Source organism: Nomascus leucogenys, chromosome 3 (assembly GCF_006542625.1).
Source record: "Nomascus leucogenys isolate Asia chromosome 3, Asia_NLE_v1, whole genome shotgun sequence".
Classification (NCBI taxonomy): domain Eukaryota; kingdom Metazoa; phylum Chordata; class Mammalia; order Primates; family Hylobatidae; genus Nomascus; species Nomascus leucogenys.
The window spans coordinates 73,322,953-73,467,131 of NC_044383.1; the positions used below are offsets into that span (position 1 = coordinate 73,322,953).

General features: G+C 38.9%; 1 protein-coding gene and 3 pseudogenes across 2 annotated transcripts; all 4 read left to right on the forward strand.

Moving 5' to 3' along the window:
- Nucleotides 1–3,725: 3,725 nt before the first annotated feature.
- On the forward strand, nt 3,726–8,490 carry LOC100583386 (annotated as a pseudogene).
- A 33,061-nt stretch (nt 8,491–41,551) lies between these two features.
- LOC105739553 lies at nt 41,552–75,902 on the forward strand (annotated as a pseudogene).
- HTR1E (5-hydroxytryptamine receptor 1E) lies at nt 41,907–114,031 on the forward strand. The gene is made up of 2 exons (XM_003258308.3): nt 41,907–42,420; nt 112,349–114,031. Exon 2 carries the CDS (start codon nt 112,534–112,536, stop codon nt 113,629–113,631), a length of 1,098 nt encoding a protein of 365 aa, XP_003258356.1. The 5' UTR covers nt 41,907–42,420; nt 112,349–112,533; the 3' UTR covers nt 113,632–114,031.
- Nucleotides 114,032–127,606: 13,575 nt separating this feature from the next.
- LOC100582441 lies at nt 127,607–131,201 on the forward strand (annotated as a pseudogene). Its single transcript, XR_004029323.1, has one exon. The product of XR_004029323.1 is annotated as a plakophilin-2 pseudogene (transcript).
- Nucleotides 131,202–144,179: the final 12,978 nt, after the last annotated feature.

Genomic DNA, 144,179 nt, shown 5'->3' on the forward strand with positions numbered 1-144,179 from the left:
ATATACCATTAGCTAGACTAACCAAAGAAAAAAAGAGAGAAGATCCAAATAAGCTCAATTAGAAATGAAACTGGGATGCAGCTCCAACTGGGATGAACAGAGCAGCATGTAGAGGCTCCCATCATGAATTTTTACCCCAGAATGACTGCAGAAATAAATCAGGAAACCTGGGAGGACCCACAGACTCCCTGAAGGAAGCAGATTGCTTCTGCAGGACCCAGGAGACACCCCAAATACTGTGCTGGTATTCACAGCTGAGAAACCCACAGATGGTTCACATCACAGGACTTGGTGCAGACAGAGTACCAGTACCAACCTGGAGACTGGTAGACTTGCTGCGTGGCTAGATCCAGAGGAGAGATAACAACCACCATAGCTAGACTCTCAGGAAGCCACACCCATAGGAAAAGGGGGAGAGTACTACATTAAGGAAACACCCTGTGGGACAAAAGAATCTGAACAACAGCCTTCAGCCCTAGACCTTCCTTCTGACAGAGCCTACCTAAATGAGAAGGAACCAGAAAACCAACTCTGGTAATATGACAAGACAAGGCTCTTTAACACCCCCACAAAATCACACTAGCTCACCAGCAATGGACCCAAACCAAGAAGAAATCCCTGATTTACCTAAAAAGAATTCAGAAGGTTAGTTATTAAGCTAATCAGGGAGGCACCAGAGAATGGCAAAGCCCAATGTAAGGAAATTCAAAAAAAAAAAGATGCAAGAAATGAAGGGAGAAAATATTCAAGAAAATAGATAGCATAAATAAAAACAATCAAAACTTCAGGAAACAATGGACACTCTTATAGCCATGCAAAATGCTCTGGAAAGTCTCAGCAATAGAATTGAACAAGCAGAAGAAAGAAATTCAGAGCTCTAAGACAAGGTCTTTGAATTAACCCAATCCAACAAAGACGAAGAAAAAAGAATAAGAAAATATGAACAAAACTTCCAAGAAGTCTGGGATTATGTTAAACAACCAAACCTAAGAATAATTGGTGTTCCTGAGGAAGAAGAGAAATCTAAAAGTCTGGGAAACATATTTGGGGAAATAATCAAGGAAAACTTCCCCAGCCTTGCTAGAGACCTAGACACTGAAATACAGGAAGCACAAACACCTGGGAAGTTCAACGCAAAAAGATCATCACCTAGGCACATTATTGTCAGGTTATCTAAAGTTAAGACAAAGGAAATCATCTTAAGAGCTTTGAGACAAAAGCACCAGGTAACCTAAAGAGGAAAACCTATCAGATTAACAGCAGATTTCTCAGCAGAAATCCTATGAGCTAGAAGGGATTGGGGCCCTATCTTCAGCCTCCTCAAACAAAAGAATTTTGTATCCAGCAAAACTAAGCTTCATATATGAGGGAAAGATACAGTCTTTTTCAAACAAACAACTGCTGAGAGAATTCACCACTACCAAGCCACCAGTACAAGAACTGCTAAAAGTAGCTCTAAATCTTGAATACTGAAACACATCAAAACAGAACCCCTTTAAAGTATAAATCGTACAGGACCTATAAAACAAAAATACAAATTAAAAAACAAAAACAAAAAATCAAGGTACACAGGCAACAAATAGCACAATGAATGGAATGTTACCTCACATCTCAATACTAACATTGAATGTGAATGGCCTAAATGATCCACTTAAAAGACACAGAATTGCAGAATGGATAAGAATTCACCCACCAACTACCTGCTGCCTACAAGTGACTCACCTAACACATAAGGACTCACAGAAACTTAAGGAAAAGGGATGGAAAAAGACATTTTATGCAAATGGATACCAAAAGTAAGCAGGAGTGGCTATCTTATATCAGACAAAACAAACTTTAAGGCAACAGCAGTTAAAAAGACAAAGAGGGACACTATATAATAATAAAAGGCTTTGTTTTTATCACAGGAAAATATCACAATCCTTAACATATATGCACCTAACACTAGAGGTCCCAAATTTATACAACAATTACTAACAGATCTAAGAAATCAGACAGCAACACAATAATAGTGCGGGATTTCAACACTCCACTGACAGCACTGAACAGGTCATCAGGACAGAAAGTCAACAAAAAAAACAATGAATTTAAACTATATCTGGGAACAAATGGACTTAACAGATACATACAGAACATTCCATCCAACAACTGCAGAACACACATTCTATTCAACAGCACGTGGAACTTTCTCCAAGACAGACCATATGATAGGCCACAAAACGAGCCTCAATAAATTTAAGAAAATTGAAATTTTGGCAAGCACTCTCTCAGACCACAGTGGAATAAAACTGGAAATCAACTCCAAAAGGAGTCTTCAAAACAATGCAAATATGTGGAAATTAAATAACCTGCTCCTGAATGATCACTGGGTCAAAAATCAAATCAAGATGGAAATTTAAAAACTTCTTCAAACTGAATGACAATAGTGACACAATCTATCAAAACCTCTGGGACACAGCAAAGGTGGTACTAAGAGGAGAGTTCATATCCCTAAATGCCTACATCAAAAAGTCTGAAAGAGTGCAAACAATCTAAGGTCACACCTCAAGGAACTAGAGAAACAAGAATAAACCAAACCCAAACCCAGCAGAAGAAAGGAAATAACCAAGACCAGAGCAGATCTAAATGAAATTGAAACAAAAAAATAAAATACCAAAAGATAAATGAAACAAAAAGCTGGTTCTTTGACAAGATAAATAAAATTGATAAAATTAGGAAGATTAACCAAGAAGAGACAAAATCCAAATAAGCTCAATAAGAAACAAAGTGGGAGATATTACAACTGACACCACAGAAATACAAAAGATCATTCATGGCTACTATAAACATCTTTATGCACAAAAACTAGAAAACCTAGAAGAGACGGATAAAGTCCTGAAAATAAATAAAACCCTCCTAGCTTAAATCAGGAAGAATTAGATACCCTGAACAGACCAATAACAAGCAGCGAGACTGAAATGGTAATTTTTAAATTACCAACATAAAAAGTCCAGGACCAGATAGATTCACAGCAGAATTCTACCAGATATTCAAAGAATTGGTACCAATCCTTTAGACACTATTCCACAAGATAGAGAAAGAGGGATCCCTCCCTAATTCATTCTATGAAGCCAGCATCACCCTAATACCAAAACCAGGAAATGGCATAACCAAAAAAGAAAACTACAGACCAAAATCCCTGATGAACATAGATGCTAAAATCCTTAACAAAACACTAGATAACCGAATCCAACAACATATCAAAAAGAATCCGCCGTAATCAAGTGGGTTTCATACCAGGGATGCAGGGATGGTTTAACATATGCAAGTCAATAAATGTGATACTCCGCATAAACAGAATTTTTTAAAATCACATGATCATCTCAATAAATGCAGAAAAAGCATTCAACAAAATCCAGCATCCCTTATGATTAAAACTCTCAGCAAAATCGACATACAAGAAACACCTCAACGTAATAAAAGCCATCTATGACAAACCCACAGCCAACATTATACTGAATGGGGAAAAGTTGAAAGCATTTCCTCTGATACCTGGAACAAGATAAGGATGCCTACTCTGACCACTCCTCTTCAACTTAGTACTAGAAGTCCTAGCCAGAGCAATCAGACAACAGAAAGTAACAAAGGGCATCCAGAGCCGCCCCCTTCTGCGCGGTCACGCCAAGCCAGCTCCTGGGCCTGGAACCGGGCGGCAGCCCCCCAGCTTCACCCACCACCTCCTTACCATGGACACCCGCAAAGTAAGCGAGCTTCAGCCCTTTGTGAAAATGTGTAAGCAGGATCCGAGCATTCTGCACACCGAGGAAATGCGCTTCCTGAGGGAGTGGGTGGAGACCATGGGAGGTGAAGTACCACCTGCTACTCAGAAAGCTAAATAAGAAGAAAATACCAAGGAAGAAAAACCTGATAGTAAGAAGGTGGAGGAAGACTTAAAGGCAGACGAACCATCAAGTGAGGAAAGTGATCTAGAAATTGATAAAGAAGGTGTGATTGAACCAGACACTGATGCTCCCCAAGAAATGGGAGATGAAAATGCAGAGACAACGGAGGAGATGATGGATCAGGCAAATGATAAAAAAGTGGCTGCTATCGAAGCCTTAAATGATGGTGAAATCCAGAAAGCCATTGACTTATTCACAGATGCCATCAAGCTGAATCCTCGCTTGGCCATTTTGTATGCCAAGAGGGCTAGTGTCTTCGTCAAATTACAGAAGCCAAATGCTGCCATCTGAGACTATGACAGAGCCATTGAAATAAATGCTGATTCACCTCAGCCTTACAAGTGGCGGGGGAAAGCACACAGACTTCTAGGCCACTGGGAAGAAGCAGCCCATGATATTGCCCTTGCCTGTAAATTGGATTATGATGAAGATGCTACACAATGCTGACAGAAGTTCAACCTAGGGCACAGAAAACTGCAGAACGTCGGAGAAAGTATGAGCAAAAATGTGAAGAGCGAGAGATCAAACAAAGAATAGAATGAGTTAAGAAGCCTCGAGAAGAGCACGAGAGAGCCCAGAGGGAGGAAGAAACCAGACGACAGTCAGGAGCTCAGTATGGCTCTTTTCCAGGTGGCTTTCCTGGGGGAATCCCTGGTAATTTTCCAGGAGGAATGCCTGGAATGGGAGGGGGCATGCCTGGAATGGCCGGAATGCCTGGACTCAATAAAATTCTTCTTTTTAATTTCATTATTATTATGCTTTAAGTTTTAGGGTACATGTGCATGATGTGCAGGTTTGTTACATATGTATACATGTGCCATGTTGGTGTGCTGCACCCATTAACTCGTCATTTAACATTAGGTATATCTCCTAATGCTATCCCTCCCCCCTCCCCCCATCCCGCAACAGTACCCGGAGTGTGATGTTCCCCTTCCTGTGTCCATGTGTTCTCATTGTTCAATTTTCACCTATGAGTGAGAACATGCAGTGTTTGGTTTTTCGTCCTTGCGATAGTTTGCTGAGAATGATGGTTTCCAGTTTCATCCATGTCCCTACAAAGGACATGAACTCATCATTTTTTATGGCTGCATAGTATTCCATAGTGTATATGTGCCATATTTCCTTAATCCAGTCTATCCTTGTTAGACATTTGGGTTGGTTCCAAGTCTTTGCTATTGTGAATAGTGCCACAATAAACATACGTCTGCATGTGTCTTTATAGCAGCATGATTTATAATCCTTTGGGTATATACCCAGTAATGGGATGGCTGGGTCAAACGGTATTTCGAGTTCTACACCCCTGAGGAATCGCCACACTGACTTCCACAATGGTTGAACTAGTTTACAGTCCCACCAACAGTGTAAAAGTGTTCCTATTTCCCCACATCCTCTCCAGCACCTGTTGTTTCCTGACCCTTTAATGATTGCCATTCGAACTGGTGTGAGATGGTATCTCATTGTGGTTTTGATTTGCATTTTTCTGATGGCAAGTGATGATGAGCATTTTTTCATGTGTTTTTTGGCTGCATAAATGTCTTCTTTTGAGAAGTGTCTGTTCGCATCCTTTGCCCACTTTTTGATGGGGTTGTTTCTTTTTTTCTTGTAAATTTGTTTGAGTTCATTGTAGATTCTGGATATTAGCCCTTTGTCAGATGAGTAGGTTGTGAAAATTTTCTCCCATTTTTAGGTTGCCTGTTCACTCTGATGGTAGTTTCTTTTGCTGTGCAGAAGCTCTTTAGTTTAATGAGATCCCATTTGTCAATTTTGGCTTTTGTTGCCATTGCTTTTGGTGTTTTAGACATGAAGTCCTTGCCCATGCCTATGTCCTCAATGGTATTGCCTAGGTTTTCTTCTAGGGTTTTTATGGTTTTAGGTCTAACATGTAAGTCTTTAATCCATCTTGAATTAATTTTTGTATAAGGTGTAAGGAAGGAATCCAGTTTCAGCTTTCTACATATGGCTAGCCAGTTTTCCCAGCACCATTTATTAAATAGGGAGTCCTTTCTCCATTGCTTGTTTTTGTCAGGTTTGTCGAAGATCAGATGGTTGTAGATAGGCCGCATTATTTCTGAGGGCTCTGTTCTGTTCCATTGATCTATATCTCTATTTTGATACCAGTACCATGCTGTTTTGGTTACTGTAGCCTTGTAGTATAGTTTGAAGTCAGGTAGCGTGATGCCTCTAGCTTTGTTCTGTTGGCTTAGGATTGACTTGGCGATGCGGGCTCTTTTTTGGTTCCATATGAACTTTAAAGTAGTTTTTCCAATTCTGTGAAGAAAGTCATTTGTAGCTTGATGGGGATGGCATTGAATCTATAAATTACCTTGGGCAGTATGGCCATTTTCATGATATTGATTCTCCCTACCCATGAGCATGGAATGTTCTTCCATTTGTTTTTATCCTCTTTTATTTCATTGAGCAGTGGTTTGTAGTTCTCCTTGAAGAGGTCCTTGACATCCCTTGTAAGTTGGATTCCTAGGTATTTTATTCTCTTTGAATCAATTGTGAATGGGAGCTCACTCATGATTTGGCTGTTTGTCTGTTATTGGTGTATAAGAATCCTTGTGATTTTTGTACATTGATTTTGTATCTTGAGACTTTGCTGAAGTTGCTTATCAGCTTAAGGAGATTTTGGGCTGAGACAATGGGGTTTTCTAGATACACTATCATGTCATCTGCAAACAGGGACAATTTGACTTCCTCTTTTCCTAATTGAATACCCTTTATTTCCTTCTCCTGCCTAATTGCCCTGGCCAGAACTTCCAACACTATGTTGAATAGGAGTGGTGAGAGAGGGCATCCCTGTCTGGTGCCAGTTTTCAAAGGGAATGCTTCCAGTTTTTGCCCATTCAGTATGATATTGGCTGTGGGTTTGTCATAGATAGCTCTTATTATTTTGAGATACGTCCCATCAATACCTAATTTATTGAGAGTTTTTAGCATGAAGGGTTGTTGAATTTTGTCAAAGGCCTTTTCTGCATCTATTGAGGTAATCACGTGGTTTTTGTCCTTGGTTCTGTTTATATGATAGATTACATTTATTGATTTGCATATGTTGAACCAGCCTTGCATCCCAGGGATGAAGCCCACTTGATCATGGTGGATAAGCTTTTTGATGTGCTGCTGGATTTGGTTTGCCAGTATTTTATTGAGGATTTTTGCATCAATGTTCATTAAGGATATTGGTCTAAAATTCTCTTTTTTTGTTGTGTCTCTGCCAGGCTTTGGTATCAGGATGATGCTGGCCTCATGAAATGAGTTAGGGAGGATTCCCTCTTTTTCTATTGATTGGAATAGTTTCAGAAGGAACGGTAGCCGCTCCTCCTTGTACCTCTGGTAGAATTCGGCTGTGAATCCATCTGGTCCTGCACTTTTTTTGGTTGGTAAGCTATTGATTATTGCCACAATTTCAGAGCCTGTTATTGGTCTATTCAGAGATTGAACTTCTTCCTGGTTTAGTCTTGGGAGGGTGTATTTGTCAAGGAATTTATCCATTTCTTCTAGATTTTCTAGTTTATTTGCGTAGAGGTGTTTGTAGTATTCTCTGATGGTAGTTTGTATTTCTGTGGGATCGGTGGTGATAACCCCTTTATCATTTTTTATTTCATCTATTTGATTCTTCTCTCTTTTCTTCTTTATTAGTCTTGCTAGCAGTCTATCAATTTTGTTGATCTTTTCAAAAAACCAGCTCCTAGATTCATTAATTTTTTGAAGGGCTTTTTGTGTCTCTATTTCCTTCAGTTCTGCTCTGATTTTAGTTATTTCTTGCCTTTTTCGCTAGCTTTTGAATGTGTTTTCTCTTGCTTTCTAGTTCTTTTAATTGTGATGTTAGGGTGTCAATTTTGGATCTTTCCTGCTTTCTCTTGTGGGCATTTAGTGCTATAAATTTCCCTCTACACACTGCTTTGAATGTGTCCCAGAGATTCTGGTATGTTGTGTCTTTGTTCTCATTGGTTTCAAAGAACATCTTTATTTCTGCCTTCATTTCATTATGTACCCAGTAGTCATTCAGGGGCAGGTTGTTCAGTTTCCATGTAGTTGAGCGGTTTTGAGTGAGTTTCTTAATCCTGAGTTCTAATTTGATTGCACTGTGGTCTGAGAGACAGTTTGTTATAATTTCTGTTCTTTTACATTTGCTGAGGAGTGCTTTACTTCCAACTATGTGGTCAATTTTGGAATAGGTGTGGTGTGGTGCTGAAAAAAATGTATATTCTGTTGATTTGGGGTGGAGAGTTCTGTAGATGTCTATTAGGTCCACTTGGTGCAGAGCTGAGGTCAATTTCTGGGTATCTTTGTTAACTTTCTGTTAGACTCCCACACAATAATAATGGAAGACTTTAACACCCCACTGTCAACATTAGACAGATCAACGGGACTCAATGAAATTCTTAGTGATCCAGAGGTTCTTGCAGCCATGCAGGATCCAGAAGTTATGGTGGCCTTCCAGGATGTGGCTCAGAACCCAGCAAATATGTCAAAATACCAGAGCAACCCAAAGGTTATGAATCTTATCAGTAAATTGTCAGCCAAATTTGGAGGCCAAGCATAATGCCCTTCTGATAAATAGAGCCCTTGCTGAAGGAAAAGCAACCTAGATCACCTTATGGATGTTGCAATAATACAAACCAATGTTCCTCTGACCTTCTCATCAAGAGAGCTGGGGTGCTTTGAAGATAATCCCTACCCCTCTCCCCCAAATGCAGCTGAAGCATTTTACAGTGGTTTGCTATTAGGGTATTCGTTTAGATAATGTTTTCCTACTAGGAATTAAAAACTTTAAACACTTTTTAAATCTTCAAAATATTTAAAACAAATTTAAAGGGTCTGTTAATTCTTATATTTTTCTTTACTAATCGTTTTGGATTTTTTTTCTTTGAATTATTGGGCAGGGAAGATACTTATGTATGGAAGATTATTGCTCTAATTTGAGTGAAATAAAAGTTATTAGTGCAAGGCAAACATAACTCATTTGAAGATTAAAAAAAAAGAAATAAAGGGCATCCAAATTGGTAAAGAGGAAGTCAAATGGTCCCTGTCTGCTGATGATATAATCATTTACCTAGAAATCCCTAAAGAATCCTCCAGAGATCTCCTAGAACTGATAAAAGAATTCAGCAAAGTTTTTAGACACAAAATTAATGTACACAATCAGTGTACTCTTCTATACAGTTGCTCTTCTGTATAGCGACCAAGCTGAAAATCAAATCAAGAACTCAACCCCTTTAACAATAGCTGTAAAAAAAATATGTATATATATGTATATATATGTGTATATATATATATATATATACACATATATATATGAATATACCTAACCAAGGAGGTTAAAGACCTCTACAAAGAAAACTACAGAACACTGCTGAAATAAACCATATGTAACACAAACAAACGGAATCACATCCCATGCTCATGGATGGGTAGAATCAATTTTTTTTTTCTTTGAGACATAGTATCACTCTGTCACCCTGGCTGGAGTGCAGTGGTGCCATCTCTGCTCACTGCAACCTCTGCCTCTGGGTTCAAATGATTCTCATGCCTCAGCCTCCCCAGTAGCTGGGATTACAGGCATGCACCACCATGCCCAGCTAATTTTTGGGTTTTTAGTAGGGATGGGGTTTTGTCATGTTGGCCAGGCTGGTCTCAAACTCCTGAGAAGTGATCCACCCACCTTGGCTCCCAAAGTGCTGGGATTACAGGTATGAGCCACCGCACCCGGCCGGTAGAATGAATATTGTGAAAATGAGCATACTGCCAAAAGCAATCTACAAATTCAATGCAATTCCCATCAAAATACCACCATCATTTTTCACAGAATTAGAAAAAACAATTATAAAATTCATATGGTATTGAAAAAGAGCCCACATCGCCAAAACAAGACTAAGCAAAAATAACAAATCTGGAGGCATCACATTACCTGATTTCAAACTATACTATAAGGCCATAGTCACCAAACCAGCATGGTACTGATATAAAAAGAGGCCTATAGGACAATGGAACAGAATAGAGAACCCAGAAATAAATCTAAATACAGCCAACTGATCTTTGACAAAGCAAACAAAAACATAAAGTGGGGAAAGGACACCCTTTTCAGCAAATGGTGCTGGGATGATTGGCTAACTACATGTAAAAGAATGAAACTGAATCCTCATCTCTCACCTTATAAAAAATCAACTCAAGATGGATTAAGGACTTTAATTCCTGAAACTATAGAAATTCTAGAAGATAACATTGGAAAACCCCTTCTAGACATTGGCTTAGGCTAGGATTTCATGACCAAGAACCCCAAAGCAAATGCAATAAAAACAAAGATAAATAGTTGGGACTTAATTAAACTAAAGAGCTTTCCCACAGCAAAGGAACAGTCAGTAGAGTAAATAGACAAACCACAGAGTAGGGAAAAACATCTTCACACTGTATACATCTGACAAGGGACTAATATCCAGCATCTGCAACAAACACAAACAAATCAACAAGAAAAAAATAAACAATCCCATCAAAAAGTGAGCTAAGGACATGAATAGGCAGTTCTCAAAAGAAGATATACAAATGGCCAATAAACATATGAAAAACGTTCAACATCACTAATGATCAGGGAAATGCAAATCAAAATCACAATATGATACCACCTTACTCCTGCAAGAATGGCCATAATAAAAAAAAATAGTAGATGTTGGTGTGGATGCGGTGAACAGGGAACACTTCTACACTGCTGGTGAGAATGTGAACTAGTACAACCACTATGGAAAACAGTGTCGAAATTCCTTAAAGAACTAAAACTAGAACTACCATTTGATCCAGCAATCCCACTACTGGGTATCTACCCAGAGGAAAATAAGTCATTATATGAAAAAGATACTTGCACATGCATGTTTAACATTTGTAGCAGCATAATTCACAATTGCAAAAACGTGGAACCAAACCAAATGCCCATAGATTAACGAGTGGATAGAAAAACTGTGATTGATATACATATATAAATATATACATATATGTGTGTGTGTGCATTGATATATACACACATATATATATATACTACTCAGTCATAAAAAGAATGAATTAATGGCATTTGCAGTGACCTGGATGAGAATGGAAACTATTATTCTAAGTGAAATAACTCAGGAATGGAAAATCAAACATCTTATGTTCTCACTCATAAGTGGGAGCTAACATATGAGGATGCAAAGGCATAAGAATCACACATGGACTCTGGGGACTCAAGTGGAAAGGGAAGGAAGGGGTTCAGGGATAAAAGACTACAAATAGGGTGCAGTGTCTACTGCTTGTGTGATGTGTGCATCAAAATCTCAGAAATTATTACTAAAGAACTTACTTATATAACCAAATGCCATCTGTTCCCCAATAACCTATGGAAGTAAAAAAGGGGATGTGAAAGCCAGAAAGGTCCTAGAAATTATCTAGGGGGTCCTCTCATTTTAAGGATGATGAAATGAGATCCAGAAGCCAGAGTGGCTGCACCCCACTTCCCAAGCCTCACTGGGAGTTACTGGTGGAACCAGATGTAGCACCAGGCTAACTACAATACCCGCACTGGAGTTTGTTGGAGATGCCAACCTCAGTCTCCTTAAACCCATTGCTGCAAAGGAATGTACTGCAACCCTGTAGAGATCTAATGGTTATGCTAAAACCTAAAGAAATTGGAGGGTATATTTTCCTAGTGTTTTGATTTCATAAAGATTTATTTAAGTAAAAGTTAAATTCAGACTGTCAAAAAAAGAAATGAAATTGGAAGCATTCCAAATGATACCACAGAAATACAAAGGATCATTTGAGACTACTATGAACACCTTTATGAGCACAAACTAGAAAACCTAGAGGAAATGGATAAATTTCTGGAAACATACAACCCTTGTAGGTTAAATAGGAAGAAATAGAAACCCTGAACAAACAAATAACAAGCAGCTAGATTGAGTCAGTAATTTTTAAATTACCACCCAAAAAAGCCCAGGACCAGATGGATTCATAGCTGAATTCTACCAGACATTCAAAGAAGAATTGGTACAAATCCTGGTGAAACTATTCCAAAAGACTGAAATAATGAGATTCCTCCACAAATCATTCTATGAAGCCAATATCATCCTGATATCAAAACCAGGAAATGACAAAGCAAATAAAGAAAACTGCAGACCAATATCGCCAATGAATGTAGATACAAAAATCTTCAATAACATACTAGTTGACTGAATCCAACAGCATATCAGAAAGATAATTCAGAAGAAAAAATGATAATACATCATGGTCAAGTGGGTTTCTTCTCAGGGATGTGGGATGATTTAACATACTCAAGTCAATAAATGTAATACATCACATAAATAGAATTAAAAATAAAAACCATATAGTCATCTCAGTGGATGCAGAAAAAGCATTTGACAAAATCCAGCATCCCTTTATGATTAAAACTCTCAAAAAACAGGCATAGAAGGCACTTATGTCAAAATAATAGAAGTCATATACGACAAACCCACAGCCAACATCATACTGAATGGGGAAAAGTTGAAAGCATTCCTCCTGCAAACAGGAAAAAGACAAGGATGCCCACTTTCACCACTTCTTATTCAACACAGTTCTGGAAGTCCTAACCATAGCAATTAAGCAAGAGAAAGAAATAAAAGACATTCAGATTGGAAAAGAGGAAGTCAACCTATCACTGTTTGCTGATGATATAATCATACACCTAGAAGATCCTAAAGACTCCTCCAAAAGACTCCTAGATTTGATCAATGAGTTGAGTAAAGTCTCAGGTTACAAAATCTGTGTACACAAATCAGTAGGATGCTATATACCAACAACAACCAAGCTAACAATCAAATCGAGAACTCAATCCCTTTTGCAACAACTGCAAAAAAGTAAAATAAAATACCTAGAAATATACCTAACCAAGGAAGTAAAGGATCTCTACAAGGAGAAGTACAAAACAGTGCTGAAAGAAATCATAGATGACACAAACAAATGGAAACATACTCCATGCTCATGGATTGAAAGAATCAATATTGTGAAAATGACCATACTTTCCAAAACAATCTACAGATTCCATGCAATTTCTATCAAAATACCAACATCATTTTTTACACAATTAGAAAAAACAATCTAAGAATTCCTGTGGAACCAGAACAGAGCCTAAATAGCCAAAGCAATCCTAAGCAAAAAGAACAAATCTGGAAACACTGCATTACCAGAATACAAACTATACTATAGTAACCAAAACAGCACAGTACTGATTTAAGAAGTAGGTACATAAGCCAATGGAACGGAATAGAGAACCTGGAAGTAAAGCCAAAATTGGACAGCCAACTACTAATCTTTGACAAAGCATACAAAAACATAAATTGGGGAATAGGCACCGTATTTAATAAATGGTACTGGGGAAACTGGCAAGCCAGATGTAGAAGAATGAAACTGAATCCCTATCTCTCACCTTATACAAAAATCAACTCAAGATGGATCAAAGACTTAAATACATAAACTGAAACCATAAAAATTCTAGAACATAATGTTAGAAAAACTCTTTTAGACATTGAGCTAGGCAAAGATTTCATGACTAAAACCCCAAGAGGAAATGCTACAAAAACAAGAATAAATAAATAGGACCTAATTAAACTAAAATGTTTCTGCACGGCAAAAGAAATAATCAGCAAGGTAAACAGACAACCTAAAAAGTGAGAGAAAATATTTGGGAACTATGCATCTGACAAAGGACTAGTTTGCAGAATCTACAAGAAACTCAAAAAAATCAGCAAGAAAAATAAATAATCCTATCAATAAGTGGGCTAAAAACATGAATAGACATTTCTCAAAAGAAGATATACAAATGGCCAACAAAAAATGCTCAAAATCATTAATCATCAGGGAAATGCAAATTAAAACCACAACTTACTCCTGCAAGAATGACCATTATTAAAAAATAAGAAAACAACAGATGTCGATATGGATGTGGGGAAAAGGGAACACTTTTACACTGCTGGTGATAATGTAAACCAGTACAACCTCTAAGGAAAACAGTATGAAGATTCCTTAAAGAGCGAAAAGTAAATATACCATTCAATCCAGCAATTCCACTACTGGGTATCTACCCAAAGGGAAAGAAGTCATTATATAAAAAAGACAATTGCACACGTATGGATTATAGCAGCAAAATTCACAATTGCCATGATGTGGAGTCAACCTAAATGCCCATTGACTAAAGAGTAGATAAAGAAAATATGCTATATATACACCATGGAATACTACCCAGCCATAAAAAGGAAGGAAATAATGCCTTTTGCATCAACTTGAATGGAGCTAGAGGCCCTTATTCTAACTGAAATAATGCAGAAGTGGAAAACCAAAAGCCGTATGTTATCACTTGTAAGTGGGAGCTAAGCTATGAGTATGCAAAGGCATACAGAGTGATATAATGGACTACAGACACTCAGAAAGGGGAGAGTGGGAGTGGGGCTAGGGATATAAAACTATATATTAGGTACAGTGTACACTACTTGGGTGACAGATTCACTAAAATCTCAGAATTTACCACTGTATAATTCATCCATGTAACGAAAAACCATTTGTACATCAAAAGCTATTGAAATAAAATTTTTTTATAAAAAGGTGTGCCCCATGCCCCACTTCTTCTGGACTTAAATAAAGATGTGATAAATGGAGTTGAAGCAGCCATCTTGTATAAATAAAACCAACTAATGAAACTTAGTCCTAAAGCTCTGAAATATACTTAGGTCAAAGTGAGGTTATTATGCCTCAACTCTCTGAATATAAGCCCTCAGCAAGTACAGATCCAGGTCAGAAGGATTGGAGACAGCCTAGGGGTTTGGCTAAAAACCGTACCCTCTGCTAATCAGTGTGGTGGTTTCACACAAGTGCTATCACTGGGACCACATGGGCATCATTCCTTTGACATTTCAGAAATCCTGTCTCCTTTCTTGGATAGGATAACAATCCCTGGGAGGAAAAGGGATTAACTTTTCCTCCCAAGGAAAAGGGAATGCTGCCACATTCCCTCCTGGGAAGTTCCAATCCTCTTCAATCTGGGATCATTAAGTACTGAGATTTTTATTCAGAATCTGTTTTCATTGTTCTTAATGTTTTCACATGCTCTCTGTCCTGCTGTTAGGTAGAATTTTTATAAATCTCCTGGTGAGTCTATCTGTAGAAATTGGATTTGTCCACAATTCATAGAGATGGAAAATATTACCATAAATAAAATTTTATGTCTATCACATATAAAGGTGTAGACTTAGGAGTGCAGAACTGGTATGGGGCTATGTTCTACAAAATCCCAAGGGGCCCAGGATCTTTTCAGCTCACGATTCCACCACCCTAAGACAAAGCCATACTCTGTGGGGTTCAAAATGGCCGCCATTGCATCCGTGTTTTGGTCAGCAGGGTGGAGAAAGGGACGAAGTGTGTGTTAAAGGTGTATAATAGTTGTCTTCTAAAGAAGCTCCCAAAAGCTACCCCAAGACGCTTTTGCTTACATCTCATTGGCCAGGACTTGGTCACAGGGCCACACCTTGCTGCAAGGCAAGCTGGTAAACAGTGTTATTATTTTTATAGCCATAGTGATGTATTAAATAAATCAATAGCAATGGAAGAATGGGGAAATATTAAGAGATAACAATCAATGTTTACTACAGAAAGTTATAGAAAACTGCTCATTGAAATCTTGCCTATCTACAAATATACAAGGGAATTAACTCTTTCCTTATTGAAACCACCAGGTCCCTCAAAATAAAACACATTTTTAATACAGGACTATGTCTAATGTTTTTAAGCATGGTAAAAGGCAGACCTTTTACTGAATATTCGTTTGAACTTTCTAATGTGGTATCATGTTGAAGAATTATCTATTAAAAATTAAAGTGAAAACAATTCCACTAAACAACGAGGTAACTGACAATCTTTCTGATCTTTGTCAAACTTATAGTAGAAAAAAAATCTAAGTGTAGCTTTTTTGTATTGTTTATGTTTAAAACTTAGCCCACTAATGTCACTTACAACTTATATTAATCTATTTAGAGCTGTTTTCTATGACTTTAAAAAAAAAAAAAAAGTAAAGCCACAAACTTGATTTCCACTTGGACAAGAGTTCATTCCCTCTGCTTAAATACTTACAAGTTTATTGTCTCTTATCCCTGTTTCCAAGTGTATTGAGTCTGCTCTTTGCCTGTATTTCCTGAAAAGTTTTTTTCTTTATTTGACATTACTAACCCAGTTTTAAGAAGATAGTAATATCTAGGACCATATAGAAAACTAACAGATTTCTTTATATGGTCCTTAGCATATGAAGCCAGTAAAAATGAAATTATTTGTAATGGGTATATGTAGTCACTCATTTATTCTTATTAGCTATATAATAGTACATATATACATACATACATACTATTCTCTTACAACAACGTAGAAGGTAGCATGTATATATAATGTATATAGCATAAGGTATATAGGATGATATAGAAATATATTTGAGTGTATTAGAATGATTGTGTAAGTACACCAAATATCTCACTAAATGAGAATAATTGAGTCGGCCTGCTTTATCATAAATTTGAATAATATATCTTAAAGAAATTTCAAATGAATTAATTAGAACTACCTGAATTATGGCAAAGATCATATTGTAAGACCCAGAAGTTGCACAAATCATTGCTGCTCTCATCCTATTGTCCAGAATATAGTTGCCCTGCCACAGCTATCTGCAAGAGAGTCTGTGAAATATGTGAAATGTTATATCTAACTGAGCAGCCATGTGCCCAACTAAGACTCAAGAGGTCTATTATTAAAATATTATTAAAAGTAAGAGAGGGAGACCAGGTAGAGTGGACCCTCCATCTCTGACATATCTACTCAATATATTAGACAGATGTCAAATGAATAAGACAAATAACATTTACTGCAGAAAATTAGATCCTGAGCATATACAGCATCTGTCATATAAATTCATAAATGATTATTAATTGAAAGATTTTTTTGTCCTTAATCTACTGTTATTTCAAGAAAGTTAGAGATTTGATCCTGTAACACTGTTTATCTGTATCTGGAAAATACCCAAATTTGGTTGCTAAGTTACTGGTTGATTTTACAGTTAAAACCTAATTGAATTAAGTAATCTTTAATAATAGAAGAGAAACTGCATAAGTAAATTTAAAGGACCCTAAATTAATTCCAATTAATGATTGTACAAAGTTCTAAACAAACCAGTTAATTAAAAAGACAGTACATAAGAACTAAAAACTAATAAAAGAATAAATATAAATCAGCATTTTTATTGAATACATTTTATTTCCTTTTTCTGCTCATTCCCATAAATGTAGTCATCTTTTTTGACAAACCTCATATTAAGATCTATGTGTAACAGGCCGGGCGCGGTGGCTCATGCTTGTAATCCCAGCACTTTGGGAGGCTGAGGCGGGCAGATCACGAGGTCAGGAGATCGAGACCACGGTGAAACCCCGTCTCTACTAAAAATACAAAAAAAAAAAAATTAGCCAGGTGTGGTGGCGGGCGCCTGTAGTCCCAGCTACTCGGAGAGGCTGAGGCAGGAGAATGGCGTGAACCCGGGAGGTGGAGCTTGCAGTGAGCCGAGATCGCGCCACTGCACTCCCGCCTGGGCGACAGAGCGAGACTCTGTCTCAAAAAAAAAAAGAAAGGTAATAAGAGACAAGAAAGTGGATATTGGCAAAAAATATATTTCAAAATATATTTGGAAGAAGGAAAGGAGTTGGAAGGTTCTGGAAACTGATTAATCAAAATGGAGAAAAACATGGACAAAATTGCTTACAGAAGGACAATTTTCCTCATCAAATCTTGTGAATTCTCAGCCAGATTCAAAGTAAGGTAGAGTTGAGGCACAAGGCTGAAGCAGGGGCTTTGGTTAAAAGTTCATATGTGAAACATTGGTGTTCCCCCTTACCTTCTACACACTAGGTATAAAATCCTGGGAGCCAGGTGTCCATTCTCAAGAGGGCACCTTCTCAAGGGAAATTGAGAGGCTCAAGAGAAAAGATGCTCTCTGAGACCATAGATTAAATCTTCGGAGGTAGTCAATGTATGGCATCTATGAAACAAGGATGGAATGTTGATTCTTTCAGCTAAAAGGAGTATCAGAAGCAAAAAAATAATTGGAAGAGGCAAATTATCAGAGAAATAATACTAGAGAAATTCTCAGAGATAACAAAGTCACTAGACTGAAAATTCCCACTGTCTCCAAAATAGTGATTTAAAAAACTGAGTTAAAAAGAAAGACCTGAGGCACATTATTAGAAATTTTATAATGTATACAATGCCAGATTTGAATACAACAAATGAGAAAATATAGGTTACTTAACAAAGAATGAGAATGACCTGGGGTTTCCCATCAGTAACACTGGATGTTGCTAGAGGACAGGCAAGCAGAACCTTCAGAAATATGAAAGAAAATTATTTTCAGCAATTAATCTTCTACTCTGCAAAATTATCAGTCAAATGTAAGATAAATATATATTTGTAAATGTACAAATTTAAATAAATTCTGCTTAGGTTAATTTAAGAATTTCTGAACAATATACTTCAAGAAAATAATAGAGCTAACCATAAAGAGAAAGGTAAGGAAACTTGAAATGGTTCAATCTAACAAAATGGCTAAGGGAAGTCCCCATATGTAGCTGAACAACAGATCTAGAGAACAATCAGGACAACAGTCAAGAGCAAAAGAAAACAGGTCTTCAGGGAAAAAAGGAGAGGAGGTCAAATAAGTTTTCATACAAAATATAGAAAATTTAGAAAAATTTAAAGGTACGTGGATGGAAATTGGACAAAATAAGAAGGAACACTTAGAAACATTAGGAAAAATTTTAAACTATATAATAAATGAATGTTTTTAAGAAAATATTGATTTTTGATAACTTAGATGTATCTTAAAGTAGATATATATATATATCTACTTTAAGTGACATATATACATATATGTATATATACATTTATGTGTGTATATATATCTACATATATAGATATATGTACACATATATGTGTATATATATATATGGAAGGCTATGGGAGCAGAGGGAGGTGTCCCTAAGCAGATAAATCTTTACCAGTCAAAACAGGAAGTCAATAAGTCATCTCCCTCAATTTGAAAAATAAGAATAGCATAAGCATATCATTGTAAATAAGAACATAACCACTGAAAATTAAGCAAATAAAAGAGTTAAAAATTATTGCTTCTTCATGGAGGTGGCAATGGATAATGGATTGATGCCTTTACATGTTCTATCACTAAGTAATGTTTTTAATATGTATATTTTTATGTTAAATTTTTATATTTAAAAGTAAAATATTAAAGACCTTACATTTTAAAAATCAGAGAAATAATATCAGAGAAGTACTCAAAATAAGCGGTAGAAGTGTTCAGTGCATGGCCTGATTATATCATTTTGAATTATTAAAGATTAAAGAAAAGATTCAGAGATAGAAAGAACCTTGTGTTAATTCCAGTTTATTTTCTTGCCTGTATTTTCTTTCTTTTTATTTTACTCAATAGATATTTTTCTTGAGCATCTAACAGTGCCAGGTACCATTCAAGGAACTGGGAGGTATCAGTAGCTGAAAATCAAAATTATTGCTCCACAGAGCTCATTCCTAGCTGGGGGAACAGATAATTTAACAATAAAACATAGCGGATATTAAGGCATGATCAATTCTTAGGGTAAAAAAGAGCAGCAGTTAAACATAGTCATTTCATAGAAAATTCTGAGTGAATTAAGAATTTTTAATAGTTTCCTGCTTTCTGTCAACCTGCTAATATTTCCTAAACCTTAGATTACAGCTATTTTCAAAGGTACTTAAGAGTTGAAAGAATAAGCCAATAATCAACCACATACCCTTCACCTAAATTAATCAATTCTTAACAATTTGCTACATTGGCTTCCTCTTATTCTCAGAGAGATAGATAGCAGATAGATAGAAAGACAGACTATTTTATAGATTGATAGATGATAGATCAATAGATAAATTGATGACCATGTTACAGTATTTAACTTTTTTACTCAGCTGCTTCAAAATAAATTATAAGCATCATTACTTTATCTCTACTTCACCATGCATCTCCTAAAAATAAGAGTATTTTGTCAAAAACTACAGGCCAGTGTCCCCAGTAAACATTGACACAAAAATCCTCAACAAAATACTGGCAAACAGAATTTAACAGCACATCAAAAAATTAATTCACCACAATCAAGTAGACTTTTTACCTGTGATACAAGGTTAGTTCAACATATGCAAGCCAATCAATTAGACACAAACAAATGGAAAAATATTCCATGCTCATGGACTAGAAGAATCAATAGCATTAAAATGGTCATACAGCCCAAAGCAATCTACAGATTCAATGCTATTTCTATCAAACTGCCAACATCATTTTTCACAGAACTAGGAAAACTTAATATAAAATCAAAATAAAGCATGAATAGCCAAAGCAATTCAAAGCAAAAAGAATAAAGCTGGAGACATCACATTAACTGACTTCAAACTATGCTGTAAGTCTACAGTAACCTAAAGAGCATGGTACTGGTACAAAAGCAGGCATATAGAGCAATGAAACAGAATAAAGAATCCAGAAATAAAACCACATACCTACAGCCATCTGACCTTCAAGAAAGTCAACAAAAATAATAACTATTCAACAAATCGTGCTGGGATGGCTGGTTAGCCATAAGCAGAAGAAAAAAAACTAAACCCCATCCTTTCACCATATACAAAAGTTAAGATGAATTAAAACTTTAAATGTAAGACCTCAAACTATAAGAATTCTAGAAAAAAAACTTTGAAAACACCATCTGAACATCATCCTTGGAAAAGAATTAATGGGTAAGTCCTCAAAAGCAATTACAACAAAAACGAAAATTGACAAGTGGGACCTAATTCAATTAAAGGGTTTCTGCACAGCAAAAGAAAAAGAAAATATCAACAGAATAAGTAGATGACCTATAGAATGGGAGAAAATATTAGCAAACTATGCATCCAACAAAGGTCTAATATTCAGAATCTATAAGGAACTTAAACTGAACAAGCAAAAAAAAAACAGAAAAAGTCTGGGCGTGGTGGCTCACACCTGTAATCCCAGCACTTTGGGAGGCCGAGGAGGGTGGATCATGAGGTCAGGAGATCGAGACCATCCTGGCTAACATGGTGAAACCCCGTCTCTACTAATAATACAAAAAAAAAAAAAATTAGCCAGGCATTGTGGCAGGCGCCTGTAGTGCCAGCTACTTGGGAGGCTGGGGCAGGAGAATGGCGTGAACCCAGGAGGTGGAGCTTGCAGTGAGCTGAGATCGCACCACTGCACTCCAGCCTGGGCGACAGAGCGAGACTCTGTCTCAAAAAAAAAAAAAAAAAAAAAAAAATTAAAAATGGGCAAAAGACATGAACAGGTGCTTCTCAAAAGAAGACATGCAAGTGGGCAACAAATATACAAAAAGATGTTCCACATCACTAATCATCAGAGAAATGCAAATCAAAACCACAGTGAAATAATATCTCACACTAGACAGAATGGCTATTATTAAAAAGTCAACAGATAACAGATGTTAGAGAGGTTGCAGAGAAAAGGGGATGCTTGTGCATTGCTGGAGGGACTGTAAATTAGTTCACCCATTGTGGAAATCAGTTGGGCAATTTCTCATAGAACTCAAAGCTGAATTACCACTCAACCTAGCAATCTCATTAGTGGGTCTATAGCCATAGGAAAATAAGTCATTCTACTGTAAAGACACATGAACATGTATGTTCATTATAGCACTATCCACAATAGCAAAGACATAGAATCAACCTAAATGCCCAACAGTGGTAGGTTGGATAAAGAAAATTTGGTACATATGCAGCATGGAATACTACACAGCTATAAAAAAAAGAATGAAATCATGTCTTTTGCAGCAACATTAGAACTGGAGGCCATTATCCTAAGTAACATAAGAACAGAAAACCAAATACCACATGTCCTCACCGATAAGTAGGAGCTAAATATTGTGTACATGTGGGAAGAAGGGAACAGCAGACACCAGAGTCTGCCTTAGGGTGAAGGGAGGGAGGAGAGTGAGGATCGAAAACCTACCTATCAGGTACTATGCTTATTACCTGGGTGGTGAAATAATCTGTACACAAAACCACCATAACACATAATTTACCTATATAACAAATCTGCACATGTACCCCTGAACCTAAAAAAAAAAACCTTTTTTTCTAAAAAAAGTTAAAAAAAAACAGTTGCTAGCAAAGCTGTGAAGAAAAGGGAATATTTATACACTGTCAGTGGGGACGTAAATTAGTTCTGCCACAGAGGAAAGCAGTTTGGAGATTTCTCAAAGAACTTAGAACTGCCATTTGACCCAGAAATCCCGTTACTAAGTATATATCCAAAAAAAAGTAAATCATTCTACCAAAAGGACATATGCATTCACATGTTCATCATAGCACTATTCACAATAGCAAATAAATGGAATCAACCCAGGTACCCATCAGTGGTGGAATGGATAAAGAAAACGTACATACACACCATGGAATACTACGAAGCCATAAAAAAAAGAATGAAATTGTGTCCTTTGCAGGAACATGAATGCAGCTGAGGGCCTTTATGTTAAGCAAATTTACACAAGAACAGAAAACTGAAACCACAGGTTCTCACCTGTAAGTGGGAGCTAAACATAAAGATCAACATAGCAGTCATGGACATAAATATGGCAACAATAGAAACTGGGACTATTAGAATGGGGAGGTGGTGAGAGGGGCAAGGATTGAAAAACTATTGTGCACTATGCTCAGTACCTGAGCAATGGGATCATTCATACCCCAAACCTCAACATCATGCAATATACCCAAATAACAATACTACACATGTACCTCCTGAATCTAAAATATAAGTTGAAAAGAAAAAGTGTCACAGCTTAGCAGAGGCAAACAAGCTCAAAAGCTGGTGACCTTTACAATGGAATAGCACAATACTGGGTCAATACTGCCTCTGCTTTTTGGAAGAATGTCCATGTACTACTAATAGAGGCTCCAGTATCAGGGAAAATAGCATATTCATAATGGTCAATTTCTTGGCTCTTTCTTGTCACTTTTAGCAAAATCTGTGAGGGAGAAATAAACTTAATAACTATCAAGTCTGCAAACTGAAATTAAAGAGAACACAGCTTTAAATCTGTTCTCTGCCTGTGGGCTGCAATGAAAGTTAAATGAGAGAACCATTTTGAAGCCTCCAAATTACAACAGCAACCACTGTTTTCATACTTTGGACAAAAGCAGTAATAAGAGGTGTCTGTAAAACGACCAGATCGAGATTATGACTTCCCACTGGAACCGTTATTTCAAATGTCCTCAAGAGATCAGCCTCGAAGCTGAATTAAAGCACTGGAGAGAACACCAAAGCCAAAACTTTTTTAAAAATGAGACTTTTCAGGCTTTAGAATTATGTATCTATAGAAAAACCAGAGTACTATCATCGTTTTTGAAATGCATATAAAGCTACTGCAGCAGCCCAAGACTACAACCTTGAAAAATGTCCCTGCCCCCTTGACTTCTATCTTAGAGAGAAAAAACCAGCTGCTCACTAGCACTCAATAGTCTACCCTAAAGCAGTTGTATCAGAAGTGCTGAAAGGGAGGAAATCTCTTTTTGGTTTTCTTTCTCCTAAGGAGGTCTAGCTGCTGTTGGCTAGACTAATGACAGGTTAATTCAATCAGAAGCATTCTTCTGGGTTACCCTTCTGACCAACATAATGTTACCTCATAACCTTTAATACTTTCTGAGTCAAAATATTTTAATGCTGGTCTTTGATACTTGTCAAGAGAAGAAAAAAATGTAAAATACATCTATGTCTTTTCAAATAAATTACTTAGGTTAGATCATCACAAAGCTAGATTTCAGAGATAGCTCTTACATACCTCATGAAGGAGGTGAAGCTTGAGGGATGGGTAGAACTTAAATTAACTGCAGATGATTTCAAGCAGTATAAACAGCATACACAAAAGGCTGTGAGAAGTCCTGTGGCCTGTGCATAGAAAGCTGGACTGGTTTCACTGAAGCTTCAGGCATAAATGAAGGGACATGTTGGGTAGGGACTTGAGTACAAAGTAAAAACATTCTAACTTTGTCCTATAAGTAACAAGGGTTCTTAGAGAACAATGGGTGATGTTTGAAAACACTGTTTTAGTAAGAGTTATATAGCAATGCCCCAAACTAAACCAGGGAGTCAGCCAGGACTCAAAAAACAGCACAAGTTCAACTAAGGAGAGTGAATAAGCAAAATTGGGTAAGTTGATGACTAAACTAGCAAGCCCCTTTAGTACTCACCAGCAGTCAGGGATGGCAGGGGTAAAATGGAGTCAACTATGCTTGTTTGGAAAAACTTTTCCATTTGTATTTCTACAGAATTAGACTAACACCAGTTTGAAGACTTAGGTCGCATATGATGGATTATCCTTGCCACTTGAGAACTTTTTAAACCTTACCTTTTTCCTTTCCCTGATTGTTTCATCCTTCATGGAATGCATCAAGGAGCAACAAGAGTCAGATCTGTGACTCATCCATCGAGATTAAAATCTGTCCAAATACATAGTTAAGTGACTATGAATGTGTTGAAAATGCCAAAATAAACACAGACAGAGGCTCTTCTAAGCTTCCTAAGTAACTTTGAATTTTTTTCATCAATTTGTATAATATACTCTCTGCAAGCTTTAATAGAGACAGGACACAAAACATTGTCTTTACTCATTCTCATTTATGTCCATCAGATTGCGTTACCTCACCTGGCAATGTACTAGAATTTCCTCTGAATTTTAGACAAGGTGATCGTGAAATGTGGTACAGTCTCAGGTGGTTTAGCAAACAACCTTCCACATCAGTGCAGTTATCTCAGCCTTTAAACTATCAGCTCTGGATTATAAATTTGATCTGCCAGTTTATGAACTTGAGTCAAAGACAAAGAACATTATGCCTTGCTTTGAAAGGGGATTAGAAGCAAAAATGAACTCAAGTGTTAAAAAAAGTACTAAAAAATAATGAAACAAAAAATATATTATCAGTACCTCTCTAAGCAACAGAATATACTAACGTGAATACAACAGCAATATTACTATTGGCTAGAATTTCTCTCTCTCTCTGTCTGTCTCTCTCTCTCTGTGTCTCTCTCTCTCTATCTCTCATTCTCTCTGTTTATCTCTTTCCTTTCTTTTATTTGTCCTTTTAAATTATGTTTGCCCAAAGGCAAAGATAGTTTTTGCTGGTATTTTTCTACCTCTGAAGGGAAAACAAGAGTGAGTGTCATTTGAAGATGGACAGTATCTTATTTCTTCTGTGGGAACTCCTGCACACTGCAGAGACTTGGTAAAAGCTTAAAAATAAGGAGGAAACCTTTCAGTGGTACCATCAAGATCAATGTCCAAGGTTATACTAAGAACAAGAATTTTAACTCCACAATTCCTGAATTTGTATTCTCATAGATATAGAAAAACCCTTCTGAACTCAGGCACTTAACCAACCTGGTCTAAGCTTATAAAGATGATAATTCTGATTACCTTTTTTCTTCCTTTTTCCTACTCCTAAAAAAAAAGCATAGCCCTCAAGTAGAAATTAACTGGACATTTTCTTTTTTAGTTTAAAAATTTATTTGACTAATAATGTTGCCTAAATTATGGGACCGTTTTCTTAGCAGTTTACCATGCTGCGTTAACAAGGAAATAAAGACGATTGTCTGGTGCAGAACCCTAGGAGCTCTTCCTGGGTTGCCAAGTGTTATTGATTGAATTGTGTCCCCTACAAAGATATGTTAAAGTCACAGTGTCTAGTGCCTGTGAGTGTGATCTCATTCAGAAATAAGTTATTTGCTGATGTAATCAAATTAAAATGAGGTCATTAGAGTGGTCCCTAATCCAATATGACTAGTGATCTTACAAGATGAGGAAAATGCTGTGTGAAGACAGAGATACATAGGGAGAATGTCATGTGACAACAGAGGCAGAGATTAGAATGATACAGCTGCAAATCAAAGAATGTCAAGGATTGTTGGCCACCCCACAAGCTAGGAAAAGGCAAGGAAGGTTCTGCCTAAAGTCTCGGAGGAAGCATCATAAGAAAATGCCTTGATTTGGAACTTCCGGCCTTCAGAACTGTGAGAGAATGAATTTCTGTTGTTTTAAGCCACCCAGTTTGTGTTGCTTTTTTATAGCACCCTGGGAAACTAATGCAGTCAGCAATGAGCTAGTTGAAACCAATAGCTTTCCCTTTTCCCAGTCAAAGGAACTGCACCAGAACTTGATTTCCCATGGGACAGATACCCCCAACAGTCTGTAGGTTCTGGGCAGCTGATGATTCCCAACATGCCTTAAACAGCCATTTTTCTCCTATTTTACCAGGCATCTCGTACTCTGTCCCCATTAAAAGGTAGAGCAATGGGAAGTGGCGATCCCCTGCAGAAGCACAGGCCAAGCACAGAATACTAGAAAAATAAGAGGAGTGTCAAAACTGCTGACTTGCCACTTATTAGTGCCACCTGTACCGAGTGACACACTGGAACTTGCCCCATGCCCTTTGCAGCACATATAATGCACTCAATAAAATCTGACATTCCATTTACATATTAAATGACATTTGGAGTATGCATAGAGCTCGTATTCTAGAGTCATGATGCCTGGCTTTGAAAGCTGTCTCCTGCACTTACTAGCAATACGACCTTGAGCAATGTATTACCCTTTTTGGCCTCGGTTTCCTTATCATAAAATGAAGTTAATAAAAGATAACAAGAATTTCCTCTGGGTGTCCTTGGAAAAGTTAAATGAAAAAAAAATCCATGTAAAGTGGTGCACACACTTAGAATACAAGTTCTATATAAGTTGCTTTGGTTGGTACTTCTTTTGCCTGTTATAAGCATAAAGTAACAGAAAATTTATTTCTCATGACTGACGAAGCATTACCAGTCTCCCAGAGTGCCAGGCCTCTATCTTCTTACAACTATCACACTGACAAATTTCACTGGCTCATCATTTTCTCTTTCATGAAGTCATTCTTGGGTTTCACGTCCTTAAAGACAGCTATGATTCTTGTTTCGATTATTACTTTCCCTAAATCAATAAGCAAAACAACTACTTAAATTTTTGTACTTAAGAACAGAACTGTCTGAAGGCCTATAGGCCCTATCAGATGCATACAAATGGTGATTGATGAATGTCAGGTATGACCATCACAGTCATTCTGTTGCTTTCTTACTGAACTGAGAACAACTAGCCACCATATCCCAAGAGAGTTTTAAACTGTCTTTAAGTTTTCTCAGATGCATAATTTGCACTCATCTAGCCATCAAAATGTCTATAATGTAGCAAAAGCTAATGTTTGAACAAGAAAATATTGTGATATTAAATTCATTTGATCCCTCACTTATTGAGAATAACCACTCTCACAGCATTGAGTTATTTGCAGAAGGGTTGCACATAACAGCGTAAACCTTTCTTTCTATCTCATTATTAAGATGCAAAACGCTCCCCTCCACACACACATACACACACACACACACACACGCACGCACAAAAATATAAAGGAGTTAATTTTTCAATACAAATGCAAGAATTCCAGCATCAATCATGAAAGCCTTTGGGATCCATTTTTAGGTCACAACATATAATTAAATTTTAGTCAATATTTTAAACCAAGCATAACATAATATGCCATTATAAAATCCATTTCAACAAATCATGCTTTTTTTACATAATTAACTTAAAGAATTAAGTGGTGACTCACTAGCTAAAAGAAAACAAGTCACAACTTGTCCTTATAATGTAAACCTATGTTACACATTTAACAGTGAAAGAGAGTGGAGGTCTCATTCAATAACCTAAATAAATACATACATGCATAATAAACAATAAATAAATAAAGCAAAAGAAGTCCAGAAGAACAGTCCTTTACTTTTATGTTCCCACTCGGGGCCCCAGGGAGTATTTGGGAGGCATGCCTCCAAATTACTCAACTTCTCCATTGGAAGCTTCTCCATTGGCCTGGTAGGAAGAGGGGGCTTTCAGTTTAGAGCCTCTCCAAGCCACTTCAAATAGCCAACTTCTTCTCCTCAGTAAGACAACCCATCTGTTTTTTAACTTCTCATTCTTTTCCTCTCCTTTAAATCTCAAAGTCCATTTATCCCCTTTTGCTTACCAACTGTACCAGGTCAAGCCTATTTATACACTTCTTGGATTTCAAAGCAGTTTTGCCCATCTCTTTTCTCTTCTGCATCTCCAGACATGAGAGAGGTGGGGTGGGATAGGATGGGAAGAGCTCCAGTTAGGGTCTGGCCCAGACTGGGTTATCTATGAGATAAGATGAAACTTCAAACTGTTCAAGCAGAACTTCTCTTGACATATCCCATTTATAATTATGCTTCAAAACAAAAGGAAGCCTCTGTCTCTTTTTTAGCACCTTTTAAATTGCTTTTAAAAGGGCCTCCTTAATTACCCATATTTTGGTATATTTTAAGCTCCTGAAATTGGGTGAGGCAGGAGAAAGAGGAACCCAACCCTATGACATGTATATTATGGTTATTATTAAAAAGAAATTTATAATCTTTAATTATATGCTAATTTTAAACATTTTACTTGAATTACAAAATGACAACTTTAATTACTAAACAAATTATAACAGTATATAGGTCTGTGAAACTGTCCAAGAGTCAAAAGGCAGTTGAACTACTCCATTATTCTAGACTACCAGGACTTCTCTGATATGTCCTGCTCAACAATTGATTGTATCACTTTGACACTTTTTAAAGACCACTGATTCTCAGTGTGATTGATTTTTAAATTTCCCCTTTGAAAACTTTAAAATAATACTAAGAAAAGAACAAAGTAATGAAGAAAACAGTAATGAAAAAAAGCTAGAAAACACTCTATGTGTAGGTGTATGTGTGTGTCTTATTGTTGTCGACAATCTCATTTGTTGACAGCAAGATTGGCTTTGGAGACCACCGTTATAGACTGAATTGTGCACCCCCCACCCCAAAATTCATATGGTGAAGCCCTAAGCCCCATGTGACTATATTGGAGATAAGACCTTTAAGGAGGTGACTAAGGTTAAATGAGGCCATAAAAGTGGATCCCTGTTCCAATAAAACTAGTATCCTTATAACAGAAGAAGAGATACCAGTGAGCTCACTCTCTGCCATGTGAGGACACAGTGAAATGGCAGCTATCTAAAAGCCAGGAAGAGAAGCCCTCACCAGAAACTAAACCCTGCTGGAACCTTAATCTTGGACTTCCCAGCCTCCAGAAATGTGAGAAAATAAATTTCTGTTGTTGAAGCCACTCATTCAATGATATTTTGCTATGGCAGCCCGAGCACATTAACACAACCACTGAATGTTTGACAGAGTAAAGGAAGGGCTGCATAATATGAACAGTTTGAGAAAACCTGTCCTAAGACAAAATCACCATTTTGAAAACACATTGCATGTGAGTCCTCAGCAATCTTTTTTAACAGATGAAGGAATTATTTGGGCGAGCTTCAAAAAATACAAATTCCTGGGCCACAGCCTCAGGAATTTTGATTCAGTAAGTTTAGGGTGGGCTGATTCTGTTTTGTCTCATTCCATTGTTTCATATTCCCCAGATGATTCTGATGCACAGCCAGGTTTAGAAACCACTGCTCCAGGGTATCCAGAATAATAGAGGGTAGTGAATAAAATCCCCTCCTCAAGTGTTTTCTCCTCCTCCTCCCAAAGCTGCCTGTTCCCTATCCACCCCTTTTCTTACCAGTAAAATAAATTTAAAGTAGTCAGGCCGTTGAATTGAAATCAGTGTATGGAAATTTTCTGTTGAAGAACAAGAAACTCCCCTGCCCCACCCTTCAGTCAATCATGTGACATGCACGAGAGCAAGACAAAACCCTTGGGAAGTCACTGCATCCACTCTCAACAGGTCTGTTATAGATCTTCAGGTATTTGTATTCAAACTGTCTTTCTGGATTAATCTATTTATTTTTTTTTCACCTTCACATTTGAAACCCATAGTTTTCATGAGCAACCCAAGTCTCTGAATAGGACTTTCCTTCATAAGAAAAGAATATGGGAAGGTCACAGCAATCCCATTACTGGGTATATACCCAAAGGATTATAAATCATTCTACTATAAAGACACATGTACATGTATGTTTATTGCAGCACTATTTACAATAGCAAAGATTTGGAACCAACCCAAATGCCCATCAATGATAGACTGGATAAAGAAAATGTGGCCATGGAATACTATGTAGCCATAAAAAAGAATGAGATCATGTCCTTTGCAGGGACATGGATGAAGCTGTAAGCTATCATCCTCAGCAAACGAACACAGGAACAGAGAGCCAAACACTGCACGTTCTCACTCATAATTGAGAGTTGAACAATGAGAACACATGGACACAGGCAGGGGAACATCACACACCAGGGCCTGTCTGGGGTGGGGGGCAAGGAGGGGAGAGCATTAGGACAAATACCTAATCCATGCAGGGCTTAAAACCTAGATGATGGGTTGATGGGTGCAGCAAACCACCATGGCACATGTATACCTACGTAACAAACCTGTGCATTCCGCACATGTATCCTGGAACTTAAAGTATAAGTTTTAAAAAATATTTTTAAAATGGAATATGGGAAGGTCAAACCCAAGCCTTGAATTTATGTCTCTGGAGCCTGGGATGTCAAGCAATGGACTAAAGCTGGGGTGTGTATGGAGCCTGGAGCTTGGGGAGAGGCAGCTCTGCAGCCTTTGTTCCCTACCAGCAATCTCTCCCAATGCCAGGTGGCGTACACACCTCCCTCCACATACAGCACAGCTCTGAGGCTTAAACCATATCCCAAGGCTGGGACCATTTCAGCTATAACACCAGGGACACTTCCTCACAAGGTGAGGAGAGACGAAGCAGTCGTTAATTCAAAGAGAAAGGTAAAATACTGCAGGATTCCACAAACAGCACTGCAGTTATGATCACTGAAGTTCCTAGAGCTAAAATTTTGAGAGAAGCTCTCATGGGAAACTCACTTGATCCATTTTCCTTCCAGAGACTTACTTGAGGAAGTACTTGTTGATAATAGTTTTCAAAAGCTGAAACAGCTAAATTTAAAAACCTCTTTTTTTTTTTTTCAATGCCAAGCCTTTCTTGAAAGATTGTGGCCAATTCTCTCCGTACAGACACAGAATCTATGTTGAATTCTCATACTGACCCAGTCACCTGTGAATCCAAGGATTTGTTGCAACAGAAGAAAGTTTGGGCCCTGTCACACATGCATATTTTGCACACCAAGCTCAAAAAAAGCAAGTATATGTCTTTCATGCTTCTTCCCATTTCAGTGCCCTCCCCTCAATACAGGCTCATCCCTTTTCTCTCTCCCAGGATCCTAAATATCCCCATTATATTTGATATAAATCTTTGTACAAGGGTTTGCATAAATCTTTAAGAAGCAAGCTAATGACAACAGTACTAACTTTGGAGTCAGCAGAACTGGATTCTAATCCAGGCCCTATCAATGACCAGGCATGTGACTCTGGAGAAGGTCATATACACCATGCTTTTCTCAGTCCATATCTGTTCATAAAGAAGTACACTGTACATTAACCCTCATCTGTACATAAAAAAGCTCTCATCCTTCATCTGTACATAAAGAAGTACACTGTACACTAATGTCTATGGTGTCTAATTTCTCTAAAATTTTCCGGGATCTGATAGATAAATTTATAAATTTCATTTGTGTATATATGAAGAGAAAATGAAAATAAAACCACTTAAAAGGCCTTGAACATGTCATCTTCTAACTTTTCTAGGCCTCGATGCTGGTTCCAGATTGCCTGGTTTCAAACCCCAGTTTGCCACATACTGGCTGCAGATTTAGGAAAGTTACTTAACCTCTTCATAACAGCCTACCAATATAAAAGATGATGACAATAATAGCTTTTTCCCCACAAGGATGATGCAGGGATTAAATGAGCCAATACATAAAACATGTTTATAGCAGTGCTGCAAATAGAAAGAGTTCAATAAATACCAGCCTCTATTATCATCCTATTGTCATAACGTGAGAATAACAACCTGTCTTCACTTCTTCCCGTGGTTCCTGAGGATCAACTAATATAATGAATGTCAAAGTGATATGTAAATTACAAAGTACTATTTAAAGGTAAAGAATTATACAAATGTTCACAAGCAGATGAATGATTTTAAAAAGTATGGCACATCCATAAATGGAAAACATTTTGGCAATTGAAAAAAGGAATTACTGGTACATGGTTCATATGGATGAATCCAAAGACATTTCACTGAGTAGAAGAAGCTAGATGCAAAGACTGAATATTTATATGAAATGCCTAGAAAAGGCAAATTTATAAAGACAGAAAACAGGTGGGGCACGGTGGCTCACTCCTATAATCCCAGCACTATGGGAAGCCAAGACAGGCGGATCACCTGAGGTCGGGAGTTTGAGACCAGCCTGACCAACACAGAGAAACCCCGTCTTTACTAAAAATACAAAATTAGCGGGGCATGGTGGTGCATGCCTGTAATCCCAGCTACTCCGGAGGCTCAGACAGGAGAATTGCTTGAACCCAGGAGGCAGAGGTTGCAGTGAACCAAGATCACGCCATTACACTCCAGCCTGGGCAACAAGAGCGAAACACTGTCTCAAAATAAACAAACAAACAAACAAACAAACAAATAAATAAATAAAACATACCAGTGGTTCCCTAGGATGGTTTTGGGAGTAGAGATTCACCAAAAATGGGCATGAGGAAACTTTTTAGAGTGATAGAGACATTCTACAACTAGACTGCAGTGATGGCTGCACAATTCTAGAAATGTACTAAAATCATTGAATTGTACATGCGCAATGAGTGAATTTTATGTTATATAAATTATCCCTCAATAAATTATTAAAATAAAAAATAAATAACTATAAAGTAACAGTGTTATCATCACCTAATGTGTTATTTCATAAACAGTATTTTGCTTAGAAAATGATTTGGAATTGCCAGATTTAATGAAGATATGGAAAGTGCTTTGAAAATTCTAAGTTTCTATACAAACTAACAATATTATTAATAAAAACAAAAAATAAACCCATTTTAAAGAACGCTGTGATTTGTCTACCCCACATGTACTCACCCTGCCAAATACTCCCAGGTCAGGAAGCTGCTCCTTTAGTGACTCTGAGTTCTTCCTTCCTCCCATACTCAGTCCACTCACTCCCATAACCCAGCTTTCCCTGGAGCTCTATTAGTGCATCCTGGAACACACTGCAATGGGATGAAAAAGAACAGGCCTTAGTACAGACACAGGTTCAAGCCTCAGCTAAGCCACATTCTACCTGTGTGACATCAGGCAAAGTATTTACACCTGCACTCCTCCTTTCCTCTGTCTGTAAAGTGGAAATGATAATGTCCATCTCCTAAACTTGTTTTGATTGTGATGATTAAATATAACATATGTAAAGCACCTAGTATTTGCTCAACACAGTTTTTCTCCTGTAGGAAAAAAAATTCTACCATATTTTGTTAATTCTTCAATATTTATTGTGTACCAAATGTGTTGTGGAAGTTTAAAAGAAACAAAGGTTTAAATAATTCTCCAGCAGAAGCCAAGTCTGACAGATAGCAGGTGCTTTTCTGGGGCTTTGGTAAGAAAGTGTACTGCACATGGTCATTACAGCTGCTAAATGACAAGGCCTAAAGAGCCAGGCCAGTGGGAGCAGTGTCTTGCCAATACCGAAATCTCCTTTTTCATACAAGAGGAAAAACTTCCAAGGCCAAGAAAAAGAGTGGAGCATCTTTTTCCCTCATATAAGTCAGTTAGAAAAAGCCACAAGGGATTAAAGATCAAAGGAACATTTTTCTTTCTCTGAGTTGTGAATAGCTTTGGGTAAGTAATAAATTGAAAAGATTTAAGGGCAAACAAGGTCCAACAAGAAAAATTAAAAATGTGTTAGAGAACAACAAAACTCAGAGAGATGAGTAAAAGAATATCCTGGGGATAAGTATGCTGATATGCAGCTTGAGGAGCTAGACCACAAAATGCACATAAAGGCCAATTCCTAGGGACCTCCCCCCAAAAAAAAGTTATCTCCAGCTCCAGCTGCTGACCAGATACTATGCTGGGTGGCCTGCAACATCCTCAAATTTAACAGGTTCAAAATTTAACTCTAGTACTTCTTCTATCTAGTTGTCTAAATCAGAAATTATACTTAACCTTTTTCATGATCTCTGCTACCATTACTTTAATGCAGCTCTCCATTACTTCATGAATAAAAGAATGAACAAAAGAATAGCTAAAGAATATATTTGAAAGCCCATTTTTTGGGAGGTGGTTAATTTTATTTTTTAATCAACAAATAATACTTGTACATATTCATGGGGTACATAATGATGTTTTGATACAAACAATGCATAGTGGTTATATCAGGGTAATTAGCATATCCATCATCTCCAACATTTATCATTTCTTTGTGGTTGGAAATACTCAGTATCTTCTTTCTAGCTATTTAAAACGATATAATATATTATTGTTACCTCTACTCAAGGGCCAATTTTTTTAAAAATGATTTTAAAATATGGTTGGAAAATTCTCATTCAATAAGTGTTTATTGAGCACCTCCTGTATACCAAGCACACTGCCAAACAGTAAAGTGTATAATATAGTGCAGCCTATTGTAGCATATGAATGGGGGGAAAAGTTAGAGGTGACAATGAATAGGTATTTTAGGGCTAAAAGTAATCAGAGAAGAGAAATCTCCAGAATACGAATCAAGAAAAGGGAAGTGATGTGGCTAGCATAAGAGAAACAGCATTTTCTACTTTGCCATCCAAGAGAGACAAGAGAAACAAATACTAGCTACACTGGAGCTTTGGAGGAAGAACTTGAGACTTGTATAAAATAACAAAATATTCTTGTGTGTTTTGCCTTGAGATTATGATGAATGTGATTAAAATTCTATAATTCTGGATGCTAAAGGAGAAAGAATTACTGATCCAAATGTCCTTAAATATCAAGCCTAGTGCTTAAAAGTTCTTCCTTATCAAAATATTGGAGAATATATACCTAAATATTTCTCTATTGTTGTCCTGAATTATTTACATTTAACTATTTCACCCTTTGGAATTTTGTTGTAATTTACATATGATGTGAAGATTTTGAATTGTTTTCTTTTTTGTTAATTTCTTTTTTATTATCAAAGTTCTAGGGTACATGTGTACAACGTGCAGGTTTGTTACATAGGTATACATGTGCCATGGTGGTTTGCTGCACCCATCAACCCGTCATCTATGTTAGGTATTTCTCCTAATGCTATCCCTCCCCTAGCCCCCCATCCCCCAACAAACCCTGGCGTGTGATGTTCCCCTCCCTGTGTCCATGTGTTCTCATTGTTCAACTCCCACTCATGAGTGAGAACATGCAGTATTTGGTCTTCTGTTCCTGTCTTAGTTTGCTGAGAATGATGGTTTCCAGCTTCACCCATGTCCCTGCAAAGGACATGAACTCATCCTTTTTTATGGCTGCATAGTTTTCCGTGGTGTATATGTGCCATATTTTCTTTATCCAGTCTATCATTGATGAGCATTTGGGTTGGTTCCAAGTCTTTGCTATTGTGAACAGTGCCACATAATTTATTATTCTTTTCACTGCTTTGTGTTACCTTACTATCCTGGGTTAAGTTTGTCTATATTCAAGACCCCTCTTTGTGCTATCTTTTCTATTCTTTTTAGATGTCTTTTTATGGTAATTTTTTTTTTTTTTGAAACGGAGTCCTGCTCTGTCACCCAGGCTGGGGTGCAGTGGTGCGATCTCGGCTCACCACAACCTCTGCCTTCCGGGTTCAAGCGATACTTATGCCTCAGCCTCCCAAGTGGCTGAGACTACAGGTGTGCACCACCACGCCCGGCTCATTTTTGTATTTTTTACTCTTTTAATAGAGACGGGGTTTCACCATGTTGGCCAGGCTGCTCTCAAACTCCTGACCTCAAGTGATCTGCCTACCTCAGCCTCCCAAAGTGCTGGGATTATAGGCGTGAGCCACCAAGTCCAGCCAGTATTCCCTTTTAAAAGTTACTTTATTCTTATAATAGATTATACTACTTCACCTACGATAATTGTCCTCCAGTTAATTCCTTTTTCAAAGTTTTCTTTACATTTCTACTACATTTATAATGTCAGATAAACATTAGAACCTTCTGTCCAATTCTCTCCATTAAAAAAAAGAAGAAGAATGCTTCAGTCTTCTTATCCAGGTACTTACCTCAATTTACTCAAGTTTGCTTTTTACTCATTATTAGCATTGGCTGGGTCTGCTGAATTTTTGACATTAGAGGTTCTAGGTATAAGCAGCAATACCTAAATTGCACTCAAAGAAAGAAAAGTCAGGAAAGGCCCTTTAAACGTAATGGTACAAGAGATAGAAATACCAGCAGAGGTACATTCTAGAAGCCAAAGGTAGAGAAAGTTTAAGAAAGACTTGTGGTAAGAATGCTAAAAATGATGAAGGGGACAACAACTGAAAATCACCCTCTGAATTTGGGAGTCAAAGTCACTGATGATTTTCCCAAGAAAAATTGGGTAGCATGACTAAGTCAGAAGCTATATTCAGTTTACTGAGGAACGAGTGAGAGGTGAGGAAGAAGAAATGCTGACCATGAATTCTTTTTCTTTTCATGACATTAAATGATAATGGCAAATAGAGGCAAAGACAATATAGATGAGAGAGAGATTCAAGGAAAAGGGGGGAGTAGAGAGGGGTACAGGGAATATTTAGGCTAGAAAATCTCTATATGCAGGCTGGAAGAAAAAAGCCAGAAACCAGAGGCACAGACATTAAAAATAATCTGAGAAACGAATCTCCTTCTTACACAGTAAATAAAAAGGAAAAGATCATAGTAATAGCTAACACCCATTACTTACTGTGTGCCAGCCACTGTGCCATGAACTTTAATGCACTGTCTCATGTGAGAAACCCTCTTACAAGACTTATCATCCCCATTCTAGAGATGTTGGAAACTGAGACAAATGTACAATAAGTTGGCCCAAGGTCACTCTGCTGTAAGTAGTGGAGCTGGTGTCTGAACCCTGAAGTTTCAGTCTAGAGTCAGAATGCTTGATGACCAGCCTACATATTGTCAAGCAGAACAGTGAAAGCAGGGAGCTGCCCTAACATCGACAAATCACCTCCCAAGTCACCAAAGGCCACCTATGAACACATAACAAGGAATGCCAGCTTTGACTAGGACTCAGCAGTGGCAGAAACAAAGGAGTTCTCCATTACGAGAATGCCGATGCATGAATAGATGTGTCACTTTCAAAAGTAGCCACCCTGTCCTTCACACCAGTTTCCAAACCTTGATCTGCACACTGCTTGTTTTTTGTGTCTTCATGGTTTCCACTTGTAAGTTATTTATTTAATAATACAGGGACTTGGGTACAAAAAAATAGAAAGAGTGAATAAGACCTACTATTTGATAGAACAACAGGGTTACTATAGTCAATAATACTTAATTGTACATTTTAAAATAAAGAGTGGCCGGGCGCGGTGGCTCACGCTTGTAATCCCAGCACTTTGGGAGGCCGAGGCGGGCAGATCACGAGGTCAGGAAATCGAGACCACGGTGCAACCCCGTCTCTACTAAAAACACCAAAAATTAGCCGGGCGTGGTGGCGGGCGCCTGTAGTCCCAGCTACTCGGAGAGGCTGAGGCAGGAGAATGGCGTGAACCCAGGAGGCGGAGCTTGCAGTGAGCCGAGATTGCGCCACTGCACTCCAGCCTGGGTGACAGAGCGAGACTCCGTCTCAAAAAATAATAATAAATAAAATAAAGAGTATAATTTAATTGTTTGTAATTCAAATGATAAATGCTTGAGGGGATGGATAGATACCCCATTCTCCATGATTTGCTTATTTCACATTGCATGCTTGTAGTACTTATGTACTCCATAAATATATATACATCCTATATACCCACAAAAATGAAAAATTCATAAAAATGAAAAATAAAAAAGAACACAGGGGCAAAGGGACATAATTGTTTAGCCCACATGGTCATAACACAGGGCTTCTGGCCTGTCCATTTGAGAAAAGGGTTCAGCTGGTGAGTCCCCAGATGCACATGCATGGCACATAGTGATAGCTCCCTGCAGCAAAGAGAAGCATGCACTGGAGGGCAGGAAGACAGAAAAATTAGCCCTACACCAAGAGGGCCTACTCAGACTCTACACATCTTTCCAAAGCCCCAATTCCTCCGTAGAGGCTTCTCTGCTCCTTCAGCTCCTTCATGTAGTCATTCATGTAAATGCCTTCACCTTCCTTGGGATTTTAGTTCATTTAGAGAAGGGACCAAGTCCTATATCTCTTTCAAACTTCCAGGTTGGAGGTGTTCAAGAAATAGTTATTGAAAATGTATCAACTATTTCTACTCATGAGTAAGTGAGCTGCTTCTCATGATTACTTTTGATGAAAAAAAAATGTGTTGATCATGAGCCACTGTCAAGACCACAAGAGCTTGAGGTTTTATTCCACCAAGTCTGCCTTAATTATTTCCTCCTGGGAACAAATATTAGCACATGCCAACAGGGAGTAAGAGCCAGTTTTCGGCCAGAGAGTAAAGCTTTTTCTCAGTGCAAGGCCACCTTGCCAACTGTTCCCTGAACAGTTTAGATCTAGATGATGTATTCTAATCAATTAAGCTATATTCTAGTTGATTAAGCTAATCAACCTAAATTCATTACTTTGCTCCCTGTATCGTGAGGTTGGTGAACACAGTTAGCCTATAGTATCAACAAATAAAACATTTTATAGTGAAAATGCCTTCATTCAAAAGCATTGCTGGAGATTGTTGTCAATTTAATAATTTATTCACAAAATATTGTGACTCCCAGGCCCATCTCTACAGAAGCCCTCCCTGGAATCCTTCCCAGTGGAGGAAGCCTGCTTTTTATTCAGTTTACATCAGGCTTAGCCATATGATTTGGGTTAGCCAATGGAATGTGAGCATAAGTGATTTATCTTATAATTCAGCTGAAGCTTTAAGAACCATTGTGATGTTCCCCCGTTACTCTTCCCTCTACCATAAAAATGGCCTGGCTTCATCAGCCTGGATCCCCAAATGGAGCTGCAGACAATCCACAGCTAATACTTTTATTAGCAAGCCACTAACTTCTACCATAGCAAGCCACTGAGATTTGGGGGTTATGCTTGGTTACCATAGCATAACTTCCTGAAAGCTGACAAATGTTGAAACCTATATATACACATTTCATTCTCTCCCTCTGGCCTCTGTCACACCACAGACATAAAATGCAATTTGAAGCTCAGTCTTTGAAATCAACAGTAAAATGAGAGAACCATGTCACAGGGTTGTTGAAATTGTTTAGTGGAATAGTGTATGGAGAGCACCTAGGATGGTGTGAGCTCAGAAATGTGAGCTCCCTCGCCACCATAATGCCTTCCCTTCACGTTTCATTCCCACTTCTGTGGTGAAGGTAGGAAATGACAATGTCAACCAGAATCTTGATTCTTCTCTGTAATCGTGTGATGAACAAGTTATACACAGTTCCTGCCTCACAAAACTTGTAGTCTTACTTCTAGCAGAAAAATGTACCATGTGCATGCTTGCTTCCTCATCTATTAATGTGAAGTTCCAGCATCCAAGTGAAAAATTAACAAATGTAATTAGGATTGTCTTAGAGATAGAGGGAATCCATTATTCATTATTTTTCCCTCTCCCAACCACTATCAACCACCCCACTGTCTATACACACCACCACTGCCAGTACCACTTCCAGAAATTACTCCCTGGTCCTAAAACCTGGATTAGATTGCCCTCCTTTGTATTCCCATAACAGCTCGTACTTCCCCCTTCTCCAAACTGTTACTCTGGAATGGATTTACTAGTTTGGGAATTAGTCTTCCCACTGAGTGAATAAACTGTTTCTTAGTTATTTTAGTCCTAGAAGTTGCCTCATGCCTCAAACATGGTAGATATTTATCAACATTTTTTGAATTAATGAACGAGTGGATTTGATAAGTTAATTTCTTCATAATGACTTTTGAGTTCCTGCTGCAAGTTGATGACTTTTTTATGCCAGATGCCCAGGGCTCCAGGCAATCCTTATAGTTTTTTAAACTGACAAGGAATTCTCTATTATGAAATGGGGATGTGATTTACGTATACCTGCAATCTTAAAGCACTCATAGAGCCCATTGGAAACTCAAATGGGTAATACAAATTGAATTAGCAGCTCTTGATTAAGAGAGCATTGATTTTATTAAAACTGGTGAAATATATGCCAGAAGTTAATAGCTTGAAAATAATCAGACACTTCATAAAGCTGAACATCTGCCAAAAAGCAGGTATTCTGAGGTATGTTCAGGATAGTTTCCAAGTGTATAATATTTGTTTCCATAGTTCCTTATGTTGTAATAACCAAAAAATAGGTAAATCAATTTTTAAAAAAGCAATTTAACAAACTCATGTTTCCTTTATATTTTGGAGGAACTCCAAATTTGCAAGAGTAGAACAATGTCCTTACTCTCTTGGGATATCTAAAATATTTTCAGTCCTATAAGATTCTCTTTTAAAATGAGGAATGATTCTTGTTCTGTTTATTTTTACATAATACCTTTATCATCAAACAAACTTTAAGATGTGTCATCTTTAGTAGGAAAACATATTTCCACCTCATCCTCCTGTTAGACTTCAGTCTACTTAAGCCTATTCTCAGTTTAATGGGATTAACAGAAGCAAATCACAATTCAAGACTATAGTTTACCAACCTTCCTTTCTCTTGTTCAGTGAAATTCCCCTGATAATCCATCAGTCAGCCCCTGCTGGCCTTGAGAGACACTCCAGAAGGCAGGAGGAAGGGCACACAGGCTCGCTTTTTGAACTGAAGAAGGATTTCATTTGGTTTAGAATTGCCAAACTTCAAAAAATAAATAAATAACTTAAAGTGCTTTTCAAATCAGCCATAAGGCTACAAACCAGAAAGAAAAGTGTGAGGCAGGTGTTTGGGGAAGCTACCCAAGTTGCCTACATGGTTTCCAAGGTCCTTTCAACTCTAAGGTTTGTGTATCAGGCTGTCTACAGATCATACTGTCTCCATAAGATTATCTAGTTCATTTTATGGCTAGTTTGAACAATCTGATTTTCTTTTTTACAATGGCAGGGACTCAATCCATGTTAGGCTTCAATGTTGAGTCACCCAAGTTCTCCACAGAGAATAACCAACCAGCCATAAGGAAGCCTCTTTTAGCAATGCCAGGATTCTGTTAAGTCCCTCCCAGCTTAACTTTTCTGACCTTTCGGCAGCAGAACAACAAAAAGAACAGCCCCTGGCACCCTAAGAAGAGCACAAAGCCCTCTGCCAACCTGAGATGGCGCCCAGGTAGACGTCCCTCAAAAAAAAAAACAAAAATGGCAAGGCTGCTTCAGTAGGTCTTTCAGCCCCAACCACTCCACCCTCCGTCTCCTTTTCTTCACTGCTTTCCCCACCTCTCTTCCCCCCTTCCACTTTGACCCACCCCAATTTTCTTCCACTTCTCCCTCACCCCTTCCTTGTAATCTCTATCTTTGAGGCGTCCTGTGGATGTTGACTGTAATCTCCCCTGGAGGAAAGCTAAGAAATGCACCTCCAGAGGGTTCGTTTGCCTGTTGGAGCCGCGTAGAGAAAGCGTGCAAACCCGTCAACTGTTCCCGCCGTTCCTCTCCCTCCTCAACCCAGGCTCGCTACAGAAGAGGGGAGTAGAGTCTGCCCCCTTGGATCTATTTTCCCCTTCTCCGCCAGGGCTGTGGCCGGCAAGGGGCTCAGGAGGTGAGTCCCTTGCCCACACCTCCAACCCCGCAGGCCCGGTTTATAACATGGACAGCCCTGCCCTCTAGTGTTTACAACCGGGAGCCCTAAGGCGCCATCAGCTCCAGAATTTCTCTTTTATAACCTAAGCAAGACCTGGAGAACCTCGGAGCTGCGACCTCCAGTTCACAACACCACCTGCCTCACACCCGGGCTCATCTTTTCATCCCACTCCCCCAACCCCCTCTCCGTTCACGGTGTCGCGGGAGGCTGCGACCTGCGTAGATGATTTAGCAGACTGCCCCTGCCCATGCTCCTGCTCCTGCTCCTCCTCCTCTTACCCGCTCTCTCCCTCTCGCCTCGTCTTCCAGTCCAGGCGCTCAGACTCGGCGAAGCGCAGCGCCTGCCACCAGCGGTGCCTCGGGCTGCCCGGCGCGCCGTGCTCCCAGGTTCTGTCTCGCCGCACCCCGGCGGGCACTGGCGCGGGCAAGGACGCTGGCGGGGAGAACGCCCTGGGCTCAACGTACTCCAGAATCGAATGTTGAGAGAAGCAGTGCTTTGATCCAGCTCAGGAGAAAAAGGAGCGGGTTCCGAGTGAGACTTCTGGAGCCAGCGGGACGTACCAGTTTGCCCAGTGCGGCGCGGCTGCACGCACCGTCCACAAGGTGAGGGGCGCACACCTTCCGTGACGACCTTGGCTTCCCTTCTTACCCCCACCCACTCCAGGTACTCCAGCTCTGGCTTGGGGGTGTTTGCCAGCTTTGAGGCGCAAAGGCGGCGGGAGTTGGGATGCGGGGTGTCGGAGGGAGACTGTGAGGGTCGCCCAGGCACCGTGCCTGCACCCTGAATTATAGTACAAAGAGTATTTCTTGTTCAAATGTGTGAACCTGAGAATCAACATTGTGTATAACTGTGGTTTGAGCGTTTCATCCTGCTTCTTTGCAAAAGGATTAGAGGCAGCTTAAAGATTAAATAGGTATGGAACGGGTGCTGGGGGGTGCCGAGGAAAACTTGAGTAGAAATCACAGGCAGGTGGTGTGCTCCAGGGACCCCGAGAGAACCGTGTGATTTCAAAGCCAGCTGATTTAAAAACCTTTGATTAGAAAGGACTGCACGGTTGCCCCAGCCCTCAGAAAGTAATACTGTGCTCAGTCCTGATCAACAAAATACCCAGGTGAGGAGGTAATGAGGCAGGCTCATTTTTTAAAAAATACAAAATAAATCTTGGAAGTAAGAGTTAAGATGAGAAGTTTGGTCTTAAGCCATCTCCACCCAATACTGCAAGGTGAGAGGCTGACCCCCTACCTAATGAAAAAGAAAGGAAATTGAGTCTAAAGGGAAGTGATTCCAGCTCCTATCACAGGATCATAGTGGTTTTTCATCTATATGTATATTTCTGCCTGTGCCCAGTTTCGGAAGAAAGGACCTTGTGTTCAACCCAACGCTGCTTGTCCTTGAGTTAGAAGGATAAGGCAGATGGTGTCAGCATCCCAAGGTGCTTCTTCCTAACCTTTCTTACTGTCCTTCCTTGCCTCCTGCACCAAATCTCTTGGGGAGGGAGCAGCCCAGGAGGAAATAATAGATCGTCAAATGGGTTGGGGGAGCAGTGTTTTTTCCAAAATAATTTAGGCTCATTTCATCATTATTATGTTTTCCCTCAAAGCTCTAAGCAGTACATCGTCCTAAGCTGAATTTAACATTGCTCCACAATATATATTTACCGTAGTTATACATTCAGACACAATATGCATAACCTTAAACAGCCAGGATGCACTTGTGAATCAGGGGCTTCCCTTACTTAACCCTGCGCAAGAGAGGCAAAGCAGGCACGTGGGTCTGATTCCCTGTGCAGTCTCCTTCATGAGGAGCACATGTGAAATACCTTTGAAATACAGAGAAGATTGAGACAGCTTTTCTCTTTCTGGTACAGTTGTTTTCCTGCTGAATTAAAGGAGATGACCCTGTCTTCAACAAATAAAAGAATGGAGGCATTTGAGGCCCATTTAACAAATGCACAAAATATGCCTGCCTCCGTTTTTTCTCCCTTCAGAGCTTTAGCCTCCAACCCACGGAGTTGTGATGATGAAGCCGACCTCCTAAGTGGGACTCAGCTCAGTTTCTGTATCGTATTTAAAACAGAGTATGTTGCTTATTTCTAAAATTGCATAGCTCCTCACCACTATTTTGCTGCACAGAGGTATTTCATCACAAAGAGAGCTATATAGAGAAACTCACTCAAATCCTGATTCATCATTGTTGATAGAACTTAACTATTGTGTCATCATCACCTGACATGGGCTGCAGAAGCTCCAAGGATTGCTATAGATCTCAATTGAGACTTCTAGTAACAGAGCTAGAAAGGAGCCTTTTGAAGTATAGCCATGACTCTGGTCATTAGGTATATGCATGTTCAAATATTCCTTTAGGTGATTGTTTTCGCTTTCATAACAATTTCCAGGGATGAAAACTTAGCAGATAATTTTTATAATGAAGAGTATTCAAATTAACAATGTGTATCCACCAGCTGACAAATTTTAAATTCCACAGAAATCAACATCACAAACATAGTAAGTTCAAGTTTTCATTCTTTTCTCTTCTGCCATAATGACTTCATTCAAGGCCTAGTCCCAGACCAAGTGCATGGAGACGATGGCTCATGTCTCTCAACATTTGCCCAAGGGAATGGTGCCTCCCTTGCAACTCAGTGTGATGTCACCTTTGTTAGCCATTCTGGTGTCTATACAAAATATTTGCTCCCCATTTCTTCTTATTGATGCCTGGTCAGCAGCAATCATGTAAATAAGTTTCCATTCTTTTGAGGAAGATAACAAAGTCAGGGTTTCTCTGAAGTGGTGCCTAGGAAGAGATAAAATCCAGGACACATCTCTAGTTCAGGTAACACTGCAATACATTTCAATTTCCTGCTGTGTGATGGGGTTATTATTGAAGAGGGAAGTAAGGTATATCATTCGCAGCACATTGTCCCCACCTGGCTCAAGCACCGCCCATTCCCCAGGTGGGCTCAATATGCTACCCCCAACCACCACCAAGATACCAAGGCTTCACATGAAAAGTAGATCTCAGCCAGGCATGATGGCTTACACCTGTAATTCCAACACTTTGGGAGGCCAAGGCGGGAGGATCACATGAGCCCACGAGTTCGAGACTATCCTGAGCAAAATAATGAGACCTCATCTCTACAAAAAAATTTAAAATGAGCCAAGTATACTGGTGTGTACCTGTAGTCCCAGCTACTTGGGAGGCTGAAGTAAGAGGATTGCTTGAGCCCAGAAAGCCAAAGTTGCAGTGAGCCAAGTTCGTGCCACTACACTCCAGCCTAGGTGACAGAGCAAGGCCTTGTCTCAAAAAAAGAAAAGAAAAGAAAGAAAAAGAAAGTAGGTCTCTTTGCAGAAAGCCTCAGGCCCTGAACTTTTGTGTCATCTTCTCATTACCCAAGTATCTAATTCCCTACATCTCACTTTTACACACAGATCATTTTTTTCATGTTTGTTTTGATTGCCCACCCTGGAATTCTTTCACTACCCTTTAAAAGTGAAAGATCAAATCTAACACTCCAATGTGGGAAAGCATTCCCTCTATTTCTACAAGCTTATTTACACAAAAAAATAAGCTTGAGACTGATCAAAAGCTGAATTTCTACCAAATAGGAACTTACTTTTTATGCCATAAATTATCAAGGCCATCTCAAGGCAGAGGTGAGTTTAGCATCTCATGCTTTATGCTCCTTTCTTCTGCACCTACTAGATTTTTATTATGTGTGAAATTATATGAACATAAACCCCAGTGAAACATTGAAGATGAGTGTGCTGTCGTAAGTGATGAGGGGACAGATGAACAGGGAAGAGAAATGGGGCAGCAGCACTTTAGAGTGACTTACTTCTCTTTTGTTTTCTCCTCCCTGAATCATTTTCTAGAACCAGTATTGTGGCCCCTAAAATTTGGGGCTTAGGTCAGTCAACTTACCAAAGTTCATCTTCCTGGCGATGAAAGGACTTTCATCAAAATCCCAGCTACTTTTTATTCGTTCCCAAATTTTGTGGATTAAGAAACTGAGAACCAGAATTTATAGAGATCACTCAATCAGTTGGTATATTCCTGGATCACAACAAATTGATAAAATTCTTGAGAACCCTCTTTCTAATACAGATTGACTATAATTTTGTCTTTCATTTTTAGTTCTCTTATTTTGTCTCATCCACTGTGGATTATCTGGTTTACTGCAGTCCTTACCTGAATAGATGTCAGTGTTTTGATCCCATTGTTGTATTCCCCTAAAACACGTCAAATGAAAAACTGGACACTTTAATAGGTTTATTGTTAGCACTCTCTCATGCTGATCAATTCTCAACACACGCAGTTGTAGGATTAGGAAGACAAAATCCTTTAGAAGAAGCTATAAAACCTAATCCTTCTGCATCTGGATCATTTTAAACTACAAGTTGTAAGAGGAATGAGCATCTCTGGATTCTAGTTATCAGTGCAGACCAGATGGAAGGTCTTTATGAAATCTGGTATGAGAAGGAAAGCATTTTATAGCAAGAAGAAAATATTTTGAGAAATAGCTACCAGCAGCAGCAGCTAGCAGTTCTAAAACTCTCAGATCCTCCTAATGACCCCATTAGGGAGGGAGGGAGGGACGGAGGGAAGAAGGAATGAAGGAAGGGAGGAAGGAAGGAAGGGAGGGAGGGAAGTGTTACAAATATTGGTCAGGAAAAAGATTTATTATTAATTACAGGTTAAATAATTAGCTACTAGGAAAATTCAAGGGGATAAATAAAAATGCCATTAGAAAGAATGAGAGAACTCAGTAAGGTGGCTAGCTACAATAGTTTGCCTGGTTAGCAACAATATAATCATAGGGATTTATATTATGCTTGTACACTGTTGGGCAGAAAACATGCCTGAGAGGTATAAATGATGCTGTTAGCGTCCAAGAAAAATGGGAAAGGAAAGCCCACCTCATCTGAGGAAGATGGAGGAAGAAGAACCTACAGAAAAGGATTCCACATTCCAAACTCATCCCTCTGAATTCAATAATATTTATCCTTATATGATTTCTGACAGTGTAGTTTGTCATTGTAATTAATTCTTTCCTGTAAGTAAACAAGAACTGTATACTTACTTAAGTACCTTACATTTTAAACTTTATTACATAGTGCAAATTTTAATGTTGAACTCTGCCCTAGTCAAGGAAGTATTTGTTACCTAACACAAGAATTTGATATAGAGTAATCCATAAACACTATCCTACCATATAGTTCATCATAATTTAACATTCAAAGAAAGAAGCATGATTTCCTCTTTTATTATGCTTTCATTTGAGCCATTTTAACTTTCTTATCATTCTTTCCTTCTGAGCCTAATTCAGTTCCTTACACAGATGCTCTAAAAAATCAAGGATTAAATATGTAACTTAATTTATAATTAGGAAATACATCATTTACAAGATACATTCATATTGGCGAGCATATTTTATTTCATAGATTGTAAACTGGTAAAACAATGTAATCTCCTCACCCTCTCTGCAATACAGTAAGCCTGTTTCTAAGACCACCCAAGGTTTTACTTTATGTCCCAGGCATTGGAGAACCAGACTGTACTGACCCCAGGGTTTGGTGACTTACATGTAAATGAAGCATCTTACCAAGAAGGGATGAAAAATGACTTTAGAGGAAGCAAAAGTCTCAAAGCTCACAAGACTGGATTAGTTTCAGCTTGGTAACAGGCAATGTTACTCTTGTGATGCAGATGGAGTAATTTCTCCAGCACAAAAGATGTCCAGCCAGGTCCCATTGGCTTTAAGTGTTGTCATATTGCATTAAGTGTACTGAGTGCCCTTTCTCAGACTTATGTACCATTGGCATGCATTTAATTAACAATTAATGATTACATAGTACTGTTACTATTACCACATATTCCTGTTATATTAAGATAATGTGAAATTTGTAGCTATGTTTTGCCTGTTTAGTAAAATGAGTCTGAATCTAAGGGTGAGAGGGTCTACACACAGCCAAGAGGATGGGGTATTAACCCAGGCCTGTGTGAAGATATTTGCATCTCATGGAATGCTCTCCAGAGAACAAATTGACCTACCCTGCGGATGTCCACTAAGCTCCTGCCAGCTTCCTCAGGGCTTGCCGAATGCACAGTGAGTGCCACGGTGCCATTGTGGCGGTGAAGCACAGGCTCAACTCTACGGACCTGGGGTCAGAAGGCCTGGGTTAATACCCCATTCTCTTGGCTGTATGAGCTGCATGGTCTGTCATCATTACAATGGGGACAATAATACATGCCCTGTCTACCTCAGCCTCCTTTCAGGGAAGTTTCTCAAAACAAAGTATGCTATTGTGATTCATTGTCACCTGTGATGTCAAACTGCACCTTGTGTTATACTCCTAGGGGGTAACACAGCATGGGGCTCAAGCCCAAGCTCCGGAGTCCAGAAAGCCAGGTTCATATCCCAGCTCTGCCATTCATTAACTGCTTTCACATCTCTAAACCTCAGCTTCGTCATTGGGGCTCGCATAACAGTACTGTGTCATAGGGCTATTATGAGAATTAAATATGTGTATTCGTTATTGCTAAATAATAAATTACCCCAAAACCTAATGGCTTAAAGCAACAGATTTTTATTATCTCTATTATCATAGTTCTGTGGGTTGGGAATCTGGGTATGGCTTAGCTAGGTCCTCTGGCTCAGGTATCTCACTCACAGGCTGCAAAGTTTCAGCCGAGACTGCAGACATCTCAAGGCTCAACTGGGGAAAGATATGCTTCCAAGCTCACTCATGTGGCTGTTGACAAGCCTCAGGTCCCAGCTGGCTGCTGGCTGGAGACATCCTTTTGCTACCACATGGACCTCTCCATAGGGCTACTAACAAAACAGAGCGCTTTATGCAGATGTTGCAGCTTGCTCTCCTTGGAGCAAGGGCTAAGATTGAAAGATGGCAAAATAGAAGCCAGAGTCTTTTTGTAACCTGATATCAGAAGTGATAGCCCATGGCTTCTGCTGTGTTCCTCATTAGAGACAAGTCACTAGATCCAGCTGAATTCAAGGGGAAGGGATTACACAGTGGGAGGAATACCTAGAGGAACCAAATCATTGAGAACCATGTGAGATACTGCCTGCCACAATATGATAAGACATCAGAAGCTGTTTGATAAAGACTCAATTCAGTATCACCTCGTAGTTTTATTTCATAGTAATGTTCTCAGACTGAAATTAGATAATCTATGTCAAAGAAAGCTCTATACAATATCAAGATTTTATTAGTTTTATTAATGCTGAGAATCCAGTTCCACTTTATAGATGGTGATATAAGAACAGCAAATCAATGATTAAGAGATGCGAATTTTACACCTTGCTCTGTGTGTGACCTTGGAAAAGCCATTTATTTGTTTCATACCTTAGTTCTTTCATAAAAGTGATGATAATAACAGACTTACCAGGATAAAATAAGATAATAGACAGCCATGCAGCACACTGACAATATTTTGGTCACCCACAAACCACATATATGACAGTGGTCCCACAAATTATAATGGAGCTGAAAAATTCCTACAGCCTAGTGAAATCATTGCTATTGCAATGTTGTTGTAGCACAATGTATCACTCATGTGCTTGTGATGAGGCTGGTGTAAACAAACCTGTGCTGCCAGTTGTGTGAAAGTATAGCACATACAATTATATATAGTATATAACACTTGCTAATGATAATAAACAACTATGTTACTGGTTTATATATTTACTGTACTATTTATCATTATTTTGGGGTGTGTTCCTACTTAATAAAAAAAAAAGTAAAAAGAAGTTTAACTGTAAAACAGCCTCAGGCAGGTCATTCAGAAGGTATCCCAGAAAACGGCATTGTTATTACAGGAGATGACAGCTCCATGCATGTTATTATCCCTGAAGGACCTCCCAATGGGACAGGATGTGTAAATAGATACAGTGATACTGATAATCCTGAGCCTGTGTAGGCTGAGGCTAATGAGTCTGTATCTTAGTTTTGTTTGTTCGTTTGTTTGTTTGTTGGTTGGTTTGAGACGGAGTCTCAGTCGCCCAGGCTGGAGTGCAGCGGCACAATCTCGCCTCATTGCAACCTCCGCCTCCCAGGTTCAAGCGATTCTCCTGCCTCAGCTTCCTAGTAGCTGGGATTACAGGCACTCGCCACCATGCCCAGCTAATTTTTTGAATTTTTAGTAGAGACGGGATTTCACCATATTGGCCATGCTGGTCTCGAACCCCTGACCTCAAATGATTCGCCCGCCTCAGCCTCCCAAAGTGCTGGGATTACAGGCGTGAGTATCTTAGTTTTTAACAAAAAAAGTTTGAAAAGGAAAGAAAAAATTTAAACTTTTAAAAATAGAAAAAAAGTTTATAAAATAAGGTTATAAATAATGAGAATATTTTTGTATAGCTATACAATGTGTTTTAAGCTAAGTGTTATTACAAAAAGAGTCAAAAAGGTTTTTTTAATTTAAAAGTTTGGGTTTTTTTTGTTTTTTTGTTTTTGTTTTTGTTTTTGTTTTTTTGAGATGACGTTTCGTTCTTGCCTCCCAGACTGGAGTGCAGTGGCGTGGTGATCCCAGTTCACTGCAACCTCCGCCTCCCCAGTTTCAAGCAATTCTCCTGCCTCAGCCTCCCAAGTAACTGGGATTACAGGCGTATGCCACCATGCCCAGCTAAATTTTGTATTTTTAGTAGAGATGGGGATTCATTATGTTGGCCAGGCTGGTCTCAATCTCCTGACCTCAAGTAGTTTACCTGCCTTGGCCTCCCAAAGTGCTGGGATTACAGGCATGAGCCACCACACCGGGCCTAATTAAAAAGTTTATAAAGTAAAAAAGTTATAGTAAGCTAAGGTTAACTTATTATTGGAGAGAGAAAAAATGGTTTTTACAAATTAGGTGTAGCTTAAGTGTACAGTGTTTTTAAAGTCTACAGTAGTGTACAGTAATGTATTAGGCCTTCATATTCGCTCAACACTGACTCACTGACTCACCCAGAGCAACTTCCAATCCTGCAAACTCCATTCATGATAAGTTCCCTATACAAGTGTCCCATTTTTTATCTTTATACCATATTTTTACTGTACCCTTTCTACGTTTAGATACACAAATACCATTGTGTTACACTTGCCTACAGTATTCAATACAGTAACATGCTGTCTGGCTTTGTAGCCTAGAAGCAGTAGGCTATGCCACATAGCCTAGGTGTGCAGTAGGCTACACCATCTAGGTTTGTGGAAGTACACATCTCGACGTTCACACAATGATGAAATGGCCTAACAATGTATTTCTCAGAATGTATGATGCATGGCTATATATAAAATTATGCTGAAATCTAAAAAAATGAGATGATGGTCATAACAACAATGATGAAGATGACTATGTGTTTCAGCTTCTACTCCATGGTCCTTTGAGGACAACTGAAGTAACTAGATATGATTTTTATCAGTTATGTTTTAAGTGTATGTATCAAATCCAGCTACCCCAAGTTTTACAATAACTTTATATGGTTTAATCTTATCTTGCTGAACACATTAGATATGCTCCCCTGAAAAGTGACTTGCAAAACAGAATTTTTAGAAACTGAACCATAATTAAAATGCACAGAGGCCGGACACGGTGGCTCACACCTGTAATCCCAGTACTTTGGGAAGCCAAGACAGGCGGATCACCTGAGGTCAGGAGTTTGAGACCAGCCTGACCAACATGAAGAAACCCTGTCTCTACTAAAAATACAAAATTAGCCATGCGTGGTGGCACATGCCTGTAATCCCAACTACTCAGGAGGCTGAGGCAGGAGAATCACTTGAACCCAGGAGGTGGAGGTTGTGGTGAGCCGAGATCGTGCCATTGCACTCCAGCCTGGGCAACGAGAGCAAAACTCTGTCTCAAAAACAAAAAAATGCACAGAAAAGGTTTCTATGTATCTAGTGGAATTGTACAACGCTTATGTGATCTTGTGATATCATTAATATTTTGTAATATAAATAATTATCCTCATCTTATTATTTTAATTTTCTGGCATTATAGCAAGTGCCCTTGAATTGGGCACACCTGTATAAATATTTATAGTTACTTAAGAACTCACAAAACAACCTTTTGAAGTAGGCAAATAAAACCAACTCTTGGTTATCTCAAAGAGTTCTTTTTGTTTGATTCTTGTGTTATCTACATTTCTTCTCTGACTGTAAATTGGCATAAATTTGGCAGATACAAAACAAGTAAAGTTCAAACTCCTCCATTCAACCACTTTAAGAGATTTTTTTCCTGCTTATAAGTATATCACATGTTCATTGTAGAAAATTTGGAAATGCAGAAAAGTATAAAAAATGCAGTTAAAGTTACTCTTATTACCACCACCAAGAGGCAGCCACTATTGATACTTTGATGAATTTCTGCCTTCGTGCTTTCCCTCTCTATAGGGAGAAAAGAGTGGTTTCTTTTTCAGTGAAATCAGGAGTACGTTATATACTTTTCTTGTATTCTGCTTTTTCTAATTAACATATTTTTTAAATGATATTTCCATTTATTGATTCAACAACATAAATTAGTAAATATTGACTATATCCAAAGTGGAATTTGGATGAACTGTAAGAAATATAGTTAATAATTGAATTCAGATTTTTTAAATCAATTCCAACAATTGTGAAGTAGTTTCTTTTCCTTTTTTTTTTTTTTAATTTTACTTTAAGTTTGGTGATACATGTGCAGAACATGCAGGTTTGTTACATAGGTGTACATGTGCCATGGTGGTTTGCTGCACCTATCAACCTATCATCTAGGTTTTAAGCTTTGCATGCGTTAGGTATTTGTCCTAATGCTCTCCCTCCCCTTACCCTCCACCCCGCGACAGTGTGTGATGTTCCCCTCCTTGTGTTCATGTGTTCTCATTATTCAACTCCCACTTATGAGTGAGAACACGTGGTGTTTGGTTTTCTGTTCCTGTGTTAGTTTGCTGAGAATGATGGCTTCCAGCTTCATCCATGTGCCTGCAAAGGACATGAACTCATTCTTTTTTATGGCTGCAAACATTATCTATTTAATAAGTTTCACATATAATTATTATTTGAAAACATCATTTCTAATAAGTATATAATATTCTGTTGTATGGATATACTATATCTTATTTAACCAGTCATTACCACTGGACTTTTAGGTGGTTGTCAGTTTTTATACTATAAAATTATAGCAGGAAAAGAACATTTTTACATAAGTCTTTGTCTTTCATTATTCTAGTTATCTTAGTAAAAGTAGCAAAGGAGTCCTTGAAGTCACTAGGGGGAAATGAGGTTTGGTAATCCAAGTATAAATATATACACCACAGTCTTCTCTTCCCTCTTCCCTACCATTCCTCTCACCTCCCACTGGCAGAAATTTGCAGGCTTTTAATGCTGAAGTAACAATCTAATTGGGGTGGCCATCTGTCGTTTTTGGCCCATATGGTTCAGGTCACACTGAATGCGCCCTTGGCTCCAAGAGTGACATGGGACCCAGGCCCATCCAAACGTTTTGTTCTACAGGGCACTGTGATTGGTTCAGGGATGGGCCATGATCCAAGCAGACCAATTGGAATCAATGAGGCTCAGTTGAGAGGTGTTTAGTTGCCGTCACCTACATTGGATTTGGAGATTTAAGGATATATGCCAGGAACTGCAGGGACCCAACATAAGGGGAGTGCCTCCTGAGGATAAAACTTTACATGGAGGAAGGAAGAGCCAAGAGATGGAGAAAGGTTCTTGACTATATAAGTTTCTGGATCCACTTGTGCCTGATCTACACTTGACACTGAAGTTTCATGAGCAAGTAAAGTCTCCTTCTCACTTACGCCAATTTAAGAAGATTTCTGTCATTTGTCTTTTAAAGGGTCTTTAATAATCCGGAGATTTTTACCCTCTCAATTGATGAAAATGAGTTGTAGTTAAGACAGATTCTGGAGCTGAATCCTAGTTCCATCACTGACAGTGTAACAAGGGAAGGTTACATGACCTTTCCCCAGTCAGCTTCCCTACCTATAAAATGAAAATAATGCTAAATACTTATCACCTCAGAGAGGTTTTGCAGGGTTAAGTAAGTTAATATGTGAAAAAGTGCTTAGAACAGTACCTGGTATATTTTAATTACTGAGTAAGTGTGTCCCTGCTGCTGCTGTTGTTATTTTGAAGGCAGAAAGAAAACACAGGAGAGTAAATGACCTATTTGACTCATGCAGAGATTTAGCAGCCGAGCTAAAATTCAGATTTAGGTCTTCTCTTTTCTTTGATTGTTGTTCTTTCTCAAGAGCTAAGCATATCGTCATCTTTATGATATATTTCAGTATTAAGCTTTCAGAAGTTTCCGTCCACATATTTGAACATTTCTATCAAAAGTTTTTGAGGTAGACCAGGAGGCCAGAAAATAGATTTAAGTTACTAGCAATAACCAGATGCTACTGTAGGATTATAGGTTATCATAACTTGTAACTAAAAATTATGATTTTTATTATAATAAGTTTAAATTTAATTTTAATTAAAATTAAAATACATTTTATTATTATATTTTCTACTTTAACAAGTAACTGTACCTTTCACCGTGTTTTATTTAGCACCTTTCACAGTGTTGTTGTCTTTTTTAATATACCTTCCTATTAAACCAGTTGCTCTTTGCAGAATGCTTGAATCATTTGGCTCTTGGTTAGTAGGCTCCCGTTACCTAACCAAGCACTGAGTGAACGTATTTACTGGGGAGGCAACTGGTCTCTCCCAAATGTAAATCAGATTTCATCATGTCTGGCTTGGAGAGAACGTGGCATATGGCAAATGAAGACACAGCTGCATAGTGAAATTTTCCATCACAAATTAGTCTAATACCTAAATGCAGAGTGAATAAAATATTTTCTAAATAAGAATATTATGTTCAAATTCATAATCATTGTTAAATATTAAGAGTCAGGTTATTTCCCTTGAATTATACAAAATTTCACTATTCTGCTTGAAAAAGTACATGTTATCTTATATTTAATGTCATACTATTCACATCCAGGCTGCCTTTCAACTTCTATTATTTAAAAATATTTTCAGATATCTACATTGCCTGTTATTAAAATGCAAACTATTCTTTGAGTAGAGAACCTTTGTGTGAGGCCTTACAAAGTTCTGATAGAGATGAAGTGCGTGGAAGGAATGACAGTGTGGTGGGAAGGTCCATGCCCTTAGGGGAATGGATGGGAGACTAAGCTTTGGAGCAGTTAGGTTGGAATTCAGACAAAGCCCTGCCACTTCTAGGCTGCAAAGGTATTGAACAAGGTACTTAACTACCCTCTGCCTCAGTTTCCTTATCTGTGATAAGAATAATGTCATGTAATGATAATACAAACATCATAGGATTGTCAGAATCAAAATGAGAAAATGTATGCAATATTCTTAGCATAGTACCTGCCACATAATAGGCACTCAAAAATAATAAGACCTGCTTTATCACTGGCTCTAAAGTTTTGTCAAATTGGTTTCATAACCCTAAAAAGGCTATCAAATCTTCCTGGGCCTCAGTTTTGTCATTAGGTGAGTAAATTGGACCAAATTCTATAAAAAGTGCCTTTGGGGGTTAAAATGCTACGACAATGCCCATACACATTGGGATAAACCAAAAATCTATAACGGGCAAACATGGGAAGTGTCAGGCCTCTGAGCCCAAGCCAAGCCATTGCATCCCCTGTGACTTGCACGTATACACCCAGATGGCCTGAAGTAACTGAACAATCACAAAAGAAGTGAAAAGGCCCTGCCCCACCTTAACTGATGACATTCCACCATTGTGATTTGTTCCTGCCCCACCTTAACTGAGTGATTAACCCTGTGAATTTCCTTCTCCTGGCTCAGAAGCTCCCCCTTTCTACACTGAAATCGAGCTGCATCCACTCTCCAAAGGTGATCATCTTCTCTAATAATAAAGCAAGGTTTGTCTATTTTTAACTTTTTATCGATCCAGTGCTCAGCTTTTTCAGCACCATTTGGGGAGGAGCATTCAATGGCTCATTGCAGAACCTTCCTTGTCCTGATGATTTTGATAATATTATTGACATTCTTTCAGATTCCATAGTGAGTCTTTGTCATGATCAAAGGGCTCATGATGCTGATAACACAAACAAAAGTAACCAGTTCAAGAATTAATTTGGTTAATGAGGATCACTAATACGGATAATTTCTTCCTAATTGTTTTGGCGGAATGCATTATTTGGTTGAGTGTATTATCTTGTCTACACTGATCAAGCTAGGGTGAAACTCTTCTTATTAGCCTTTAACTACGTACTTTACCAACACAGCCTTTGAAATATTTGTTTTCCTTTCATGAAGAACTTTTAAATTTTTTGCCTAGATTCCAAAGTAAGAAATCAATTTAAATGGCATAACTTTCAAACTAGACTTCTGAAAGACTTTATGTATCATCATTAAATCTAAATTGATATTTTTCTTTAAAAGATGCAACTTTTCTATTTCCTATGTAAATAACTGTGACTCTATTGATTTATAAACTCCAAGAACAATTACCACTAGGGAAAAAGACAGGATAAAGGAGCATTTGTTGTTAAGCAGATATAATATTTTGAACTGATGATAATGTTTCCCTTACAAAACATGCTTGTATTAACTGATATTTATACTCATTTTTGAAAACTGAATTACAGATTTATGAAGGATATATTCAAAACTTAATTCACTAAAAGAAAAAAATAGATATGTCTATTGAAATATCCCCTAAGAAGCAGAAAAATATTTTTGTTCTAGTAATATAAATAGAATAATGCAAATAAGAATGTCACCTGAATTTTAAGTAACACACAGTGTATTTGGACCCCAGATTGACAATTGGCAACAGTACCAGAAAATAAACTAGAAACTAGATGCAGCCAGGCCTTGGCAAATTTTTTTTTATACTGTTGTTAAGAAACTCATAATAACTGCTTCCTCATTGATGTGAACTTTCCTTAGTTGACACTCTCTTGATTACAAGTACACGATGCCTACTTTAAATTATGCTTAATCATGAAGGGAATTTATTAGAAGATGCCAGGATATTTGGTGAAACTCAAGAGCTAGAGTTAGGTACGAGGAAATTATCAGGAATCTAGAACCTTATTTTTCTCTTCCCTTTTTTCTCTCCAAGACTGGCTTTGAATATGTCTACACACATGTGGCTAAATGTGGGTGTCCCATAGCTCCTTAGTTTCGATTTCGAGATTCAAACAACTCACAGAGAAAACCAACAAGCATCTCTCACTCACAGTTCAAATTCCTAGAAAAAAAGGGAGTTTGGCCCAGCTATAATTAGCTGTCTATCCCTAGCCCATCAACAGTGGTGCAAACATAGGTTCTGGGAATCTAGTCTTAGCAGGAGGGGAACAGTATGCAGAAAAAGGGGGATCTGGGTTGTACAGCACCCCAAAAAAGTTGTCTTTTCTTCCTTTTGGCTTACACATACACACACACAGACACACACACACACACACACACACCCCTACCATTCTTCCCATTTATTAAAAGGTCTCCCTGCCATATGTGACTTAACCATCTTACACTGAACTACACTCTCATTCATCCTCTTCCTAAAGGGGATAATCCAATCAATCATATCTAGCAACTGAATACTAAAATGTCATCAATGGGGCCCTCTTCTCAAAGTGAATGATCCCCAGAATAGTCCATTTTTTTCTGTAGATTAGGCTTCATTTTGTTCAGAAAAATAGCTTTCTCTTTTTATTCTGCAACATAATGATTAAATGGTAAAATTAGAAAGTTATCAGTAAAACCACAAACATTCCCACTCAAAAAATGATTACAAGAAGCAAGAATCTTCACAGCAACATCATACATGGTTACCAGACCAGAGAATATATTGCATCCTGCAAGACAAGCATTGCAAGAAAGGTTAAGAGTAGGATAAATAGGTTTTATGGGCTTCCATTATTGTTGGAGTAGGTTCCTTCCTAAATCAAGTACTTCACTACAATATAATGCAAATAAAGTTAACCTCTCTGCATGCTGCCTTGACTGACTCAGCCAACCAGTTTCATATTCTTTACATAGCTTTGTTAACTGTAGCTCTCTCTATTGATACAATTTCTCTCTTAGTAAAGATCCTTTTGGTTGTGAGTAAAAACATACACAGATACAAAACCACAGACTTTAAGTTAGCTTAAGGAAAAAATATGTTGGGAGGAGTTTACTGGAAGGGTTCCAGGATACATTAATTCATAACAAATGACCCCAAAACTTAATGGCATAAAACTGCACTCTTTATTTAAGTCAATTTTGGTGATTGTCTGGGTAGTTTTTCTCATGTGGTCCAGCTCTGGTGGTCTCTGCTGAGATTGTTCCTGCCTCTGCAAGAGCTTGCAGGTCAGTTACAAGCCAGATGATCTACTGTGTTCTCACATTTCTAAGGGTAGGCAGGCTGTCAGCTAGTGCAAAGGAATCAGTGGTTAGAAGGGACTAGGCCATGTGGCTCTCAACATCCAGGATGCTACACTAGGCATCTTCACAGCGTTCCTAAAAGTACAATGAAGAAAGCAGCAAAGTCCTTGAGACTCAGACTCAAAACTCACATGATTCCATTTCTGTCACATTCTATTAGTCAAAATAATTCATAAGGTCAGCCCAGACTCAAGGAACAGAAAACAGATTGTATTAGTCTGTTCTCACATTGCTATAAAGAACTACCTGAGACTGGGTAATATATAAAGAAAAGATGTTTGATTGACTCACAGTTCCATAATCTGTACAGAAAGCTTGGCTGGGGAGTCCTCTGGAAACTTACAATTATGGCAGAGGCAAAGGGGAAACAGGCACATCTTCCATGGCTGGAGATAAAGCAAGAGAGTGAAGGGGGAGGTGCTGCACACTTAAACAACCAGATCTCGTGAGAACTCACTCACTACCATGAGAACAGCAGAGGGAAATCCACCCCCATGATTCAATTACCTCCAACCAAGCCCCTCCTCCAACATTAGGAATTACAATTCAATATGAGATTTGGGTGGGGACACAAATACAAACCATATCATAGATTCACCTCTTGATGGCAGGAGCTGTAGTGGGGACATTTTTGCAGTCTACAACAAGGGATATTTCGAAGAAGTCAAAGATAATTTGTATAGCCAGACACCACAAGGGGCTAGAACTGCGAACTGTAAAGCTGGCAGAGCCTGAGATATTTCCATTTTTATTCAGGCTGTCTGTCTGCCTCTCATCGTATGGCCTCTTACTCTGCTTCTCTCACTAACACAACTTACTTTATTCAATTACTTTATTCAACTTACTTTATTCAAGGTATGTATGTAAGACCCTAGAGGCCTGCCCCACAAATCCCCAGTGTGCATGTCTTCAGTTCAAGTGATCTGCTCAGACAGCTGAATAGTATCTCTTAGCACCAATTTCAATTCCCAAAACAGAGGATTTGATTGTCCCAGATTTGGGGCAGTGATTCATCCCAATTCATCCACTATTTCTGGATGGGGAGCCACAGAATAGATACGTGGTTACTGTGAGGCCCCTATGCAGAAGAGAGTGGTGTGGGACCCTTCTCAGAGGATGAGAGACTCAGGAGATGCTTTCTATCACAGTATGTAATGGCAAAACCCATATGCCCTGAAAAATTCAACTCTCCAGATGAAGTCAGTATTCTGTTACCAAGTCAGTGCCAGGAAAATGCAAGAAAAATTGAAAACAAGCTTGTCATTTTCTTCTATTTTTTTCTGAGTCTGAAGTGCCCATAGATACTCTTAGTTCTTCTAGAAAGCTTGAAAGCAATATTTAATGGAAGTCAAATTTGGTCTGCAGCAGATTTCTTTTTCATTTGATTTTCTCCCTCTTATCTTGGGAACAACCTCTAATGAGAGAAATATTCCAGAGCACCATCTCAAGATGTATCTGGGAAAGGAACCCATTGTACACCAGAGCAAATCGACCCTCTGCTCCCTGACAATATGCTTGGTTTTCAACAGCTTCCCTGATCCCACTTCTTATGACTTTACCACACTTTTCTACGCTTCCCGGAGGTTCAGCAAGGCTTCCATCTCCCTGACGGTCTTGTCAGGGCAATCTCTTCACTGGCACCATGGCTTATTTTCTACAGAACCACCAAAAGCAGACATGGTTCCCATGCAGATTATCTTCCCATTTGCACTTACCAATCATGTGAACTCAGGCAGGTCCACCTCCCTGTCAGCTTGTCTCCTGCAAAATTTAGACTTCAAGTATTTTCTCTCACTGCTACCCTGTATGTTTATTATCAGATCAAATGAGACGTCTGCATGCGGTAGCACTTTAAAAACGTTAGAATGCTCTGTGCGTGTAGAGAAATGGAACTTCTCTCACAGATACCTGATAGTGAGATAAAGTGGCACGGGTCATTTCATGTCCAGTGTCATCATACAGATGTAAAATCCCACCTTGGAAATGTAGGTGACCACATGTAGAATTTTACCTCTGCCTGCTCATGAGACCCTGTGCAGAGGACTCAGCTAAGTCATGCTCAAGCTTCTGATCCACAGAAGCCGTGAGATAATAAATGTATGTTGTTTAAAGCTGCTAAATTTGTGGTAATTTGTTACACAGCAATAGACAACTAATACAGTGTTCAATCTCAAATGTAAAATAACATTTTACATAACAGAATGCTATGTGTAGGCTTGAGTGAGTGAGTGAGTGAGTGTGTGTGTGTATGTATGTGTGTTCCAAAGGAAACGTATTTTAAAATGAAATACATTTTAACATATGGTTTTCAAAAAGCTGAGAAACTGATGATAAATTTACACTTGTTGCTGCAACATCTCAACATTGTAAACCAAAAATAAAATCTAAGACCCCCCCAACCAATTGACTGAAACCCCCTCTCAGTCAAGGGCATTCCAAAGTAAACCTGAAAAACTAGTTCAGGCCATGATGGGAATGGGGGATTAGACACGCCTCATTATACCCTTCTCTCTTTGGAATTGGGGCACAATGGACAAGCATTAACAGTACAACAGAGATCTTAAGACTGACCAGACAGATTCTTTGTGGCAATAAGGTATATCACAAAATCATAGATAGCAGGCCCTGAAAGAAATAGAAAGTATTTTACCCTAAGATATATTTCTTTGATGTATTTTAAAATGGCCCTGCAAAGCTGTCTCTTGTGGGAGAAATCTACATTCTATAGAGAATCCTCTTCCCTTTCCAGGTTTTTTTCCTGATCCAAGAAAGACTAACTAAAAGTCTGGAACCTTTAAAAGTCTGATAAGAAATATTTACCATCTAATCTCTCTGAAGCCTGCTGCTTGGAGAATTCATCTGCATAATAAGAACTCTGGTCTCCACAACCCCTTATCTTCATTCAGACATTCCTTTCTATATTGATTCCAGTTCTTTAGATAATAACTTAACACTTTCAACCAATTACCAATCAGAAAATCTTTAAATCCACCTATAACTGGAAGCCACCCTGCCACCATCACTGCTTTGAGTTGTTCTGCCTTTCTGGACCAAACCAATGTACACCTTATACGTATCAATTGATGTCTGCTTGTAACTTCTGACTCCCTAAAATGTATAAGACCAAGCTGTAACCCAACCATCTGGGGTACATGTTCTCAGACCCTCCTGAAGCTGTGTCATTGGCATGCCCTTATTCTTGACAAAATAAACTTCTAAATTGATTGAGAAAAAAAATTTAAAAAAATAAAAACATGATTTTCTTGGTCAGAGCTGGGATACTACTTGCTTGCCATATGACCTTGCACACATTATTTATGGAGTCTTTTATGTTTCACTTTCTGTTTTTTAAATAAGAACAACTCCACCAACTTCAGAGTCTTATGAGAATAAAATGATAAAAGGTATGTGAATATGCTTAGCATACTATTCGGCCATGCTAGAAGACTATAAGGTTAGGTTTTGTTTATTTGTTTGTTTGCTCCTTTCTTGGTGTCCACTGGGTTCAATGGCTGAGTTCTATTACATGTTAACCTTGTCGTTTAGTATAGAAAACAATGTGAGATTTAGCATGATTATTGAAACAGCAAATCTTCAGAAATGCAACAAGCCTATGGCACTCAAACAGCTTAGTAAAACCTACCCAACAAAATTGAAGAAGTCTTGGAAGCAGATGGTTTGGGGCATCTAGGCTCCAGCCCAGGGGCATTTTTGCTGGCATTTGTGAGACTTTTCAAAAACAATAAGCAGTCAACATTGTTCAAGGCTCATTTTTTTCCTGCCTTCTGAGGTGACTATTTGAGCAACATCTTTCAAATAATTCTAATCTAAGAAGAATATTTTAAGCTTTTAAAAAGGCAATAAAATAAGACATCTATTTTTTTCTCCAAATAGCTATGTATGATAACCTCTATTTATTAGGACATTTGAAAGTTTCTTACCATATATTCTGGCCAAGGCCATCTGTTTTTTTATGAAACATTGTTAGAATTAAATCCCAGAATTTCAGATGAGCTTTCCCTTACACTGTCATATTTCACCTTACCTCTTAACTTTTAAGGGACTGTCCATGAATACCTGAGCCCCAACATCTCAGTCACTTGGCCCTGAAGAAAAATCACAGTGCCACCCACCTATCTTCTGAATCAATGTATCTGAATGTTTAATATTTTCCATTTGTTTTACAATTTCTTACAAAATAAATTATTTTCCCATTGAGGAGAAGAAAGATTTTTATGCATTGGCATGAAAAGTTTTCAAAGATATTGAAAACTTCAAAGATATTGGAAAAAAAAGACACAGTAAAGTAAAAAATAGCTTGCATATCGAGATCTCATGTGTATGGAAATGCATGGGCAAAAGCCTACAGGAGCACAATGGTGGATGCTGGTAATCCATGGAAGGTGAGTGGAGTGTGAGCGGAGAGGGGGCCTGTCACCTTTAGTCATATATACTTCCATAATAGTAACATTTTTTAAACTCAGGCTTAAAATTTTTTAAACTCAATTTTTTAAACCCACACTATTTAATTTTTAAATTGTTTTTAACTGGGAGTGGGCAGGAGGCATGCATTCCTTGACCAATAGAGGCAATTTTTCTTTTTTTGAGACAGAGTCTCGCTCTGTGCCCAGGCTGGAGTGCAGTGGCGCGATCTTGGCTCACTGCCAGCTCCGCCTCCTGGGTTGATGCCATTCTCCTGCCTCAGCCTCCCAAGTAGCTGGGACTACAGGTGCCCGCCACCATGCCCAGCTAATTTTTTGTATTTTTAGTAGAGACGAGGTTTCACCATGTTAGCCAGGATGGTCTCGATCTCCTGATCTCGTGATCTGCCCACCTTGGCCTCAATAGAGGCATTTTTAATTTATGAGCCCATGGGAGAAGCCCATGTGCCTATACTCAAATGGCAGCTCCTCACAATGACTGCAAACATTCTGTCTAAAGTGCCCTCTCGTCTTCCAGTCTGTTCCTGTTTCTGTTTTTTCCCTCATGATACTTGCCATAATCCAAAATTAATAAGTATCTGTTGGCCTCTCTTCTCTCCCAGCTAGAATACAGGCATTATGAGGGCAGGAGTCTCGTCAGTCTTGTTCAGTTTTCATCTCCAGTATCTAGAGGAGAATCGAGCATTGAGTAGATGCTCAACAAATATTTGAATAAATATAAGAATGAATGAGACAAATGCCCTTGTGCCATTATTGTCTGCTGTAAAACTCTGAAGGAGCAGGGGCTGCAAGCAAAAATAGCAGTGGACCCAAGTTTTACATCTGCTTCCAAAGTACTCTTTCTTATTTGTTAGAGAAGACATTTGTTTCAAGAGATCCAAGAGAAAATTTGCCTGGTGGAAGATCCTAGCAGCCCCAGACTCTGAACAGGAAGTGTCTACCAACCAGATATTGGCCCAGCTCCCACACAGCATAAGACAATGTATTAATCAGGGCTCTCCAGAGAAACAGAACCAATTTGTGTGTGTGTGTGTGTGTGTGTGTGTGTGTGTGTGTGTGTGTGTGTGTGTGTACAGAAAGAGAGATCGATGTTAAGAAATTGGCTCACACAGTTGTGGAGCCTGGCAAGCTCAAAATCTGCAGGGTAGGCGGGTAGGCTGGAGACCCAGGGAAAAGCTGATATTGCAACTAAAGTCTGAAGACAGTCTAGAGGCAGAATTCCCTCTTCCTTGGGGAAACTCAGTCTTTTTTCTCTTGAGGCCTTCAACTGATTGGATGAGGCCTACCACATTATGGAGGATAATCTGCTTTACCCAAAGTCTACTTTGAGTTTAAATGTCAATCTCATCTTAAAAAAAAAAAAGAAGAAAAAACACTCGCCAAGCACTATGGCTCACACCTGTAATTGCAGCACTCTGGGAGGCCAAGGCAGGTGGATCACCTGAGCTCAGAGTTCGAAACCAGCCTGGGCAACATGATGAAACCCTGTCTCTACAAAAAAAATACAAACATTAGCCAGGCGCCCTGGCACCTGTGTGTAATCCCCAGCTATTCAGGAGGCAGAGGCATGAGAAATGCTTGAACCCAGATGGTCAAGGCTACAGTGAGTGGAGATCCTGCCACTGCACTCCAGCGACTAGTGTTTTGACTAATCTGGGTACCCTTCCTAGCCAGGTTGAAACACAAAATTTGTCATCATGGGCAGGATGACGGAACCTCAGCTGGAGCCTTAGCTGTGTAGGTAACACAGAGAGTATCCTGTGGTGAAAAAATTAGAAACAGACATTGTGTGAGAAAGAAGGGGCAAGTTTTGTGTAACCTCCTGACAAATTTTGAATCTCTGTTAATCTTCTTTTATGCAAGTATCAGAAGATCACTTCATGTTCAGCCATAGGAGCCCTTTCCTCACAGCCCCATATCAACCAAGCGCATATAGATACAAGCTGCAGGCAAAGATAAGGCGTCTCTGAATCCCCAGCTGTGTCTGTAGGGACACTCTTCCTTAGTGCCACTATATTCCTCATACTAGTAAGGAAGCCAGCCAATTCTACTCAATGTACAAGTAAGTACATTGAAATGCAGACTGTCTAAATAAGCAAACTGAAGAGGCACACTGGGAAAGTTATCCAGATAATTCAGGACACAATTGAGCAGGTGTCTTGGTCTGTTTTGTGCTGCTTTAACGGAATAGTGAAGACTGGATGATTTATAAAGAATAGAAATGTATGTCCCACAGTTCTAGAAGCTGGGTAACCAAGATCAAGGTGCCAGCATGTAGTGACTAGTGAGGGCCTTCTTGCTGCACCATCCCAAGGCAAAAAATGGAAGGACAAAACGGGGATGAATGCTGTGTCCTCATGTGGTGGAAATGCAGAAGACAGCAAACCCACCCCCATAACCCTTTTTATACAGACATTAATCCATTCATAAAGGCAGACCCCTCCTGACCTAAACACCTCTCCAAAGGCCCTACCACCCAACACTGTTGCATTGGGGATTAAATTTCCAACATATGAATTTTGGGGACACATTCAAACCAGGCAAGTTTGAAAAGCTTATATTTGGGGTTTACATTATTCCAGCTGGTGAACTTCACCAGTTAGACTCCCTTTATGACACAACCCAGGTGAATGTTCTGTTATCCCAGTTGTTCAGTCAAGATCCATTGAGAGCTGTAGTGGGTGGGGGAAGTGAATCAGGAGCAACCACTTCAGGAAAGTGAGGATAAATGAAAGAAAGCCTGAGCTAGGCACGGAGAACCTGAATTCTAGATTTTAACACCTCTCTTGATCATTTGGGACAAGTCACTTAATCCTAAGCCTCAGTTTCTTCTCTGATTCTCCTTTAGCCCTATAATTTCATGGGATGTCTAATCTCAGACACTCTGCTGGCCATGTGGCCTCAGATCCCTCTCCTAATGCCTAATACGTGTTAGCACCCTTGTGCTTTCAAATATCTACTACTACTGCTCGTTTTATTTCTACCACTTAAATAATGGAAAACCCATATTTTAAAAAAATCTATTTCCCCCACAATAGTGTGTGTGAATACAGATTCTGAATTGCTTTACATATATACTGTATGTTTATCTAATTATAAGTAGAAAATAATATTGTGCCAGTGATAAAAATGAAGCTAGGAACTAGCAAGAGAGCCTGGTCCTATTTCCAAATACCATTATATTCTTTAGTATTTTGGTTTCAAATCAGCTTCCAATATTTGGGGAGTCAGTTTTTCTTTTTTGATATTTTTTCTGCTCAACTGATTCAGAAAATCTCTTGTTGCTATGGAAGTCAAATGGGTTTTTTCATCTGTTTTAAAATCGTCTCCTCATGCCTTTACAATTAAAAGTCATACCTAATTATAATGCTAGCCTACTGAATGTGGATCACATATTAAACAAAAGAAAATAGATGTTCATGATGTCAGGTTCGTGAGAAAAAGAATTTTTTTAATTTAATTATTTTACCAGACTTTAAGTCTTTCCCATTCTTACACATCCCACTTGAATGACACTAAAATGTATAAAATCAATTATATGAGTTTCATTTGCCCAAGCTTGGTATAAAATTTTATTATTCCTTTCCTGAGTATCTGGTTATTCTAATTAATTTTCTCCTCCTTATCAGCGGATTTAATGATTCACTTCCATGCCCCTCTTTTGCCAAGTGCGTCAGCATATATTGTTAGCCAGAGGTGTCTCCATGGCTATTAAGAAGCTCTGACTCGGTGAAGAAACAGAAGCAGTGTGCTGAGTGGGAGAAGAGGGATGAGGTCATGCCTTTGAGCACTGACTATAACCTTTATGTTGCTCTTGGTTTTTGTAATGCACACATATGCACATGCAAATATACATGTGCACACAAAAATGCACGCCTAGCTGTATGAATTCTCACGTCAGAAATGAGTGGCGAGTGAAGATCAGAACGGATTTCACATTTTTAACCTAGTCTAAATTCAGCTCCTTTGCAGAACTTCATCTGAGTAATCCCTTTTAAATCTGAGCCCTCCAGTTACTCCAGATTTTCTTAGCATTTAATTACTTACGTGCATGCCTCTGCTGTCATAGCAAAGGCACAGGCTGACATCCACAGCAGGGAAGATAAGTAACAAATGCATGAACTTGTGGCACAAGATCAAGCACTGGGTGTACAGGCTCATGACTGGCATTGAGGAACATGGTAAAAAAGGAAGGGAAATAAAGCAAGTAAGATTTTTGTTTGAACATTAAGGAGAATTTTTTGGCTAGGTACAATGGAACAGTTTATAAAATGTGGTAGTATGATCCCCAATCCTGGAGCACATAAAGAAGAAAATAAAAAACATTTTCCTGAAGTTGCTTGGGTCAGAAATGTCAGAGATGCAGTGCAAATCATCGTATCAGCTATTTGGGAATGGTCAGATGTAGACATGAAGAGATTAACATAATTATTTGTTCTATAAATACAGTCATACACCACATAATAATATTTTGGTCAACAACAGACCACATATATGATGGTGGTCCCATAAGATGGAGCTGGAAAATTCCTATTACCTTGTGCCATCCTAACATCATGGCACAATGCATTACTCATGTGTTTGTGGTGATTTGGTGTAAACCTACTGGGCTGCCAGTCATATGAAAGCATATCACAGGCTGGGTGCTGTGGCTCACACCTGTAGTCCCAACACTTTGGGAAGCTGAGGTGGGCAGATCACTTGAGGCCAGGAGTCTGAGACCAACCTACCCAACATGGTGAAATCCTGTCCCTACTAAAAATACAAAAGTTAGCCAGGTGTAGTGGTGCATGCCTACAGTCCCAGCTTCTCAGGAGGCTGAGGCAGGAGAATTACTTGAACCTGGAAGGCAGAGATTACAGTGAACCAAGATCCTGCCACTGCACTCCAGCCTGGGTGACGGAGCAAGACACTGTCTCCAAAAATAAGATAAAAAATAAAATAAAAATAAAAGCATACCACATACAATTATGTATAGTACATAATACGTGATCTCTGTTACTGGTTTATGTATTTACTATACTATACTTTTATTGTTATTTTAGTGTGCTCCTTCTACTCATTAAAAAAATGTTAACTGGCAAACAGCCTTAGGCAGGTCCTTCGAGAGGTATTCCAGAAGAAGGCATTACTATTATAGTAGATGACAGCACCATCCATGTTACTGCCCCAAAGACCTTCCTGTGGGACAAGATGTGGAGGTAGAAGACAGTGATATTGATCATTCTGACCTTGTGTAGTCCAAGGCTAATGTATATATTTTTGTCTTAATTTTTAACAGAAAAATTTAAAAAATAAACAAAAAATTTAAATAGGAAAAAGCTTATAAAATAAGGATATAAAAAAAATATTTTTGTACAGCTGTACAATGTGCACCACTGCACCCGGCTAACTTTTGTATTTTTAGTAGGGACAGGATTTCACCATGTTCGTGTTTTTTTATCAAGAAGCTAAAAAAATTCAAATACTTATAAAGTAAAAATGTTACAATAAGCTAAGGTTAATTTATAATTGAAGAAAGTATTGTTTATAAATTTAATGTAGCCTTAGTGTACAGTGTTTATAAAGTCTACAGTAGTGCACCGCGATGTTCTAGGCCTTCATACTCACCCACCACTCACTCGCTGACTCACCCAGAGTAACTTTCAGTCCCACAAGCTCCATTCATGGTAAATGCCCTATACAGATGTACCATTTTTTTTATCTTGCATACTGTATTTTTACTGTGCTTTTTTATGTTTAAATACACAAAGACCATTGTGTTACAGTTGCCTACATTATTTGGTACAGTAACATGCTATACAGGTTTGTAGCATAGGAACAATAGGCTATATCACATGGTCTAGGTGTGTAGTAGGCTATACCATCTAGATCTGTAAGTACACTGTGATGTTCACACAGGGACAAAATTGCCTAATGACACATTTCTTAGAATATGTCCCTGATGTTAAGCAATGCAGGACTATACTTAGTAAGCACCTATTATATGCCCAACTCTCTGTTAGGCCCTGGAGACACAATAAACAGACTCTATTTTCAAAGCCCTCATAGTCTTAGGGGTAGGACAAACAGACAATGAAAAATTACTCTACAGTTCAGGACATCATTCTAGAAAACCCTAGAAGAGAAGTTGCACTGGGTGCTATGGAGAAGAAGAGAGGCACCTTCCCTGGAGCAATGGTATGCTAGGGAAGGCTTCCTGACAGTATCCAGTCCTCTAGTTTGAAAAATAAAATCATCATGTGACTATGAAGAAAGCTCATAGTCATTTGCATGACTGAAAAAATATGCATTGGAATCGTATCTCGGGGCATGGGGCAGATTGCACTACTAACACATAAGACAAATCAGGAATATTTACAATTATCCTTAAAAATCCTACATATTGCTGATAAAGTACTAAGTGCATGAATATGTGCATAGTTTTATGTTGTGGCTATATTTAGTAAGTAATATATATGCCTCAATATGCCATCCATGCAATAAATGCAAGAATCACACTCTGTGGCAAGATGCTCTCAATGTGAGACACAAGGAAAATGTGATAGCAGGTGATATACTCATTTAGTGATATAGCAGAACTGTCTGCAGTACTGAAATTCTTTCTCTCTTTCTCTGCCTTTATATTTTCTTTCAAGCATAGGTAGTTACATTTGTCTAAGTTAAACTTCTCTTTATAACAGTAAAGTTGTAAACCTTGTCTAAGTTGTAAACTTCTTACAACAGAAATACGTTACAGTTTGAACAAAGTTTTTGAAAATTTTTAAAATCATCTTAAAACAATGATCCACAGTACTGAAGAACTCAATGAAAGAGTAATTACAAATTACTCATGTTTATTAATTCTTAAGGTTCCTTATATTTTAATGCCTTGCAATAATGAATTATTTCAATCATAGGAATTATAGCTTGCACATAAAATTATAGTCAATAATTTTAAATTAATAAATGAAACAACATAGTACTAGTAAAAGAAAAAGGAACATATTTAGAGACTTATTCTTCAAATTTATTGAGCTTCATTCACCCACAGATTTTGTTGTTCGAGCTGTTGCTTCAGAACCAAATCTGCTCAATGAATATCACCTTATGCCTCGTTTCCCTCGACTTTATAGGTCAAATTCCCTATCACTGCCTCCACTCCATGCCATATGTGGGCTTCCAGACCAAATCTGACTTGAGGGACTCAGCATCCAGGGCTTTCCACCTCCTTCACTGAAGCCACCTGAGGGGGTCCTCCATCCGTCCTGGGCATGCTCACTGCTCCTCTGACAGAGCAAGCCATTGACTTGAAGCAGTTCTCAGAGTCTCACCATCTCTGCAGGAGTGTTCCTACCTGATAATGAGGCTCTCACTCCTGGCATGGAATCTATCCCACTCCCCCCACTTTCTATGAGTTCCAGTTCAGAGGTTCTCAATGATTCTCAGCTGAGAACACTAGAACTTCTTAGTACAGTGGTTCTCAAATTTGGTTTCACATTTTATTCATCTGGGAAGTTCTGTATTTTTTTTTAATACCAGTGCCTAGCCATCACCCACATAAATTCTGATTTAATCGTTCTGGAATAGGTTTGAGTCATCAACAGTTTTTAGAAATTTCCCAGGTGGTTCTAATGTGCAGTCAGGGCTGAAGACCACTATCTTTGTGGGCTTCTTGCAGGCCTCACCTTCCCAGTCAATGCCAAGAGCCAAACCAGTCCATCCAGGGGTCTACATACACACACACAGACACACACACCAAACTTGCTATAAGTAAATGGCTCAAGGAATGATAGCAAATAGATGGTCTTCCTTATTCTAAGTGAAGTAACTCAGGAATGTAAAACCAAACACTGTATGTCCTCACTCATAAGTGGAAGCTAAGCTATGAGGATGCAAAGGCATAAGAATGATACAATAGACTCTGGGGACTAGGGGGAAAGGGTGGGAGGGGGCTGAAGGATAAAAGACTGTAAATTGGTTATAGTGTATACTTCTCAGGTGATAGATGCACCAAAATCTCAGAAATCACTACTAAATAACTTATTCATGTAACCAAACACCACCTGTTCCCCAAAAACCTATGGAAATAAAAAATAAATAGGAATTCTCTAACACCCACAAAAAAAATAGATGGTCTTCCCCTTTATCTAAGTTGTTCTAATTGATCCAGTCTTTCTTGGAGGGTGGTACAAAATGAAAGGATGGGTGGTTTCAAATTTTTCAGACTCTGAAAAAAACTGAATACAGGATCTGGGTGGGAAATAACATTACCAGGAAGAGGGAAGAAGGAAACAGCTGAAAATAAAAGTCAGGTTAAGCGATTGAGTCCAAGGTAAAAAGTTACAACATAAGAAGAAAGAGAAAAGTAAGAAGGAAATAATTGAGATATTTTAGAAAGGTTAATGTTATTTAAATGAACAGACTTACAAATAAGGAAACTCTCCATCCAGTTATTAGCATCATCCAATGACTGAAGCCCTGTGGATAATGCAAAGTATACAGGTCCTGAGCTAAAGTGGACAGACGGAATCTCATCTCTACCTCTTTCCAGCTCTGGAATCTTGGGCAATTGTGGGAGACTTTCCAAGATTCCCACAGCAAGATCTTTTCTCACATATTATCTTCTTACAATATGAGATTGAATCTCCTCCTGTTGTGAGGTGGGATCTGTGCTTCCCATCCCTTGAGTCTAGGAGGTAAGTACAGGGGTGTGTAAGACGGTGTGGGAGCCGAGAAGGAACTTGCTGACCTGCGTTGTTGGGGACTGATTCAGAAAAGAGGTGATGCTCAGTCTGCGTATGGAATGCTGAGATGGAGTTTGCCAGGTAGAGAAAGGGTATTTCAAGTAAGGATAACCAACATATCTGAAGGCTTGAAAATACAAATGTGCATTTTCATTACACCAGGCTTCTGAAACTCAGCTGCATGGACATATTCTTAAAAGATTTAAAGAATTTTTATTATTTTAAAGGGTTAATATCTTATTCAAGTTTATTGAATAGGTATAATTCTTCATAACCAGAGACAATACAAGGCACATAAAATGCACATATTTTCTAGAGAAACATAGAGCTTCTGAATTGGAGGGGACCTCAGGGATCTTTTATCTCAGCCCCCATGTACCCATGTGCCATGGCTGAGTGATATAGTATAATGAGCAGAAAGACTGTGAAACCAGACACGTAGCTAAAGAGCAAGTGCAATTAAAGGTTAAAATTAGATTATTATTCCTTTTGATGCCCTTCCCCCATGGCATATCACAAAACATAAAAGCAAAGGCAAGGGAAAAAAACAGCAACTGGGAAGACTCTACCCTCTAGCCAACCTATCACAATTATAATGTGGTATTTGAAAGAAGAAAAGACATTTCAAAAGGGCACCATTATTAATGCCACCAAGAAGGGATTGGAAAGTTGCAGTTTAAATCATTGATTTTGTGCCAGTTCTCTTGTTTATATAAATATCAATTCTCACTGTGAATTATTGCACCTTTATTTAGTTAGGAATACATTTTTAAAATGCCTTGCTAAAAGGTGTGATTCAATGGAGAGAAAGTATTATCAAGTAGTGCAATGATCCATAAATAGCTATTATTATTATTTAACATTCGTTAAACACCCACAGTGAGCTAAGCACTGTACCAAACTTTCGGAGGATGTGTTTCTTACTCTGACAAGGACAGATCAAATACGCAGAAGAGAGGAAAGCTTAGGATCAGGGAAATTTATTTTTCTACTCCAACATTTCCGTGGTTCACTTGTCAAATTAACAAAATTCAAGATATTATAATAGTATTAATAATAGTTATTTCTTGTGTTCCGTGTTTTATACATTACAAAGTGTTTTATAAACCTATCTCATTATATAACTTGGCATATAGTCTCTGGAAGATGTGAGAATAAGAGAGGTAATTTTATTTCAAGAGAAGCATCAGTTGATTTGTTGGAGCATGAAAGGGCAGTCATACTGAAGGAGAGGGGAGAGATTTTTTTGGATAGGTAGTATATGCAAAAAACAATTGTTCCTCTCACCTGGCTTTCAGCTATCAGTTTCCCTCCCTGAAAGCAGTCACTGTAATCATGTTTTTGCATATCAATCCAGAGATAATAAATGAGTATACTAACATACAGTTTACACTTGTGGTATCACACTATGTTCACTGTTCTGCACCCTATTTTCTCTTTTATTTTGGAGGTTATTTCATGCTACATTATTATTTTTAATGATTGCATCCTATTCCATATATAAGTGTACCACAATTTATTTAACTGGTCTGTTATTAAAGCATATTTACAGAACTTTTGTCACAATTTTTGTTTGTTTCTGAAAAATTCTGCTATTACAAACAATAATTAAATAAGTAGCTTTGTAGAAACACTTCTGCAAGTATATATGTAAGATAATTTCCTATAAGTGGAATTGCTGAGCCAAAGTGTATGTGCCTTGGTAATTTGGTAGTTGCTGCTAAATTCCCTCTGGAAAATGTATACTGGCTGCAATTCCTAGCAGCAATGTATGAGTGCCTGTTTCCCCACGCTGTCACCAACACAATATGTTATCAAAATTTGAGATATTTCATAATCTGATGAGTGAATAGCAGAATCTCATGGTAGTTTCATTTGCATTCCTTCTAAGTACAAGATTGCTTAAGCATTAGTTCATAGTTTAACAAAAACATTAGTGGTTCCTTTTCTGTGAACTCTATTTATATTTTCAGTTCTTTTATAGAGTGGGTGTTCTTTTTTGAATTGGTTTTTGGCAACTCCTTTAACATTGATGAAATTAGTCCTTAGTACATAATCTGAATTGCAAATATTTTTCCTAGTGTGGCATTCGTTTTCATTAATGGTATTTTTATATTACAGAATTATCTAGTTTTAATAACTTAGTGTATTAATCAATCTTTTGTGGCCTCTAAGTTTTGTTTCACATTCATAAACATCTCTATTAATACAAGATTATTTTTTAAAAAGAAACTTCCTAGTTTTCACTTATGATTTTTTTATGTAAATTGTTAATAGCTTTGGTATTTATTTTATTATGAGGTAGGGATCTAACTTTATTTTTTTAATAGATGACTATTAAGTGGTCCCAACTCTATTCATGAATAATTCAACTTTCTTCCATGAGTTTGAAATACTTCTGTCATATACTAAATTCCCTTGTAGGGAAAGTGCTTTGTAAATGCCATCATTATTCAGTTTAGAAACGTAGACATTCCCCTGGGCTAATTCACTAGAGTTGATGGTTGATAATAACCTACTGAATCCAAGCAGATGTGTGGGGCAAGAAACACAGAAAAAGCAATATGCAGGAAGCAGGAGGGGTGCCTAGTTGGAATTAAGAGAGCAAATAGGACCAGAGGAAAAATAAGATTAAAATGTCAGAGAAAAAGTAGGGACAACTCCAAAACAAATACTTTAATGATATAAAATGTAATGAGAGGACACCTACTCCAACTGCCCTCCTGATAAAGTTCAAGCTGCATCACATGAACTCCAGGACTTTTCTGGTCTGGTCTCTACCTACCTCTCTAGCCTAGTGTAGATTTCTCACTAATTATCTTTCAGGTTTCAGCTTGAACATTATTTTCCGCCATATACTTCCATGACTTGGCAAAGAATGAATCAAGTGTTCCTTTTTTGGTCCCTGCAGCATTCTGTGCATTGTATTGTCTAGTCTCTTAAAGCTTTCGCCTCTGTTGTGGACATTTTTCTTCACTCCCAGCTTCTAGTCATCTCTCTCAGTAACTAAGTTTCTCTCTGGATGACTTCTCCTTCTCTTACACTAAGCCCAGGTGCTTCTGATGGCACTGACTTGACCCCATCCCTGAGGTCCCACACATGACCTAGGCAAAGCTGCTTGATACGAGTCACTCTCCACACCCCAGTGATTGGTTCAGGGATTGGCACGTGCCCAAGGAGAGCTAATGTGACACAGTGAAACTTGGTCTGGGGAGCCTGAATGAAAACTCAAACCAGAAGTCATCTTACAACAACAGGGGTCTGCAGAGTGGACCAAAAATGAAGTAGAACCAAGAAATGGAGGGACAGGGAAAACCATCTGAAGCCCTGGATCAAGCTGGAAACAAATCTCATCCCTGGATTATCTCATTAGTAATAAATTCCTTGGTTTTCCTCACATTGTTTTAAGCTGAATTTTCTGTCACTTCTAGTAAATGACTGCAACTTCTTAACAGCTCCTGAAGGTTGTTTCTTAAGGGAAGAAACTGTGTCTTAATGCTATTGTATTCCCAGGGCTCCATTCCTGGAGCACAGCAGCATTCAATAAACACACAGGGAGGAAAAAGGAATAAAAAATACGACAAAGTTCTTTTAAATCCTAAAGTAACAACTGCTTCCAGGTATGGATATTCTACTCACAAAAGATCACTGAGTTGACTGATGGCAGAATCTGGATTCAAATCTAGGCTGACCTGGGCCCAAATCCTTGGTTTGCTCACCTATGGTTTGATATTAAAATGGTGATGATACCCTCTTTTATTGTCGGAACCAAGGAGTGTGCCAAAGAAGGTTCCTGCTTTGCCAAAAACCCTCAGGAAAAAGCAAAGAAATTTTGCAGCGCTGAAGATCAAGCACCTGAGAAAGAATTTTGCCCAAAAGATGCTTGTAAAGGCAAGGAGAAAGCTTATCTGTGAAAAACTGAAGCACTATCACAAGGAATATAGGCAGATGGACAGAATGGAGATTCGAATGGCCAGAATGGCAAGAAAAGCTGGCAACCTCTATATACCTGCAGAATCCAAATGGGCATTTATCATCAGGATCAGAAGTACCAATGGCGTGCACCCAAAAGTCTGAAAAGTATTATTGCAGCTTTTTCACCTTTGTCGGATCTTCAATGGAACCTTTGTGAAGCTCAAAAAGCCTTCAATTAACATACCGAGGCTTGTAGAGCCACATATTGCATGAGGGTACCCAAACTTGAAGTCAGTAAATGAACTAATCTACAACAGTGGTTATGGTAAAGTCAATAAACTAATCACCTTGACAGATGACACTTTGCTTGATCTCTTGGCAAATATGGCATCATCTGCTTGGAGAATCTGATTCGTGAGATCTATACTGTTGGAAAACACTTCAAAGAAGCAAATAACTTCCTGTGGCCCTCCAAATTATCCTCTCCATGAGGAGGAATAAAGAAAAGACCACTCATTTTGTAGAAGGTGGAGATGCTGGCAACAGAGAAGACCAGATCAACAGGCCTATTATGGGAATGAACTAAGATGTCTACCATGATTATTTTTGTAATCTAATCCGTTAGTAAACAGTAACTGTTTTCAAATTGAAAAAAATAAAATGATAATAATATAACAGCACATATCAAATACTTATTCTCTGTTATAACTGATTATTTCACACCTTTTCTCCTGTAGCCTCACTGTTCTTCAGAAACTTTATGGATTAGAAAAACCATGAACTCTCTAAATTCTACAAAAAAGGCATCATGGATATGAGCAATTACTCTGATTTCCGCAAATAAAATTGTTTCATTTAGCTTCCAATTGCCTCTGCTAATAAGAGAACGTAAAACTGTGGATAATCAAAAGTCATTGATATGTGTTTGGAGACCTTGTTTTATGATGAGTTCAGCAGTAAATTTTCCTTGCTAATTTCATTTTGCCTCCAGTGGGGAAAAAAAAATGAGTTTGGATTGTCTGAGCATATGTTAACTGGGTGATAAAAAAGATAATTATTGTGCTGGACATGAACAGAAATCATTTTATTTTTTAATTTTATTTTATTTTAGATTCAGAGGGGATGTGCAGGTTTTTACATGGGAATATTGCATGATGCTGAGATTTAGACTCTAGAGATCCCATCGCCCAAGTAGCGAACATAGGTAGTCTTTTGGAATCCCCAGTGTCTATTATTTCCATCTTTGTATCCACGTATACCCAATGTTTAGCTCCCACTTATAAGTAAGAACATACAGTATCTGGTTTTCTAGAAACCATTTTTAAACGTCCTTAAAATTTACTTCATGTAATCTACAAAGCAGTACCCCACAAGCAGATAATTGAGGGGTGAATGTCAACCAAATATAAGAAAATTTTTGTTCTATTGCATTATTATGATTTTAAACAGAGCATTATAATTTTTCATTTTGCAATAATTAAAAGCAATCTTACCTACTTTAGTTGGTGGAATTTTCATTAAGTGTAAAATTTTATATCACTTGAATATTCTCATGTTTCAATTGCCATCTTAAAATAGCACAAATAATAGCTGAAACATTATTCATTCTATTCATAAGTTAATGCTGCTTAAATTCTGTTAGTAAAATGTATTATGCAAAAATTCTTTATGCATTTTTTCATCCCTTACATTCTTAGCTATGCAGGGGTTAAAGGTCATGCAGAATACTTAAAGGTATTGTTTGGGTATTTTCAGGGGAAAAAAAAAAAGGTTACCTAAACTAAGTGAAGTAACCAACTTTTACAAAGCTCTTCTCATCTTCTCATTACAACTGGTGGTTGTATACATGGAAATATTGTTGTATAGGGCAGTTTTCCAAGTTGTATGAAAAGCCTTGAAATATTTAGCATTTTACTCTATTACAATTTGAGAAGTTATATTAAAAAATAAAGAAACAAAAAGATATATGTCACTGCAGCACTATTTATTACAGGGGAAAAAATTCTAAATTTCTAATAATAATGGCATATCCATGACTTTAAAAATCATATTTCAAAGATTATTTCATAGCCAAACAAGCTAATTATAATTATTTTTAAGTCTTAAAAAGGGCGGGGAATTATCCCAGATATCTATATGAGTGTGTATGTGAGTTGGGGGAACTCTGGAAGAAAATCTGCCAGTGATTATTGGGGTTATGGCATATAGATGATTTTTACTTCTCATTTTCAACCTGCTAAATCATCATGAGTTTCTGTAATAAATCTGTATAACTTTTATCAGAATAAATTCTGTTTTCGTAACTAGATCCTAGTTCCCAGAGCAGGAAGATTAGGTAAACAGCCCTCTTTACAGGATGGTTTCTAAAAAGAGGCTTGAACACAGGAGCATGTTCTACCGCTGCTGTTTCTAGTTAGCTAGTTCTTTATTATAGTTGTATTTCACAGCTTGGTCTATAATATAGAAATTCTCTAGCAAGGTTGGATACCTCCTTACTATTTAGTAGGAGGATTTACTTTCCTGGGGGGTAAAAAGTGTATCTTCATTCTACCTTCCACCTTCTCCTTTTAAATCCTTGGCTTTTAACTCCACTGTAGGTTCTATGCTCCTTGTCTGGAAGCTGGAAGACCTATTAGGAGGCTGTTGCAATAGTCTGAGCAAGAAATAATGAGCCAGAACAAAGGCAGTGGCTGTGCATGTGTGTGTGTGTGTGTGTCTGTGTCTGTGTGTGTCTGTGTGTGTAGCCGAATGGGAAATTCAGTAAGTCTGAGGCTGACAGGGAAAGCAGGAGAGGGGATCTCTCCCCACTTCTTTACGTGCTGTGCTGATTACAGCTATACCCAGCTCCATAACCTTGCAGCCACCAACTCTCATAAAATCAACCAATCAGACCTAAAAGAGATAGAGCACTGTAACCACAAATGCCCTGGCCATCAGCATGGAAGCTTTCCAAAAGACCCTCCCCAAATACATATGTTCTGTAGGGTCTTAGCTCACCCTAACTTAACCTTTGCTTCATTTTAATAGTAAAAATCACAGCCCAGGGAGAAGATTTAAGATGCTAATAAGACATGGGACATATAAAGAAGCATGACAAGAGACTGCACAGGTGCAGCCAACAGACCACTGCAAACATGCAATAATGTCACCTGGAAGACAGCTTAGAAAGAATAGAAGTTCAAGCTAACCCACTTTTAGGGAGCCAACAGCAGATCTCTTCCTGCTGTAGTTTCCCTTTCTGCTCCAGGTGAGAGCCACAATAAACTGCCTTGCTAAAGCCCATCTTAGATTCTCCATCAATTTCTATTTTCTGAGGGTAGAGAAACCACTGGCCAGTCACAAGTCCACACAGCCCATGTGTATTCTCTGCCTAGAATAAATCTCCTTCACCTCTGCTTGACCAGATCCTTCTATCCTTCAAGTTCCCATTCAAACATCTCCTCCATAAAACCCTTCTTATACCCACAGCTGGAAGTAATTTTCCCTCCTTTGACTTTTATGTTTTTACCTTTTTCATGTATATATATTTTTTTATTTTGAAACAATCAAAATTGCAATACAGAGAACTTTTTTAAACCACTTGAGAGTAAATTGCCAGCCTAATGCTCCATCACAGCTGAATATTTTTGTGTGTATTTCCTGCAAAGAAATGAGGCATTCTTTACATAACTACAGTACAACCTTCAAAATCAGAAAATTAATATTGAAACATTAATGCCATCTATTCCTCAGTCTAGTAATGTTCTTTATAGCAAAAGAATCCTGTTCAGAATCAAGTGTTGTATTTAATTATCATCTCTTTAATCTCATTCAATCTGGAATAGGGTCTCAGTCTTAAATTTCATGACCTTGACAATTTAGAAAATACAGACTAACAGAGTACTCATCAATTTGGGTTTTCTAGTGTCTCCTCATCACTAGATCCAGTTTACGCACCTTCAGTAGAAATATCACAGAAATGATGATTTGTTCTTATTAAATGGTGCATGATTGCAATTTGTTCTGTTATTAGTTATGCTCACTTTGATTGCTTGATTAAGATGATTTCTGCCAGTCTTCTCAACTTTGAAGTTACTCTTTTCCCCTGTGTAATTAATGATATTTTGTAGAGATATATTTTGAAACTTTAAACTTATCCATTCACTTATCTTTTGTCAGTATGGACTCACTGTTTATTTTATTCTATGAGCTCTAATCCATTACTATCATTATTTATTTTGAACCTGAAATTGACAAGATTTGGCCAGTGGAAACCCCTTCAAAGTGGTTCCTGTGTACGTTGATACATCCTCACCATTCTTTGAGCATTTCTTTGCTTTATGTTACAAGATGTTCCAAGATCATTTGCATTTTCTCTTCCCCTAACCTGGACTCATCCATAGTTCTACAAGGACTCCTGGTTCCCTTAAGAATGGTATTTAGAAACCAAGGTCTGGGTCCTAGGAGTTTTTATTGCCTTTGGGGTGGTATTGCTCTGAAGACTGCTCAGTGGACAGAGCTTAAAATCATGGGAATGTGTGTAAGTGCACACATGTATAAATCCACACGTTTACATCAATAGTTATTATCTACCTGTAGATACTGAAAATCATGAGTTCACACTTAAAGATTCCAACTCCATTGAGTTTATTCCAGCTTTCTCCCTTTCCATATTTGCAATTCCTAATTCCAATAGTGAAAAACCTGGCTCCCATTATCCTTAACATAATTACTTACTTAAACACTTCCATATATGTCTCCCATCTTTGAAACTATCAACTTGCCATATAAATATCCTCCTTATTCCACTCAGGTCATGATTGCACATGGATATCCTCTCATCTCTGTTCAGTCTTTGAAACCCATGTCAAGTCACTCTCCCCTACCCCTCCATCTATATATTCTCCTAAGCCTGAAAATTCCATGCCAGGCCACCCACCCCCTGTGATATCCTTGTCACCCTGCTTGGGCTCTGTTACCCCACTTTGGACTATCCTATATGTGTACCCTCCTCACTCTACTAGGATGCCCGTACATGGACATCCTCTCACTCTGATTACAAATAATAAAATTTTTTAGTTAAAGAAAAAAGATGCTGGTAGGATTTTTAGTCTAGGAATATCCTGATACCTTAAGGTCTTTGGCCAAACCTGAATTCATTAGCATACGTGAAACACACTCATGGAAAGGTGATTCCTTTCCTTCTTTTCTGCCTGTCAGACTGGACCAGTCATCAATATAATCAATATAATCATTGTTTAAGGGGGAAAGTGTATTAGTTTTTTATTAAATCTCACTTTCTCTCTCTCTCTCTCTCTCTCTCTCAGACACACACACACACACACACACACACACTCCAATTTCTTTACCATGAAAGTTTATTTCACTGTTGCTCAATCCTCTGTGGATCAAAACCGGCAAAGGATACTAAAGTACTAATATTTTTCATGGAAAACACCACCTATTGTATTCTGTTGCTGGAAAGATTCTTCCACAAGACTGATGACAGAAACAAAGGAAATACAAGGAAGAGGTTATGGAAAACAGGAGGGAGAGGGATGAGTAAATAAGAAAAAGAAAAGATGGGAATGAGGAAAGTAGCAAGAAGGGAAATGGAAAGAGGTGATCTGGGAGAGAAAAACCACAGGTGGGATGCTAAATGGGAGAAATGTGAAAAGAAAGTAGTGGGAGTGGCATTCAGGAGAGTCTGACTTAGCCACCAAATCCCATGGCAAAGGGTGTCAACTTTATTATCAGCCCCAAAGCAGTGCTGTTGTCAAAATAAAATAAAAAAAAGTTACCTACTCCAAAATCACTGACATGTCTAAGCAAGTAATGGAGAAACTGTTAGTTCATACACTTTTTGAGAAGCCAACTTCTGAATTTTTGTCTACATATTTGCTTCCTGACATCTTTAAAGAATTGCTGTTTGGAGCATCAGTTTTGGACACCACACATCAACATCTCCAAGATGGTGAAAAAGTTCTTGGTTGATCAAAACTTTGTTGAAGAAAAATATTGATATGTGTATAAATGGAATGCCTGCACCCTTAGCATCACATCTGATTTTGCTGCTTTTATAAAGAAAGAAACTACACATTTCATCACGGCAATGTGTATGACTCAATCCCCTACCAATGATCCAGAAAAATGTCTTGTCTAATGCTAGGATCTTGTCAAATCCAGGTTATGAAATCATTGCCTTTTTATCACTTTGAATTCAAAAACATACCTTAATATGAAGTTATTCTGTTCATATTCTTCATTATAGACCTAAGTTTGCTGGATTTCCAAAAAGTAGTTTTTGAAACACAATAAAACTTAAGGGAAAATTTTTGCTCCTTTTACAGAAAAAGAATATCCATTCTTAGAACAAATTTTTTTAAGATGCTCTATTAACTACCTTTATTGTGACACTATTTAATATTGTATCAAAACTTTGGTATGGTGCCAATTTCTTTTTTTCCCTCTTAACTTTTATTATAGGTGTGGGGTATACATATGCAGGTTTGTTACATGGGTATGTTACACTCAGGGAGTAAGCTTAGTACCCAATAGGTAGTTTTTCAGCCCATGCCCCCTTCCGCCTCTCCCTCCTCTGATAGTTCAGTGTCTGTTGTTTCCACGTTTGTGTCCGTGGGTACTCAATGTTTAGCTTCCACTTATAAGTGAGAACATATGGACTTGGTTTTATGTTCCTGCATTAATTTGCTTAGGATTATGGCCCCCAGCTCCATCCATGTTGCTGCAAAGGACATTATTTCATTCTTTTTATGGTTGCATAGTATTCCCTGTATATGTAACACATTTTTTTTACCCAATCCACAATTGATGGGCACCTAAGGATGATTCCATGTCTTTGTTATTGTGAATAGTGAGGAAATGAACATTATGAGTGCATGTATCTTTTTGGTATAATGATCTATTTTCCTTTGGTTTTATACCTAATAATGGGATCGCTGGGTCAAATGGTAGCTCTAAGCTCTTTGAGAAATCTCCAAACTGCTTTCCACAGTGGCTGAACTAATTTACATTCCCACCAACAGTGTGTAAGTGTTCCCTTTTCTCCACAACCTCACCAGCGTATGTTGTTTTTAGACTTTTTAATATAATAGCCATTCTGAATGAATGGCTGAAATGGTATCTCAGAATGGTGAGATGGTATCATACTGTGATTATGATTTCGATTTGCGTTTCTCTGATGATTAGTGATGTGGAGCATTTTTTCCTACATTTGTTGGCTGCTTGTATCACTCCCTTTAAGAAGTGTCTGTTAATATCCTTTGCTCATTTTTTAATGGGGTTATTTGTTTTTGCTTCTTGATTTGCTTAAATTCCTTTGTCAGATGCGTAATTTACAAATATTTTTTCCCATTCTGTAGGTCAGCTGTTTACTCTGTTGATAGTGTCTTATACTCACAGAACAATTTGATGAAGATTTATTCCATGATTAGTTTAATTAGCATATCTTTTTTGCTGAAGTAAATCATTCTATATGCTTCGTACAGATGTTATTATAGATGCTACTGAAAATATCAGTAGGGCACATTAGTTACTTTCCCAACACTCATTTCACTTTATTCCTTCCTAATGAAATCCTGATTTTAGTTTGTACATTATTTCCCCCACTCACCAAATGACTGAGGAAAACAAATCTCATTGCCAAATTGTCCCTCCTTAGTTGAAACCAGTCAGCACATGACATTGTTCTGGCTACTGTTGTAGGTAGAGGAGAAATTACATGGCATGCATTGGTCCACGCATAGTTAGGGGAAGAACTGTCTTTTACAATGTTAAGAACATATGTTACATCAGATTCTCCTGGTAGGTGACTTGTAACCATAGGAGAACCAGTCTGAATTCCAGGCTGTCTAACAGAGCAGAAATATGGAAAGAATTTATGTCTTGATAACATTATGGATCACTGAGTCACCACCCTGACCAAAGCTGACTCTACTCCTGGACTCTCTGTTATGTGAGATAATAAATTTCTTTACTGTATAATTCGTCATTGACTTGGGCTTTTGTACTTGCAGCCAGAAATATCCTAAGTGATCAAATCAAGTCCAACCTCCTGTCTGAAAACTGAAATTGCAAGCACACATGCATGCCAACTTTGAGGTGCTGGTGACAGTGTTTCTGCAGGTTAGGCCTTCACAGCTTCCCTGCAGAAAGAAATCTGAAAATAACTGAAAACACTGAATAGTTCCCATGCAGGTTTCTTCTGCTCAGACAATTTTAAAGCTTAAATATGACCTCATAATCCTTTCTTTCCTGGCATAGAGAGAATTGGTAACGCCAGCTTTGCAAGGTAACCTCATTGATTTGAAGAAAAAGGAAATGATGCTACACAAATTAAATCCAAGAGAGTCTTGGAGAATTCTGATGTTCTTTGACAGCAATGTACCTTTGAGTCACAGGTTTTAGTACCAGCTGCCATCAAAATAAAAATGTCAAAATCAATTGAGTGTCCAAGATAATTTTCACATTGCTATGTCAGTCTCTTTTTCAAGTTTAACATCAGATGGCTTAATTTGTACAGAGTTAATGTTTACTCTTAGGATTTTATTTTGATTTTTTTGCACAGGTTAGATTCATCTTGATTATTTCCTGAAAATCACCACTAAATTTAGATGGCTTTTTCCACGAAGAAAATACTCTCTGAACAAAATCAACTTCCAGTTCAATAGGAGAAACCATAATCATATGCAAATTTGTTGTATATGTGTATATACTTTTCTGAAAAGGGGAATTATATTTTCATCTGATTCACAAAGGAGTCCATGACTCAAAAACTATTTCTGAAGGCCAAATAGTAACTATAGATGGTCAGAGAAATTACCATGAAAGAGGAAAAGAGAAGAAATGAAATAAGATGTTATTTTTTAAGTTTTGGCCTGGTTGAGAGGACAGATATAAGGTGACTGCCTCTTGGATATGGCAAAGTGGTGGTATATATATTTGAGTCTATTACAGTATAGTTGGGAAACATAACAAGCAAATAAGAAGTCCCTGGAGACTTTAAGACATGTAATGACAATATATTGCTGTGTGGGTACAAATTAGGTGCATGCCTGGATCAATCAAAGTACTTGTAGGAAACTTAAGACACAATCCAAAAAAAAGGTAATTGAAGAGATTTTGATGAAAGTACTATTTACAAAAGAGTAAAAGATGGAATTAAGGGAAGCCACAGGGATGGTGAACAAGCCTAGGATTGACAACAGGAGAAGCCATTACCGCTTCTATGCCGAAGCTAGCCTATTGAGAGTCATGGTGGTAGAAGGATGCCTGATAGGAACTATGATCATAGGTGGAAGGTTACAGAAACGGTCCACCTGCAGCACCACAGGAAAGGAGCCCTGGAAATAAATACCCCATACTCACTCTCTCGCCATCATCTGACCTCCTGCCAAAGCCTCTCACTGACCAAATCCAAACAAGAGCTGAGGGGGTTGAAGCTGGATTATCTTATCTGGCAAGATCAGCCCTTTAGAATCAAAACAGGGTCGGCCGGGAGGGTGGCTGACGCCTCTAATCCCAGCACTTTGGGAGGCCAAGGTGGGCGGATCATGAGGTCATGAGATCAAGACCATCTTGGCTAACAGGGTGAAACCCCATCTCTACTAAAAATAGAAGAAAATAGCCGGGTGTGGTGGCAGGTGCCTGTAGTACCAGCTACTTGGAAGGCTGAGGCAGGAGAATGGCTTGAACCTGGGAGGCGGAGCTTGCAATGAGCCAAGATCGTGCCACTGCACTCCAGCCTGGGCAACAGAGCAAGACTCTGTCTCAAAAAAAAGAAGAAAGAAAAAAAGAGAAGAATCAAAACAGGGTCATGGATGAAGAGGGACGTGACAAAGCAAACAGGCGCCACCCAACTCAGACACTGCCCATATAACAACAGTACAGGAGGGACTCTCAATAAGAAATAGAGATATTTAGTTCCACAGTAGCTCTGATACACATTTTTGGCAAAGATGTATATTTCAGAATCCTTTCCGTTTAGTTAATGCTAGTTTTATATCCAACTTTATGGATATAAACAAATACTTATTTTACAATCATTAACTTTCTGATAGTAAAGCTAATTTTTCCCCTCGGGCAAAAATATTCTTCTAGTTTCATAGCTTTGGCAGTACTTTATTCCTGTTAAAGAGTAAAGTGTTTATGTAAACTGGAAACAATTGTTTTGATTCCATCTCCAAGTTATACTAATTCCTATGAGATTCACAGTTCCCTTTTGAGTTGTTATGAACCTAAACTGTGTCCAGGAGTATGTGTGGGTGGGTGTGTATAATGTACTGAACTGATCAATTGACAGTCCATGTGTACATGCCCCTGGAAGGCCACCACTAGCTCATCATGTCTGTGTCTTTTCAGGGATGGATTGCATAGGTTTTCTGGTGCAGTGGAAAGAGTTCTGAAGACACTGGTCATGATCTGTCTTTTCACTAAGAAGCTGTAGGTCTCTTGGCAAGTCCCTCACCCCTCCAACTACTCTTCAAAGGAGTAATGGGTTGAGGCAATAGAGGCTCAGATATCCACCGACTTTAAGTTCTGTGGTTCCCATGCCTGTGCCTGATCAGCATGGCTAATGGGAACATCCACTTTGCTGCTTACTGACTGCTCTGGTTTGAAAAGAGCTTTGTTTTAAACTTATATAGAGAGTACTAACTACTCTACTTTAAATTAAGTATTAGATAAGGAAAGCAACAGGTGACATTAAAATACAACAGATCCTCAGTGACTTTCTGTGGGTCTAAGAGTTACAGCCTCACATGAACCTTAGGATTTCCGTGAATTGCATAAATTATGCTTACCATTTCACAGGTAAATATTTACATGTCCAAGTAATGACTCCACAAAGCTGTGAGAAAGGAAGAAGATAATTCATGCCCTAGAATAGATCTTTACATTGTAATTTGGCTCCACTGGAGTAACTCTATTTAATATCATCTTCAATGTCCTGGAATGGAGGAAGAAGCTATGGAGCCACTGCTGAGGCCAAGGTATTTCATGCCAGCAGTCACATGGGTATTTGTACAACATTCTTGCATCATACAAATAAATAATTAGCTATGTATTTAATACCTACTGCACACTGTGTATTACATATATTGTTTAATTCTCATAAATGTCCTTTGATATTATCTCCAATTTACTGGTCTCAAAGAAATCAAGTAAATTTACCAAAGACACTACTTAGGAAGGGAAAGAGTCGGGATTTCAACCTAAGATTCTAAAGCTGATGCCTCTATCCTTGTTACCCTAGTGTCTCCAGCAACTCTGGCCAGATATATTCACTATCTCTCAAACACTTCCATGGGTTTTTCACAGAAAATGAAGCTGTTCACTTAACTTTGATTTCTCCCTTGAGTGATGTATCTGAACCCTTAGCCCTCCACATGTGCCTCTAGCAATATCTACTATTCCCTGGAGTATAAGAACCAGGTGGGCTGGGCCTGGCCTCAATTGCCAGTATTCTCCAGCTCCATAACAGGGGCAAGCAACACATCAATGTGACCTGTCTTTAGGCACTAGAAGTTCTATCTCTTGTCTTTCTTCTTAATTATAGACCATATTTTCCTCTAGGTATCTACCTCCTCTTCCCTTCCACCATAATTACCCATTATCCAAACAGCCTACTCCCTACTTCAACTGTCTCTAGAGAACATTCACCTTCTAAATGTGCTTTAGATAATTTTATACCTTTACTGGGCTTTGAGAATTTTTTAAGGGGAGGTACTGCCCTAACCCACTGTCCCTTTGTCTTAGGTTGGGTTTCTTGGAAATAGATTCTAAGATGGAGAATTGTGTGCAGAAGTTTGGTTGTGATGTGCTCTCAGGAGATACACCTGCAAGGAAGTGACAGAAGAATGCCTGAGGAGGAGTGAGAATCCAGGAATGGGTCAGCCCTGAAGAGGGGTCTGGAGCAGGCACCATGGTGTGCACTGTACCTGCTCAGATTGGTGGGCCTGACTTGTGTCTTCAGCTTAATTACCTATTCCTCTTCCAGACAAAAGATCTTTAAGGTCCTAAACACCAGTCTGGAATCTGACTATGCAAAAATGAAAAGATCCTGAGCTCCCTCTCCAGGGTAACTAAGTGAAACAAAGAACGATTATAAAATAGGAAAGTTCTAAAAATAATAAGATGAGACTGGGTAATTTGAATGAAAGCCAGTCAAGTCTATGTGGAATATAGCATCTTACTGATTCATTATCAGCCCATATAATTTAATTACATTCCACTTACCATGCAATTTTCACATCCTAAACCATCCAGCATGAAGTCTATGTTATCTGATTAAAGAAAGAGGAAAGGGAGAGAAGGGAGTGAGAGAAAAAGAGAGCTCCTCAAGCCATGCAAAAGAGGACCTTCCTTAAGGATGGCAGAATGCATTGCAAATTCGGAAACATATTTAACATGTAAAAGAAATGATGTAAATTTATCTCTTGTTTTCTATAAATAAGCCAGGTTTGATTATCTTAAGCTATTAACACAAATATTCTTCTCTTTGTCTTTCTCAACTTGAGCCATTTACAATTTGTAACACAGAGAACCATTTTTCAGATCTAATGTAACATGTAACTCTTATTGTTTCAACTGAAATTAGCAAATCCCAGAAAGAAAATTCTTCCCTAAGAAATCATTTCTTCAAAGTGATTATTTAAGAGTTGCTAAGTTAGAAACATACATATCACTATCACTATCTTCTGATCATGGTATCACTATCTTTTGATCAAAATTTAAAGATATTCATTTGAAGAACATTTGTACCTCAAGTTCTAGGAAAAGGAGGTTTTACTAACTGAAAGATGTTGAGGAAATGTGAAGCTCTTAATTAAAATTATTGAATATACTCAATAAAATGCTGGTTCCCAGAAGCTGAGACAACTAATGAGAAAGGGGAGATGACGAGGGGTTGGTTAATGGGTACAAAAATACAGTTAGCAGAAATAACTTCTAGAGCTTGATACCACAATAGGGTGACTATAGTTAATAATTTTTATTGTATGTTTCAAAATAGCTAGAAGATTTGGAATGTTTCCAACACAAAGAAATTATAAATGTTGAAGGTGATGGATATCCCAATCACCCAGATTTGATCATTATTCATCATATGCATGTATCAAAACATCACATGTACCCCATAAATATGTACAACTATTATGCATTGACAAAAATTAAAAATAAAAAAGTAGTGAGTCAAACACAGTAGTGGTATTATCTATTCCAAAAACAATTATTTACTTTGGTCCTAATAGATCACATAAGAAATATACAAATAATGTCATTAGGTTAATCTGATTGAATAAATTAATAAATCAATAAACACTAAAGTTTTGGGAATGTTTCCATATAAAAAACAAAGAGGTATTTATTTATTTAAACATTTCCCACAATGTACAGTGTCCTACAAATTATACAAAATGCTTTTTTTTTCAGATGGGTGCCTTGCTATGTTGCCCAGACTAGTCTCAAACTCCTAGGTTCCTGCCTCAGCCTCCCGGTAGCTGGGATTGCAGGCATGTGCCACCACACCCAGCTCAAAATACACATTTAAGTCTGTCTCTAAAGGAGCCACAATTAATATTTTATTTCAAATAAATTATGCTGTGAACAGGATATAATCTTGTGGAAGTCATGGTTTTTTATCTGTTTTATTTACACCACATCTCCAGCAACTGGAACAGTAACTGATACAAACTCAGTGCACAAGAAATGTCTATTGATTAATAAATTAGGAAAAGATTAGTGAGGAATGTGCTTTAGATAATTTTGTACCTTTATACCTATAAGACAATAGTACAAATAAGAAATTGCTCTGGCCATTCAATGAATGTACTTTGTCTTAGAAAGAGAACTTGCAGGTATGTAAAACAAGGGAGTTCAATCTAGGTTTGGGTTGACACTAAAACACTCTATTGACATATGTCCAGGTTCTATTTAGAGTCTTGGATTCTTATGTAAATGTTCTACAATCTCTAGAATAACACAACAGGCATAAGTCCAGACCCAGGACAACTTTGTTTCAACAGAGAGCTAAGTGATGGCATGTTTAAGAAATTTCTTTGCCACGAAATAGTCATGCTGGGATATCAACAAAATATTAATTCAACTGTAGTGCTTAACTGCATTATTTGACCAAGAGATTAAACTGGTCCTGGAAAATCCAGGAAAGGCAAGATAATTTGACAAGGAATAGCACCCTATGGAGTCATTGTTCTTCCCATAAAGACCCTAAATATTATATTATCATCACTATTATATAATGTGCCTTATAGTTTACAAAACACATTGATATAAATTATGTAGTTTAATACACAACAGCCTTGTGAATCAAGTAATAGTACTGAATCATATTAGATGTTTGGAAGTATTAATCACAACCTTTTACAATCTAATTGAAGATAATAATAATAATCATAATCACAACTTGCACCAAACAGCACTGATTATATGCCAACTACTATCTGCATGCTTTTACATCTCTTAATTCATCTACTCCTCACAAAAATCACAAGTTTCTAAATAGGGATCAAGACATCTGCTTTATGTGGTGGTTGACAAATTCAATTTGCAAAAGTTTCATTGTTTTGCCAATCTCTCCTGAGTTAAAGATAATCATGGAATGACCATTGTTATTAGTCCGTTTTCACACTGCTGATAAAGACATACCCAAGCCTGAGTAACTTACAAAAGAAAGAGGTTTAATGGACATACAGTTCCGTGTGGCTAGGGAGGCCTCACAATCATGGCAGAAGGCAAGGAGGAGCAAGTCATATGTTACATGGATGGCAGCAGGCAAAAAGAGCTTGTGCAGGGAAACTCCCCCTTGAAAAACCATCAGATCTCATGAGACTTATTCACTATCACGAGAACAGCACGGGAAAGACCTGCCCCCGTGATTCAATTGCCTCCCACTGGGTCCCTCCCACAATACCTGAGAACTCAATATGAGATTCAGGTGGGGACACAGCCAAACCATATCAACTATCCTGACTTTTCCACCCAGTGTCAAGCTGTAAAACTAGAAGAGAGACAACTGAGGTCTACCTGGGCCAAACTCATGTGGTCTGTTGATGGTGATCTGCTTACCAATGGAGCCTACATGTGTGAGCTCCAGCCTCACCTGGGCCAAAGCAGCTGTATGAGCTGACAGGAAGATGGGACAGAGTGAATGTCAGACCTTCTCCAGTTTCGCCAATCTCTCACAGGTTTTTGCAGTGGGTGAAAAAGTGTTCTGAAAATGCTGCTGGTCACTCTTGGGAAGTAAAGCAGATATTCCCATGCCTCCATGGGAATCAGCAGAGAAGATGAGTGTTCCAGTCTATTCTACCTACAACACCTCCAACAATCAAATGGGGAAAACTGAGGACCAGATAGGCTTGTATCTCCCTCAAAGTCAGGGAACTGGCAAGCAGCAAAGACAGGACTTGAGCCTCAGTGCTCTGACAGCAGAGTCCATATTGTGTTCACTTTACACTCCATGGAAACCTTCCACTCAGAAAAGTCCGATGAAAGCTGAAAGGCAAGGGTTCTAAAAGTGAAAACTCTTGAACACTCTTCTAGAAGTTTTTTCATGCCCTAACCAGATTTCCTTTTTCCCATAATTTCTTGTCACATGTGCTGAAAACATACCATTTATACCATTCATGCCATTTTTTTCTGAGCCAAGCTAATGGAGTGAGCAACATTTTAAATATATATATATATCATATATATATGATATATATATAAATACTTCATCTCACATATCAAGATATTTAAAATTTTATTCAGCTTAGCTTTGGTATATTTCTGTTGCTCAATAGGTACTCATTATAATGAATAACAGGTTAATACATCTTTGGTTCACAGAGTTACCAACTGTACCAAAAGTGCTAGTATTTTGCTTTGGTGACTATCAGCCTCAGAAGTAGATGCTACGTTATTCTCTCATTTGTATTTTCATCAATCTTCATTCAACAGAGATGCCAATATGAAACTGCTCATTAGTTTACTTTCCACTAAATGCATACGCATGATCAGTATGTGCTGGTTCATGTAGTACTTACCTTAGTATCTATTAACAGGCTGGAATAGCAAGGAGGAGTAAATTTGATGCCACATTCCCACCAAAAAAGAGTCTTCTCAGTCTAGTGCAATTAGAGGAGATCTTTTCTCTAATTTATTTGGGAAAGGGGAGGTTGAATGATGACCTGGAATGATTCACTGCATTTTAAAGTTCTTTTTAAGAATTCTACTATGCGAATTTAGAGTTCAGTAGCTAGCCTCTCATGTTGCCTCTGATCTCTTGAACTATTATTCCACAAATAAACTCTCCAATTGCAACTACAGTAAGAGTTCTGCAACTTACTACCAGAGAATTTGAGGTGTGGGGTGGAATGGAAATTAAGACAATCCTGGGGGCCTGCCAATCCAGGACATTATTACTGTCTATGGGACCAGAGTACTTTTGTTTCTGCTGTAAAGCTTCTTAAGGAAAAAATTTTAAATGTTAGATAATTTCAAAACCTTGTAAAATAATGGAAAAAAAATTTAATTTTGAATAAGCCTGTAATTACTTGAGATACATGACATTTATCTCATCTGTCTTCTACTTTCTATGGAAAAACTTTCATGGGTACCCCTTGAAATGTTTCCTGGGTTTTTTTGTTTGATCATTTGTTCTAGGACCAAATTTAAATATGTGATTTTTTCCTTTTAAAAATCAATGATCCCCACTAAGCCTCCTAGAGACAGAGCATCCTTCCAGCTTGCCCACCTTAATTTTGTTTTCCAATGAGTTTAGTTTGTTTTATGGTAGTATCCATTAGTGGATTTGTATAGTTTTGGAATAATTTTATTGCCCATGAAAATGTAACCAGAGCATAGTAAAATATTAATAATCATTGAAGAAATGCATGACAATAGTCTTAAAATGTTTCAAATCTTTTTTTCTATTTATAACTGATTGAATAAACCTATTCATTTTACTAAACAGTTAGTTTTCAAAAATAACCAATGTATAAAACTCAAGAAAGTCAAAGATCATATCCTGAATTACAAAAATAATATTTTAAAATATATATACTCCCAGAATTATTTGACTTTCATTTAACTAATACTCTTTGTGATCAATCCCCCTGATTAAATTCAAATTTACGTTAACCTATATTTACATTTATTTTTGGAGGTACTCCAGAAAAGTTTTCCAAATTGCATCCTAGTTGCTGTGGCCTTTGGTTTGATGGCTTTCACTTTTGAGTTCAAGCCTCATTTCCCAAATACATTCTACAACTAGGCATATTTATTTAGAACTCAAAAGGCCACCACCTTCAGACTTCAGAAACAAAAGCAGCAGTGGTTTCATTATATTTCATATATTTCATTATATTTTACCTGTGTGTAAAATATAATACTGTCTTCTTGGGTGAAAGGTCATATAATTCTACTCTCATGTGGATGTTTTCCACAAAATGAATACATAGATTTAAACTGATCAATCCACATTCTTTCAATTGACCTCTCTTAAAAACCAAAGCACAGCCATTTGAGCTTCAGTGCTTAGAGCAACTCTTTCTGGCCTGTGTAAGGAATTTACCCATGACTTGGGTTTTAATACTGTACTCTAACCAACAGCAAGAGAGAGCCACCAACAAGAAAAAACAGGGATGCTGATTTTAAGAACTTAATTACAAGAATTTATCAGTTAGAATAACCCTAAGTACTGTAACAAATAAACCCTGAAATGTCAGAGGGTTGACAGAGCAGAAGGTTATTTCTTATTCAGATAATGGCCCAACTCTGGAACTCCTAACTGGGAGGTAGCTTTTCTCTACATGGTGATTTGAGACACAGACTCCTTGCCTCTTGTGGTCCCACTATTCAGGGTCTCATAATCTTCTGCATTTTGCTGGTGGAAGAAGAAAGCATGGAGAAACATCCTGTTTCTTAAAAACTGTGGCCCAGAGGTAACACACATCACTTTTGCTCACATTTCATTGATGTGAAATAATCATAAAATCAAACTAAGATGCAAGGTGGCGGGAGGGGGAGTGTGTAGAAAATATACTTAAACCTAAACTATGGGACAGGGAGCACAAGTTTTGGTGTACAACTATTCATCACAACCACAAACACCATCAGGCAAGAATTTATCAACACCTATTTTATTCCGGATGCTGTGGTAATAATCAAAGACAGCATAGGCCAAGTGACGATAAAGAACTATAATGTATTCACTCTGTCATTCGGCAAATGCTTACCAAACATCTACCGGCTGGCACTTGCTGGGCTGTAAACTAAGGAAATGAAGATGGTGCTCTCAATCCCATATAGGAGACAGGCCTGAGCAGTGCTGGGTTACCTCAAAGCAAATCAAGTACATTTTTAGGATTCCAATGTAGGAGCACCAAAATTTGAGACAGAAAAAAAAAGAAAGTTTTCGAAACAATTTGATCCCTGATGTGTCCTTAAATAGCATTAAAATGTTCATCAAAATAAAGGTAGCAACTTTGTAGGATTTCTTTATACTTATGATTAACATTTTTTAATTACGTGTATAGGGAACATCAAAATTTTTTTATAATATCCTAGCCCTTTAAGGTATCAACTTGGTCCAGATATTTAATTAAGTGTAAGGAATGTCCCAAAAGACCTCACAAATGGGATGGGATTTGAGTGCCTTAGAAAAAAAGCAAGGCTCAGATAAGCAGAAGATATGAGGGAAGGTGTTCCAAATCAAAGGAACTAGAATAGTGCTAGTCAGCAGAGACAGCATCAGGACAACCATTATGGCTGTGAAAGATAAAGTAACTGGGTGATGGGTCCTCTTAACAGCCCAGATTCACTCAGATCTGCCTTCCCTGTTGAATGTGAGCACCTCAAGGGCAAGGACCATGGCCATCCTTTAGCCCCAACTACCAGTATCTACCCAGGTTTGGAGAACTGAATAAAATTCAATGTGTGCATCAACTTGCTTCTTTTAAACGCTGCAGGATACATTGCAACAAGGTGAAATTTTTAAAGCATATCTTGACTCTGGAAACCATATGTTGTCAAGTCAAGATGGGAGGCATGCAGTGCTCTTATCTGTCTCATATTTGGATGCTTCTGACTTTTATCACAGATTAAATTTACTGGAACTCATTTATTTCTATACATTTCTCCTGTCATCCCCTCTTACTTTGTGTAGTAAATATGAGATATTTTTCTCCACAGACTCTTCACCTCAGAAAACTGTTATTATCTATTCTGTCAGTCCTAAACATCTGGAGAATTGGCAAAACTATTAGTTCAAAATTTATGATGGCATTCTTCACATTTTACAGAACAAATTCTGGTAATGTTTACTATTTCCAATATCTGGAGGACTGTTATTTACTATATATGCTTTTTTTCACAGGAGAAAAGTTTATATCACAACCTTGCTGTGCTTCTTAGAAACATTTTTAAAGTGTTACATAGGGTCACAATTCTATCAGTGTTTTTGTAAGAGCTTGAATTCATACTCATGGTGTTTGGAAGAATTTGTTTTTCTCTAGGCAGAGCTAAGATTGAAATTAGATTGCACAAAGATGACAGTTTTCAAGACCCTTGAAGGCAGTCTTTTTAACTTCTAGGAAAATAAAATATCTTAGTTCTGACATTCAGATATCAATGTAGGCTAGTTGCTAGTGAATGAGCACTAATCAGTCATAACTTTCTTCTGCTGAATCTGAACACCACCTCCAAATACTCAGTCGAGCACTCCATCAGTAAGCACCCATGAGTTGAAGTTTATATGAGGTGAGACTATTCGCATTTCCCATTATATCTGAAGTACCTCACTTGTAGCAGTTAAGAAAAATAAATATAATCCTATAATATTTACAGAGATATTAGTACCCTATCAAATTCTGCTTAGTGCTACTAATCCCCATAGACTCTTTCAACACTTTGTTAAGAAATAGTGAAATTTAATTAACCATATTCTAGAAGGGATTGTAGCTAATGAGAGCTTAGCAACTAAGAAAGTTCACCGGGGGTAAGAAGAAACATAGCAAAGTCCCCTTGGCCTCTTTCATAACCATAGTATTGAGGAAGGAAAAAGAAAAGGAGGCAAAAATTGACCAAGTAAATATTGGAAACTTGGAAGTCAGAAAATATGTTTATACAAAGGGAAAGCAAAACATATTTACTGTTGAGGCAAGACAACCAAATACAAAGTGAATAAACACATATAGAACAAAGGTGGCAAATATATAGAATGCATGCTCCCCAACCCCTTCCCACAGCCATGGCAAATATCAATTATCAATTCACAGCAATTCTCATGCTGAGCCCATATGTAATCTTAGCCCAACACAGTGTCAGTATAATCACTGAAACATGAGATAAGGCTTAGTTGTCATTCCCAGTCTTGCATCTGTTGCTAAAGCTTTCTTAGGTTTTTTACTATACTGTATATAAAAAGCTAGGGCTCTCCAAGACACACGAGTCTTAAAACTTGCCACAAGTTAGCAGTGAGGCAGATAAGCTGATCTCATCCAACCTCCCTTCAATAGCAAAGGAAAAAGAAAACTATCTTATATTTCTCTAATGCTCCATAATGTATAAGGAGCTTTATCAGCACTACCCAACAGAATTTTGAGCAATAATAGAAACATATATATATATATATATATATGTTCAATCCAATATGGCAGCCACTAATCACATGTGCCTATTGAGCATTTGAAAATTAGCACTAGTGTAACTGAGGAACTGATTTTTACTGTCATTAAGTTTAACTGGCCATGTGTCTTAGTCATTTTGTGCTGCTACAACAAAATAGCAAGATGGGTAATTTATAAAGAACAGAAATTTATTTTCTCATAGTTCTGGAGCCTGAGAATTCCAAAATCAAGACATTGGCAGGTTTGGTTGTCTGGTGAGAGCTACATCCTCCACAGGGGAAGAATACAGCATCCTCACATGGCAGAAGGCAGAGGGGCAAGCTCACCAAATGTATGAAACCTCTTTTATAAGGGTCTTAATCTCATTCATGAAGGAGGAGACTTCATGGCCCTATCACCTCTTAAAGGCTCCACCTTTTAGTACTAACACATTGGCAACACCTGACTTTCGGAGAGGACATAGTCAAACCATAGCACTATATATGGCTGCTATATTGAATAGCACAGGTATCCATATTATCTAATTTGGTCTTCACAATAACTTTGTCAAGTAGGTTATCTCCATTAAAAAGAGAAGATAAAGAGACACAGAGATACTGACTTGCCAACATTACAAAGCTAGAGAGTAACCAAATGTATACTTGAATCTCGTTCTTTCAGAATCTAAGTTATCAGACCTTTCTTTGGTACCACATCAAACTTAAGGTAGGTATGGATCAAAAGAAGACCATGCCCTGAAACTAGTGGTTCTATGCAGCCCACTATGAGTTTACCATGGGAAGTACACTGCAAAGAACTAACTCTGAAAATCTGAGATTTTACCCTATTTGTAAGCTAACAAATTAGCATGCCAATTTCAGGAAAGCCAGCAGAACACAGAAAACTCCTGGATCAGAGTGAAAGGATTTTATTACTCACAGTAATAGCAGTAGACAGGGTATGAACATTTTCTTACAGCAGCTTCCCAAGCCCGAATTCCCACAGAATGATGGATGCAGAGGGCCGGATGACTCTTGTGCATGCAACGGGTTGCATTACAGTTTGCAAACTTACCTTAGAAAACCTAAATCATTTATAGTGGGCAGAAAGTATGCCTACTCCTTATTCCAAAGTGGAGTATTATCTTTATCATAATAAACAGCAAGCATGACTCCCTTTCTCTATATCCTCCAAGGATGCTGTCTGTACAAACATCCTTGAAATGATAACCTGAAATGAAGGAAGTCCCAAAACATGCATAAATACGAGAAACCACACACCACTTCTTCTCCTGTTTGGCAAAAAACTATTTTCTCCTGTTTTTTCACCAAAGAGTAGAAAATAAGCCAAGAAAAGAGAAAGATGACTAAATATCAACATAAGAGCCAAGCTGAGGTGTAAGTGTGTATGTTTGATAGAAAGACTACGTGTTCAAAGTTAAAACCAGAAATTAATGTTAAGCCAGGAAATTAAAGTGAAAGTAAATTTGGGAAATAATAGTGCCATATAAGTGTGATGAATCATTGACATTTTTATTGGGCATTAACAACATGTTTTTAAATATAATTTCCCCCAAACTAAAGGCTACTTCTTTCTTGGATCTGAATGATAAATACATGCACATACCCCTTACCCAAGGCAGCCATCTGTTCTGAGAGATCCTCCAGGTTACTGCCCCTACCCCGACACCACACTGCCTCCCAGATGTCCTTCTCCCTGAACCCAGCCCCAGATCTTCTCTCCCCAAGCAGCTCTCCTTTTTGCCTGTCTTCCTGAGTACCAGTCCCCAAATCACCAAATTCTACCTTGAGCATATTGAATGAAAGTGTGCAGTGCCTTATGCCCTGATGAGAAGTGGTCTTGGAAGGTGTTTTCTGCACCAACTTAAGAAGCTATCACCAAATCATGAGAAAAAAATCATAAGCTATTTATACTTTGCAGACATAGGTGGTTGTTGGAAGAAAAGAGTGCCTTAGGAATCAAATAACTGGTATTGGAGGATTCCTGTGACTTTGTAAAATTCAATTAAATATCTAGGGGAAAATAATAGACAACACCATAACCTGAGGATGCATTATTGGTCCTTGTTGAAAAAGCGGTAGTTTCTAACCAGTTCCTTCCTAACCTATTTGCCATTAATTTCTGGAAGTTATAAACTGTAAGAACAATTACCATAACACTGACTGTAGCATAAAAACCATAGGATGTTAACCCCGAAAGATGGTCAGAAATAATGAGGTCCTAATTTTACAGATAGGGAAACAAGAGACCTGAAGCAAGGAGTGTTTTCTCAGGGTCACACAGCCAATCATTAATGTATCTAAGACACATTTGCAGGAGGGTTCTGTTCTCCACTCCTCCATTTTTATACAGCATACTATCTCTTGCTTTTCAACCTACAGTAGGTTGAGCCAAAAAAAAAAAAGAAAAGATACACACAAACCTCCTTCTTGAACATGCCCTTCGAGGTGGCTGGAACACTATCAAGCGGTCTGAGATAGCAGTGCACTAGGTGGAAGCTTAGATAGATGGCACTAAGTAGAAGCCTAGTAGAAAACCTCAGCCCTGCAGGCAGCTTCCATGTGTATTCCCTTGGGGCTGCCACAAAAGCATGCTGCACTACAAAAGATTCAAAAGGCAAATGTGTGCACAGCACAGGAGGGAGCCCAGTTCTTCTCTGAGGAGTTTCCTACTTCAGTGGTGTTATTAAGCTGGGTCAAAAGAAAGTCATTTCATTTTTTTAAAATATGCTAATACAACCTCAAGCACCAGCTAGCTTAAATGACAGGCATTTCATAAAGTTCATTTTTATTATTCTCAGCTGAAAAGTAAATAACACTCCTACAGGTGTCCTTCATATAAAAATGATTTATTTGCCTTCAATAGAGACTCGTACTGACTAAAACCTTATCTGTATTTCACAAGACAGATCATTTTTCTCCATCACCTTTCAAAGAGGTGTTGTTGCCAGTCTATACAGGACAAATGAAAACAGTCTAATAAAAGAAATGGTTCAGCAGGAGCTAACTGAAAGAGTTCCCAGTGACCAAAACTGGAACAACTTGAGCAATAAAATAAATAACCTAGTATTGGATTATAAGCCAAAGAATAAAATAAATAGCCATGAGTTCATACTTATATAAATAAACATAAATAGGCATCAATAGTGTATTTATAAAATAATTTCCCCAGAACTAAAGGCTACTGCCCCCTTGGGACTGAATCATAAATATATGCACAGTAAATATCAATATAAATAAATGACTGAACAAATAAAGTAGGGGAGAAGAGATAAATCTTCCTTTCAGAATTCCATATAATGTATGTCCATATTCTCCCTCTCCAAAAGGCAGAGCTTAATTCCTCAGTTTTGGAGGTAGACTAGACTTAGTGATTCACTTCTTAAAAAATAGAGCAGGGAAAGGGAAAAATAGTAACTTTATAGCAGAGAATCATGGCAAATGCTACCTTAACCAAATGATGACAGTTAGCACCACCAGTAATGTCAGGTGAATATCATGTTCTCTAATATGATCTAATGAGAAGGGCCTGACTTCTGAGATACTCTTCACCAAAACTTATAACCCCAGTCTAAATATGAGGGAAAACATCAGATAAACTGAGATCAGGGGGACATTTTTTTCTACAGAGTACCTGGCCGGTATTCCTTAAGACAGTCAGTCATGAGAAACAAGCAAAGATTAGAAAGTCACAGACCAGAAGAGACTGGGGAGATAAGAAAAATTAAATACAATGTGGTGTCCTGAATTGGAACAGAAAGAAGACATTAATGCAAAAACTATTAAATCCAAATAAAGTCTGAAGTTTAGTTAATAGTAACGAGCCAATGTCTTTTTCTTAATTTTGATAAATGTACCATGGTAATACAACATGTTAACAATGGGTAAAACTGAATGAGGGGCATATAGGAACTCTCTGTGCTATCTTTACAGCTCTTCTATAAATATAAAATTCTACCAAAATAAAAAGTTTATTTCTTAAAATAGATGGTGCAAATGTATCTTATTGCATGCCCTTCCCTGGAGCATGGTAGAGTTTTATAGCGAATGCATTGCCAAATCCAAGGAAGACAGAAGACTTGAGAAAACTGAATACATTCAGCAGCCGGGGTGGAGAGGTGACAACAGGCTGTAGAATAAAAGGAAAAGTGATGTTTGTTCAGTGAAGAACAAACTAAGTCTTATTTGTGTAGTGGTCTCAGAAGCAGAATATGTTCTAAACAAAAAATTAAGGAAGGTAAAAGCTCAAACCAACAAGTAAACCAGATTTCACAGAAACACAAATGTGTAGCGGCTGCCCAATAATGATTATGTTTAATAGTAGAATAGACTCCAGTTGCAAACATATGTTTTATACAAACTCTTCAAATTGGAGAAATTTCTCTAAATTTTCCTTTTAAGTTGTGCAGGATATTACATCTGACTTTCATATTATCATCTCAAAAGTGGTGAAACCATTTTGCCAATCACTTGCATCACCTTTCTGCCACCCTGCCCTCCTAAATTACTTCCTTTTCCCACTCAGGCCATCCTCTACTTTCAATTCTGAAGGTTTCAGTTCCTACCCAAACTGTCCCCCTCTGCCCATCCCACTTACATACCTTAGTCTCACTAGAAAAATCTCAACCACCCTCTTGCCTTTAACACCTTTTTCTGGATTTGCCTTCTAAACAATAATCCCTTCAAAATGACTTTGTGAATGAATGCAGCTGATTTAATGGGTAAAGAGAAATGTATCTGCTTTCTACAAAAGCTTTATGTAGATAGGGAAAATTACCTATATAACTTGCCCTTTTTCTCCTCATCTTTCTATAGAAACATAGAGTTGTGTTTCCAAAAATTCCAACGAAGGCCTGGGCATAGCTTGTAATACATGTGGTATGGAGGTTATTAAAAACAGTTTTTCAATTCAAGTTCTCAAGCCTACTATGAATGTTTACCAAAGAACGATGTGAACTGGACTGACAAATGCATTATACTTTGGTCAATATATATTAGGTTCACATTTTGTTTTATCACCTTGGCTGACTGATGGCTGAAGAATAAATTTAAAAGGGATGGACTAAACAGTCAAAGACGCAAACACGAGTAAATACTTCAGAGTTCAATATGTAGATAAAAAATCCATCAGCATATGAACATGTTCAGCAAACAACAGACTGAACAAATGTTTACTGAGTATCTCTTAGGTGTCAGGAAACGTGCAAGCACTTTGGCAAATGCTGTCCCATTTAATTCTCTCAATAAATGTGTAAGGTAGGTATAATTATCCTCATTTTTCAAATTGTAAAACCAAGCTTCCAAAGATTAAGTAACTTACCCAAGGAGAATTGATGTGTTACTTAAGATAAGTAATATTAGTTCAAAAATATCAGTGGCTTAACACAATAAAATATTGAAATGTTTCTCACTCATATCACCATTCAATGCAAGTCAGTGGTGGGTGTGGCTAAGAATATTCTATCCCACTCGTCCACTCAGGGACCCAAAATACTTTCATCCCATGGCTCTGCCCTCCCCTAGGTCCCCAGAGACCTCTCCATCCAATAGCTAGATGGAGATTAGGAGCACATTAAAGGTTTTTTTGTGCAGGACCTGGAAGTAGCACATACCACTTCTGCTCGAAGTTCATTCTCCAAAAGAAGGACCAGAAAAGGAACAGCCAAGCAAGAAGAAAACTTTTAGACAATGGGTAAAACTGGGTGACAGTATATAAGAACTCTCTGTACTATCTTTACACTTTTCTATAAATATAAAATTTTACCAAAATAAAAAGTTTATTTAAAAAAAATAGATGGTATAAATGTATCTCATTGCAAGCTCCTGCCTGGAGAATGGTGGGGTTTTATAACCAATGCCTTGTGAAATCCAAGGAGGACAGTTAAAGAAACCTTGGGAAAACTAAATGCCTTCAGCAGCCAGGTGTGGAGTGGTGACAACAGGCTGCAGAATGAAAGGAAAAACGATGCTTGCTCTTCACAGAACAAGTGAACTATTATTTGCGTAGGAGTCTGAGAAGCAGAATATGTTCTAAATTTTACTAACTATAGCCACTATATTTCTACCAAGCACTACCAAAAAAAAGAAAAAAAAGTTGACTCTATCTCCTCCCCTGCCAGAAAAGGCCAAATTTGCTTTCCTTCTACCACTGCCTGGCAGCAATCATCCAACACTCCTCTTCTCTCCCTGGAGCAATGTCAGAGGAAGACTGCTACAACAGAAGATTCAAAGAAGATCCAGAGTCTCATAATATAATACCCAAAATGTCCAGGTTGTAATAAAAAGTCAGTCACCATGTCAAAGACCAGGAAAATTTAACTTAAATGAGAAAAAAAAATCTGCAGATGAAAAGGATTTTTGAAGCCCATAGCAAAAACATCTCAGTGAAGAATTATGAGCACACTTGAAACAAATAAAATAATGGAAAGTCTTGTCAAAGAAATAGAAGACATAAAGAAGAACTAAGTTGACATTTTACAATGGAAAAAAATACAATAACTGAAATTAAAGAGCTCAGTGTATGGACTCAAGAGCAGCATGGAAAACAGAGGAAAAGATCAGTGAACTTAAAGATAGAAAAATGGAAATTACCTAATCTAATGACAGAAATAAAATAAACAGAAGAAGATCAACAGAGTACTGGGGACTTGTGAGATGTAACAGAAGACCTAACATTCATGTCAGTGGAGTCTCATAAGGGAGAAAGAAGACGGGGCTGAAAAAGTATTTTTTAAAATAATGGCTAAAAATGTCCCATTTTGGCAAAAGATATAGAAAAAGATTCAAAGCGTTGAGCAAACCACAAATATAATAAGTCAAAAAAATCACACCAGACATATCACAGTTAAATTTCTGAAAATTAAAGACAAACAAAAAATCTTGCAGCTGTGAAAGAGAAATGACACCATACCTATTAGGAGAAACAAAAAATTGAATGACTAGGTTTTTCAGCAGAAACCATGGAGACCAGAAAAACCTGGCACAACATTTTTCAAGTGCTCACAGAAAAGAACTGTCAACCCAGAATTCTACATGCAAAGAAAATATCCTTCACTAATGAAGGATTCAATACAGTCTTAGGTGAAGGGAAACTAAGGGAATTTGCCTGAAGATCTACACTAAAAGAATAGCTAAAGAAAGTTCTCTAGACAGAAATGATAAGGAGAAATCTTAGACTATCAGGAAAAAAGGAAAAAAACAGCGAAAATATGAATCAATGAAATATGCTTTCATTTTCCTCTTGTTTTCTAAATTATGTTTGATAGTTAAAGCAAAATTATAACAGTCTGATGTGGTTCTCAGTGGATGTAGAGGAAATATTTAAGAATTTTATTATAAATGGAAAGAGGGTAAAATTATATAAAGGGAAGTAAGGTTTCTACACTGCACTTGAACTGGAAACTGGTAACACCAACAGATGGGATAAGTTGTGTATATATCATATAATATCTAGAGCAACTACTAAAAGAGCTCTACAAAGAGGTAAATCCAAAAACACTGTAAGTAAATTATGATGAATTCCCTTAAAAATGTCCCCAAGTAACCTGCAGGAGCTGAGAGAAATAAACAGAAAAACATAAACAGTGAAAACAAATGAAAACCAAAAAATAAAATGGCATACTTAAGGATTAACATATCAATAATTACATTGAATTTTAAAAGGTCTACATACCGACCCGGAGCCGTGGCTCACACCTATAATCCCAGCACTTTGGGGGGCCGAGGCGGGAGGATCACTTGAGCTCAAGACTTTGAGACTAGACTGGGCAACATAGCGAGACCTCATCTCTATAATATAATAAATAAATAAATAAAGGTCTACATACGAATGAAAGACAAAGATTGGAAGAGTAGATTAAGAAAACATGACCCAGCCAGACACAGTGGCTCAAGCCTGTAATCCCAGCACTTTGGGAGGTCAAGGTAGGCAGATCACCTGAGGTCAGGAGTTCAAGACCAGCCTGGCCAATATGGTGAAACCCCATCTTTACTAAAAATACAAAAATTAGCCAGGCGTGATAACAGGCACCTGTAATCCCAGCTACTCGGAAGGCTGAGGCAGAAGAGATGCTTGAACCTGGGAGGCGGAGGTTGCAGTGAGCCAAGATCATGCCACTGCACTCCAGCCTGGGTGACAGAGCAAGACTCCGTCTCAAAAAAAAAAGAAAATATGACCCAACTATACGCTGTCTGCAAAAAACTCCAAATGTAACTAGGTAGGTTGAAAGTAAAAGAGTAGAAAAAGATATGCCATGAAAAGATTAATCAAAGGCAGTAGGAGTGTCTATATTAATATCAGATAAAATGGACTTCAGAGTAAAGAAAATTACCACGGAAAGAGAATGACATTACATAATGATAAAAAGCTCACTCTACCAAGAAGACATAGCAATTCTAAATGTTCATAAACAAAATAGCACCTGCAAAATACATGAAACAAAATTTAACAGAACTGGAAAGAGAAACTGGCAAATCCATAACTAGAACTGAAGACTTCCATACCCCACTCAAAAACTGACAGAACAAAATGACAGAAAATCAACAGGAGTATAAAGGAAACTATACTATGCAGCCATAAAAAAGGAATGTGATCATGTCCTTTGCAGGGACATGGATGGAGCTGGAAGCCATTATCCTCAGCAAATGAACCCAGGAACAGAAAACCAAACACCACATGCTCTCACTTATATGTGGTAGCTGAACAATAGAACACATGGACACAGGGAGAGTAACAACACACACTGGGGCCTGTGGGGGGAGTGGAAGGAGGCAGGAAGAGCATTAGAAAAAAATAGCTAATGCATGCGGGGCTTAACAACTAGGTGATGGCTTGATAGGTGCAGCAAATCACCATGGCACACATTTACCTATGCAACAAACCTGCACATCCTGCACATGTACCCTGGAACTTAAAATACAAATAAAAATTAAAAAAAAAAGAAAATGTAGTACATATGTACAATCAAGTACCGTCCAACCATAAAAAAGAATGAGATCCTCTAATTTTCAACAACATAAATGGAACTAGAGATCATTATGTTAAGTGAAATAAGCCAGGCACAGAAAAACAAACTTCACACAGTTTCACTTATTTGTAGGAGCTAAAAGTTAAAACAATGAATTCATGGAGGTAGAGAGTAGAATGATGAGTTACCAGAGGCTGGGAAGGGTAGTTGCAGGGGGTGGAGAGAATGGGGATGGTTAATGTGTACAAAAGTATAGTCAGATAGAAAAAATAAGGTCTTGCATTTGATATCACAACAGGGTGACTATAGTCAACGATAATTTATTCTAAATTTTAAAATAATAGAGTATAATTGGACTTTTTGTAACACAAAGAAAGAATAAATGCTGAGGTATTAGATACTCCAATTACCTTGATGTGATGATTACTTGTTGTATGCCTGTATCAAAATATCTCATATACCCCCTAAATATATAAACCTACTATGTACCCACAAAAAATTTAAAAATTTTTCAAAATTAAACTCTTCTGGCTGGGCGTGGTGGCTCACACTTGTTATCCCAGCACTGTGGGAGGCCGAGGTGGTGGATCACTTGAGCTCAAGAGTTCAAAACCAGCCTGGGCAACACAGTGAAACCCTGTCTCTACAATAAATACAAAAATTAGCCAAAGGGGTGGCACATGTCTGTGGTACCAGCTGCTCGGGAGGCTGAGGCAGGAGGATTGCTTGACACTGGAAGGCAGAGGTTGCAGTGAGCCAAGATCATGCCACTACACTCCAGCCTGTGTGAAAAAGTGAGATTCTGTCTCAAAAAAAAATTAAACCATTCTGCTTGTCAAAAAGCAACATTAAAAAAACACAAAGGCAAACCACAGAATGGAAGAAATGTTCACAAAACATTGTGACAACAAAAGACTTGTATCCAGAGTAGATAAACATCTCCTAAAACTCTATGCACTGTTTTGAGATTATAAAATGGTAATATTTTCTTGTTATTATGAATATAATAACCTTGTAATAATCACATGTCATATTCCAATGACAATTTAAATAAACAAAAAAAGAAAAAGAGAATAAAGAATACCACACTGCAGTATCTCCTCTACATCTTCCCACTGCTTCTACTGAAGATCTAATAGGGAAACAGAGTATCCACCCTTCCTTTTCCCTGGAGAGGCAAAGAAAACTATTTCCAAAGGCTGAGAAAGGAAATTGTACAAACAGAAAGATAAAATTACTAATGTGAGGGCAAGGTGCCATTCCTGAAATAATAAAAAAAAGAAGAAACTGGTACATGGTACATATTGAAGACTTCTTTAAATAATTGGAAGTAATTTGGGCAAAATGAGAACAATCAAAGAAGAGATGAAAGAATATTTATGGTGAATTAACAGTTATTGAAAACCAATAGATTAGCTAAATTGGTGAAATTAAAAATGAACTGAGCATGCCATATACATCAATGTCCAAAAGCAGCCATTCTCTGTGGGGAAAGGTGAGTGTTGGCTCTTCCTAATTATGAAGAGTCCTTCATAATTAGGTTCACAGGTATTAATTTTAGAGTATAAAGTGCAGCTTGCTGATTAACACATGAAACAGAATTCCAGGCTGAATTATTATTTACTTTTAAGAGCACCTTTTTAAACCTCTCAAATTAAGATAAATGTGTAGTTTATTAAAATATTATAAGATGATCACCCCTGCAAACCACTACCCAGATCAAGAAGTATAACTTGACAAAACACAGAAGCTATGTCTCAATCACAATCGTGTCTCTCCCCTCTAAAAATAACCATTCTCCTTATGTTTAAGCTTCCTTGAAAGTTACATCACTCAAATACATACCCCTGATAATGATAGTTTTGGTTTGCTTGTTTTTATTTTTATGTGTCTTTTAAGTCCCTTTTAGTCTATACGCCACACTTCTTATCGCCCTCCTTGTCTGCAATTTATTTAAGAAATTGAGTGATTTAACCCATGAATTTTTTTTACAGTTTGGATTCCAATGATTGCATAATCATAAGGTAGTTTAACATGTTTCTTGATTATCTGTGGTTTCTTTAAAGTAGTTATTGGTCTAAGATGCTTAAACTTTTAATACATTGACTTTAGACAGCTTCAACTCCATTTGCAACAGCTACTATGTGACCTCTGAATTTTTGGTAGGCAAGAGGTAAAGCAATTGCAGCCCAGAACATCATGTGGAGCCAGGAAATGCTGCTAGGAGAGAGGGTGGCTAAGCTGACAGAATTGAGGGCAGTTTTCCTGGATCGGTTTGGAGGCCATGTGCAAAACAGAAAACTTGCAGCAGGAGGGAATGACTTATCAAAGGGAAGTGGTATCTGGAAGTGTCTAGGAATGGACAGAAGTCAGGACTTACACAGGTTGACTGGGAAAATGCTGGGAAGTAAATAGAGAAAGGCAAGTATACCCTGGGTTCCTTCAAAGCAGTTCAGGAAAATATTCTCTAAATGATGGTGATTACATGCAAAGTAAATGAGTTGATCAGGAATGCTCCAGGTCCACCAGCATGTTAAACTTTTAATGGTTGAGACGTTATATAATATTTTCTGATAATTCAAAGTCTTAGCAAAACTTTGTGGTAAGGATATTTGTCCCATATTTCAGATAACTCTAAGAATGCTAGGAAAGGGGACTATGTCAACAAGCAATGTTACATGTATGGCTGGAGGCTATTTTCTATTTTTTCCCTTTCCCTCAGTCAAGCATGTGGCCTGGTTTATGCTTCCTTACCTCACAGATATTTCAGAAAGCAGAAGTATCAGACAATAATCCCTACTTATGTTCTCAAAAGCCAAGCCCATAGGAGATCTATTAATAAAAGATTTATAAATAAGTAAAAAAGGAAAAGAGAGCTTTTAATAGGTGGCTGAAAGGATTAGAAAAAAAAGTGAAGGAAGAAAGGAATTTATCCAATGGTCTACATACCTATCCCCCCAACATGGAGGAACAGAAAAGATCCTGGGGGTCTAAGACTTAGGCCAGAAGTTCTGGAAGTGCCTTGGAGAGTCTGTAATATTTTAAAGAGGGATACATGCATGGTGTCGCTAGGGACTTAGGGCCTAGGCATGGGGTTCCCAACCTTAGGACATTTCCTAAGCATATTATGGGAGTCTGGATCTGAAAGAACTGTAGGAGTGAGGCACAGTAAATATCTTACCAGGGACTTTCTCTGTGCATGCAACACCTGAAACCCCTCTCCCCAACCAAACCTCAATGCCTTGGCCCTGAATAATCCTCCAGAGACTTGGGGGTGTGGTTGGGGTTAGAGAAAGTCTCAAGCATGAGAAGTGAGAAGCTTAGAGGCAGCAATTAGGTTGACACATGTTCTCACTTATAACTGGGAGCTAAATATTGAATAACACATGAACACAAAGAAGGGAGCAATAGATATCAGAGCCTACATGAGGGTAGAGGGTGAGTGGAGGGTGATATTTGAAAAACTACCTTTTGTGTACTATGCTTATTACCTAGGTGGTGAAATAAGCTGTACACCAAACCCTGCGACACAGTTTACCCATGAAACAAATCTGCACTTGTACCCTCAAAACCTAATATAAAAGTTGGAAAGAAAAAAAAGAAAGAACAAAATTAAGGTGATTTATTTTTAATAGGCTTTTATTACACATCAGAGTTTCTGGGATGAAATTTGTCTCCATTACCCAATGCAAAAAACACTGGGAAAATTCATGTAACAAATGACCGCAAACACTTACATAGCACTTACTATGTATTAGGCGTTGTTCTCAGCTTCTACGTGTATTAACACATTTGATCTTCACATTACTTACTGAAGGGGTGGGTTGCCCCTCCACACCTGTGGGTGTTTCTCGTTAGGTGGAACGAGAGACTTGGAAAAGAAAGAGACACGGAGACAAAGTACAGAGAAAGAAATAAGGGGGCCCAGGGAACCAGCGTTCAGCATACAGAGGATCCCACTGGCCTCTGAGTTCCCTTAGTATTTATTCATCATTCTTGGGTGTTTCTCGGAGAGGGGGATGTGGCAGGGTCACAGGATAACAGTGGGGAGAAGGTCAGCAGATAAACACGTGAACAAAGCTCTCTGCATCATGAACAAGGTAAAGAATTAAGTGCTGTGCTTTAGATATGCATACACATAAACATCTCAATGCCTTACAGAGCAGTATTGCTGCCCGCATGTCCCACCTCCAGCCCTAAGGCGGTTTTCCCCTATCTCAGTAGATGGAACATACAATTGCGTTTTATACAGAGACATTCCATTGCCCAAGGACGAGCAGGAGACAGATGCCTTCCTCTTGTCTCAACTGCAAAGAGGCGTTCCTTCCTCTTATACTAATCCTCCTCAGCACAGACCCTTTACGGGTGTCGGGCTGGGGGATGGTCAGGTCTTTCCCTTCCCACGAGGCCATATTTCAGACTATCACATGGGGAGAAACCTTGGACAATACCTGGCTTTCCTAGGCAGAGGTCCCTGCGGCCTTCCGCAGTGTTTGTGTCCCTGGGTACTTGAGATTAGGGAGTGGTGATGACCCTTAACGAGTATGCTGCCTTCAAGCATTTGTTTAACAAAGCACATCTTGCACAGCCCTTAATCCATTTAACCCTGAGTTGACACAGCACATGTTTCAGAGAGCACAGGGTTAGGGGTAAGGTTACAGATTAACAGCATCTCAAGGCAGAAGAATTTCTCTTAGTACAGAACAAAATGGAGTCTCCTATGTCTACTTCTTTCTACACAGACACAGTAACCATCTGATCTCTCTTTCTTTTCCCCACAACTTACCTTAGAGAAAGATGTCATTATTCCTGATTTAAAGAGGAGGAAACTGAAGCAGGCTAAGGTTAAAGAACATGCTTAGGATTACACCGCAGCTGACAAGTGGCAGAGTCAGCATTCAGAGTCCATGTGGGTAGTCGCCACTCCAAGCTTCCTCTCCAAAACCGCTGACTCAGGCACACTTTTTAGGTTAAAGTAAATCAGGACTTATGAAGTGAAATGTCAGTTTTCTAATGGAGGAACCAGATCCAAAATATAAAACCCTCTTTAAGATAATTTTTAAGATGAGCAGGTGCCAGCTGACTCCTCCTTCTTGATAATGCTTAGGTGCTTTGGAAACTCTTCCTGGATGAGAAAGAGATTCTTGTCCCTCTTCATCTGCTGCAAAGGACAAAGCCCCCAAAGAATAATATGCCAAAGTCGGCCTCAACATCTATCATCCCTATAACCTCATCTCCCTGGTGCTCTGACCTTCACTGGGATGGTATAAAGCAGAGGCTCTAGGGTATCCCTGGAAATGAGGAGCAGCGTACACTAACCAGTTTGGTTTAGAGTAATTCTCTCCTATTCGCAATTTTTATGAAAAACCATTTAAATATGGCCCTGGACTTCATGATATTTTTTATGTCACAATAAAGTGGAAATTTAAAGTTACAAATCCCCAAAAAGGTCCTCCATCAACTCCTCATAGAATGTATCCATTTTTAGCTCTGATTATTACAGTTAACTTTCCAAAGTGCTGGGATTACAGGTGTGAGCCGCCACTTCAGCCTATTTACTGTGAAAGTTTAAAATCTGATTTGAAAGCTGCTTATTATAAGCAATATAATTTTTTCTTTAATGGTCCCAGAATGTTTAATGTTACATAATATAAATATATATTTTCAAATGTAAAAAAAGCCTTTTTATATATAAACATGTATAAAAGAATAAATATAAATAAGAAATTAATTGGGGTGGCAAAGTACATTTAAAATTTTGTAGGCCGGGCGTGGGGGCTCATGCCTATAATCCCAGCACTTTGGGAGGCCGAGGCGGGTGGATCACGAGGTCAAGAGATCGAGACCATCCTGGCCGACGTGGTGAAACTCTGTCTCTACTAAAAATACAAAAATTAGCTGGGCGTGGTGGCGTGTGCCTGTAGTCTCAGCTACTCGGGAGGCTGAGGCAGGACAATTGCTTGAACCCAGGAGGCGGAGGTTGCTGTGAGCCGAGATCACACCACTGCACTCCAGCCTGGGCGACTGAGCAAGACTCCTTCTCAAAAATAAAATAAAATAAAATAAAATTTTGTGATGTTTTTGTCAAAAACGATTTGAACAAATTTACAAGAAAAAAACAAACAACCCCATCAAAAAGTGGCCAAAGGATACGAACAGCCACTTCTCAAAAGAAAACATTTATGCAGCCAACAAACATATGAAAAAAAGCTCATCATCACTGCCATTAGAGAAATGCAAATCAAAACCACAATGAGATACCATTTCACACTAGTTAGAATGGCAATCATTAAAAAGTCATCATTCTGAGCAAACTATCGCCAAGGACAGAAAACCAAACACCATGTTCTCACTCATAGGTGGGAACTGAACAATGAGAACACTTGGACACAGGGCGGGGAACATCACACACCGAGGCCTGTCGTGGGGTCAGGGGATGGCGGAGGGATAGCATTAGGAGAAATACCTAATGTAAATGACGAGTTAATGGGTGCAGCAAACCAACACGGCACATGTATACATACGTAACAAACCTGCACGTTGTGCACATGTACCCTAGAACTTAAATTATAATAATAATAAAAAAAAAAAGGAAGCAACAGATGCTGGAGAGGATGTGGAGAAATAGGAATGCTTTTACACTGTTGGTGGGAGTGTAAATTAGATCAACCATTGTGGAAGACAGTATGGTGATTCCTCAAGGATCTAGAACCAGAAATAACATTTGACTCAGCAATCCTATTACTGGGTATATACCCAAAGGATTTTAAATTATTCTACTATAAAGACACATGAACACGTATGTTTATTACAGCACTATTCATAATAGCAAAGACTTGGAACCAACCCAAATGCCCATCAATGATAGACTGGATAAAGAAAATGTGGCACATATACATCATGGAATACTATGCAGCCATAAAAAAGGATGAGTTCATGTCCTTTGCAGGGACATGGATGAAGCTGGAAACCATCATTCTCAACAAACTAACACAGGAACAGAAAACCAAACACCACATGTTCTCACTCACAAGTGGGAGTTGAACAATGAGAACACATGGACACAGAGCGGGGAACATGACACACCAGGGCCTGTTGGGGGGTGGAGGGCTAGGGGAGGGATGGCATTAGGAGAAATACCTAATGTAGATGATTGGTTGTTGGGTGCAGCAAACCACCATGGCACGTGTATACCTATGTAACAAACCTGCACGTTCTGCACATGTATCCCAGAACTTAAAGTAAAATTAAAAAAAAAACAGTTTGAAAACTTCCCTGAAGTAAAAAAGTATCCTTTGAGGAACAATGTAAAGATGAGCTCAAGTTCCACAGGAAAGAGAAAATTAAAATTTATAAAGAATTTATAAATATCAAACTATTTTCATGTTTTCCAGGAAAAGTGTGGCTTTCTCATTCATTAACCAATAGCATAATATTTTCCAGGAGCCTTCACTCAGAAGAAATGCTGTGGCCCTTCCCTTTACCAACAGAAAATGGAACACAAGAGACCACATAGCTGAACAAATTATAGCCTCCTTACAAGTGAGAAACCTTCGAGGCTACGTAGTTTTCAGCCAAAGGAAAATAACCAACAGCTTCTCCACAGTGTAGACTGAAACAAGGGAAACATGAACATCACAAACTGTACCACAGAAGCCAGCATGGCTGTAAGACCCAAGACCATCACTGAGAAGATGCTCATTTGCATGACTCTGGTGGTCATCACCACCCTCACCACGTTGCTGAACTTGGCCGTGATCATGGCTATTGGCACCACCAAGAAGCTCCACCAGCCTGCCAACTACCTAATCTGTTCTCTGGCCGTGACAGACCTCCTGGTGGCAGTGCTCGTCATGCCCCTGAGCATCATGTACATTGTCATGGATCACTGGAAGCTTGGGTACTTCCTCTGTGAGGTGTGGCTGAGTGTGGACATGACCTGCTGCACCTGCTCCATCCTCCACCTCTGTGTCATTGCCCTGGACAGGTACTGGGCCATCACCAATGCTATTGAATACGCCAGGAAGAGGACGGCCAAGAGGGCCGCGCTGATGATCCTCACCGTCTGGACCATCTCCATTTTCATCTCCATGCCCCCTCTGTTCTGGAGGAGCCACCGCCGCCTAAGCCCTCCCCCTAGTCAGTGCACCATCCAGCACGACCATGTTATCTACACCATTTACTCCACGCTAGGTGCGTTTTATATCCCCTTGACTTTGATACTGATTCTCTATTACCGGATTTACCACGCGGCCAAGAGCCTTTACCAAAAAAGGGGATCAAGTCGGCACTTAAGCAACAGAAGCACAGATAGCCAGAATTCTTTTGCAAGTTGTAAACTTACACAGACTTTCTGTGTGTCTGACTTCTCCACCTCAGACCCTACCACAGAGTTTGAAAAGTTCCATGCCTCCATCAGGATCCCCCCCTTCCACAATGATCTAGATCACCCAGGAGAACGTCAGCAGATCTCCAGCACCAGGGAACGGAAGGCAGCACGCATCCTGGGGCTGATTCTGGGTGCATTCATTCTGTCCTGGCTGCCATTTTTCATCAAAGAGTTGATTGTGGGTCTGAGCATCTACACCGTGTCCTCGGAAGTGGCCGACTTTCTGACGTGGCTCGGTTATGTTAATTCTCTGATCAACCCTCTGCTCTATACGAGTTTTAATGAAGACTTTAAGCTGGCTTTTAAAAAGCTCATTAGATGCCGAGAGCATACTTAGACTGTAAAAAGCTAAAAGGCACGACTTTTTCCAGAGCCTCATGAGTGGATGGGGGTAAGGGGTGCAACTTATTAATTCTTAAACATACTTGGTTCAGGAGAGTTTGTAAGTATGTGTGGTCTTGTTTTCTTGTTTGTTTGTTTTGTTCTGTTTTGTTTGAGGATTGTTATTTGACGTGCTGTTTTCTACCTCTGGTCTTATCTGTGATACATAATTTCAAATAAACATTATCACACAAAAACAGAAATTTTGTAGAAGTAATAATAAGGTGAAATAGTAAATACTTTTTATGGGTTTTTTGTTTGTTTATTTTTAGCCATTTCAGTTACCCTGCAATTAAAGAATGTCAAAAATATCTTTATTTGCAGAATTTCTTATTACTTATAAATTAAATACCTGATAGGCCCTCCATGGCATTAAATCTGAGATTATGGCTCTATCTGCGTACATATTCCAGTGGGAATTGCATGACTACGTAAAGAATTAAAAGAAAGTGATGTGCTGTCATCTACTGCTTGCAGACCTGAGCTAAAGTCGTTTGCTGTAGCACTGTGACTACATAGCCTATTCATTTCAGGTAAAAATAGTACAGCTGGCTTGTCCTTTTTAGTTCATGATTAAATAAACTTCCTCGTTTTCTAAAATGGAAATACCTGGAATAAATGCACTGGCACTTTTCTATGTCTTTTACTATGAATATAAAACATAAAGCAAATAAGTCATCTAAATCTACTTTGGTCAGTGTGTTGCAATATTACCCGATAGACACATTGGGCCTCCTCCAATTCTAAAATCTATCCCAGCTAAGCCTCCCATATACACTTTCACTGTAGCAGGACAAAGGTGGGAGTACATGTCAAATTTGGGAAACTTTTTAAGAAGCTTAATGAGGTGCAGTGATCAAATGACAGAATATATTATCTGAAGAACTTCATTGGAGAATATTACTCATTAAATTACCAGTTGCAGCCGGGCATGGTGGCTCATGCCTGTAATCCCAGTACTTCAGGAGGCCAAGGCAGGTGCATCACCTGAGGTCAGGAGTTCGAGACCAACCTGGCCAACATGGTGAAGCCCATCTCTGCTAAAAATGCAAAAATTAGCCAGGCATGGTGGCACGTGCCTGTAATCCCAGCTACTCAGGAGGCTGAGGCAGGAGAATGACTTGAACCTGGGAGGCAGAGGTTGCAGTGAGAAGAGATCATGCCACGGCACTCCAGCCTGGGCAACAGAGTGAGACCCTGTCTCAAAAAAAAAAAAAAATTACCAGTTGTGCTCTTGGGGGAAAAAAGTAAAAGTTAAAAATCTATGTTTACACCAAAGGCCACTCATCAGGATATGAGAATGAAATTGCGTCTCCTAGAATCCCTGTGGCTTCCATGCCAGACTGTACCCTGGGGCCAGGAGGCTGCAGGTGGGACCTGAGGCCCTGGGTGTGGCCTGAGAAGGAGTGATTGCTCCAGTCACATGGAGGAGTACACCATTACAAAATCAAGAGTGATGGCAGGAGGACTGAAAGTTTGTACATTCTTGCATACTCCTAAGTAGGTGACCGTTCTCAATCTCTGCTCCTAGTCTGTCATCTACAGCCTCTCCCCAACTCTTCACTCTTCTTTGTAGGGAGAAGACATTGATTTGCCTCCTTTCCACCTCCGTGTTTTTAGTTCTTCAATCCATCCCCTCTCAACCTTTCTAGAATCTTGCTTCTTACACCCAACCTCCCTCTGCAACTTCCTTTCTCCCTCCCCATCCCAACACTTTTCCTCCTCACTCCTCTTTAATCTCACCTATTACTTTGCTCAAGTCCCCTGGACACAAAAATCAACTTCCTCTGGCCCTATTTCCCCATCAAGCTCCTACTTCATCTCTCCCTTAACTCTCTCACCTGGGTTTCTCCAATCATTAATCCACTCATTCTGCCTCCACTTCTCACCTTCCACTGACTTTTCTATCCTTTTCCATCTGAGTATGCCCTAGTTCTACCCAAACTTATCTCCCAAAGGTCATTGGAGACTTGCCCGTAGCCCTTCTCTGCCTCTCTACCTGTCATTTTCTCATCAGTTATGACAGCTAACCATCCCTTTCACGTTTAAGCCCATACCTTCCAGGATATTTTGCTCTCCTGGTTCTCCAACTACCTCCTCATCTATTCTTTGTCTCCTTTCCTTCCTCCTGAGGTTTTGTCCTCAGCAATCACCTCCTATATCTCCATATTCCATCCCAACTTTGGCCATTTCAACAATTAGTTTCATGCCTGTGGCTTCCAAATTTGTGACTTCAGTCCTGATCTTTCTCTTTCTCAAACTGCAGACCCATGAGTTACATCTGGTGAGCCTCTCCCTATGAATATTTCTTTAGTACCTCAAACACAGCCTTTCTATACTGAACTCAAGATAATTTCTCCACACTCAAGCCTTCTCCTCTTTCTACCTTCTCAGTCTCAGATAACAGAATTACCATGCTTTTTATCATTCCTATTAGATGAATGTAATTCTTTCTCTTTGCCTCAGGTCTCCAACATCCAGATAGTCCTGAAGTCTTGTCTATTTACCTCTACAGAAACATGTGCTTATGCCACCTTGCTCTCCAATAAGTTGGTCCTCTCCCCTAGATCAAATGTTATTGGATCCACCTGCCTCTGGATTCTCCCACCTGCAACTCGGCCCCCACACATCTCCCAGTGTGAGTTTCTCACTGAGGCATCTCCAGACTAGCAGCATTAGCAGCACCTGAGAACTTGTTAGAAATGCAAAGTCAAGGGCCCCATTCAAGACCTACTGAATCAAAAATTAAGAGTGGAGCCCATTAATCTCTGTTTTAAGAAGACCTCCAGGAGATTCTGATACAAGCTAAAGTTTGAGTCACTATTTTAGAGCATACAGTAGATTTTTAATTGCATTTTTCAAAATCCTTTACTCTTTCCCTATCAATATAAAACAAATTAATAGTCCATAGTATAGCATTCAAGGCCTCTTACTTTGTGGCCCCAAACTATCTTTGCAGAGTTATATCTCACCACTTCTTTTCACCTACTTCATGCTCCAGAAAAATGTATTACCTGTGCTTTCTAAACTCCCCTTTAGAAAGCACATTTGATCCCATTGCTTTAGAAACCTGACCTCCATGGCTTCACCTCTTTCTTCCACCAATTCTTCATATGCAGCTCAAATGCAATCTCTTCTAAAAAGTCTTCCTGAGATAACTTCTTCCTTCCCTGTCCCTATGGAAGTCCTCTCTCCCAGCTCTATGCTCCCATATAACTTCAATTGTATCTCTAATACTATATGCATCCTATATTCTAGTGCATTTGTTTGTGTATTTGTGCTGTCTTCCCTAGTAGATTGTGAGCTCCTTGAGGGCAGGGACTGTGTCTGTTTTCCTCTCTGTATCTCTAGGGACTCGTACAGTGTTTTACACACAGTCGGCACTCAATGTCTGTTAATGTGAATGGAATTAAGTCCCTGGAGGAGAAAATATAAATATGTCATCTTTTCTCAGTGAGAAAACAAAACTTCCAAAATCCATGGTGCAATACTGACCTTTTTTTTTTTTCCAAATCTTACCCTGACATTCCAGGTTTGTTTCAAAAAATTCTGGGAAAAACTTATATATGGAAAGAAAATAAAGTTTTCATTGAATACAAGTGAATATTCTTTATTAATTAGGATTCCAGATAAGCTGTTCTCAAAAGAGAGAAAGGAAAAAGGAGAGATTCAATACAAGGGGACAAAGAATAATCTCTGTCACAAGCGGATATTGGTTTCTGTATGAGCAACTCAAATATTACTGGGAAAGTCACATGGCTGCCCAGCTAGGGGTGATCTATGTACAAGGATGTTGGCATCTAAATTACAGGTGATTTTACCAAGATTGTGCCTATGCTCAAAATTCAGTATTTATTATGACTACAATATCTAGAAAGTATATGAGCCACTCACACTGCTTTCCCATCATCCTCCAGATATTATCTTTGAAAATTCTTGGCAATTATAAGAGTTTTAAAGTTTTAAGAGTCTAAGTAAATAAAAAGCAAAAAGCAGATACATAATAATTTTTACTTGCTTATTTTCATTAACTCATTTCCTAATTACTAGGTAAGTCCTAATTAAATACATTTATCTCACAGCTGCCTCTGCCCTTAGCAAAGAAGTTGCATATATTTCCTGGTATAAACCAAACCTGTTGAAAAATAATCTATTGTTTGCTTTGCTTATTGAGCCAATAGTGCCAGCTGCCATTGACTACTATTGTCCCCTTTAAACTAAAACTTGAATGAAGTAATACTACCTTTTAATAAGATCAGTGTTTCTCATGCAAACATTAGTATGCTAAAAGTAAACCCTAGGGATGGCATTTTGATTGCCTCCATTAGAAATTAGGACTTCTTAGCTTTCTATTCTTGGTGAAAGAATTCTTGAATATAAGTCACTCTCTGGTAGAGCTGACAGGTCCTTTAGTTACAACAGGTGGCAGTGAGAACCCCCATCAGCATTGCTACCATGGTCTACTTTGGGTAACGGTACAAGCCTCCTATACTTTTGGACTTCAGTTTTCAAACTCTGATAATTACGTATGAGGTAAGTTCCCAAACAAGATCCAGCAATTGCACTGGCTTCCAGCACAACGCATTTTAGTTTCAACCATCACACTGGTCTTGGTCTACTAATGTGTGTGTGTTGCCTTTGCTTAGTTTTTAAGGTCTTCTGCACACAACTTTTAACTCCATTATGCACAGCATTTGCAAAAGCAGTGATAGCATTCGAAAAATTAGTGAAAAGAAGCATATGACTATGACAAGAATACAAATAAAGATAATTTTTTAAGTAAAAGTGCTGAGAAAATGACAACCATCGTATATGAGAATGGGATCACATCTTGCTCAGTTTTCAAGGACTACCACACGTAACAGGTGAAGACCTCTGTGCCTAAAGTATGGACTATAATTAAGGAGAAAAGAAGGAAAAGTGGTTAGAGATATAAAAGTGTCTGAGCAGCACACAATAGTTTTAAAGGGAGTTTGGGAATGTGTGTAGACATTTCAGTTGTCTCCATAGAGAATAGTAATGGCATTTTTGTGGTAGCATTCAGTAAGTCTAAACCCTGCAGTAGATAAATCAGTCCAACTCAGTAAAGGATTGTCCCACCCAAAATACCAATATCACCACCTGCTGAGAAATTCAGGAGTATCAGCATCAATATGGGATGCTCAGAAGTCAAATGTTAATTTAGAAGTTGACTAGGAGTTTTTTGAGAACTTAAAGGTGAAGCATGGTGAACGTTGCTTACAAAATTTAATTAAGAGCCATGAAAGGTTTCAAAGTTTCAAAGCCAATTTGAATTTACTGAACATTAAAGTGAGGGTCAAGCCAGCAAATGAAAACACCACAATGATTAAAGAGTTTCCCATGACACTGGCAGAAGTAACTAAGAAAGGGGCCCAATAAAATGCCTATCAGCAAGGAGGAGTGCGTGCATGGTATTAATGCTTCAGAGGATTAACTGACATCCTTATTTGATGGAAAACCTTACAAAGACTATAAGCATAGTCTCACCTAAGCCACCTCAGATTTGGAATTAAAAAGGATTGATGGACAACCTTCAGACCTTAACTAGTTTATATATTGGAGAGCTTCTCTTAAATTGGAGAGAAAGCAAGAATGTTATCCACTTCATGTGTCCTCAAGTAACGGTGTTGAGGTGGAATCTCAGGCACTGGTCCATAAGAGAAGGAGACATTTCAAATGGTAGGAAGGAGAAACTGGATATTCTTGGGACCCTAAAATTATCCAAGGAAATCCAACCCTAAAATTATCCAAGGACATAGGGGATAATTTTAGGGTTTCAAGAATATCCAATGTACCCGTAGAGGGATCCTCTAGGACCACACCCTAGAGAATATACAGTGGGTTTCAACCTTACCACAAAAATAGTTTTAAATTATTTTCTTCAGAATAAATAGGGATCACTCTGAGGGGAAATTCCTTCAGTAAAGTCATCTTTTGGCTGCCTGGAAGCACCTAGCACAGAGCATGGTGGCATGTAATTTATATAATATATATATTGGATGAACTTAATTGGAAAGGATACACTGATTGTAGATTTCAAGAAATTTAGAAGGAGGCTAGGCTCAGTGGCTCACGCCTATAATCCCAGCACTTTGGGAGGCCAAGGCGGGCAGATCACCTGAAAACAGGAGTTCAAGACCAGCTTGGCCAACATGGGGAAACCTCATCTCTACTAAAAATACAAAAATTAGCCAGTTTTGGTGGCACACACCTGTAATCCCAGCTATGGAGGAGGCTGAGGCAGGAGAACCACTTGAACCTGAGAGGCAGAGGTTGCAGTGATCTGAGATTGCACCACTGCACTCTAGTCTGGGTGAAGGAGTGAGATTCTGCCAAAGAAAAAAAAAGGGAAGGAAGGAAGGAAGTGGGGAGGGAGGGGGAGGAGGAAGGAAAGAAGAAAGGAAGGAAGGAAGTGGGGGAGGGAGGGGGGAGGGAGGAAGCAAGGAAGGAAGGAAGGAAATAAATAAATTTAGAAGGAGAACTATGTAATGGGTAAGGAGGGCACCTTCTCATATGGAAGTGGAATTGTCAAATACTTAAAAATTTTTTAAAGGAAAGGGAGTATCCAGGACAATAATAATGATACGAAAGAAACAGCAAAGGGAGGGGCTGACAGATGGCATCAGCAGAATTTTAGGTAATCGAAACACATTGAGCACCTGCTATAAGTTTAAGTACATTGTGAAATTTTTTAATTGAAAAAGAAAAATAGGAATAAAAGCAATAATATGAAGCAAGAGAGAACACAGCAACGGAAAGAGCAGAGGTTAGAATATATTAATAATATCAATTGTCGTTTGTTGTTAAAAATGTTAATTTAGCCTATGCTATGACTTTAGCATCATACTAGGCGCTGGGATCTCTGTAAGGAGAAAAAAAAAGTGGGGGTGGGGCAGCAGATGATCCCAGTGGAAAACCATGAGACCCAGATCTTAAGAACAGATTTGTAGAAAGCTGATTATATTTATTTTCTGTATAAAATGGTATTTTAGAGAGAATTATAAGGGGGTGGGAGGGAAAGGAGGCCTAGGAGAACATTTTGCACATACGAATCTTGGGGAAAATGAAAATGATACTGGAAACTCTGGAGAATAGAGAAGGGATGGTTGTTCAAAGAAAATATATAAAGAATATCTATAAGCAGGAATACATATTCCTGTATTTATTTTTGGATACAAGAAATAAGGTCATGTGGGCTATCATATTTTTCCAATTTGTCTAGTATCCAACAATCGTACATCAAGTAAAGACTCAAGAAAGCTAATATATGAAGACATCCAAAAGAAAGATGTTGGAAACAGATTACTGAGAAAAATTTAGACTTGTATGCAGTCTAATAATAAGCAGACCGGTAACCTCAAGTGTTTCCAGTTCGCAAACACCCAATAAGAGATTGGCAAATGAATAAATCAGTTGCTCAGTTAAGAAATCAAGCCTGAGCTGGAAGTTGGATAACAAAGGACAACAATTTGGCAATCTAGCAAAAGTATTTAGGTAAGTTAGTAAGAAAGATGCTAATGAAATATGCATTCAGAGGTGTGAAGTAGTCACATGAAAAAGCTGAGGCTGCAAGCTGAACATTTAGCCATCCTTTCTTCTTGTACTTTGGAGGGTGGGAGAAGTGTTTTATAGAGAACAACAATAATACTCAAAATGTAAATTGTTTTGACAAATACTATAAAAATGTTGAGGCAGCATGCAGGTTTTTACCTGATAGCTTTACCTGATTCCTTCTCATTTATTACTTTTTTACTAATAAAAACTAAGACCTGACTTCCCATTCGAATCGCACACACACACACACACACACACATACACACACACACAGAAGCAAAAACAGTATCCTCAACCTCAGTAAGGAAAGCAAAGATCAGTTTGATACAGGCAAGTGTCATCGGCTAAATGGTTAGGAGAGTGCAATTAGGAATGTAATATCGAAGCATAATATCAGATGTACTATGTACACATTATTCTATGTATGATTGTTGGATGCTATACAAACTGTAATAGGAGAATATGAGATAACAGCCTCAATAATCATGCTGAAGATAAATCATAATCAGAGTCTCCAAAATGTTTTCTATATTGAAAAGATCTTGCCATAGAATGCCTGCTCTGCCCACAAACTTCTTCTAAATGGATAATCAGGTACAGCTTCCATGAGAAAAGCAACCTTAGGTGGTTTCTTAAGCACAAAGCACCATGTAGCACTATGTGACACCTCCTGCCCCCACCCTTATTCTCTGCCTGCAGATGATTGGTTGCGGGGAGTTGAGCACCTGGCCCAAGGATGGCCATGTGCTATGACTTGGTCTGATACAAAAGGCTTCCCCCAAACACAAGGTGATTCGTTGAGATGGTGACATTCTTACTCTCTCAAGAATTTGAACTAAAAATATACAAAGGACATACCACTATCAATGGATCAGAAGGAGAAAGATAAGCAAACAGAGGCTGAATAAAACCCCAGCTTACTCACATTCAACGCACAGGACAAGAATGAACTCAGTTAATTCCTGCTGCTGAGAAACTAACAATTTCGCTTATCCCCTAGAGATGCCTCTTCCAACACCAAACAGCCTTCCAGGTCCCAAACTATTCCCAGATCCTTGAGGTTTAGCTGTAAGAGTAGTCCAGAGATTCCTTTTACTCTTATTGCAACAGGTACCGTTACAATAAACCAGAACAATAAGTGCAATTGGGCCAGATTCAAGTCATGATTTTCATTTCTATTGACTTTTCCATTGTGGAAATGTACAGAGTTTCTGTTACTGCCTGATATACTTCAGTTCCCTCCATGAAATTAATTCCTCCATTTACTTTTTACTACCTGTATTTCAATTCTATTTATTATTATTTGTTGTTGTTGCCTTCCTTTTTTTGTTGTTTTTGCTTTGGTTCCTAGGATGAAGTGATGTAAGGAACAACTGACTTTTCCTAAGTTTTGGCCTTGAGAGTGAGAAAGAGTAGTGAAGGAAGGATGGGAGGGGTAGTGGGCAGAGAGATGAAAGTACTTACAGGATCTGAACAACGTTTGTGGACCAGGCTTCACCAGCCCCATTAGCATCCTCTCTGGGTTTTTCAAGGGATTTGGAGAGCACAGTCATGATATTAACCACCACCATGTGCTCAGCCAGGCTTAGCCCAGTCACAGCCATCCTAGGGGACAGAATCACCTCCTCTTATCTTATAAATAGATGTTAGATGCTATAGATCTATATGTTACAGATCTGAGTATACTCCAGCAAATAAAACGGACATATTTCTAGTTAGGGAAGTCTTTTCTGAAAAGAAATAACCAAGAAAAATTACTAAAATCCAGTGGAGGGAGGAGAGGATTCAGTCTACTAGAGAATAATTTGAAGATAAAGTTCAATCAACAAACATTTGTTAACTCTGTGTGTAAAGCTTTGCAACACATTGTGTTGTCAATAGGCATAGCCCCAGCCCTTAAGGAACATATGGTCTATTGGAAGAGAAAGCTGAGTAAATAAGTGATTGCAATAGAGTGAGACACATTTTATAATAGAGATATGTACAATGCATTATGTGAGCACAGAAGCCTAAATAAAAATTTCTGTGAGACATAGGAAAAAGGAGCCTGGAATAATCACATTTTAAGCTGGAACATGATATGAGTTTGCTAGGCTGACAATTTATTCAAATAAACAGCATGAACAAAGGCATGTAGATGCTGAGATATAAATGGTGTTCAGGGAATGAAAAGTGGCCTGTGGTGGCCAGAGTACAGGGTAAAAAGAGGAATGGCAGGAGAAGAGGCTGGCAGGGAGGAGTGTCCATGAAGGGCCTCAAATGCCTTGCTAAGGACAATAGATCTTATCCCTCAGACAGCAGAAAGTCACCCAAGGTTTTTTAACCAAAGGAGAACAAGATCAGGCCTGCAGTTTTGAAAGCATTCTTGAATGAAAGACAAAAGATGGAAGAATGAAGACCAGGTAAACGGGTGTTGCAAAAAGCCAATGAGAAATAAGGGGGAGTCTATATTAAAGAAGAAGAAGAAAGTGAGGGGAGGGGGAAGGTGGGGAGATGCTAGAGAGATTTCAGAAATAAAACTGAAGGATGAAAGACAAGTAGATTTAACTAGAAGATAAACTCTTTACATTGAAAGAGAGCAAAGTTTCAGATTGCAAAAAGGACCATGTAGTAATTTCAGAAGCAGAACGTAAATCTCACAATTTGATAATACAGTAGAACAGAGCAAGTCACTATTGCCAAATGGATGAATTCTTTTTCTACTTTGCAGATTGTCCATCCTTGCTTAATCATAGTCAACTGGGCAGAAAATCTTTCTGTGAAATAACAACATAATCAGAGGTGTTAATTACATACCTCATTTTCTCCACTGTTAGCACTACTCTTTCATTGAGTCTTTCTAAACACATTGGTTACTTAACAACATGGTTAAACAAACATCCCTCACACCAGCAGATATCCATTCATTTATCGTTCGACAAGCATTTACTGAGCACCTACTATGTGCCAGGAATTATGCTAGGTCCTAGATATCTAGTGGTGAACTAGACAATTGAGATTCCTTCCCCGACTGAGATTTCACTGTAATGAAAGTGAGAAACAATTTAAGTAGCATTTTCAATACAGTGTGTTAAAGTGCAGTAAAGGGAAGTATTTCCTTTATGGTCTAGAGTAGTACCTGAGAGGGTGTATTTCTAAAAATCCCCAGGTAATGTTGATGTTTCTAGTCTAGGGACCACACGCTGAATGGCATAGATTCCCATAACCCAGTGTTAGTCATTCTCGCTCAAAGTCATTTGAAGAGAAATTGGCAGGAGAATGAAATCTGCATTTCCTGCATATCATGATTTCAGCAATAGCAATTAAGAACAGAGAAAGAATGAACAAGCAAATACAGGCATACTTGCAGGACTCTGATGGAACTACAGCAGAAAATCCAACTGACCTTTGAGCAAGTTGGTTCAGAAAGACAATGGAGATGAGTGTCCACACTTAGAACCTCAAGCAGACATGTAGAACCAGAGCCATGAAGGTAGAAAACGAGGTCCAGGACAGAGTTCTCATTGCATCACGCATTTTGCCCATAGCCCAGTGCAGAGGGATTAGCATTTAATACCTGACCCAAAATTAAGTTATAATAATACTGTTTAAATAATTTGCTATGTGCATTTATGCTTCAAATTAAATATTTTATAAATGTCTTTCATCCTATGGGTTCATATGTTTTCAACTCATTCTTTTGTTGTCCTAATAAAATTTCTGGATCTTAAACACCCTTTTCAGGCAAGATTAAAGAGAGTACATGAGCTAGGAGAATTTAGCTGACTGGGATCCTGAGACAATCTACCTTGTCTTTTAAAGCAATTAAAAGGCCAAGAGAACCGGAAAGGAAATGGGAAAGAGAGGAATCTGCTCCTGTTTATTTAGTTATCCTCTGTCACACCTGAATTACAGGATACTGCAAATCCAGAGTCCTAACAGCTGCAACAGCAAGACACAAAAACATAAAACAAGCAATAAAGAAACATCAATAAAAGACCCTTTCCCAACAAAATGTTCTTTACTTTGCATTTAATACAATATAATCTAAAATGTGTGCTTAAATTTCAGGATGTGGGTCTATACCATTAACACAACATATTTAAATGTGCACCTAAGTCAGAATCTGAAAAATGGCTCACTAGCTTCCAGAGTTCCACCTGACTATATTCTGTGAGCTTTATGCCTTGTTGCCCTTCAGGAAGCTAGAATTCTCAGGCCTGTGTGTATTGATAAAAGCCTCAATACAGAGAGTCATCCCAGGTGAGGAGCCACATCACACCTCCTCATTTTGAGGATGGGCCCTACACTATCAAGAAAAGCCAGGAATCATAGTTTTGCTTTCCTTGGCTCTTGTTATATTGACAATCAAAAACTACCTTACAAGGTTATTTCTGAAGTTCAACCCTTAACACTGTTATACTCTTTGGGCCTTTCCTACACTTGTTCTTGCTTGCATTCAGCCAGGACTGGATGCCAGTAAAGGAATTAAGTAGGTGAAATTTGTTTTCTGTGCTCCTTACTCTTCTGATAACCGTCAGACACCAGGGTCCTCCTGTTGCTCCCAGCTGCCCACAGACCTCTGTAGCACCTACCCTGGACCAATAGCCCATGCTCAGAAAACATTTTCTTCCTTTGGAAACAGCTCTGACAACAGCTTAGGAAATTTCCCCCCATCCCCATTTCATATGGCTCCAAGGAGGCTTTCCATCACAGAATGCCACTCCCAGCAAGGAGTGGGCACGGGACCAAGGTCTGGTCAATCCGGGTCCTTTCCTGGGATTATGGATGGTGCCTAAGAATTATTAAAATGGGAGCCCAGAGCTGCCAGTGGCCATATTCTCTATTTGAAGGCACCAAAGCTGAGACCAACACAGAGACAGAAGATAAAATCAGAGTTGGAGATACAGAGGAAGCCATAGCATTTTTGCTAATGAGAAATCAGAACAGTTAATTCCACCACTAACTCTTATGATTCTTGAAAATATATGCAATAATGATCATAGTTTACTAGGTTACTTCTCTCAAGTTATTTGAAATTAACTTGAGACTTACTCTGGTAGACTGAAAAGAATACTGAATATGCTGTAAGACAACCTATGTTTAAATTTCAATTCCAAAATTATTAGCTGAATGGTATCAGGAAAGTTTCTTCATCTATAAAATACGGGTAAAAATACTTCCCAATTGTTGTGAGAGTTAAATAATATAATACTCAAAAAGTGCTTTCGTTAACTATAAAGCCAAAGAGTAAAATAGAAAGACAGAAAAAGAGATTGAAGGGGATGGGAATTAAAGTCAGAAAATCTGTAAAATTGCGTAAGATAATGCAATGATATTAAAAGGATTCTAATTTGATAAATAATGCTAAGAAGTCAGACATTTGATGTCTATCCGGAAACTGCCCAGCACTTTTAATCCAAGTTCTGATTTGATCTCAGAGCCCTCCAGTGTTTGATACACGATGCATCTAAATCCTCTTGTTTTCAGTGGTGTTCCCAGAAAAACAAATAAAAAATTATTGTCATATTATACTGAAACTAGACCTTGGAGAGTGTATATTCAATTCCCATATTTATGAGATGAGGAAACAGAGGCACCAAGGGGCTATACATACAAACAGTATTTCAGAAGCCAAAATCATACTATTTATTTTGAAATTTCATCCTTTATATTTTTCCTGACTGTCAAAATTCAGCAATTACCATTTTGATATAAATAAGATCCACTCTTATTTAAAATGTATAATTAAGGTGTATCTATACTGATTGGGACCAAATTATCACTCAGTAATGTAAACATGATGCTTTAAATATACATTTACATCTTGGAATTATTTTAGAACAGATGCTTTGGCAATTAAAATGCAAGTATTTTTTAATCAAAGCATGTACTTATGACAATTCCTTGATGCCCTCTACTGGCCATAACATTATCATCCAGTGTACAATATGAATTCTTTCTGCATGACCTTCTAATCTGCTTCATAATACGCCTGAACGCTAGGAAGGCTGACTTGGGGAATAAAATAAGTAAATAAAGGGCTACACAAAATACTAAAATGCATCAAAAACATTAAGCCAATAATATAAACCCAAAACAAATCATTACTGGGTAAATTTTCAAATCATTACTGGGTAAACCAGTTTCACTTAATATTTAATTTACGAAATATAATAATTATTAAGTGAATTTTGTTTTTATTTTTAAATTTTCCGATTGCATCAGACTCTATAAGAATGGTCTGGCCCCCTCCTCAGGGAAGGCCCACGAGGCCGAGCTCCCCCTGGCCCGGGCCTCTCACCGGCGCGGGGGGCGGGCCAGGGGGGGCCGGGGGGGAGGCCAGGGGCGGGGCCGGACCCGAGCGGGGCGGGGCTCGCGCCAGCGTCCCCAGCTCCGCGGCGGTTTCGCCCGCGAGTCCAGAGGCAGGCGAGAGGCTCGGTCACCCCCACCGGCCCCATGGCAGCCCCCGGCGCCCCAGCTGAGTACGGCTACATCCGGACCGTCCTGGGCCAGCAGATCCTGGGACAACTGGACAGCTCCAGCCTGGCGCTGCCCTCCGAGGCCAAGCTGAAGCTGGCGGGGAGCAGCGGCCGCGGCGGCCAGACCGTCAAGAGCCTGCGGATCCAGGAGCAGGTGCAGCAGACCCTCGCCCGGAAGGGCCGCAGCTCCGTGGGCAACGGAAATCTTCACCGAACCAGCAGTGTTCCTGAGTATGTCTACAACCTACACTTGGTTGAAAATGATTTTGTTGGAGGCCGTTCCCCTGTTCCTAAAACCTATGACATGCTACAGGCTGGCACATCTGCCACTTATGAAGGTCGCTGGGGAAGAGGAACAGCACAGTACAGCTCCCAGAAGTCCGTGGAAGAAAGGTCTTTGAAGCATCCTCTGAGGAGACTGGAGATTTCTCCTGACAGCAGCCCGGAGAGGGCTCACTACACACACAGCGATTACCAACACAGCCAGAGAAGCCAGGCTGGGCACACCCTGCGCCACCAAGAAAGCAGGCGGGCTGCCCTCCTAGTGCCACCGAGATATGCTCGTTCCGAGATCGTGGGGGTCAGCCGTGCTGGCACCACAAGCAGGCAGCGCCACTTTGACACATACCACAGACAGTACCAGCATGGCTCTGCTAGCGACACCGTTTTTGACAGCATCCCTGCCAACCCGGCCCTGCTCACGTACCCCAGGCCAGGGACCAGCCGCAGCATGGGCAACCTCTTGGAGAAAGAGAACTACCTGACGGCAGGGCTCACCGTCGGGCAGGTCAGGCCACTGGTGCCCCTGCAGCCTGTCACTCAGAACAGGGCTTCCAGGTCCTCCTGGCATCAGAGCTCCTTCCACAGCCCCCGCATGCTGAGGGAAGCTGGGCCCAGTGTCGCCGTGGATTCCAGTGGGAGGAGAGCGCACTTGACCGTCGGCCAGGCGGCGGCAGGGGGAAGTGGGAATCTGCTCACCGAGAGAAGCACTTTCACTGACTCCCAGCTGGGGAATGCAGACATGGAGATGACTCTGGAGCGAGCAGTGAGTATGCTCGAGGCAGACCACATGCCGCCGTCCAGGATTTCTGCTGCAGCCACTTTCATACAGCACGAGTGCTTCCAGAAATCTGAAGCTCGGAAGAGGATTAACCAGCTTCGTGGCATCCCCAAGCTTCTGCAGCTCCTAAAAGTTCAGAATGAAGACGTTCAGCGAGCTGTGTGTGGGGCCTTGAGAAACTTACTGTTTGAAGACAATGACAACAAATTGGAAGTGGCTGAACTAAATGGGGACCTCGGCTGCTCCAGGTGCTGAAGCAAACCAGAGACTTGGGGACTAAAAAACAAATAACAGGTTTGCTGTGGAATTTGTCGTCTAATGACAAACTAAAGAATCTCATGATAACAGAAGCATTGCTTACACTGACAGAGAATATCATCATCCCCTTTTCTGGGTGGTCTGAAGGAGACTACCCAAAAGCAAATGGTTTGCTCGATTTTGACATATTCTACAACGTCACTGGATGCCTAAGAAACATGAGTTCTGCTGGCCCTGATGGAAGAAAAGCAATGAGAAGATGTGACGGACTCATTGACTCACTGGTCCATTATGTCAGAGGAACCATTGCAGATTACCAGCCAGGTGACAAGGCCACGGAGAATTGTGTGTGCATTCTTCATAACCTCTCCTACCAGCTGGAGGCAGAGCTCCCGGAGAGATATTCCCAGAATATCTATATTCAAAACCGGAATATCCAGACTGACAACAACAAAAGTATTGGATGTTTTGGCAGTCGAAGCAGGAAAGTAAAAGAGCAATACCAGGACATGCCGATGCCAGAGGAAAAGAGCAACCCCAAGGGCGTGGAGTGGCTGTGGCACTCCATCGTCATAAGGATGTATCTGTGCTTGATCGCCAAGAGTGTCCGTAACTACACACAGGAAGCATCCTTAGGAGCTCTGCAGAACCTCACGGCCGGAAGTGGACCAATGCCGACATCAGTGGCTCAGACAGTTGTCCAGAAGGAAAATGGCCTGCAGCACACCCGAAAGATGCTGCATGTCAGTGACCCAAGTGTGAAAAAGACAGCCATCTCGCTGCTGAGGAATCTGTCCCAGAATCTTTCTCTGCAGAATGAAATTGCCATAGAAACTCTCCCTGATTTGGTTTCCATCATTCCTGACACAGTCCCAAGTACTGACCTTCTCATTGAAACTACAGCCTCTGCCTGTTACACATTGAACAATGTAATCCAAAACAGTTACCAGAATGCACGGGACCTTCTAAACACAGGGGGCATCCAGAAAATTATGGCCATTAGTGCAGGCGATGCCTCTGTCTCCAACAAAGCAAGTAAAGCTGCTTCCGTCCTCCTGTATTATCTGTGGGCACACACGGAACTGCATCATGCCTGCAAGAAGGCTCAGTTTAAGAAGACAAATTTTGTCAACAGCCAGACTGCCAAAGCCTACCACTCCCTTAAAGACTGAGGAAAATGACAAAGTATTCTCAGCTGCAAAAATCCCCAAAGGAAAACACCTATTTTTCTACTACCCAGCCCAAGAAACCTCAAAAGCGTGCCTTGTTTCTATCTTTTTCTATTTCCATGGTCCCCTGAATCCAGAAAACAAATAGAACATAATTGTATGAGTCTTCCAGAAGACTTTTGCAAGTTTGCCACCAGTAGATACTGGCCACAGGCACTACAAATAGTGGTCTTTGTTATTAGGGCTTATGGTGCATGGCCTCCTGGAACCAAAATGTGAGTTCATGTGGAAGGGACATTAATCCAATAAATAAGGAAAGAAGCTGTTGCATTACTGGGATTTAAAAGTTTGATTTACATTTATATTCCTTTTCCAATTCCCATGTTTTGTCACTCCTGTGCACATTGCTTTGCCATTGGGCCACCAGTGTATTGTTCTGCAGTGTTGAAACAGAATGGAAATGACAAGAAATATCTGCAGTTATCCAGGAGAAAGTATAATGGCAAAATTATTGGTTTCTTTCTTTACTTTGTGCTTGTTTTTATCCCCTCAGGTTTTTTTTCTCTGATTTTTAAATAAACTTAAGAAATTAAAAAAAAAAAAAAAGAATGGTCTATTGAGAAGTGCAGGCAACACAAAAATATGAGTAAATGCCCTAACCAGTCAGATAACTTTAAGACCCAAGTGAACTTAACTAAAATACATTCCTAGTTCCCATACAATTTTATACACACATGTACTCATGCACACACACTGAACACCCTGCATGGCATAAATATCATACTTTTGACCCAAAGAAAAATCACAACCCCTACAATAAACCAAATTATGGTTAGCCTAATGCTATAACCAATTAAATCCCTGATAGCCCTCCATGACTGACTCCCACTACCAACAACACATCATCTCTGGAGCCCCTGTGTTTCCCAGCCTCTCATAGACAAGTTTATCAAAACATTCCCCATATGAAGACCCACCAGGCCCTACTTTCCAAACAACCACTTTTGAGACCCACCATCTACTCATGTTGAACACCCTAAAGGGTGTCTGTGTTGATTCCTGAGCCATCTTTGCTGCCAGTCAGATCTGAGACCTTATGCTCCCTATATCCACCTCTTCCTACCCCTGAGGACCGCGGATCCTAGTCCCAGAGTTCTCTTTTGATTTCTGCACCCTCCACCCTTTTTCTACCTGTCCCTCACATCCCAGCCCAATGGCTGTATTCATTTCTAGGGCTACCATAACAAAATGCCATGGTCTGGTGGCTTAAATGATGGAAATGTATTTCCTCACAATCCTGGAGACCAGAAGTTCAAGATCAGGATGTCAGCAGGTTTGGTTCCTCCCAAGGCCTCTCTCCTTGGCTTACAGATGGCTTCTGTCTCACTGCATCTTCATATGGTCTTTCCTCTGTGCACACACAACTCTGGTCTCCGTGTGTGTCCAAATTTCCTCTTCCTGTAGGGACACCAGTCAGATCAGATAGGGCCCACCCTACCAGCCTCATTTAATTTAATCACCTCTTTAAAGGCCTTTTCTCCAAATTCAGTCACTTTCTGAGGTGTGAGGCCTTATGGTTTTAACACATGAATTTGGAGATGCGGGGGCCACAACGTAGCTCATAATACCAATGGACACCTAATAGCAGGCCTCATGGTGTAGAACCTCGTGTCCATGTGGTAAGCGTGGAGCCCCTTCCCCACTGCCCTGCCCATAGAGTGAGTGCCTCCTATCTGGGATGAAAGCTGAGGTTGGTTGGTTGGTTGGTTGGTTGGTTGGTTGGTTGGTTGGTTTTAGAGACAAGGTCTCGCTCTGTTACCCATGCTGGAGTGCAGTGGCATGATCATAGCTTACTGTAGTCTCAAACACCTAGACTCAGGTGATCTTCCCACCTCAGCCCCCTGTGTAGCTGGGACTACAGGCACACACCACCTCACCTGGCTAATTTTTTTTTTCTAGAGACAAAGTCTCACTATATTGCTCAGACTGCTCCAAATTCCTGGCATCAAACGATCCTCCCGTCTTAGGCTCCCAACGTGCCAGAATTACAGGCATGAGCCACCATGCCTGGCTGAAAGCTGACGTTCTGATTGTTGCTTGGCTGTATTCAAAGTTTCTCCATCCCCGAATGCAGAATCTTTTCAGCCTGGAAAATGTCCCCACAGTTAATGTTGACCATTAAATATATCCATTCCTCTGGTCTACTGGATGTGTCTCAGGCTGAATCACAGGTTCATCTACCTCACCTACACCATGTTGACAAAATATTACCACTAATTATAATAATGGTGTTAAAACCTTTACTGAGTTCTAACCACGTCCCAGACACTTTGACAAGCACTTCTCATGCATAATCCTCACTATAATCCTGTAACTTTTATGCATAATAGATGATCAATAATTGTATGAAGAAATTAATGAATGAATGCTATCATTGTGCTTATTTTATAGTTGAGGATATATAGACTCATAGAAACTAAGTAGCCTGTTCATGGTCCTGTAGCCAGTAAATGGCAGAGCTGGTTCTCTTCACCATGCCTCATGCACTGCCATGCCTTGTGCACATCCCCAGAGTTGCAGCAGCCAAGCCATCTGGTGCCTTGTCTCCTTAGGACTCAATCTTGAATATTAGCTCATGCTTCAAAGATACGGGACAAGTAAAAATTGTTCTATGACATTCAAAATCAAAACTCAAGTGCTAGACAGGCACACTTACATAGACTGGGTAAGAGACATATTTAAGATTGAAAGTGTTTTATTGCTTTGGCAGTTTTAAAACATAGCTCTAAACTATATGATACTACTGCCATCTTGAGGTGAGAGCTATGTCTCTTTTCTTTGAATCTAGATGAGTTTATGATTGACTAGACCAATAAAATAAAACAAAATTATACTTCGACATCGGAGGCTAGGTCAGAAAAGACCATCAATTTTCTATCTGGTCTTTGAATGCTTGCTCTGGAAGAAGCCACCACCGTGTAAGTTGACCTACCCTGAGACCACCATCCTGGAGAGCCCAGGTGTAAATGCTCTGATTGACAGTCCCAAGTGAGTTCCCAGCTGACAGCCAGCATCTACTTCCATGGGAATAATCCATCCTCTAAGCCAAAGTGAGCCTTCAGAGGACTGCAGACCTAACTGACATCTGAAAGCAAATGTGTGAGGCATCCTAAACAAAAACTGCCTACCCAAACTCTTCTTGATTGCTAACAATTTTGTGGGCAAATAAATGGTGGTTGTGAGCCAGTACATTTTGGAGTAATTTCTTACACAGCAATAGTAATCAGAGTATTCCCCCACCAAATATTTATTTTTCTTGTTACCCTAAGCTCCTGACTTTGTCCCAGTATCCTAAACACCGGAGAACCCTAACAATCATATCCAACTGTGCTTTGGATGTTTGTTAGATCAGTTTTCAACAAAGACACATAGAAAACAAAAAATTCATGAAACTGAAACAGAAGTACATAGACACATTTCTGAAAATTTAGGTTGATTGTTTTTACTTTTTAAAAAGCAATAAATATTGTTTTTTGGAATGAACACACGGAAAGCATAAATGGACTCAGGGCAAATGCACTCCAGAAAAACATGGAAGAGAGCCCTTATCCTCAGACCATTCTCATTTTTCAGACTATATGGATGATTTAAAGATGTCTTGATTGGCTGTCTCTGTATTTCCCTGATGCCAAATTCTGCTGTGGAGAATTCTCCTGAGCGACCTAGTCCCCTACACTTAATAGAGTACGCACCCAGGTATCCCAAAGCTCCTGTCCCTACTAGGGTGCTACCCACAAGGAGGACACAAGACTCTAACACTCATGAAAACAATCATCTCTATACCCTCTGTCTCAGGAAATTCAATGCCTGAAGGTTAGAATACATGCCACTTTTCCTCAAGGCAAAAGTCTCCACCCTTCATCCAGAAAAATCTATCCTCATTGACTTGAAAGTCCTCAGCCTTTGAAACTTAAAACCTCTCTTAGATTGTGCTTTACAGGTATTAGTGTTTTTGGAAATTTCTTCATTAATCTCTGGCCCACAGAGACAGATGCATATACACAACCCACAGTTGTTACTGTTTACTTCTTTCCTGATAGTATAGAAATTCCAAAGTTTAAAAATACAACTAGTCACCAGTAACAGTTAGCACACTCAGTGCTCAGATCTTGGTTCCTAACACCATCCTCCAATAAAAGGAACGGGGGTACCTTTAAGAAATGGCTGGTTCTAGGGCTGGGGCAGGGAATATATACAAAGAGTCTGAAGCATCTTGTAGTTCCAGAAAACAAAATGTGCCAAAAAAAACACAATGATAGGTGTATGTCAGTGGGATACTGGAGCTGCCAATGGCCAAACCTAGACCAGTTTAAGCAACAAAGAAAATAACATAGTATTGGATTATAGCCCAAAGTATAAAATAACTATCGTGAGTCCATAATTATATAAATAAATGATTAAATAAATAAATGGGGTAAATAGAAAAATCTCCCATCAAGTTATCCAAATAATGTAGATACTGCCCCTTCAAGAAGGCTCCTGCTTCTTTAGTGTGGGCTGTGAAAAATGACTTTCTTCCAAAAAGTACAATGCAGAAAGGGAGGAAATTTTGGCTTTTGTTGCCATTGCTTTTGGTGTTTTAGACATGAAGTCCTTGCCCATGCCTATATCCTGAATGGTATTGCCTAGGTTTTCTTCTAGGGTTTTTGTGGTTTTAGGTCTAACATGTAAGTCTTCAATCCATCTTGAATTAAATTTTGTGTAAGGTGTAAGGAAGGGATCCAGTTTCAGCTTTCTACATATGGCTAGCCAGCTTTCTACATATGGCTAGCCAGTTTTCCCAGCACCATTTATTAAATAGGGAATCCTTTCTCCATTTCTCGTTTTTGTCAGGTTTGTCAAAGATCAGATGGTTGTAGATGTGTGGTATTATTTCTGAGGGCTCTGTTCTGTTCCATTGTTTTGGTACCAGTACCATGCTGTATTGGTTACTGTAGCCTTGTAGTATAGTTTGAAGTCGGGTAGCATGATGCCTCCAACTTTGTTCTTTTGGCTGAGGATTGTCTTGGCAATGTGGGCTCTTTTTTGGTTGCATATGAACTTTAGAGTAGTTTTTTCCAATTCTGTGAAGAAAGTCATTGGTAGTTTGATGGGGACGGCATTGAATCTATAAACCACCTTGGGCAGTATGGCCATTTTCACAATATTGATTCTTCCTACCCATGAGAATGGAATGTTCTTCCATTTGTTTGTATCCTCTTTTATTTCATTGAGCAGTGGTTTGTAGTTCTCCTTGAAGAGGTCCTTCACATCCCTTGTAAGTTGGATTCCTAGGTATTTTATTCCCTTTGAAACAATTGTGAATGGGAATTCACTCATGATTTGGCTCTCCATTTGTCTGTTATTGGTGTATAAGAATGCTTGTGATTTTTGCACATTGATTTTGTACCCTGAGACTTTGCTGAAGTTGCTTATCAGCTTAAGGAGATTTTGGGCTGAGATGATGGAGTATTCTCAATATACAATCATGTCATCTGCAAACAGGGACAATTTGACTTCCACTTTTCCTAATTGAATACCCTTTATTTCTTTCTCCTGCCTGATTGCCCTGGCCAGACCTTCCAACACTATGTTGAATAGGAGTGGTGAGAGAGGGCATCCCTGTCTTGTGCCAGTTTTCAAAGGGAATGCTTCCAGTTTTTGCCCATTCAGTATGATATTGGCTGTGGGTTTGTCATAAATAGCTCATATTATTTATTGAGCGTTTTTAGCATGAAAGCTGTTGAATTTTGTCAAAGGCCTTTTCTGCATCTATTGAGATAATCATGTGGCTTTTGTCGTTGGTTCTGTTTATATGCCGGATTACGTTTATTGATTTGCGTATGTTGAACCAGCCTTGCATCCCAGGGATGAAGCCCACTTGATCATGTGGATAAGCTTTTTGGTGTGCTGCTGGATTCGGTTTGGCAGTCTCTTATTGAGGATTTTTGCATTGATGTTCATCAGCGATATTGGTCCAAAATTGTCTTTTTTTGTTGTGTCTCTGCCAGGCTTTGGTATCAGGATGATGCTGGCCTCATAAAATGAGTTAGGGAGGAACCCCTCTTTTTCTATTGATTGGAATAGTTTCAGAAGGAATGGTGCCAGCTCCTCCTTGTACCTCTGGTAGAATTTGGCTGTGAATCTGTCTGGTCCTGAACTTTTTTTGGTTGGTAGGCTATTAATTATTGCCACAATTGCAGAGCCTGTTATTGGTCTATTCAGGGATTCAACTTCTTCTTGGTTTAGTCTTGGGAGGGTGTATGTGTCCAGGAATTTGCCCATTTTTTCTAGATTTTCTAGTTTATTTGTGTAGTGATGTTTATAGTATTCTCTGATGGTAGTTTGTATTTCTGTGGGATTGATGGTGATATCCCCTTTATCATTTTTTATTGCACCTATTTGATTCTTCTCTCTTTTCTTCTTTATTAGTCTTGCTAGCAGTCTATCAATTTTGCTGATCTTTTCAAAAAACCAGCTTCTGGATTAATTGATTTTTTGAAGGGTTTCTTGTGTCTCTATCTCCTTCAGTTCTTCTCTGATCTTAGTTATTTCTTGCCTTCTGCTAGCTTTTGAATGTATTTGCTCTTGCTTCTCTAGTTCTTTTAATTGTGATGTTAGGGTGTCAATTTTAGATCTTTCCTGCTTTCTCTTGGGGCATTTAGTGCTATAAATTTCCCTCTACACACTGCTTTAAATGTGTCCCAGAGATTCTGGTATGTTGTGTCTTTGTTCTCATTGGTTTCAAAGAACATCTTTATTTCTGCCTTCATTTCGTTATGTACCCAGTAGTCATTCAGGAGCAGGTTGTTCAGTTTCCATATAGCTGAGTGGCTTTGAGTGAGTTTCTTGATCCTGAGTTCTAGTTTGAATGCACTGTCGTCTGAGAGAGTTTGTTATAATTTCTGACTTTTTACATTTGCTGAGGAATGCTTTACTTCCAACTATGTGGTCAGTTTTGGAATAAGTGTGATGTGGTGCTGTGAAGAATGTATATTCTGTTGATTTGGGGTGGAGAGTTCTGTAGATGTCTATTAGTTGTGCTTGGTGCAGAGCTGAGTTCCATTCCTGGATATCCTTGTTAACTTTCTGTCTCATTGATCTGTCTAATGTTGACAGTGGGGTGTTAAAGTCTCCCATTATTATGTGTGGGAGTCTAAGTCTCTTTGTAGATCTCTAAGGACTTGCTTTATGAATCTGGGTGCTCCTGTATTGGGTGCATATATATTTAAGATAGTTAGCTGTTCTTGCTGAATTGATCCCTTTACTATTATGTAATGGCTTTCTTTGTCTCTTTTGATCTTTGTTGTTTTAAAGTCTGTTTTATCAGAGACTAGGATTGCAACCCGTGCCATTTTTTGTTTTCCATTTGCTTGGTAGATCTTCCTCCATCCCTTTATTTTGAGCCTATGTGTGTCTCTGCATGTGAGATGGGTCTCCTGAATACCGCACACTGATGGGTCTTGACTCTTTATCCAATTTGCCAGTCTGTGTCTTTTAATTGGAGGATTTAGCCCATTTACATTTAAAGTTAATATCATTATGTGTGAATTTGATCCTGTCATTATGATGTTAGCTAGTTATTTTGCTCGTTAGTTGATGCAGTTTATTCCTAGCATCAATGCTCTTTACAATTTGTCATGTTTTTGCAGTGGCTGGTACCAGTTGTTCCTTTCCATGTTTAGTGCTTCCTTCAGGAGCTCTTTTAGGGCAGGCCTGGTGGTGACAAATCTCTCAGCATTCGCTTGTCTGTAAAGGATTTTATTTCTCCTTCACTTATGAAGCTTAGTTTCACTGGATATGAAATACTGGGTTGAAAATTCTTTTCTTTAAGAATGTTAAATATTGGCCCCCACTCTCTTCTGTCTTGTAGAGTTTCTGCTGAGAGATCCACTGTTAGTCTGATGGGCTTCCCTTTGTGGGTAACCCAACCTTTCTCTCTGGCTGCCCTTAACATTTTTTCCTTCATTTCAACTTTGGTGAATCTGACACATATGTGTCTTGGAGTTGCTCTTCTTGAGGAGTATCATTGTGGCGATTCTGTATTTCCTGAATTTGAATATTGGCCTGCCTTGCTAGGTTGGGGAAGTTCTCCTGGATAATATCCTGCAGAGTATTTTCCAACTTGGTTCCAATCTCCCCATCACTTTCAGTTACACCAATCAGACATAGATTTGGTCTTTTCACATAGTTCCATATTTCTTGGAAGCTTTGTTTGTTTCTTCATACTCTTTTTTCTCTAAACTTCTCTTCTACAATTCATTCATTTGATCTTCAATCACTGATACCCTTTCTTCCAGTTGATCGAATTGGCTACTGAAGCTTGTGCATTTGTCACATAGTTCTCGTGCCATGGTTTTCAGCTCCATTAGGTCATTTAAGGACTTCTCTACACTGGTTATTCTAGTTAGCCATTCATCTAATCTTTTTTCAAGGTTTTTAGCTTCTTTGCATTGGGTTCAAACTTCCTCCTTTAGCTCAGAGTAGTTTGATCATCTGAAGCCTTCTTCTCTCAACACGTCAAAGTCATTCTCCATCCAGCTTTGTTCCATTGCTGGTGAGGAGCTGCATTCCTTTGGAGATGGAGAGGTGCTCTGATTTTTAGAATTTTCAGTTTTCTGCTCTGTTCTTTCCCCATCTTTTGGTTTTATCTACCTTTGGTCTTTGATGATGGTGACGTACAGATGGGGTTTTGGTGTAGAGGTACTTTCTCTTTGTTAGTTTTCCTTGTAAAAGTCAGGACCCTCAGCTGCAGGTCTGTTGGAGTTTGCCGGAGGTCCCCTCCAGACCCTGTTTGCCTGGGTATCAGCAGCAGAGGCTGCAGAACAGCAAATATTGCTGAACAGCAAATGTTGCTGCCTGATCGTTCCTCTGGAAGCTTCATCTCAGAGGGGTACCCAGCCATGTGAGGTGTCAGTCTGCCCCTACTGGGGGGTGCCTCCCAGTTAGGGTACTTGGGATTCAGGGACCCACTTGAGGAGGCAGTCTGTCCATTCTCAGATCTCAAACACCCTGCTGGGAGAACCACTACTCTCTTCAAAGCTGTCAGACAGGGACATTTAAGTCTGCAGAGGTTTCTGCTACCTTTTATTCAGCTATGCCCTGCCCCCAGAGGTGGAGTCTACAGAGGCACGCAGGCATCCCTGAGCTGCGGTGGGCTCCACTCAGTTCAAGCTTCCCGGTTGCTTTGTTTACCTACTGAAGCCTCAGCAATGGCGGGCGCCCCTCCCCCAGCCTCGCTGCAGCCTTGCAGTTCGATCTCAGACTGCTGTACTAGCAATGAGTGAGGCTCCGTGGGCGTGGGACCCCCTCCCCCTGCCAAGTCAGGCATGATATAATCTCCTGGTGTGCCGTTTGCTAAGACCGTTGGAGAAGGGCAGTATTAGGGTGGGAGCAACCCGATTTTCCAGGTACCATCTGTCACCACTGCCCTTGGCTAGGAAAGGGAATTCCCTGACCCCTTGTGCTTCCCGGGTGAGGCAATGCCTCACCCTGCTTTGGGTCACACTCAGTGGGCTGCACCCACTGTCCTGTCCCCACTGTCCGACGAGCCCCAGGGAGATGAACCCGGTACCTCAGTTGGAAATGCAGAAATCACCCATCCTCTGCGTTGCTCACACTGGGAGCTGTAGACTGGAGCTATTCCTATTGGGCCATCTTGGAACTGCCCCCAAGTGCTGTACTATTGATGTGAACACTTTGCTAAGTTATACTCTCTAATATGTTTCCTGTAGTTTGTCATTTCATATGCATACCCTATAAAGAGCTCATATAATAAAATAGATGCCTAAGATAGCATTCAGTGTGTTTATTATCTGTGCTTAACTGTCTGCAGTATCTCACACTGCAATGCTCACAATTATAAAACATATTTTCCTGTTATGCTTTACTACCTTGATTGTAAGTTATTGATGACATATTTACATTTCATTTTTATTAATTCTATGAGATTTCTTTCCTCTTCGCAATTCCAATTATTCTTCTTACAATTGAATATTAAATGGGACATTTCCTAATCTAATCTAGTTTCAGCAGAAACTAACAGACAACAGGTATCTCTACATTTTAGAGAGGCGCCAAATATAGGACTGGCTAAAAAGCATCCAAAAAATCAAGATTACAACCCTTAGCACATCACCAGGATATAGGAGAGAAAGCTAAGAATGACTTAAAGTTATTGGTGAGTCCTTCAAACAGCATTGTCAGAGTGTCAGGCATTCCAACCCCAAACTCCACTCTGAGTTTAGTGGTAGTGCCTTCCCCTACCCCTAGCTCAAGGACAGGGCTTTCAGAGGAATGCTCAGAGAGAAAGGTGGTGTTTTCTAGGAGGATAAAAGGTGAACAATGAGGAAGGGAACCCCCAACTGAACATGTACTGAGCTGCAGGCTTATGGTACTCTGTCCTGGCACAGCCATGAGAGAAAGTTTAACCTGCATCCTCCAGAATTGGAGAGTAGGTACTGGGGCCTACCTTTTATCTAGAAATTCTTAAAATGAGATGCTGTCTGGAATGGCTTTAGGAGCCAGGAGATAAACCTGGGATGTGAGAAAGCTGCACTTGCACCCATCAGAGGAATAATGTTTCCAAAGGCCTGTGGTGAGTATGGCAGCAGGTAGTCAGGCTTGTGTGACCTCTAAGGGCCCTTACTCTAGAGGACTACCTGGAGAGATATGGTGAGCCCAGCAGAAAGAGACTGCCTAGTGTAGACTAGCAGGGACATCAGAAGCCATTAGCCAGGGAATGCATCACCAACTTCAGGGAAATGTTGAAGGCTTTGGTAAGGGAAAGGAAGCTGGTGTTTCTTAAAAGTCCATAAAATGCTCCATGAGAGAAAGAAACAGCATTTAGGCATCAGCCACACAGAGAGCACCAATTCCAGATTACAAGCTTACCAGCCAATGCAGAATTGCTTCTGCTAGCCATGATGAAAACCGATGTTGAAACTACAGCAACTATCCTACTAAAAGATATTTTTAACCTGAAAACAAAACATCTTAATGGGTTCTGTTTGAATTGATAGATTTTTTTTCTATGACAACAAGGTTAGAAACAGGTAGCATTTTGGAAGAAAGGGAGGGAGGAAGGAAAGAAATATTATTGTTATTATTGCACATCCTGTGGCAAAAAATAGTGTCTGGCAGACCAGCTTTAATTTTAGAGTCACACTAATTGATATTTAAGAGAATGCAAAACCTAAAAGAGTCCTAGAAAACCTAAGTCAAAATCGTATTGATTCTGCCTGGAAACCAACTATTATAAAAATGCACATTGCAACACAGGATTATTCAGGAGAAAGAGCTTGTTGGCATAGTGCTAAATAATGCTCAGCAACCAAATGACAATCTACTCACTACACAAATACATGTGTCAGTCCCTGCTATTGTGAAGACTTTGGTCACTCACAAACTTCAATTAGAGTTCATGAATCGATGCTCTGTATTAAGAAACACGACTACTCTTATCAGCACAACAGTGTAGATTTCTTTAGGAAATTGTCTCCCAAATTTCTCATCCATGACTACAATTTATAATACTCCTTGCCAAAGTATTGCCAAGAAACTCTTCCCTAAAATTTGAGAACGGCATGTACACCACAATGACAAAAGTCAAGATCTGAGACCTCATACTTTTAAAAGTAATTTTATTATAAATTTTAAAGTTATTATTAAAATTTTATCAGAAATTCTGAAGTAATTTTCTCAGCAATTTTATTAGAAAACCCTAGATACTTCCCATGCGTAGAACTTAGTTATAGACAACAAGGCAAATTAGGCAGCTCTAAGCTACAGCCCAAATGACCTAATATCTTTCATTTTGAAGGTTACTATCTGAATGAGTCTGCTCAGGTTGCCATTGCAAAATACCACAGACAGCCTGGCTTAAACTACAGAAATTTATTTTCTCATAGTTCTGGAGGCTAGAAGTTCAAGATCTAGGTAGTGGCAAATTCTGTTTCTGGTGAGGTCTCTCTTTCTGGCTTGTAGACGGCCACCTCCTAAGTCCTCACACAACCTTTCCTTTGTGCTTGGGTGGAGGGGGAGAGCTTTCTGGTGTCCCCTTCTTATAAGGACATCACTCCTGTTGGATTAGAGCCTCACGATTATAACCTCATTTAACCTTAATTACCTCCCTAAAATCCCCATCTCCTAAATGCAGTCACATTGGGGCTTAGGGCTTTGACTATGATTTGAAAGGATCATATTTTAGTCCATAATACTAACTTTTATAGAATAACAGAATGCTGATTAGTGTAAGAATGGCCAGAATAAAAATACAGAGCTTAATTCTCTTCTCTAGCTCTAAGTTCTTCTAAATTCTCTGAGTTCTAAGACACCTTTCTTCAAAATAATGTATCATTTATTCAGATGCCATTAGTTCGATATTGGTGTTATCCCAACTGGAGAATCTGAACCTTCCATCTGTACCATACACCCAAAAGGAATAATTGCCAAGCATTACCATGAGTGCAGTGGAATTTGAGTACCAAAAGGAAATAAATTTTGGCCAGGTATGGTGGCTCATGTCTGTAATCCCAGCACTTTGGGAGGCTGAGGTGGTCGGATTACCTGAGGTCAGGAGTTCAAGACCAGCCTGGCCAACATAGTGAAACCTCATCTCTACTAAAAATACAAAACAAAAACAAAAAAAAATTAGCTGAGCATGGTGGCAGACACCTGTAATCCCAGCTACTCGGGAGGCTGAGGCAGGAGAATTGCTTGAATCCAGGAGGCAGGGATTGCAGTGAGCTGAGATTACACCATTGCACTCCAGCCTGGGCAACAAGAGCGAGACTCCATCTCAAAAAAAAAAAAAAAAGAAAGAAAGAAAATAAATCAACTGCCACTAATGGTATATAAGTAATAAGCTGGTTTCCAATTATCCTGATCTGACCATAAGAGCAGCTTGGCAGGCTCTTCCTTCAGGCACCATTCATCTTTAACCAAATAACTGAACAAATAGTGTTCAGTCCTCAAATCTTAAAAAAAAAAAATTCTTTTTGAACATTTCTGGGTCCCTGATGTGCGCAAGTCAAACCCAAGTTTCTTTATAGAAATAAAGAGTAGAACAGAGGCTACTAGAGGTTGGGAAGGGTAGAGGGTAGGGACGGATAAAAAAAGATTTCTTAAAGGATACAAAATTACAGCTAGATAGGACCAATAAGTTTTAGTTTTCTATAGCACTGTAGGATAACTTAACAATAATGTGTTGTGTATTTTCTAAGAGCTAGAAGAGAGGATATTGAATGCTTCCAACACAAAGACTGATAAATGTTTGAAATGGATATGCTAATTATCTTGATTTCATCATTACACATTGTATCAAAATGTCACCATGTACCCCATAAATATATACAATTGTTACATGTCAATAAAAATAAATAAATAAATGTTTAAAAAAAAAAAACAAGATCTTCATTTGGACAGCCAAGGCCCTCCTTAATCCATCTTTATTTAAGAACCTGGCACTGGTTCCCATTACTCCCTAGTATGACCCCCTGGTCACTCTTCTTTCGGCTCTGGGCATCCCATGAAAGTTTGATTCCTGGATTGCTCCTTTTGTTCTTGGTACCTCAGGACCTTGCACTTTGGAATGAATTTTAACAAAGCAGAATCTAGAAATTAGAAACTCTTCCATGCTTAGGACTCTATCTATGATTTAGAGTCTCAGTTCCTTAGTGACTTCCATTTCAAGAGTTCCCACTTCTTGTTTCACCTCAAGTCCCACCTCCTTGAAGAACTCTTATTTCTTAGCCATTTTTGTGGAATTACTCTTCTTTAATTTCAAGATCCATGCTACCCACTCTGGCTATGCAGTACAGCTCTTATTTCTAGTTCTTTTTCATAAGCAGGTCTTAAAATGAATTATAAATTCCTACAACGGAGGTACTATTGACTTTTAAACATCAAAAGAGCTCAACACTTTGTGGAACCATAATTCAAT

Coding starts and splice junctions, on each gene's coding strand:
- HTR1E (XM_003258308.3), top strand. CDS start 112,534: ATGAACATCACAAACTGTACCACAGAAGCCAGCATGGCTGTAAGACCC.